Source organism: Carassius auratus, unplaced genomic scaffold (assembly GCF_003368295.1).
Source record: "Carassius auratus strain Wakin unplaced genomic scaffold, ASM336829v1 scaf_tig00216860, whole genome shotgun sequence".
Classification (NCBI taxonomy): Eukaryota; Metazoa; Chordata; class Actinopteri; order Cypriniformes; family Cyprinidae; genus Carassius; species Carassius auratus.
Window position 1 is genome coordinate 26,750 of NW_020528772.1, and position 144,179 is coordinate 170,928.

Below are 144,179 nucleotides of genomic sequence, written 5' to 3' on the forward strand. Positions count from 1 at the left end.
TAAAGTTTATGTTTATCTGCTTACCCCCAGGGCATCTGAGATGTAGGTGACTTTGTTCTTCAGTAGAACACAAACTGAGACTTTTAACTCAAACCGTTGCAGTTTGTCAGTCTTATAATGTAAGTGGATGGCTAAAAATGACAATAAAAACAACGACAAAAAACATACTCAAACAAAACCAAATCACATAACTCTCAAGTAGATCATTGACACTCCTAATTGAGTTGTAGATAGTGTCAACTGTCCACTTGAGGGATAGGTGTCGGTAATGCACTTATAAGTCTGCGATCCACCATAAAGCAAGAAGAAGAAGAAGACGCCTCACTCGCCTGCTGCTAAGAATGCGCACAGGATAGATCTAACAGTTCAGACATTGAGGTGAAAAACTATATAAATACTGTTCAGTTTCTTGCACAGACTGATTTGTTTCTTTAAACATCAGTGTATAATCATGAGCTGCAGGGTTTAATCTGGATTTGTTTGTGTATATATATTTTATTTATTTGTATTTTTTTATTGTATGTTTTAGCCGTGATTCCCATTCACTTACATTATAAGACTGACAGACTGCATTGGTTTGACTTAAAAATCTCTGTTTGTTAAATGGAAAATTAACATTTGCATTTTTTTACATTGATGTTTTGAAGAATGTTCAGGGTTTCTTGTAACGTAATGGTAAAGTAAGCAAAACGTTCCCATAAAATATATTTTTGTTGGGTGTACTTTGCACTCCAGTGTTGCTGCCTCGTTCTAATGCCTTTTTTTGACGCTGTCAAAGATGAAATTGAGGTTGAAAAAGTGATTGTTGCGTTTACCTGGAATCAGCATTTACATTTCCATCTGTGGTGATTTAGTGATCCATTCTTAATACATCTGCGCTGGGATCTCCCACTGTCACGATTTGGCTGGAGTGATTTTATATCCTCGCACACTTTTCATCTCATATTTGCTGAGGTTTGACATGACACAGCGTCTCTTTCTCTCCCTGGGGAGCGAGAGCTCTTCAGTATTCAGTTGCGTGTGTGTGTTTGTAAGCTTGCCTTAGGCAGCGATCGGTGTTGTCCTTTTGAATTTGGGCCCGCTGACCTTCCCACAATCAGCACGTGACCTCCGACCTCGCTGAAAACAACTAGACAAGCCTGGCTGGATTCACAACCTTTTTCATTTGAGCATTTACTCGACTTGTATGTCTACTTTGCATTCATATGAAGAAATACTCTTAGCTAATTCTGTCTCTTTTGGACTTACATTACAAAAATATTAATTTTAAATAATTTCCAATAGGGCCCAAATTATGAAGTTCCATCACTATTTATTTAACCGATTTAAGAATCACAACCAAAACTGCTCTTAAAAATAAATAAATATATAAATAAATAATAATAAAAAACGTTATAAAAATAAACTTTAAACCACTTTTTGTTTTATATATATATATATATATATATATATATATATATATATATATATATATATATATATAAAACAGTAGCTTTGTGAACAGTGTGTATGTGATTTATTTTTTATGTTTTGATGATTCATTAGAAGTGGTAACTAAAAAAATTTTTTTTTGTACAAGTTTTTAATGTGCTTCACTAAAAAGAATCGGTTTAAATGACTCCTTTGTTGTGAATCGTACTACATGGATTGCAGTGTTTTTGTTTCACTTAAAAGAACCAGTTTAAATGACTAATTTTTCTTTGGTGAATCATAGTACTTTGATTGCTCTGTATGTTTTTCGTTTACTTCATTAAAAAGAACCACTTTAAATAACTCATATTTTTAGAAATCTCAGCACACTGTTTATGCTGTATATTTAGATTTTTATTTGTTCATCAGTCAGACTACAGAGGTTTAACAATGTTTTTGACTCTGGTAAAAAGAATCGGTTTAAACTACAAATTTTTGACACTGTACATTTGGATTCACTAAAAAGAACTGGTTTAAAAGATTCATTTGTTTGTGAATCAGACTATTGCGCATTATGTATTTAATTCGGAACTGGTTCAAATGACTCTGATTTTTTTTTTGTTAAAAAAATCAGACTGATTCACCAAATGAATCAATTTAGTTTTTTTTTTTTTTTTTGTGAATTACAGTGTATGTTTTTGATTCGCTATAAAGAACCCGTTTAAAAGAGTATGTATTCATGAAACAAAGAGACTTGCGTTGTTGCTGTTATTTTTCAATGCATTGTCTTTTTAATGAAAATATTTACTTTTAGATTCAGTGTTGCTCAATGTCTTTAACCCAGTTATGTAAAATAAGGTGTCAAGTTTTACTGTAGTTTTTACTTAACTAGTTAACTTTACTGTAAAGTAAAGTCTGTACTCCAAACATTTTTTCCGTCACGCTCACTTCCTGTCCTTACTGACACCAGGTGAATGTGTCCGTTTGCTGAGCTGTGTAATTGAGGCTGTCCTGTTAAGACCAGCACTGTCCAAACCGCTCACTCACTGCCATCTCTTCTGTCCATCACACGCTCATGCGGCTTAATAATTCATGCCTTGATTTGGGATGTGAATTAAAGACGTCAGGAGTGCTGACAGATCACTTCCTCTCGGTCTCCGCGGGTCAGGTCCAGGTTAACACCAACCCACTTAGACGTCCTTACAAACTATGGTGATATTGTAAGTCACAATACTCCATATGCAATATTTTTATTTAACATTTTATTTTTATTTATATATATATATATTTATTTTTATAAATAGTAATTTTTATTTATTTTATTATATTTTACAGTAAAATATTCAGTAGTTTTATGTTTTTATTTTTGAAAGTATACGACTCAATGACTTGCTCAGTTTGTTTTTTCTTCTGAGAAACTGATTTGCTGAAGAAGAGAAAAAAAAGATTCACTTACTTTTTATGAAGGCAGGCACTTCAACAAATCATTGCTTTCAAACAAATCAGTTGGAATGATTCACTGAATCTCTCATAAAGACTCCCTCGTTTCATTTCTGAACGAATCAGTTGACTGAATGAATCAGTGACTCTCTCATAAAGACTCCCTCGTTTCATTTCTGAACGAATCGGTTGACTGAGTGATTCAGTGACTCTCTCATAAAGACTCCCTCGTTTCATTCTGAATGAATCGGTTGACTGAATGAATCAGTGACTCTCTCATAAAGACTCCCTTGTTTCATTTCTGAATGAATCGGTTGACTGAATGATTCAGTGACTCTCTCATATAGACTCCCTCGTTTCATTCTGAATGAATCAGTTGACTGAATGAATCAGTGACTCTCTCATAAAGACTCCCTCGTTTCATTTCTGAATGAATCGGTTGACTGAATGAATCAGTGACTCTCTCATAAAGACTCCCATGTTCATTTCTGAATGAATCAGTTGGCTGAATGATTCAGTGACTCTCTCATAAAGACTCAGTTTAATTTTTAAACGAATCGGTTGACTGAATGATTCAGTGACTCTCTCATAAAAACTCCCTCGTTTCATTTTTAAACGAATCGGTTGACTGAATGATTCAGTGACTCTCTCATAAAGACTCCCTCGTTTCATTTTTAAATGAATGGATTGACTGAATGATTCAGTGACTCTCTCATAAAGACTCCCATGTTCATTTCTGAATGAATCGGTTGACTGAATGATTCAGTGACTCTCTCATAAAGACTCCCTCGTTTCATTTTTAAATGAATCGATTGACTGAATGATTCAGTGACTCTCTCATAAAGACTCCCATGTTCATTTCTGAATGAATCGGTTGACTGAATGATTCAGTGACTCTCTCATAAAGACTCAGTTTAATTTTTAAACGAATCGGTTGACTGAATGATTCAGTGACTCTCTCATAAAGACTCCCTCGTTTCATTTTTAAATGAATCGATTGACTGAATGATTCAGTGACTCTCTCATAAAGACTCCCATGTTCATTTCTGAATGAATCGGTTGACTGAATGATTCAGTGACTCTCTCATAAAGACTCCCTCGTTTAATTTATAAACGAATCGGTTGACTGAATGATTCAGAGACTCTCTCATAAAGACTCCCTCGTTTCGTTATTTAACATTTTATTGTAGATTTAGTTCTGTTTTATATGCATTTTTATTATTTAGCATTTTTATTTTACTTTTTTGTTATTATATATTTTATTCTGTTTTATATGCATTTTTACAATTTAGCATTTTTACTTTTACTTTATTTTATTATAGAATTTGTTTCATGTCCATTTTTCTTTATTATTTCTATTTTACTATTTTTTCACTTTATTATAGATTTTATGCTCCGTTTTAAATGCATTAAATATTTATCATTTTAATTTACTTTTATTATTATTTTTACTTTTTTACTTTTTAGATTTATATTCTGTTTAACATAAATTTTTTAATTTATTGTATTATTTGAAATAATAATAATTATTATTATTATTTTATTTGTACAGGTTTTTTCAACATTTAAAATTTCTCGTTGAATCGGAGATCCAAAGTCTCCAGTCAGAAATCTGAAATCTCAACCTGATCTCAAGTTTCTCATCGAATCCTCAGAGCTGCTGTCTGCATTCATTTTACATGCATACACTCATCTGTCAGCTATTGTGATTACTTGTGTTGTACTCTAGGAGAAATATCTTGATCTGAACGCTAGAGTTCTCCATCATCCAGGTGATGTTTTAGTTTTGTCCCGAGCTCAAGGTGACCGGGACGTTTCCCACAGACCTGCCGCCGGTGACAGTGATCTGTTATTGATGAATGAACACGGACGAACCCAAATATAAAGCGAAAAATCGAAGAGTGTCAGCAGTAACGGCTGTGATGGATGGCGTCATCTCTCGGCCGTTTCGAGACACTTTTCTGCCTCTTTCTTCCCAGAGCCGTTTTATCTTAATAAACACCCAGCTGGAGGGAGAATTGAACTGAATTCGCTCAGATAGCGTCCGCTTTAATGCTAACACCCTTCGTTTGTCATTTGATATTGGTCTCTAATTAGTTTTGGAGAGGGCTCTGCGACAAATAATGACAAATTTGGCCGTTTGGCTCGTCTGGTTTCCCGCGCCTCAGTGAATAATGAGATCTGCTTTAGTGGTTTTCCTCACGAACCGAGCCGGAGAACACCCCCCCCCCCCGAGGAGCTGCTTAATGAAATGCAGTTTGTTTGCTCTGACGGCGTGAATGAGCGTCGCAATCTATTGAGAATCATCATGAAAGAGACGAGGAGTGAACCAATGAACAGAGGAGGAGGAGCTGAGGAGAGGATCAGCACACACACACACACACACACCCACACGCACTCACACACACTCTCACTCAGACATGCACATACACACCAGTGGTGGACGAAGTACACAAATCAAGTACTTGAGTAAAAGTACAGATACGAATAATAAAATATTACTCCAGTAAAAGTAAAAGTACTCCTTTTTCAATTTTACTCAAGTGAAAGTACAAAAGTACTCAATTTAGTATGTACTTAAGTAAAAAAGTACTGAAAGATAGATGTTTGCAATTTTATATAGGCTAATTTAATTTTATATTAGCACTTTTTTTTTTTTATAATCCTACTGCTCAAAATACCTTTTTCCAAAATAACCACTATATGGAGTCAAGATATATTTTTGTTGTTGATATGGACTACGCTTACGAGAGTAATGTTCACTGTGAAGCTTACACTGTGATGTACCTGAGAGAAAACAGAGATGATAATCTGATCTTCACCAGTAAGAAAAAAGTATTTTAAAGTTTGTTGTTTTACAGAACACCACAGTTATATATGACATGAAAATAAGGCCTGAAGATAGGAAGAACATCTTAAGGAAAATATAATATAAATATAATTATATTCTGCGGTGTAAAAACACCCCTGGCCAAACGGGGTGCATCTCTTCCCCTCTTTGATAATTACTGTAGTTACCATGTTCTGAACATCACATCCTTTCTTTTCTCCCCAGATGTAATCTATATATCTATATATATATATCTAGCTATCTATCTATCTATCTATCTATCTATCTATATATATATATATATATATATATATATATATATATATATATATATATATATATATATAGGTGGTTGAATAAAAATATTTGGACATTATTTATAAAAATTACCTCAAGTTAGCACCAGCAAGCCTGCTAGACATTTAGCATCAGCTACAATATTTACTTTCAGTACCGTTCTGAATAAACATTCATGTCTGCCTAACGTTACTCGTCTAAAAAAAAAAGCCTCAAGTCCAAATATTCATTTATCACCAATTAACTGTTTGACAAACACTTCCTGCTTCGAGATCTGAATTTAAAAAAAAATATCAAACATGCTCCGAAGTCCCAATCTGAATCAACCGAGTCGCCAACAGGCTCCGAAGTGCCGATCTGAATCAACGGAGTCGCGAACAGGCTCCGAAGTGCCGATCTGAATCAACCGAGTCGCGAAAAGGCTCCGAAGTCCCGATCTGAATCAACCGAGTCGCGAACAGGCTCCGAAGTGCCGATCTGAATCAACCGAGTCGCGAACAGGCTCCGAAGTGCCGATCTGAATCAACCGAGTCGCGAACATGCTCCGAAGTGCCGATCTGAATCAACGGAGTCGCGAACAGGCTCCGAAGTGCCGATCTGAATCAACCGAGTCGCGAAAAGGCTCCGAAGTCCCGATCTGAATCAACCGAGTCGCGAACATGCTCCGAAGTGCCGATCTGAATCAACCGAGTCGCGAACAGGCTCCGAAGTGCCGATCTGAATCAACCGAGTCGCGAACATGCTCCGAAGTGCCGATCTGAATCAACCGAGCCGCGAACAGGCTCCGAAGTGCCGATCTGAATCAACCGAGTCACGAACATGCTCCGAAGTGCCGATCTGAATCAACGGAGTCGCGAACAGGCTCCGAATTGCCGATCTGAAAACTTCGACCAAAGAATGTAAAAAATAATTATATTTCTCTAATAACTCTAACTCTAAAACTCTATAAAAGACTCAGATCACGTATCTAAAAATAAATCGCTATAGTAAAAGAGAAATAATAAGAGGAGTGAAGTTTCCTACCGCTCTGCTGTGTTTGGTCCTCAAGCGCCTCTGACGCTCCATGGCGCGTCTCCGCCCCTCACACGTGCGTTTACAGCGCTAAATTAATCATCTTTGCTAATTATTATACATTTACTTCATTGTCAGCTTCAGGTACTTCATTTATTATTGTTCAATGAACTGTTTGAAACAAAAAAAGGTTGTATTTCAGTAATAATTCTAAATTATCAAAATAAAATATATAAAATAAATAATAAAAAATATGATTTTCAGTTACAATAGTTAATCCTAAATTCCGACATTAATAACTTACTTTTAGCAACATCAGACGCACGCGCTCACAAGATCTCACGGTTCTTACTTCTGTAGACTCACACTAAACGGTTCATTTGAATCAGTGAGTGGTCGACTCCAGAACAGCTGCAATCGGATCATTCTAATTCGTAAACGAATCGTTTGGTGCGATTCGCGATCCAATTTAAAGGTTTATTTTGAAAAGACTCACGTTCATGATGAATCAGACACCGCTTCTGCGTCTCGGAGCACGTGATATATTATAGGGAGTAACGATATGTTTTATGAAATGTAGTGAAGTTAAAAGTACGATCTTATGCTTTGGAATGTAGTGATATGTTAATGCATATTATAATTTATAACATATGTTTAATATTAATATACATGTATTAATTTAATAGTATTTATTATTATTATTATTATTATTATTGGGTATATTTATAAATAAAAACAAAAAATAATTGTATTTATTTTTAGTATTTTAGTATGATAATAATAAAATTGTGAATGTAGAAAAAATAACAAATTAATAATTATTAATATAATTTATAGTGTGCATGTGTATATATTTGTAATATTACCTTTTTTATTTATTATTATATTATGATGACATTGGTTATTATCACTATCATTAAATATATACTAAAATTGTGCTAATAATAACAATAAAATTATAGCATTCTTAATTAGTGGTAATTATTAATTATATAGTCTCTAATAGTAGTTTCTCTGTGATGTGGGCTCTTGTAAAGCGGCGTCTCAGGGAAGATTAAGTAATTAAGTGGTGTTGATGAAGGGACGCAGAGAGGAAGAGTGTGATAGTTTGTCAGCGTCTCCTGCGGTGCCTCACAGATCTCCACATCGTCCCGTCATCCATCATGATGCTCAGGCCCGTCCATTCAGCACCACTGATTTCTGCGCCTGTCATCCATCTCTCCCCTCGTCTCTGTCTGGTGCTTTAATCGCTGTTCACAAGTTTAAGATAATCGTCTGCTGACATTTAGCATCCTGTGATCCCAGACTAGTGACACTGGAGAGAATGAGACTCGTATTATGTGCTCTCCTCCAGCAGTCAGCTAATGATTCGTTAAAACGCCCCGCTGATGGATAAAGACAACATTTAAAACAGCTGCTATTGCTGGTTTGTAATCAGCTTCACCATTACAGTGAATGTCAGGGTAATTATGGCTTGGATTAGTCGAAACATTTATTTGATACATGATTTTATAAGGCCTCCACATCATTAAACATAATCAACATCTAATGATAAACCTGATGTATATGATCCATATTTCTTCTGCCCTCTGGTGGTTTGGTTTCTTCACGAAGAAGAAGGACCTTTTATTTCATGTTTTTTGTTAAATTTACATTTATATTGCTACATTTTAAATATATTTAACAATTGTTTTAGACTTATATTGACATTTAAAAAATGAATAATTACTGCAGTGTATGCTTTAATATTTTGTGATATTTAAAAAATATTTGTCTGAAAAATATTGAAAAAAGCAGGTTTATTTTTTATTTATTTAAAAGTATTTATTTCAGTCATTTAAATGCATTTCATGTATTACATTTTATGTATATATATATATATATATATATATATATATATATATATATATATATATATATATATATATATAAATACACACCTTATTATATAAATTATAAAATTAAATATAAATTAAAATTGTTTTATAAAATATAAAGTGTTTAATTATATGTGAAAAAGTGAAAAATGTTGTTTGATTTAATAGAACATTTTTGAAAATATTGAGAAAAGCGTGTGCGTTTTTTTCAAAGTACTTCTTTCAGCCATTATTGTAATGCATTTATTATTCTTATTCATTTAATAGACACATTTAGTTTTAGAATTTTCTTATTTATTTATTTTTAAATAGAAATGCTTAAAAGATTGTAAATACTATGAAAAATACATTAATACAAAATTATGTATACATATTACATATTTTGTGTTAACATTCAGTAGACAGTTCAATAAAGTAATCCATTTATGAAAATAATATGATATCTCTCTATTGTGAGGTTTTTAGGTAGGAACATTTAATGGTCATGACACTAAACTGACTAAATGCTGAATATGTGTATCTTGTGTGTTTACAGGGTGAAGTACATCGGACCAGAGGCCGAACACACTACAGTACAGTCTCTGTGACTCTGTGCTGTCCGCCTACATCTGATCCTGGCCCTGAAATCCACACTTTACCAGACATTAGCCCCTCTCGATCAATAGTACCAACCTTACAAGCAGTTCTGTGTGAGAAAACACAAGCACGTCATCCCTGACTCATCCACCTACTGGAGCCCACTAATCAAACTCTCTTGAGCTTTCTCGGCTTTCCCAGATTCGCATATTGATCTGATTAGATTAGCCGTCCAATCTTTGCTGTCTGACTTTTTCAGCATCAACCAGAAATGGGATACTTGCTGTGGGGCGATCCGTAAACTGGCATCCAACGTGGGGACAACACCTGCAAACCGTGTCCCATCTGGAGCCAATTAGCCTCATCCCTGGGGACAAAAGAAACAAGCGTGTGACTCGAGTCCTTGCTGTTTTTATCCGTTGTGGCAGCCCGCTGTGTCATGTCCCATCGGCTTGCACCGTGCCACTCGCGGGTCAGATCCGATTTGACAGGTCTGGAATAAAAAGGTCATCTTGACCCCGGATTGCTCCACTTGTGTCACTTTGCGTGTCCATCACGCAGTCAAAAGTGTTGACTTTGGCCTCGTTTGTCCACATCGAAGTCGCCACACCAATCTGGCCAATCTCTCCGTCCAATCCACCCTTACGACAGCTTGCAAGTTCTGTCGTGGCCCTCCCTGGAGGATGAGCGATGTGTCCACATTGGACTATGAGCTGCTCTCGCCGGGGCCGTCGTTCGCCGGGGTCCCCAGCAGCCCACCTCTTGGCGGGGACGCCGAGCAAAGGACGGCCTTCGTGTTCGTGGGTCTCCTGATGCTGTTTTTGATTTTTCTGTTGGTGCGTTGCTTCCGGATCTTGCTGGACCCCTACAGCCAAATGCCGGCTTCGGTGTGGACCGATCATAAGGACGGCTTCGAGCGGGGCCAGTTTGACTATGCCCTGGTGTAGTCACATGACTGAAAGACGCCAACTGCCTTAGCCCAGCCTGTGGCCCGACTCCAACCCTTTAGCTAATTTCGCTAACACTGTCATGGGTTCGATTCCCAGGGAACGCACCTGCCATGTATACCTTGAAATGTGCTTTGGGTGTAAACACAAAGAACACTTTTTTCCGTATTAACAGGGTCGTCCGATTCTTCTGCTGTAGCTACATCCTCAGGACGGTCTACAATGAATACACATTAATTGTAAAAGACATAATCAGAAATGAAAAGTTCATAATAAAACTTGACATTTAATTTAACGCAGCTGAAAATGAGGCTGTAATGGAATCGGTCACTGCTATAAATTGATGTTCAACTAATGAAATATTGGAAATATGGCTGTACGTAAACTTTGCAGTGGGCAAAAAAGAAAAATCGCTGAATGTGTTAATTTACGTTAACAAAACTAGACGATGACCTAGAACTTGAAACATATTGGACCTTAAATTTTTATGTAAATCATCAATTGGGTTTAACGAACAATTTACACTGTAAAAATCGATAAACTGGCACAAAATTTTCTGTTAATTGTTTTAACAATTTACACCATAAAAATCACTAAATTTTTACTTTATGTGCATTGTTGCATTGAATGCAACAAATGATCTAAACAAACATTTCATAGTTTTTTCTATACTTCTGCTAAACTGAAAAGCATGAAAGTTAATTGTTGCAATTAAAATCTTTTTTTTGTTGTTGTATTCAACAAACATTTTATGTCTTAAAAAAATAACAAAACTTTTGCTAAATTGTCGGTTTACTTTAATTGTTGCAAAGAATGCAACAGATGGTTTTAACGACATAAAATCCATTAAACTGTCGTTAAATTGTTGCTTTACATTAATTGTTGCATTGAATACAACAAATGGTTTTAACAATAAAAGTACACCATAAAAATCCCGTAGCTGTCCCTAAATTATCGATTAATGCTAACTGTTGCACCTTTATGCGACAAATGGTTTTCACAAAAAATTTACACCATAAAAATAACTAAAATGTTGCTAAATTTTCGCTTTCCGTTAATTGATGCATTGAATGTAACAATTGGTTTTAACTAAATTTACACCATAAAAATCACCAAAAAAAAAACTTTAATAATAATAATTCCTTACATTTTATATAGCACTTTTCTGGGCACTCAAAGTGCTTTACATAGAAGAGGGTAATCTCCTCAACCTTTAAATTGTTGCTATGTTAATTGTTCTGTTGAATTCAAACAAATGGTTTAAAGTTTACACGTTAAAAAGCACTAAACTGTTGCTAAATTATCACTTGATTGTTGCATTGAATGCAACAAATAGTTTTAACAAATTATTTACACATTAAAAATCACAAACTGATGCTAAATTGTCATTTTGTTAATTGTTGCGTTGAATTCAATAAATGGTTTTACGAACAGTTGACACCATAAAAATCACTTGACTGTCCCTAAATTGTCACTTTGTTTGTTGCACTGAATGCAGTAAATGTTTTTCACAAAATGTGCACTCTAAAAATGACTGAACTGTCGTTAAAATTGTTGCTTTACGTTAACTGTTCAAATGCATTGAATTAGACAAATTACATAAGAAAATGTACACCTTGTTCTGTTTAGTAATTAATGCTCTTGCAGCCTTGTTTTCATTTGCGTAAAATTAAATAAGCTGCCTACCCTGATTATGGCTTATTCATCATGATTTTTGTCTATAAAGCATGGTAATTTTCATCAAAATACATCTTCAGCATACACACTTCAGCATTGTTGGAAAGTCCTAGGATGTCTGACATACCTGCTGCCTTTGACAGACCTATTCTAAACTCTGTGCTTTATATATTTCTGACGATATTCTGGATTTGGAGCAAACATCCCTTTAAGACTTCAGAACTGAGTGTCAGTCGTTGTATTATTGCTGTTTGACTCTTTCCTGTCCTTTGACTATGTGTGTGTGTATAAGCCATATGTTTTCATATCTCAAAAGTGTTCATGTCATTGGTTGTCTGTTTGCTAATCTGCTGAGCTCTCTGAAACTGTTGTGATCTAAGAGAGGTTTAGAAACAACTGAAAGCTTTATTTTTATATCCCGACTCCGATTTGGAGTTCCCTTTTTGCTAATGTGTCATCTTAAATTTGTAGCTCTCATTTGGACCCATGTGTAAAATGTGTTGATGTGCCAAGAAACAGAGGAGCTTGCATTGCTTTGTGAGTTTTGTAAGTAGATTGGATATTTTCCTAATTCCCTTTTGTTTGAAATAAAACTGGGCTTATTCACTTAAAGCTTCCAATATCTTCAGGACGAAGTCTACTGAAGTGGCCACCCTTTTGAGATCAATAAGCCATTTCCACTTGGATACGCTCGCTAAATCTCTTTAACGTGGCTAAAAATGGCCTTCGCACACCGAGTACAGAAAAACAAAGGTTTAAAAATATAACCAATGTTGTTTTATTGCCATTCGTTGTTTCATAGAGATGTTCACAAACATTGTGCGGATCACTTGGATCTGACAGATGGATTGAAAATGGTAAAAAAAAAATGCATTTGGTATTACTCATTAGTCATGTACTGGGTGCTCAGGTTTCTTCATCATGGATCTCTATGGCTCACAAAAATTCATACTTGCACCGTGATCAATGCCCCCCAAAGATTTAGGGGAATTGACATCATCCTGAGCAACCCGGTCCACTTTCTTTGGTCTGAAGATCGTAACTCAACAATAGCTTGATGACTATTTCAAGTTTGCTGTTGATTTTTGGACATACATTACAGTCACGCACATTCACACTTTTACATGTAGTGGCATCAACAAAAACAAGAGATATGAAAGTATACAAAGGTCCAATGTTAGACAAATGGTTATACATAAATATAGCTCAGGCTGTCGTACAGTGCAGTTACTGTGATGTTCAAGAAACGGTTTTGCCATTCTAGCACCAAAATTACTTTGTTTACAGCCTTTGAAAACAGTCCAATGTTGCTGGTCATGGCAAATAAACTACAGTATTATGATGATCAATGGACAAGCTCATGTAAACAGTGATGTCTGTCACATAGTGCTCCGTGACAGTAAATTAAGGATGCTGTGATCATTAATTGTCCATATTAAATGGAAAAACAAAGTCAACAGCCCTTAAAAGCTATTTATCAAATGTTTACAAGTAAATATTTGGTTTGGTAGTCTTGATGCTCCAGAATACAAAAGAAGTAATACAAACAAAATCTACATTTCACTTTAAAATATACAATTAAAATTTTCATCAAGATTTGATAGTATAGATTTTTCAGCATTGAGACAGTACAAAAGACAATCACACATAAAATCAAAATCAAAATAACTTTGAAAATGTTACGTTTGCGATCCAGAAATCAGTTTGTGGTACAGCGTAAGTTGGAAACTTAGCACCTTGTTTGCTCGAGATTACTGAGAAACTAAGAAACGATCGTTGGTTTGTCCCCACACTTGAAAGTTGAAAATGTGTGTTTGCATGTCCATATCTGGAGTGTTTTGGAGGATGGCTTGCCAAACAAACCTTATGTACCATTGAGACTGCACGTCTCCAGCTGCATCAAAAATGGCCTCTGGTTGATTTACCCAGCAGGCTTCCAGTTCTCCATTCATATGTGCTCTGTTTGCGAAGTACGTCTTTGTCAAATACACCGACAAGAGCACACAAGTATGGAGAAGAGAATGGTTCAAATGTGAATGCCAAGTTTGTGCAACATCACATGCATATTTGAAAACCCTTTGGACAGTTGCTGCCATTTTTGGAATGAAATTTCCCTGATTAAATACGCAGAGGAGGCCCAGTGCAAATTTTGAGTGTTTAGCACCACTCCTGTCTCAACTGCCACACAGATGTGTGTGTGTTCTTGTCTATGTGTGTAAAATGAGGTAACGCAATGTGGCAGCCCAAGCAAACACTCCAGGATATCCAAGAAATCTTATGTAAAAAGATGTGTTTCAGTCTCGAGAACCTTAAGCTGTTTTGAACCCTCGACTGTTAAAACTTGAACAATTATCAAGTAAAATACTTGACAAATGACTCTAAATACTGAATGGAATAAACGTTGACCCCAGTTTGCAGTGAGTTACCAAGGTGAGTGAACGGTCATTATATTTTTCATCTATAATGCATCGTTTTTATGTGCACTTAAGACTGAAATGTGATTTCATGATAATTTTGACAGTTTACAACTGTAAAAGCCATACTAAAATTAAATAGATTGTCTGATTGGGCGCTAATGCTAGTGCGAATGCATCCTGCTAATTTAAGATTGTATATGTACATATTCCACCCAACCTGGTGGAATCTGTGGGGGCTGACATGAAAACAAACCCAAAACATTGCAATAAATGGACACAGTCTTTCAGAGCCAATGCCCTGCAGTGAAGGGCACAGGGTCAAGGGTCAGTCTCAGTGCAGGTGGATGTGCAGCTTGATGCGCAGTGCATCGCCGATTTCACCTAGCAAATAGTCGCTGTCGTGCTGGTCCTCTATTTGCTGAAGTTTGTGAGGACCGAAAATACGCAAGCTAGCGATCTCCAGATGGTACAAACCTGGAGGGGGTGGCTTTCGGCCAAGCCGCAGAACACTCTTCCCATCGCGACGCTCCAGAATGCGGAAGTGTTCTCCTTGGTTTCCGTGCGTTATGACGTAGCGCACGTGGTGCTCAAGCGGCTCCAGGGCTGGAAGCAATTCAAGTAGGGGTTCCTTGTTTTGCAGTTGCGCCAGACTCAGGTTCATTGGGATTGAAGTCTGAACATCCAAGCTGGCCATACTCACCGTCTCCTAAGGTCAGGACAGAACAGTTGGAAACATAAGAAGAAGCTTCAGACAGATTTTGACCTAAGTCTTATATACTCTTTATAGAGTAAGGAATTGAGGTCAGGGCTAGCACTGTGACCATATTAAAAACATGATGGCTACAGAGAGAGGGACAGTACTCAAAATGTACCTTGAGATCATTATCGCCAGCATTACGCCTATGGCGACCTTTCTTCCCAAGGTCACCATTGATCTTGCATTCATAGCAGGCCTCCGGTGACAGTGACTCTTCGTCATCCACTCCCTCCGAGCCAAACTGACCCTGGAAGCCCACTCCTGTGATGCAGTGCCTAGAAACGAAAAGGTTGAAACATTATTTTTCTTTAACTTCTGTAATTATTCAGCTTAGGCCAGGAATGTCCAAATCCGAACCCTGAAGGGCCAACAACCTTTACTGCAAGGATCTCCAACCCTGCTCCTGGAGAGATACCATCATGCAGACTTCAAGTTCCAACCCTGCTCCTGGTCTGTAATTATCAAGGAACCATGAAGACCTTGATTAGCTGCTTCAGGTGTGGTTGATTAGGGATGTGGCTGAACTCTGCAGGATGGTTGCTCTCCAGGAGCAAGGTTGGAGACCCCTGCCCCTGCCCCTTCCTTGAAGTTTTTGTTATCCTGAATACCTTTATAACCTTGGTTCACAATACTTGGGGTTGGACATAAACTCTGAAGGACAGTGGCCCTTGAGGTCCATGGAGTCCACAAGACTGTAGTATATCCCATGTTAGGATTCAGAAGGGTTCTTGTACCATTGTTAAGCCCATGATGGTGGGACTCCACGGTAGACTGCTTGACAATCTATATAAGAGTGTTTCACCAAAACGTGAACTCGAACGAGGGATATGAGTAGAATCTAGGACAGGGCCTTGAAGTTTCAGGCAAGTATATGCTTCTTCACTACATGGCAAAAGTATGAAGACATCCCTTTCCGATATCTAAGGAAATACCTGAACCCTTTTGAACACTTCAGAAAGTAAACTACAAGCCAATCCTCTCTGACTGGAAGTAAATCCCGTGGTTGTGCTTGCCAGTGACTTTGCTTAGCTTGGATGTACTTTGGCTTTATAGAAGGGATTGCCAACTTCATGCCACTGTCTGATAGAACCTAGCTCCAATCCAAATAAAAAAACCTGTAATTTATGTATTCCTAAAGACTTCGGTTAGATTGTTTTAGGTACATTTAATAAGGGATGGAGCTAAACTCTGCAGGTCAGTGGCTTTCCAAGATTAGGGTTGCCCTCCCTGCTATATACAGTATGTTCAAACTATTTGTGTGACCAATGCTTCTTAGACTTTAGCTCTTAAACTAGCTAGTGAAGAATACATCCAAGTGGGTACGTTGGAGAAAGCTGGAGCTGAACTTTTGAAGAAAGTGCTTAGTTTTTGCTTGAAGTTTATCGGGGTCTTAAATACTCACCCTTGTCCTGCTCGGTAGAAGCCTCCAGGACATCCGCACAAGTATCCACCATCAGTGTTGGAGCAGCCATAGCTGCAGGGGTTATTGTTCAAGCCACATTCATTAACATCCTGGCAACCACCAGCAGAGGGCTCAAAATCGAAACCTGACGGGCACACGCATTTATAGCTGCCCAGAGTATTATAGCAAGACGCAGATCCACAGGCTTGATTTCCGGAGCATTCGTTCTCGTCTAGGGGGAAGGAAGATGGAGAAATTAGAACGGCACAACAACAAACAAACAAAAAAAAATCACACTTTATCGTTGTAGAAATGCTTACCCACACACTGGTTCCACTGGTAGTGCTGAACGTAACCCTGCGGGCATCCACAGCGATATCCTCCCATCATGTTCTGGCAGCCGTGCTGGCACCGGTGGTTTCCACCACATTCATCAACGTCTGTAAGAAAGAAAGAAAGAAAACAAAACCAGGTTAGCATGTGTTTCTAATACATGGTGGCGTAGGGTGGCCGACCACCTTTTCAGCAATTTTGGATCCGGAAGTATTTTTTACATTCATTCTTCCAATTGGGATTTTGAAAAATGCTTCGTTAAAGTGTTATAAGCCATCAAACAAAACAAACAATTCCATGAAGCATAAAATAATAATTCGGCCAATAATTCGCGGACTTGTCCTTTGATACAATGCTCATCATTGGAAGGTGCAGCCCAATTTTTGTGTCCACACAAATAACAGAGCAAAGGAGGCACTGTGGTTGTCGAATATGCTTTAAAAGCTGTGCGCGAGACGGAGTGGAACACAGAAATAGTAGTAAAGTAAAGAAGAAAAAAGAAGAAGGGGAAAGTCTCTGGGGTATATTTGTAGCAATAGCTATTGTATGGGTCAAAATTATTTTTCTTTTATGCCAAAAATCATTAGGATATTAAGTAAAGATTTTGTTTCATGAGGATATTATGTTGATTTACTACCGTAAATATATCAAAACTAATTTTTGATTAGTAATATACATTACTAAGAACTTCATTTTGGACAACTTTAAAGGTGATTTTCGCAATATTTAGATTTTTTTGCACCCTCAGATTCCAGATTTCCAAATACCGTATTTTTCGGACTATAAGTTGCACCTAAGTATAAGTCGCATCAGTCCAAAAATACGTCATGATGAGGAAAAAAACATATATAAGTCGCACTGGACTATAAGTCGCATTTATTTAGAACCAAGAGAAAACATTACCGTCTACAGCCACGAGAGGGCGCTCTATGTTTTCAGTGTAGACTACAGGAGCACTGAGCAACATAGAGCGCCCTCTCGCGGCTGTAGACGGCAATGTTTTCTCTTGGTTCATTTCTCCTAGTTCATGTCAAATTAATTTTGATAAATAAGTCGCACCTGACTATAAGTCGCAGGACCAGCTAAACTATGAAAAAAAGTGCGACTTATAGTCCGGAAAATACGGTAGTCGTATCTCAACCAGATAACAAACCACACATCATGGATAGTAGTTTTCCCAACACGAATTGTGTTGTTAAACACAATTATAAACTAGTGTGAACTGATGGATTCAACAAAAGCATATACAAGCGATCAACAACCTTGGAGCTCACGATTTTGCTGTTTAATGCAAAATAATTTCACATGGGCCCAAAATGGGAAGCCTACCGTCGCAGTTGATTCCCGTGGTGTCCAGAGAGAAGCCCTTCTGACACTCGCAGTTGAAGCTGCCCGGGGTGTTGAGGCAGGAGGCGCGGGAGCCACAAACGTTTGGCTGATTGCTGCATTCATTGTTGTCTAAGAGATGAAGCATAAAGGCAGTTTTATCTCCAGAATGACCCGTTCCGTTATTTAGCAGGCTTGAGTTCATATCACTCACCTATGCATGCCGTCTGGTGCTGCATGAAGCCTGAGGGGCATTTACAGGTGAAGCCACCGATCGTGTTGACACATAGGAACTGACAGTTGTGTTGCTTGGTTGAGCACTCGTCCAAGTCTGGGATCAAAAAAGCATTTTTATTGGTTTTTAATTAGCAGACATTGGGTTGATCATTGGCACGGATTATGACTACAACCAGATTTATAAGCAGATCTTATCCCAACATGGAAAAAAGTAACCATTAATTGTGAACTAACCTTTGCAGGTCTTTCCATCTGGTTGTAGGATGTATCCTCTGGGACACGAGCACAGGTAACTGCCTTCGGTGTTTTTGCACAGGAAGTTACATGGTTTGGGCGACTGAGAGCACTCATCCATATCTAATTGAAAAGCATCAAGTATTGCATCAAACATAGTCTTTTAGAACAGTGTAGCACTTAAATACGGTGAGCGAGGAGAACGTACCAACACAGGAAGTGCCAGTGAAGTCATTGGTGTAACCCACGTTGCAATGGCAGCGGAAGGAGCCGACGCTGTTGATGCACTGGCCGTTCTTACACAGGTTAGGCATCACCTCACACTCATTAATGTCTGCAAAAATACAGTAGATATGGTATCCATATATGCTTTCCTAAATCTAAAAGAAATGCCTAAATTTCAGTACTTAACTAAACACCTGTAGCATTTTGTTTAAGAACAGTACTCATATTAATATTGTATTATTATTATTATTATTAATAATAAATTAATGTGTGTGTGTGTGTGTGTTTACAGTATATATATATTAGTACTGTATTAGTAAAATATGAACATTCATATTAAATATATTTCTAATATTTCTAATTTGTATAATTGGTCCAAGATGATTAATATTATGATAAAAAATTCTAAATAATATAAAAAAAATATATATTTTCTGTATTTATATAAAAGCATGAAATAATATTTAAATGCATAAATAAATACCCATAAATTAATTTGAAATATGAATAAAAACATGATTATAAATATATATTCCATATCTTTCGAAATATATTTGATACTTAATGTATAATTTGTCAAAAAATATATTATTATGATAAATTATTTACTATAATATATTTATTCAAAAATATTATTAATGCAATTATTTATAATTATAAACAAACATGGAAAGTAACACATTTGCTAAATAGATATTTAACAAATGCATTTATAAAAGTGTCAAATAAATAGTCCAAAGTAATTTTAAATCAATATTTAAATGTATGAGTTTCCACATCATTGCATTGGTCTAAAAGAAGCAGAGCAGTGATTTTCTTATAAAGACTGGTCATCTGTTTTTATTTTCCCAACTGTCGCTCAGTGAAATCTCTGTAAAGGCGTTCAGGAGTAACCTCGGCCGTCAGTGGTGTATCCGGGTCCGAGGGGACACATCTTCTTGTACTGGATGGTTCCAGGCAGAGGACAGAGTTCACACATTGAGCCCCAGCCGCGGGCACCGTTACAGCAGCACTCCGACTTGGTGACGGTGTTTCGGTTGGTGGACGACTGCTGGCACATCGTCTGCAGGACCTCCGTGAAACAGAAGCCCTTCCTGTTATCTGACAACCACAACAGGCCAGTTAGACAGAAAGAGCAATCTCAGTCTAATGCAGTTTAATGTGATTTGTACTCTTACCGATGCACTCGGTGCCCGTGGAGCTCGGCTCGAAGCCATCATTGCATTCGCAGCGGTAGCTTCCCACCGTGTTGATGCAGCGGCCGTTCTTGCAGATTCCCGGCTTGCTGCGGCACTCGTTCAGGTCTGCCAGAGTCACACACGAGACAGAGCACCATCAGCACACCAAGTCACTGTCAAATTTTTATTATATCCAGCATACATTACAGATAACGGTTTAGGTAAAATCTAACAAAAATGCATAATTGCATAATATTGGACACAATATTACTTATGCATTAAACATTATTAGTATTAATAATTTATTTATATTGCATACAATATATTATTACTATATACATATTATATGCAGTTATTATTTTGTTAATTTTGCATGTAATTTTAAAAGTTATTATTAATACTATTACTGTTATTTAAATGTTATTAAAATGCACGGTAAACAAATATATAAATGATACATAAATTACAAAAAAAAAGTATGGATATTACAAAAACTATTAAATAAAAACAAAAATAATTACAATAATGTTATAAAAATCCTATAAAAATTTACCCTATTAAACTGTTTGACAAAATACAATACTTCAGTCACCCAAGTTTATTTTAATATTGCATAGTAGTATTATTACTATATAAAAATTTATATTTCGTAATATATATTTAGTAACTATTGTTTTTTGTCTATTTACTAGGGTACATTTTTTACATGCATAATAGTTATATAATAATAATTTAATATTTCATTCAAAATTCATTTTAAATAATTTGACAAAATATTTATTTGTCAAAATGACAAAATAATTTATTTGTTAGAAAAATTACCCTACCAAATATACTTTGACAAAACACAATATTTACTACATTCAGTGTGACGCCAATAAAAACAAACCATATTCTTTGAAGAAAGTGTGCGATTCCTCATCTCCGCCTATATCATTATAATTATTTTTTTTTGTTCAGTCCAACAGTCCACACACACACACACACACACTTTCTCACCCATGCATCCATCTCCGTCGGGGCGGCGTGTCATGCCTGGAGGACAGATGCACATGAAGGTGCCGATCTGGTTTTTGCAGGCCATTCCTCTGGAGGCGCAGTCGTCCAGCCCTTCAGCGCACTCGTCCTGGTCTGCAGAGAGAGAGAGACTGAGCGATGATGGCCTGTGTGTGTGTGTGTGTGTGTGTGGTGAATCAGTCGCACTGACCTCGACACATCCGGTTGTCGTCTCGCAGCACGTATCCCGTCGGACACATGCACTCGTACGAGCCGAAGGTGTTGACGCAGCGGAAAGCGCAGAGCAGTGGGTTCACCGCACACTCATTGATGTCTGACACACGGAATAAAGAGAATGTAAGAGAAATGTGTCAACTATATAAAAAAAAATCACCTTAAAACAAAGATAATTTTCTTAAGAAGAATAAGAATTAAGTGTCATTTTATAGATAGAATGTTTTCAATTTACATTACATACATTATAGTTTTAAATTTTACATCATAATTTACTATATGATTTAATATATAAAAATATATTTATCATTTATGATAGACTTTCAAAATGTTGCATTTGAACTACTTTTTCCCCCCATAAAAACATGTATACATTCTTAGAGCAAAATTTATTAACTTAAGAAGCGTGATTGTGTAATATATCAATACTTTTATTAAAATGCATATTTAAAAATAAATGCACATAAAACCTTTAAATTATGTATAGCTTAAAAATTATGCTTCTTAGGTAAATTAATCTGGTATTATATATATAAATATTATTCTTATAAATATATTTCTTATAAAATTTTCCTCATAGAATGTATAAAACTTTGTATAAAATTATTTGGTATTATATTATATATTATATATATTAAATTGCTGGATTTTATTGTAAACTTGTGAACAATTATTAAATTAAACACATTTTATTAAATGATTAAAAAAATATATGTATGCCTGTAAAAATTATTTTTTTAATGATTGTGGAATACAGTGCAGCTTATATCCTAACCGTACCTTCACAGGTCATCATGGGTCCGGGTTCGAAGCCCTCCTGACAGGAACATTCAAAGCCACCAGGAACGTTTGAGCATGTACCGTTTCCACAGGGGTTTCCGATCGAGCACTCGTCCGTATCTGTCCAATTAACCATCACACCATTAATAACCCTCCTGCCAAACTCTTTTATTATCAGCTTAATAGTTTTAGTTTCTGAGGGATTTGATCCCACAAACTTCTGATCAAGTGTTCGTCTGTATCTGTCTAATCAACCACCAGATTGTTAATAACCCTCCTGTCAAACTTGTTTATCATTGGCTTAATACATTTAGTTTCTGAGGGATTTGAACCCACATCCTTCTGATCGAGCGCTTGTCCGTATCTCTCTAATCAACCACCAGACCGTTAATAACCCTCCTGTCAAACTTGTTTATCATTGGCTTAATACTTTTAGTTTCTGAGGGATTTGAACCCACAACATTCCGATTGGGCGCTCGTTTGTATCTGTCTAATCAACCACCAGACCGTTAATAACCCTCCTGTCAAACTTGTTTATCATTGGCTTAATACATTTAGTTTCTGAGGGATTTGAACCCACATCCTTCTGATCGAGCGCTTGTCCGTATCTCTCTTATCAACCACCAGACCGTTAATAACCCTCCTGTCAAACTTGTTTATCATTGGCTTAATACATTTAGTTTCTGAGGGATTTGAACCCACAACCTTCCGATCGAGCGCTCGTCCGTATCTGTCTAATCAACCACCAGATTGTTAATAACCTTCCTGTCAAACTTGTTTATCATTGGCTTAATACATTTAGTTTCTGAGGGATTTGAACCCACAACCTTCCGATCGAGCACTCGTCCGTATCTGTCTAATCAACCACCAGACTGTTAATAACCCTCCTGTCAAACTTGTTTATTATTGGCTTAATACTTTTAGTTTCTGAGGGATTTGAACCCACAACATTCCGATCGGGCGCTCGTTTGTATCGGTCTAATCAACCCCCAGACCGTTAATAACCCTCCTGCCAAACTTGTTTATCATTGGCTTAATACTTTTAGTTTCTGAGGGATTTGAACCCAAAACCTTCCGATTGAGCACTCGTCCATATCTGTCCAATCTACCATCAGACTGTTAATAACCCTCCTGCCAAACTCTTTTATTATCAGCTTAATACTTTTAGTTTCTGAGGGATTTGAACCCACAACTTTCCGATCGAGAGCTCGTCTGTATCTGTCTAATCAACCAGGGATTTGAACTCACAACCTTCCCGCAATCATCAAGAAGAGCCAAAATAAAGTGAACTGAGGTTAACTGGGAATTGAGAAATGGCTAGTGACTCTGATCTGGAATGAGTTTATTGTGAACTCACCCACGCATTTGACGCCGGTGAAGTCGAGGTTGTAACCGAAGGGACACTCGCAGCGGAACGAGCCATCCGTGTTGATGCACAGGCCATTGCTGCAGATGCCCGGGTTTTCCACACACTCGTTCATGTCTGTGGAGCCATACGAGACATTAGTACCGGAGATTGTGGGAAGGTGAAGTGCTTTAGTTGACAGAATTTAACAGGTTTTCTCACCTTCTCGTCCTTCTGGTCTCAGGATGGCCTCGTGACCGTAGGGACACAACGTGTGGAATGCAGCTGCGGGAGAAAAACACTCAAAAATGACTGGGAGACAAGAGTCTGATTTCTAAAAAATTATTAAAAAGTAAGTTTGACATCCTTAAATATTAATCTAAATTATATAAAACATTATTAAATGATTCAGTTTTTATTAGAATATATTATGAATAATAAAATAGAAATAATAAAAGATAGAAAGGATTTATTAATTAAATCAACTTTCTGCTAAATTCAATAATCAAAATTAATCCTACAAAATGTTGTTCTCACATCCTGAATGATTTAATAATTAAATATCTAAAAAATATATATATCATTTGAATTTAAATTAAATGGTTAAAATAACCAAATAACTATTTATGATTTATTTTATAAAAAAATGTAATTAACTTTTTTTTCTCCATGATACGATCAGCATTAAAATACTATTTATTTAATAAAAACTATAATAATCTAAATTATGTAAAACATTTTTATGAAATTATTATTTTTTATTAAAATATATTATGAAAAATAAATGTAATATTTAATTTAGTATTTAAACTAAATTAGAAATTATAATGACAACAAATCAAAATTCGAAAATGAGATTTATATATCATCCGAAAGCTGAATAAATAATATTTCCCTTGATATATGGTTTATTAGGATCAGACAATATTTGGCCGAGATACAACTATTTGAAAATCTGGAATCTGAGGGTGCAAAAAAAAAAATTAAGAAATTAACCTTTAAAGTTGTCCAAATGAAATCTTAGCAATGCATATTACAAAACAAAAATGAAGTTTTGATATATTTACGGTAGGAAATTTACTAAATATCCTCATGGAACATGATCTTTACTTAACATCCTAATGATTTTTGGCATAAAAGAAAAATCAATAATTTTGACCCATACAATTTTTTCTTTTTTTACTATTGCTACAAAAATACAATATAATAAAATATATATATATATATATATATATATATATATATATATATATATATATATATATATATATATATATATATATATATATAATTAAATCAACTAATTTGTTCTTACAACATTTATGTTTATCCATATATCTTTTAAATAAAATACATAATAAAAAAACAAATCTGAATACATCTTAGAAGTGGAAATATGTGTTCAGATCCTTCAATAGCATTAAATAATTAATTACAGACAGTTCATGTTTACTTTCTATAATACTAACTCATACGTTTATTCCCATTTAAATGTATCTAACGTTTCCTTCTAGAGAAACTGACTGTATTTGGCTGCTGTTGGACACAAGTGCTGATGTGTGGAGCTGTATATTGATGAGCGACTGACCCTCGGTCTCTCGTGGACACAGTTCGCAGGGGTCGCCCCATCCCTCGCCCGGCAGCAGACTGCAGCAGCACTTGGCTTTGGTGGTGTTCAGAGGTTTGGGGATGGAGCATTTACCCGCCTCGAAGCGTGTGAAGCAGAAGCTCTCGCGTGTGTCTGACCACAAAAACACGTGAGCAGAAAACACTCAGACACTGCACTTCACTGAACGCCCATGTGAGAAATCATGAAAGTTTATATTGCTTTTCTACCGCTTTACATACATAAAATATTAGTTATAAATTACAACACTGTAAAAAAGTATTTTATGTAACATAAATTCATGCTTAATACAACTAATGAAACACTGTATATAATCTAATGCAATTGCAAAATATCGGTATTTAGACTAATTTATATTTAAGAATTCATTTATACATTTGCACAAAACATTGACAACATGTTATATAAAATATATGAAAGATTATTACTCTATAAAAAATATGCATACATATACTTTTGTTTGACATACTAAAGATATTATATACTTAAGATATTCAAATCTTAATTGTATAAAACATTTCATTAAATAAAATGGTCAAAATTAAATTATTAAATGTTTATTAAATTCAGTGGTCAAAATTAAAATGACTAGTAACATGAAACACTTTTAAACGACAAATTGAACGATACATAAAAATTACTAGGTTTTTAAATAAAAATTGGAATGAGTTATTAATTGTATAAAACAATTTTTATTAAATAATTATATTTTTTTGTTTAATTAAACTATGTAAATTACAATGGCTAAATTGATATACAAATTAAAACAGTTTACTGTTAACTCCATTGTTATATAACATTATTTATTAATTAACTGATCAAAATTAAAACTAATAAATGTAATGTAAATTATTTATTCATGAAAAGTTTATTAAATGTATGAAACTGTAATCCTGTTTATAAATATTTAATCTTTTAATAAATTTAATTAAATTTAGTTTAATATAAAAACATGCTAAATATATAATAAAAAAAAACAATTATGTCTGATTCCATTAAAAATATAAATATAAAAATATAAATATAAATATTTAAACAAATGGATAATTATAAACATATTTTATTTATAAATGTAATACAACTAATTATACACGACTTTACTAACAAACAAAAGTTAGAAATGGCAAACATAAAAACAGAATTTAGAGCGATTTATTAATCACATGAAACAGATTTTATTTAATTATTAATTTGTTTGTTGAATTTAAATGAACAAAAATAAAATTACAAAATGTTTTCATAAAAGTTAGAATTTTTTATAAAATAAAAATATATCAATATTTAATAACAAATTAATATATATATATATATATATATATATATATATATATATATATATATATATATATATATATATATATATATATATATATATATATATAAATGCACAACAACATTACAATGATTCAATACACAGATTAATGCAGTAAAAATCTGCTGTTGCACACAGATCTACTTCATAAAGTGGTTCACCTAAAATAATAAATCAAATAAGATTAATATTCACCGAAGCAGCGGCGGCCGTTGTCTGAAAGCACGAAGCCAGGCGGACAGAGACACTGGAAGCTGCCCGGGGTGTTTTTACACAAGCCGAACTGACAGATGTTGGGCTCCACGCTGCACTCGTTGATATCTGTCAGGGTCACACAGGTCAGAGCGTGTGGAAGTACACAGGGATTCAAGTTTAACGGCGCTATGAAGGATTTCCATCAGTTTATAAAGACTTTTGTGAATTCTGCTGTTTGACGAATCAATTGAATGAATGATTCAGTGATAAAATAAGTGACTTGCCGCCATCTGCTGGTGGATTTAGTTAAATTATTAACACATTATTTCAGTCAGGAGTGCTTGTTCTGCTAACTTAAAAAGTCACTGATTTTATCTCTGAATCATTCATTCAATTGATTCATTCGAACGACTGAATCATTCAGGAATGAAGCATGTGACTCTCTTTATGAACTGACGGAAATCCTTCATAACGACTAAACATTTCTATCCCTGTGTTTGGGATCAGAACGATATTTTTTATAATTTTACAGGAGTTTCTTATGATAACCAAGGCTGCATTTATTCGATCAAGAATACATGAAAAAATATTGTGAAATATTATTATGATGTAAAATAAAAAGACTATCAACTTGCTTCATTCCTGAATTATTCATTCAATTGATTCATTTGAATTGTTGAATCAATTCGGAATCATTTGTTCAAACGAATCAATTGAATGAATGATTCAGTGATAAAATCAATGACTTGCTGCCACCTGCTGGTGGATTTAGTTTCATTTTTAGCACATAATTTCAGTCAGAAGCACTTGTTCTCCTAATTTAGAAATGTAGGCGCACTTTCTCATCTATAATAAAAAATTCTGTTAAAAAATGATCCTTCCTAATACGAGGTGACATTTGAGTCGTTAAAGTGACTTACAGGAGTGTTTATTTTTTACATTTATAATGGCATGTTAAATAAAAAAAATGCTTTTAAAAATAAGAAAAAACAACAATAAAACAACAATAAGAAGTAGAATAAGACAAAAAAGTTACCAGTTGAATTTAGTATTAATACATTTATTTATACTACAGAGGTGGCGCAGAAGAACATAAAAGTTGCGTCTAGGTGCATTTCCAGACGTTTAATGAGGCTCCGAGGTGGCAATTCATTAATTCTTGTGGAGATTAATGTTTTAAAAATAAAATTTTGAATACAGAAATATTAAATAACTGAAATGATGTGTTAAAAATTAAACTAAATCCACCAGCAGGTGGCGGCAAGTCACTGATTTTATCACTGAATCATTCATTCAATTGATTCATTCGAACGGCTGAATCATTCAGGAATGAAGCAAGTGACTTTTTATGAACTGATGGAAATCCTTCATCACGACAAAATGCTCAAACTTGCTCAAAAGTGTGCGATCAGAACGATTATTTCTTAATTTCTTATGCTAATCAAGGCTGCATTTATTCGATCAAAAATACGGGGAACAAATAATATTGTGAAATATTATGATGATATAAAATAACACTTTATTCTGTGACACAAAGCTTCATTTTATTTTTTTATTATTTGATAAATGTAATGTTTATAAAGCTATTTGTTATTATTATTATTATTATTCATCAAATGATTCTGAAAAAAGTATTGCGACATTGATAATTCTAAAGGGTCACATAACACTTTACACTGGAGAAATTCGGCATTGCATCACAGAAATAAATTAAGTTTTAAAGGATATTAAAATATAAACCAGTATTTTATATTGTAATAACATTTAGCAAGATTAATTTATTTTTACTGTATTTTTAATCAAATAAATGCACCCTTGATGAGCAGAAGAGACTTCTTTAATCTGCTGATGCCAGACTTGCACTGAACTCTTACCCACACACTTGTCGTTCTGCACCTCGTATCCGGGCGGACAGATGCAGCGGAACGAGCCGTCCAGGTTCTGACAGGTCCCCGGATGACAGGCTCCCGGCAGCGTCACACACTCGTTTATATCTGACACAACGACACACACCTCACATTATACTGTCTACACCACATCACACTGACACTGCAGCTGACACACTACATAGCACACTACACTACAGACAACACAGCAATCGGAAAAATGTTGTTTAACCTGTTAACTGACACTCACATTGATGTGATGCAATGTCTGAATTTTTGAGATTTTATGTTTTCAAGGCATATATAATTTCTGATGATTTCTAAAGGCAACAAAAGAAGACTTTTTTTTTGACAAAGGTCAGAACTCCTGTCGTTTTCCTACAGCATTTTTAACAAATAAGATTGGTACAATATCTATTTAGGAGTCTTAGACCTTTCCAATGATATATAGTTTGTCATGATTAGATTAGGATTTAATTGTAATATAGTAAACGTAGAGGGCCCACCGAGGGGCCAAGTGGCAGTTAACAGGTTAAATTATGAAAAACGGCAGCTTTTATAACAGGATATGTTTTTAAAAAAATCTAAGCAGTGTTTGGCACACAAATGTATCTAAAAAATAGTGTTTAACTTAATGTTTATCCATTATATAAAATAAATAATATGTATATATTATATAAAATATATAATAAAATATAATGGTTGAATTATATTTACACATTCTTTAAAATACATTAAAAACTATTAATATAAAATCTATTCTATGTAAAATATGTATACATTTCATTTGTAAAACATAAATTCATGCTAAATATGACTAATAAAACACCCTGCGATCTAATTCTGTTTGCAAAATATTGATACATTTAATCTTTATAAAGCTATTTTTAATTCATATTTTATATTTAATTAATATTTATACATACCTATTTTTTTTTGTATTATTTACACTAGATGCAAATAATAAAACGCCCTACATTATCCAATTATCACACACACACACACACACACACACACACACACACATATATATATATATATATATATATATATATATATACACAAATATATTTATACATTATCAATGTTTAAGCAAATTAATATGTTTTATTTAAAAATTTATACTAGGTATAAAATAGAATAATATTTATTAATGGCTATATAAGATATATTAAATATAATAAGATATATTAAAACTATTTGCAGTATTTATAAGTTAGCAATTACATTTGTACAATATTTTCTGCAAGTACAACTATAAAAACATGCTACAGGTATCAAATGTACATAATAAATATGTGTATTGCTAACAAACAAAAAAATCATGGGGACTGTTATTTTATGAGTGTGATTACTCTTATCTTTGCTATCGTATCGTATCGTATCGTATATTTGCTAATTCAGTGTCTGATGTGTTTCTGAACTAGTTCTGAGTTTTCTCTGGAGATCTGCACTCTCTGAATCAATCGTATGGATGTTGAGGTGTTTAATTATCTCTCTGGATGCACCGGAAAGCCATGTTGATCAATAGAGAGGTTTCAGGGATCTCCAGTGAGGATTGTAAAGGGTTAACACACTACAGGAGTGGACTGATGATCTATACAGAAACAGACAGCGGGTTGATGAGCCGGTTTACGATCAGCGAGTCTCACCAACACAGTTCTTGCCGTCCGGAGTCAGGTTATACCCGTCCAGACACAGACACCTGAAGGAGCCCATGCTGTTGATGCACTGGCCGTTCCTGCACACCTGACTGGCGTGAACGCTGCACTCGTCGATATCTGAACACGAACACATCACACTATTAACCCCAAACAACCATAAACCTCCTCTGCTTTCACTGTGACAACAAAAAGTCTGACATTCAACCTACAGAATCAGTAAGATTTTCAAAAAACATCCAAAATAATAAGCCAGGAGTATTAGCGTACATTTCATTTTCATTACTGCGTTATCTTTGCACGTACATTTTTGCTCTCATTTAGCATAACATTTCATTTCAAAAGATTAATACCCTACATTTTGCTGATGCAAAAACATTTACTTTGTAGCACTTTAAAGGACATTTTATATTAAAAAGGCAAAATGCATTTCTTTAATTAAATAACAAACTGTAAAACAGACTTTAATTATGAAATTGCATAAAATTAACACTTTGAAAACCACATTAAAACAAGAATATAAGCATCTTCTGTGGGATTTATATTATTGCTGACATGCAAATCTATTCATATATTCAAGATATTTGAATGTTAGATATTAAATAATGCATATTATCAGCAGTAAAGGCAAACATGTTTCCTTTTATTAAATCAGAATACAATTTTACAATTTTAATGTATTTTAAACTTTTTGTGTCCTGATTTTTAACTATTTAAACTCCTTTAAATGCATAATTAACTACTTTATATAATAAAAAATAGTTTATTATCATCAACGTTTCCTTTCATTTCTTTAGAACGAAACTTGATGCATTTAAAATTTTTCGTATTGTGACTTTAACCATTTAAACCTTTGAAATGTATAATTAACCATTTAATGGTGTAAATAAATTTGCATATGCTCAGCAATAAAGACTGAGATGTTGAATTGTCTGAAATTTAGAATGAAACTTTACCATTTAACTTGTATTTTAGGCTTTTTATATCGTGTTTAAAATAATAATTAACCATTTAAATTGTTAATTATGTATTTAAAGAGTTTACATAGTAAATGTCACTATTCAAAATAAATGTATTTTATGTGCATTTTAAAATGTAAAATGTCAGTATGCTTATTTACTAATAAATTAATATTAATACTAATATTAATATTAATTTGTTAGTTAAAATCTAAATGGTTAAAATCACAAAACAAAATGTAAAACAAATTCCCTTTCCTTTAATCTAATTGAAACTTTAAAATGCAAAGAAATTATTTAAAACTTTTTAATATGTGATTTTTAACCATTTCAACTCTTTAAATGCATAATTAACCATGTAATATTGTAAATAAATTTACATATTATCAGCATTAAAGATTAAAGTCTTTCCTTTCCTTTAATAAAAATCAAGCTTTACAATTTTACTATTTATTTGAAACCTTTTTGTTATGTGATTTTAACCATTTAAACTCATAAATTTATAGTTAATTTAATATCATAAAGAAATGTGTAATCACAAGGAAACTTTATAATTAGACAACTTATTTTAAACTATTTCAAACTCATACAACAATACGCAATTAATGCTGATAATAAACACATATTAAATGGTTAAATATTTATTTAAAGAGTTGAATGGTTAAAATCACATTAAAAAAAGTTTTAAATCAAATTTTAAAACTGTAAAGTTTCACCCTGATTAACTGAAAAGGGAATAATTTAACACATAATCAGATTTCTTTGCGATATTAAAGGGTTAATTATTTATTTAAAGGGATACATAGTTAAAAACCCTAGAAAAAGATTAAAATACATTTTAAAATGAATCTTTTATTCTGATTAAAGGAAAAAAAGGAATAATTTAACATGTAATCAGATTTTTCGCGATATTAAATGGTTAATTATGTATTTAAAGAGTAAAATGGTTAAAATCACACTAGAAAAAGTTTTATATCAATTTTATTATTAAAGTTTTATTCTGATTAAATTAAAAAAGAATAATTTAACACAATCAGATTTCTTTGCGATATTAAATGGTTAATTATTCATTTAAAGAGTTAAATGGTTAAAATCTCACTATAAAAGTTTTTAATCAATTTTAAAATTAATGTTTTATTCTGATTAAAGGAAAAAAGGAATAATATAACACGTAATCAGATTATGGAAACATATTATCTCTGTATAAATCCAACAGGCTCTTTTTTGTCAATCGATAATTTTTCCACGATATTAAATGGTTAATTATGTATTTAAAGAGTAAAATGCTTAAAATAATACTAGAAAAGTTTCAAATCAATTTTAAAATATTTATGTTTTATTCTGATTAAAGGAAAAATTAATAATTTAACATAATCAGATTTCTTTGTGATATTAAATGGTTAATTATTTATTTAAAAATTTAAATGGTTAAAATCACACTAGAAAAAGTTTTATATCAATTTTAAAACTGTAAAGTTTTATTATGATTAAAAGAAAAAGGAATAAATTAACACGTAATCAGATTATGGAAACATATTATCTCTGTATAAATCCAACAGGCTCTTTTTTGTCAATCTAAAAAGCGTCCAGAAGCTGTAGTAGTTGAACTGAATCTGTCTTACCCATGCAGTCGTTGTTGTGCGTCAGCTCGAAGCCGGGGAAGCACAGGCAGTTGTAGGAGCCCACAGTGTTTTTACAGGTACCATTTCCACACGGCTGTCTGTCGCACTCGTCGATATCTGCCAGACACAACGAGAGACAGCCGATCACACGCCAGACTCGCCTCAGAGCGTCTGACACCACAGAAACCACACAGACACTCACCCATGCACATGGTCAGGTCCGGCGTGGTCTTGAAGCCGTTGTGGCACAGACAGCGGAAACTGCCCTGAGTGTCGATGCACTCGCCGTGACTGCAGACGTTCGGGATCTCCTGACACTCGTTACGGTCTGACACAACACCAGAACAACGACAAGATCCCATCAAACTCACAGCTCTTTAATGGAGAACAGTCTGTGCTTCGTAACAAATCTGATGAAGATGTGGATAAACATCTCTGACAGCAAGAAGTTAGGACAGTTTTGCAGAAACGAATGCACAAAAAAAGTGTGTTCTTTGGAAGCATATGGGTAGCAATATTCAATTTGGGATGTAATATGCAAAATGGCAATGCATTTCTGTATTCACATTTACATTTTCCAATACATTTGTGCAACGTTTGGTGCAAAATGAAAATGAAATTACATAATTTTTATTTGCCATTTCATACACTAGTTTTAATATGTCAAATTAATACTAATTTTAATGCTTTATAAGTTGCAAAATTAAAATTAAAATGTATTACAGAAATGATTAGATATGTCTAACATGTTCAAGCAAAAACTGTGGCAAAATTATCATTTAAATGCTATTTTTCTTAATTGCATGAACCCTCAATCACTGCGTGAACAAGGCGGGGCTTGCAGAAGGTCAGAGTACCGTATAAAAAGTACCGTATAAAAAGTACCGTATTTTCCGGACTGTAAGTCGCACTTTTTTCATAGTTTGGCTGGTCCTACGACTTATAGTCAGGTGCGACTTATTTATCAAAATTAATTTGACATGAACCGAGAGAAATTAACCAATATAAAACATTACCGTCTACAGCCGCTAGAGGGCGCTCTATGCCTCTCTATGCTGCTCTGTGCTACTGTAGTTTACACTGAAGACATAGAGCGCTCTCTCGTGGCTGTAGACGGTAATGTTTTCTCTTGGTTCTTGGTTCTAAATAAATGCGACTTATAGTCCAGTGTGACTTATTTTTTTATTTAGTTTTTTTCTTCGTCATGACATATTTTTGGACTGATGCGACTTATACTCAGGTGCAACTTATAGTCCGAAAAATACGGTAAGTGTGTTTGCATTGAAAATATTGACAGTTGCATTATTTGTTTCGCTTTCAAAACCAATAACTTCATACCAGCACATTCTGCGCCTGCTGAAGTTGCGGAAGTGGTTTTGAGCAGAAAATTGCGCTAATTTTGTGTGCAATTAATTGTATTTTATTTAATGCATTTAATGCAAATGCAGTTTGAGTTTGAATGCCACAACTTCAAAAACTCAAAAACACATCTTTTCTCATTGGTGGACTCACCGAGGCAGGCTCCGCTGGGCGACAGCTTGAAGCCGGCCGAACACTCGCATCGGTAGCTGCCGGGGATGTTGATGCAGTTTGCGTTGCGCTGGCACAGGTTGTCGCCGCTGTTGCACTCGTCGATATCTGTGGCGAACAGACGGCGTTAAGTCAAGAAACACGACTGCGGTCTCCAGTGTGGAGGCAGCAGAGTGCCGTACCTTCACAGATGAGCAGGATGTTGTTGTAGCTGAAGCCCATTGGACACTCGCAGCGGAAACTGCCGATCTGGTTGATGCAGACGCCATTCGTGCAGATTCCTGAGATCTCGCGACACTCGTCGATATCTGAGGAGAGCAAACACAACGCTCCTATGAAAGCGATCATGCAAAGCTTTGTGCTGATGAAGTGAGATGCTCAAGGCGACTCACCGATGGGTTTTCCCGTGTGAATGTCGATGATGAAACCAGGAGACAGGTTTCCACACAACAGCTGGTACTCGGCTGCAGGAGACACAGAGAAACACCAGTCTTAGAAACAAGACCCAAATAAAGACCGCCTAAAATAGTTAGAATTATATATGTATTTTTTTGATAGAGAGAGTTTTTTATGTGATGCAATGCATTTTACATTTTTATGTAACATTTTCATTTTATTTTATTTCATTTTATCAAAAGCTAAGATCCAAATTATTTATTTATTCACACACACACATATATATATATATATATATATATATATATATATATATATATATATATATATATATATATATATATATATATATATATATAACTTTAATACATTAAATATAGTTAATTTAATTACTTTTATTTATTTATTTCTATTTATATGCATTTTTCTTTTATTCAATGCAAATGGAGATAGAATTTTAATTCCCAACCTTCAGAAAACAAGTCTAATGACAGTTTTTTTTTTTTATCTGATTTGCACACCCATTAGAAATCAACATTTAAGTAATGACTGCAAAAATTAAAATAAAAAATTTAAAAGATAATGAATATATATCTTCATTATATATATATATATATATATATATATATATATATTTATATATATATATATATATATTTATATATATATATATATATATATATATATGTATATATATATATATATATATATATATGTGTGTGTATTGCAACTTGTTTTATACTATTTAATTGTATATTATGCAAGACTAAGCAATGCAAAAGTAGGCTGAAACTGAATGCCACACAAACACAGAAAACAATGACTGCTTAAAATAATTATATGTATACATTAGCTTAATTTATTTTTTATGCACTGCAATTTACTTTATACTATTTTATTTAACTGTAAGCAAAAGTAGCCAAAATTTGAATGCCACACCCTCAGAAAGCGTCAGATATATTTATTTATATAGTTGTAATTGTATGCACTGCATTGTATTTATTCAAAGCTCTTTGCTCTTGGCATCAGATGTAAACTAAAGAAGGCTGTTATTCTCCTGCACTACATGACTAGCGCGGCGCTAGAGACACTCACACGTGGCCGGCGTGGGACAGGCCTCGCAGGGTCTGTTCCAGGCTTTGCCCACGTTATAGGAGCAGCAGCACATCTTCTTGGTCATGTTGAAGGACAGCTCGTTCTCGCAGGTGTCGTTGAAGTTGCGATAGCACACGCTCTTTCTCATATCTGTCAAACCAAAGCAGAAAACACCCCGCTGAGCTGCAGAGGCTGTGATTGAGTGGTGACGAACTCGACGAGCGGCTCTTACCCATGCAGTTGTTTCCTCCATTGACCTGCATGTATTCGGGCGGACAGACGCAGGTGTAGTTCCCCAGTGTGTTGTAGCAGGTTCCTGGACCACAGATGCCAATGTGTGCCGTGCATTCATCAATATCTGAGAGAATCCAGCAAAAACATCAGCATTCAGACACTCAGAAACTCTTTCGGACACGCTGAAGTTAACATTTATGCAAGTCTTTATCACAATAATTAAAATGAAATCATGCAAAATAATAAAACAAAAATAGTAAAAAAAAAAAAAAAAAAAAAAAAAAAAAGAATATATATATATATATATATATATATATATATATATATATATATACAAAATTCATAAAATTACACATCATAAACATTCAAATAAAAGTTACAAAAAATTTAAATATTCTAAATATATTAAAATAATATACATTAAAAAAACGAATTACTTAAAATACATAAAAAATAAAGATATTATTTAAAAAGTAATAAAAAATACATTCATAAAATAAATCAAAGTTAATAAACTATCATAAAATATAAACAATCATAAAAATGCATTCATAAAATCAACTAAGGTTACTAAATAATGAAATTAAGTAAATGTAAAATGTATTTAAAAGTAAGTTTTTAATCCTAAAAAGAACATTTAATTCTTAAAATATTTATAGAAATGAAAATATAAATACTACTGTAATATAAATAAATATATATACACACACATGTATATCAAAACATATATTTTTAGTTAAGTGATACGCATTGCTAAGAACTTAATTTGGACAACTTTACAGATGATTTTCTCAATGTTTAGATTTGGGTTTTTTTAAACCCTAAGATTCCAGATTTTCAAATAGTTGTGTCTTGGCCAAATATTGTGCGATTCCAATAAACCATACATCAATGGAAAGCTTATTTATTTAGATTGCAGATGCTGTAACACTTAAAGCTGGTTTTGTGGTTCATGGTCACACATCTAATTAATGGTTACTAAATAATAAAAATGAACCGATCATAAGGTGAACTCAGATGACCTTCGCAGATGCGCGTCTCCTGGCTGAGGTAGTATCCGGCGGGACACTCGCACTGGAAGCTGCCGAAGGTGTTGACGCAGTTTCCCCCCTGACACAGACCGGGCAGCTCCTGGCACTCGTCGATGTCTACGAGCAGGACAGAGAGACAGAGATGCGGGCGTCATTACACACACAGAACACAGGCGCTGTCCAGCATCACGGTATACGCTCTTACCCTCCAGGATGACGGTGATGGGATTGGGCCGGAAGCCCTCTCCGCCGGGACACAGGGTTTTGTACTCGGCTGTGAGGAGACACACAGTTTATCATGAATACAAGCAGTCTGTGTTTATATACAGTATATATATGTGTTTGTGTGTGTGTGTGCACTTGAACCGATATCAGAGTGACCAACTGTCATTATAACCATGAGATATTTGCACAAATCATTACTTAATCACAGTAAATGAGACAAAAAATTTTTTTATGTGGTTTTAGTGTAGGTATTGGCCATTGTTAAATAGCTATTTACCGATATATCTGTATGTTTTTGTTACACTCCACAAGAAACAAAAGTAATTGGGAATAAAAAATTAATCATTATCCAATCTTAATAAGTTATTATATATATATATATATATATATATATATATATATATATATATATATATATATATATATATATATATATTATAATATTATAATATTTATAAAATGTATTTATCACTGTACTGATATTAGAGTGAACGACTGCCATTATAATGAGATATATGTACAAATCATTATTTAATGACAGTAAAGAAGACAAAAAATAGCTGGAATTCAAGTTTTATGTGGTTTTAGTGTAGGTATCAGCTAATGTTAAATAACTATTTACCGATATATCGGTATATTTTTGTTACACTCCACAAGAAATGAAAGTAATTGGGAATAAAAAATGAATCATAATTTTATGCAATCTTAAGAATTTAATTTTGTATATATTATAATATTTATAAAATGTATTTATCACTGTACCGATATTAGAGTGAACGACTGCCGTTATAATGAGATATATGTACAAATCATTATTTAATGACAGTAAATAAGACAAAAAATTGCTGGAATTCAAGTTTTATGTGGTTTTAGTATAGGTATAAGCTAATGTTAAATAACTATTTACTTTATGTAATTCATACATTTTATTTATACATAAAATAACATTAATTTGTATAATTATATATATATATATATATATATATATATATATATATATATATATATATATATATATATATTTATATTATCAGTGGCCCTTTTGTAAATGCTTGCTGAAATCAATGCCTTTTAATAGACTTGATTTACATTATGAACTTATTTTTCCCAAATTAATTATTTTATGTCATTTAACTGTAACAGAAAATCATTAAAATTTGCAATTTGCTTTTAAATAATTGTACATTATTAGTAAATTAACTAATAAATTAATTGTAATATATTTCACAAATTCAAAATTTTGGATCATTGTAACAGAAAATAATTGAAAATTAGCAATTTGCTTTTGAATAATTTTACATTATTTGATTTTAATGTTTATTAACATTGTTTCATTCTATCAATTAATGTTCATAAGCTGTTTTAATGCGTAAAGCTCACTAGAAATAGACACATTAAACATGCTATTAATATTTCACAAATGATCCGAATCAGCTGCTGCTTATTTTAAAATATCTTTAAGTGAAATTGAAGCTAATATCGCATAAATATATTTCAGCAACTGAATAAAATTGTACATACATGTCTATATATAATCATTATATTTGCCACCCTGCTTGACGTCTACTGCGAATGAACGTGTCACTGTGTGAGTGGTGTGTGGTGCTCTGGTGTGTCTGTACTGGAGTTGATGGGCGGGCAGAGTTCGCAGGGGTTCCCCCAGGCTCCGCCCAGCGAGCAGCAGCAGGACGCTCGGGTCACGCCCACCCCGATCTCAGCGCTGCAGGAGATGCCTCCATCACCGCGGTCCAGTGTGTCCAGGAAACAGTTCCCCACACGAGTGTCTGCCAGAGAACAGAGGAGACGTTAGATTCAGTGCCGTCGTGATTCGAGCGAGGTCCTGAGACGGGACGGTTTCAGTACCCACGCAGCCCACGCCCGACGGGTTCAGCTCGAAGTCCGGAGGGCAGTTGCACAGGTAGCTTCCGGGCAGATTCACACACACGCCGTTGATGCAGTTCACAGGGTCGAAACACTCGTTTATATCTGAGACACACAGAGACAAACGGAGAAACCACACGCTCCAAATTAAGACTCAATGGCTCTTTCGTAAGACGCTTGTATATCAAAACGATTCAATTATTTAAGAATAATTAAGTAATTATAGCATTTATTTTATTTATTTAATAAAAAAATACATTCATATAATTAATAAGGGTTACTAAATATTAAATTAAAAGAAGACAAAATATTTGAAATTGTTCAAATGACAAAATAATTCAGTTAAAATAAATTCATGAATCGAGACTTAGCTTAAAACAACTATAAAATAAATAAATTAAAATTAGATTACAAATATATATATATATATATATATATATATATATATATATATATATATATATATATATATATATATATATATATATATATAAATGTTTAATTAACAATAAATATCAAATTATTTGATTAGAAGTTACTCATAAATTACACAAAATAATTAAAATACCATAAATGTCCAATTAATTTAATCATTTAATTTAATTACACAAAATTATCTTAAAATACATTAAATAAAAAATGTATTAAGGAAAGTAACTACATGTAACGATTTAAATATTAACATTAATGTAATAAAAATGTTATTTAAAATAACAATTAAAAGTTAATATATATATTAATATATGTTAGGTTAATATATATAACTTAATTACACACAAAAGTAAAATAAAACAAAAATCACAAAAAATCTGAAACATAAACATTTGTGACTACGCTCACATTTAGTCTGTTTTATGTTGTTTTTCTTTATAAAAATGTATTATTATTATTTTTAAACACACATTATTAAAATAAAATAAATTTCTTATAAATATTTCATTGACATATTAATATCAAATTTTTTTGTGTATATTGCACAAACAGAAAAAAATTCACAATCAAATACTATCTTGTAAAATCTTTCATGATTTGTGAACATGGCTGTGTAGGTTTGTGTGTGTGTGAGTGTGTGTGTATGTATGTGTCACCTGTGCAGGGTGTGTGTGAGTGTGTGTGTGTGTGTGTGTCACCTGTGCAGTTTCCTCCGCTGCGGTCGAGCTCGTATCCGTAGTCACACACACAGCGAAACATTCCCGGCAGGTTCTGACACGATCCGAACACACAGATGTTCTGGAAGTTACACTCGTCGATGTCTGACGGACGACACAGAGCGGACAGAGTGAGTGTGTGTGTGTGTGTTACTGTACCTCTCTGTGTGTGTGTGTGTGTGTGTGTGTGTGTGTGTGTGTGTGTTTACCCTGGCAGGCCTTGCTGTCTTCAGTCGGGGTGAAGCCCATCTCACACTCGCAGCGATATCCTCCCGGCGCGTTCAGACACTGACCGTTCTCACACAGATTCACGTTATCTGCGCACTCGTCCGTGTCTGGACAAACAACAAGCCTCAGTTACCTTCAGTGCTCTAGCAGAAAACATGCTGCATCAACAGACGCAAGACCAGACATCAGAGCAAAGAAGATATTAATATAAACCAGAAGATAAAATAGGAAAAATACTAACATACAGATATAACATAAACATTACAATATCATTACTAAACACGTACACATATACAAAGAAAATATAAAATAAACATGAATTAAATTTATACATAAAGTTGTATATAAATAAATAAATAAATAAAATAAATCCAGGTTACTAAACAATAAAATTATGTATTATCTTTTAAAACTGTTTATGTATTAACAATGTAGTTATAAATTATTATGAACAAAATTATAAATAAAATTCATGTATAAGTTATAAAGTTGATAAATATTAATATTAATAAAAAATGAAACTAAATACATCATACAAAAATATTAATGGATAAGTAAATACATCAGTTAATTCAATTAAAATTATGTAAAATTATATAAATGTTATATATATATATATATATATATATATATATATATATATATATATATATATATATATATATATATATTGACCTATAAATGTGTTCAAATTTGTATATTTAGCAAATAATTAGTCAATTATTTAATAATTTATATTATTAGAAGAAATCATAAAACTAAGCATAATTTATTATTATATTGTAATTTATTTGTTTATTAAATATTAACACATTAATTAATAACGAGTTCTATAAATAATTATTTTGTAATTTAAAGTAAATCACAAAAAAATTAAAAAGGTTCATAAACATTACAATTATGTTTAATTAAATGGAAATTATTTATTTAATTTTTAATTAAATGGAAATTACACACATAAGACAAAGAAATACATAACAAATCAAGATTTCCAAACAATAAAATGAATGCATTAATCACTTAATTAAAATTAAAAGATTACTTATTAGGTTAAGATAACTTTATCTTTTATTATTTAATTTTAAGTTTAAACTAAAAGTCAATTGCACAAATATATTATTGTAATAAAAAATAATTATTAAATAATTTAACATAAATCACACAAAACAAATAAAGGTTAATAAACATTACAATTATGTTTAATTAAATATAAATTATTTATTTAATTTGTAATTAATCGTAAATTACACACGTAAATTACAACATGAATCAAGATTTCCAAACAATTAAATAAATGCATTCATTAATTAATTAAAATTTAAAGATTACTCATAGGTAAAGATAACTTTATTTTTTCGTTATTTAATTTTAAGTTTAAATTAAATGTAAATTACACAAATGTTTATCACAAATCGATTAAAGTAAATATATTAATGCAATAAATAATTAATTATTTGATAGTTTAACGTAAATCACACAAACACACAAAATAAAGGTTCCTAAACATTACAATTATGTTTAATTAAATATAAATTATTTATTTAATTTGTAATTAACCGTAAATTACACACGTAAATTACAACATGAATCAAGATTTCCAAACAATTAAATAAATGCATTCATTACTTAATTAAAATTAAAAGAATAGGTAAAGATAACATGTAAAAGTAAACACACAAGCAACAAATAAAATAACTTAATTAAATTAAAAAGCAAGGAAAAACTCAAAAACGGCGTTGTTTATTACCGGAGCAGGTGAATCCGTCCCCGTTGAATCCCTCTTTGCAGGAGCAGCGGTACGATCCCGGCGTGTTCATGCACTCAGCGTTCGGGTTACAGTTGTGTTCTTCGGTCACACACTCGTCCACATCTGCAGCATCACAAAAACAACCTCAAACCACAGCCAGACTTTACCACTCCGCTGGCGATCCGCGGCTCTCGTCACTCACCTGTGCAGTCGATCCCGTCGCCCTCCCAGCCGTCACGACAGCGGCACTTAAAGCTCCCCGGGACGTTGACGCAGGCGGCGTGCATGTCACAGTTATGAGCCCCGATCTCACACTCATCCACGTCTGCCAACAAACAAACACTTTACACCAGCTAGCATGATCCCGAAGCGGCCTGAAGTCCTCAGGTGTGACTCTGTGGTACCTGTGCATCCCGTGGAGCCCTTCTTGACGAAGTATCCCAGCTGACAGTGACAGATGAAGGAGCCTTTCGTGTTTTCACAGTCGCCGTGAAGGCAGATATTAGGATTCAGATCACATTCGTTGACATCTGGATGAATACATGACAGGAAAGATTACATTAGAATGGAATACAGACGTACTAATAAATTAAACACTACAATATCACAACTAAATATCAGAATGAAATTATACAAAGAAAGAATGCAACTAAATAGATTATTTAAATTTCAAGAAAGATAAAAAGTAAATAATATCAACATATAAAATAAATGAAATGATAACCAACCTGAATTAATAATTTGTATTAAAAAAAATATACAATAAATTAGGGTTACTAAGCATTAAATTGATTTAATTATTTAATTAAAAGTTAATTGTTATTATTTTGTATTTATTTTGATTATTTAAAAATAAATCAAATAAATCAAGATTACTTCACGTTCACATTACATTATATCAAATTAAGTAAAAATTTCTTAATAAATCTGAAAAAAATATTTAAAAATGAAATAATACAAACAATTTTTAGTTTTTATAATATGAAAAACTAATTTTATATTTCATTAAAAATATAGAAAATAAAACAGGGTAAGTAAACATTTAAATTACTTAGAAATAAATAATTGTAAAATAATTTTAAAGTAAAATAATAATAATAATAATAATAATAATAATAATAAAACAAATCACAGTTACCATAAAAGTAGTATAACTTTTATAATGTAAACTTTAATTCAAAGTAAAGCATAACTATTTTTATTATTAAAATAAAAATAAACTAAATGTAAATTAAAATGTTTAATAATTAAGGCCATACAAAAAATGTTTAATAATTAATTAAGGTCATACAATTAAAAACATAATTGTATAAATCAAGGTTACTGTGAATTAATTAAAAATAATGTTAAATAATTTTGTTACAGTATTTTCCGGACTATAACTCGATCTTCTTTTCATAGTTTGGCTGGTCCTGCGACTTATAGGTGCAACTTATTTCTAAAAATGTATTTGAAATGAACCAAGAGAAAACATTACCGTCTACAGCCGCGAGAGGGCGCTGCCTACCCCTAAAAACAGAGAGCGCCCTCTCGCGGCTGTAGACGGTAATGTTTTCTCTTGGTTCTAATTAAATGCCACTTATAGTCCAGTGCGACTTATATAGGTTTTTTCCCTCATCATGACGTATTTTTGGACTGATGCGACTTATACTCAGGTGCGTCTTATAGTCTGAAAAATACGGTAAACTATTTTACTATTTATTTTCATTACTTAAATTAAAATAATTTTTTTATAAATTCATGAAATAAATCAAGGTTACTAACCATTAAATGAAACATAAAATTATTTAAAAGTGAATAATTCAATTATTATTATAATTTTTTTTAAAGGTAATAGAAACCCCAAATTAAGGTTGGTTGAGTTTCTGATGCTCACACACGTATAAACTCACCGATGCAGGTGCGCATGTCCACGGAGGCCATGAAGCCGTCATAGCAGAGGCAGCGATATTCTCCGGGGATGTTCGTACACTGACCGCCGTCACAGATGTCTGGCGTGTCTTCACACTCGTCGATGTCTACGGGAAGAGACGAGGGTCAGTCTGTGTGTGTGTGTGTGTGTTTATAAAAGTGTGTGTTTGTGTGTGTTACCGGCGCAGGTCCTGAGGTCAGGCATGAGTGCATAACCTTCACTGCAGCTGCATTCGTAACTGCCCTCAGAGTTCGTACAGTGAGTATCGCAGCCGCCGTTCATGATGGTGCACTCGTCGATATCTGAAGGAGATGAGAACATGCACATTTACCTTTATGTTGAGTTTTGGATGGAGTGTTTTTCTGAGAGTGAATTGCTTCGTGAATGTTGATGTTGCTGGAGGTTTGCTCACCCACACAGCCCTGTCTGTCGGGTGTCACCTGGTATCCCATGTCGCAGGAGCACTGATAGGTGCCCACCATGTTCACACACTGACCGTTCCTGCACAGGTTATCACTGAGCTGACACTCGTTCACATCTGGGGGGAACAAACAAGCAAACAAACAAACAGAAATCAATTGAAATGTGTGTATTTGTAAAATATAGAAACTTTTATTATATTCAAATCATTCTAATAATAATGATTCAGTAATACTGTTAATGTATTCTCAAATATTATTTTTGTAATAAGATTATAAATAAAATGAATTAATTATTTAAATAAATATTAAATTATATAAATAAGAAAATTATTGCTAAAATGTAAAGTTTAGAATTATTTACATTTTCATTTAAATATTATGTAACTGTAACTGTATATTTATAACTGTATATAACTGTAGAACTAAAGTAAATACTTCTATTTATTATGTATGATATTTATGTATATATTTATTCATGTGTCAGTAATAACCATAACATTTTAAAGCATTGAAAATAAAATAAAATACTAAATAACACTTTAATGAACAAGGCGACTTTAAACGAACAAAAAAAAACAAGTTTGGATCCCACATTAATGGCTAACTTTCAACCTATTTCAAATTTTAAATCAACTTCAGTTATATTTGACTATAAATTCAATCTCTGAAAATGTTTTATTTAGTTTTAAATCCTGTCACAATCCTGTACTAAGTGAGTTCTTTAAAGTATTATACCATGCAAATTACTGGTCAGTCTATGGCTTTGGTTCAGTTAGACCTCAGTTCTGCCTTTGATTTAGTTGATCATAATACACTTAGATCACGTCTTGTAACATGTGTTAGCCTTCGGGGCTTTGTGTTGCAGTGGTTTCGTTCATATCTCACCAATAGGAGGTATGTTGTTAGTATTGGAAACCAATCTTCATCTGAAATATATTTAAAGTCTGGTGTCCCTCAGGGCTCGGTTCTTGGTCCGGTTCTGTTTTCTCTTTATATTCTTCCTCTATGATCTATTTTTAAAAAGAACGGGGTATGCCGTACGCCGATGTCTCACAAATCTATATATCTTTCATCCATGATAACAAACAGACTTTAAAGACTATTTGGATTTGAACTAAAACTTTGGCTTACAAGTAATTTCCTAAGCGTCAATGAAAGCAAAACTGAATTTATTTTGTTTGGCTCAGATGACCACTGTGTACATGATTTTGAATCTGAACTTCTTATTCCATATAGAACTACATGTGCAAGACACTTTGGTTTGATAATAATCTTAAATTTGGTAAACAGATAAGTGCGGTGGTCAAGTCCTGTTTTTATCATCTTCGTCCTCTGACGATATATATATCTATATATATATATATACTAAAGTGATAAAATACTAACTGGTTAAGTTGATAAAATAATATATAAATTAAAATAATTATATAAATAAGTGTTTTATATGATAAACTGAATGTATACACATTTCAGTATAGGTTTGGAGTGTGGCTCTCCTGTACCTTCACAGGCAGAAGCTTCTGGATTCAACTGGTGTCCCGGAGGACAGTCGCACTCATAACTGCCCTCTGTGTTCAGACACGTGCCGCCGCGGCACAGCAGGTGGTCACGCTCGCATTCGTCGATGTCTGCGGGACAGAGATGGAGACACTGTGACACATGCAGGCTTTCAGAATCTGCAGAAAACAGCCAGGGTTCGAGCCTCACCCATGCAGTTCTTCATCATCATGAAGCCGCTCTCATAGCCTTCGAAACACTCGCACTCGAAGCTGCCGGGCGTGTTGACGCAGACACCTTGTCCGCACAGGTCCGGAGAGATGGTGCACTCATCGATATCTGTGGGAACGACGGGAACAGCATGAGTGTTGCGTTCAAACGTGTGTTGTGTTTGATTTAGATGTGGTGACGGGTGAGATGTTGACCTGTGCAGTTCCTCTCTTCCATGGTTAGGGCGAAACCGCTGTCACAGCGGCATCTGAAGCTGCCGATGGTGTTTCGGCACGTCCCGTGAGTGCACAGGCCTTTGAAGACCTTACATTCGTTCACATCTACAGAGAAAAACAGGCTCATAACTTCATTATTCAACACAGAGAAAAAAACCCTGAAGGAAATACCAATAATCTTAATTTCTGTGTATTTGAGAGTTTTTGTAACCTAGTGATACCCTGGAGAGAAAACTGCAGAAACATGTATGGAAAAAACAAACAACAAACAAATTTTAATTAATAAAAATGAACAACAAAGTCTATTTGTATATGAATTCATTAATATTACTTAAATTCACAAAAAAAAAAAAATCTCAAAATTTCAGGTAATAAATAATTAGATTCATAGTTATTAAAAAAAAATATTATAATTTTTGATGTATTTTAAATACATTTTGTCAATTTGTACATTTCAAATAAATTTTTATTTAATTTATTAAAAAGATTACAGTGAAAGTTTTATGTAATAAATAGTTACATTTATAATCATTTTATTTATTTTTAAATAATAACTATAATATATATATATATATATATGTATATATATATATATATATATATATATATATATATATATATATATATATATATATATATATATATATATATATAGAGTCAATTTGTATATAATTTATAATAATTAAATTTATTTGTAATTGATTTAATAAAAACAATAATGTAAAAATTTGTTGATAACAAAATATGTATTTATTTTATTAATAATAATAATAATAATATTTTTTTTTTAAATATATTTTGTCAGTTTGTACAGTTTATCATTTATATTAATAAAAAAAATTGTTACATAAATTGTCAATGTTTTATTTAACAAATACTTATATTTACTTTTACATCATTATAATTATTTGAATTATAACATAATTACAATTTTATATAATATAACATTACTATTAAATATTATACATTCATCAGGTTTTTGTGTGAATTATTCTTGTCAGCCAATATCGGTATCAGATATTAGTCTTTTCTAGTGTTATTGGTTTGATTAAGCTGATGTTGGAAGCCGATTATATCAGCAAAACTTCTGTTTCTAATAATGTTTTCAATTGCTGTAAACACTATGGATGTATAATATCTGTCAATATCGGTTATCTGCCAAAACAACATCATTATCGGTATCATATCGGTCACAATTTTCTATATCCGCTCATCCCTATGAATAAATGACAAACAGCTCGGCTCTCCACCTTTGTAGAAGGGTCGTCCTGTCAGGATGTCTCCTCGGTTGGCAATTCCAGGTCCCCGCGGGCAGATAGTTTTGAATTCGGGCGTGTTTGGTTTGGGACAGGCCTCACAGTCCACACCCCATGCAGCTCCCACAGTACAGCAGCACATATCCACACGATACCGGCCCGGTAATGGCTCCACACACTCATCCTCGTCCCATTTCATATAACACTGCTCACTTCGGATATCTACAGGACACACAAACCACTTTAATTTACCACTGTTTGGTTCGCATGTATTGTTAGTTGCAAAAAACAGGTTTGTTTTAGGTCAGTTGTACATTTTAAGTCATAAATCAAGTTGACAGTTTCTGTTTTTGGTTTAAAAATAGTGATAGTGAGTGATAGTGAAGTGACATTCAGCCAAGTATGGTGACCCATACTCAGAATTTGTGCTCTGCATTTAACCCATCCGAAGTGCACACACACAGAGCAGTGAATACACACACACTCACTGTGAACACACACCCGGAGCAGTGGGCAGCCATTTATGCTGCGGCGCCTGGGGAGCAGTTGTGGGTTCAGTACCTTGCTCAAGGGCACCTAAGTCGTGGTATTGAAGGTGGAGAGAGAACTGTACATGCACTCCCCCCACCTACAATTCCTGCCGGCCTGGGACTCGAACTCACAACCTTTCGATTGGGAGTCCGACTCTCTAACCATTAGGCCACGACTTCCCCTGATATGATATAAAAACATATTCATATTGATGTATTATGCAGTCTGCAACCAATAAATCAGTTAATGAATATTTTTTCATACCAACACATGTTCGTCCGGCTCCATCCAGCGTAAGTCCCTCTTGACACTCGCATTCGAATGAGCCTTGCGTGTTCAAACAGCGTCCGTTTGTGCACACGCCGGGAAACACCTCACACTCGTTAATATCTAAAGACGGAGCAGAAACGTAATGCATCATCATGAAATGCACTAAATAATATGGAAAGTAAATCCAACAAAGAATTGTGGGTAGCACGTACCTTCACACACAAGTCCCTTCATGCGCGCAAAACCTTTTGAACAGGCTGTATCTGTAGAAAATATAGGTTGAAAACTTGTGAGATACTGTTTACTTTATGTTTCTATGATTGCGTCTTTAAAGCAAATATTGGTTCAATGGTTAATTTAGCTAGAAAAAAAAACTATTAATTAATAAATTCAATTTTGGCTGAATTTTCAAATGTATTATTTCAAATAAATTATATATATACAATATTTATTTATTTTAAATTTGTATTTAATCAAATTATCAATGTAAATGTTTTATGTAACCAATCATTTAGCTATATATATATATATATATATATATATATATATATATATATATATATATATATATATATAAATTAGCTTTTTGTATATAAAACTAACCAATTTCGCAACGTTCACATGGGCTACCCCAGGCCGCCCCCAGCGTAGAGCAGCATTCGGATTTCAGTGTGGCCCCATTTATATTCACCTCACATCGGCCATCCTGGATGTTTAGCCAGCAGGTTCCTTTCATGCTGTCTGCATGGAGCAAATACATTAAAGAGAACCAAAAATTTGTGACAATGACAAATGGACATTGTGACATTTGAAGTGGCTCCCCTGTGGAGAGTCATTGCATTTCAGCAGATAAAAACCAACTCAGATATCTAGCGCGATAGAATCGCAGTGGTCTTTCATGCTAAAAGCACAAACGCGTGACCTATTGCCTTCATATTCCATTAATTTCAATCAAACAACATTCAGTTTCAGACAAAGAATGAAAACCGTCTGGCTAGAAATAAATAAAAGTAGCATAATGCCGTCCAGTTACCTCTAAAAACATTATAAACCTTGATATGCACACCACTATGCTGATGTTGCATAATAAAGTCCCTGAAGCAGTATTTCGCTGTGTATTTTGCAAACATTTCAAAACAATTTACATTTTTTTAAACATTTAATAGCAACAACCAATCAGAGAACTTGCTGTTGGAAACACTTTTTTAGCTTAAAACTACTTTTCAGACTTACCTACGCAGATGGTGTTGGTGGAGTCCAGTTTGCTGCCGTGGGAACATTCACAGTTGAAAGAACCGGCTATGTTTCGGCACACGCCGTTGATACAAGGGTTGGAGTCGCATTCGTTAATGTCTGAAAAAGAGGAGGACAGGTTAGAATGAAAGATTCAAAATACACAGTTCTATGTGAAATTTATGAAAAATAATCATAAGGAAACCTTCGCAAGTCTCAGAGTCAGGTTTAAAAGAGAATCCTTTGGGGCAAGAGCAAGTATAACTTCCGGGTGTGTTTCTACACATGCCATTGTCGCACAACAACCGATTCACCAAACATTCGTTGATGTCTGAAAGATATGCAAAAAATTTACAAAATTAATCAATTGTAACTACTACTCATACGTTTCAGAGCAAGTAATCTTTTTTATATAAAACAAAGTAAGATACGTTTTTCTACATAATAAAAAAGTTAGGTAATACAAATTTTAACGCAACTTACCCACGCAATTCTTGCCGCTAGTGTCGGACTCATAGCCGATGTTACAGATGCAACGGTAACTCCCGCGCAAGTTCTCGCAGATCCCATTTTGACAGATGTCTGGATCCAAAGCACATTCGTTGATGTCTACAAAGAAACCGAAAACAGTCTGTTAGCATTTAGCATTCACAAACGCAATTAGCGCATTTCTGAAAATAGATTTACCTCGTCCGTCTGCAGTGATTCCAGGTCCACTGCTGCACACCGCCTGAAACTCAGCTGGAAACAGGCAAACAACTTTAGCCACTAGCTGTCATTCAAATCAAAGATAATATACGTTGTGTTGATATTAAAGTATTGTTCGCGACTGGAAGGTGTATCGTTATAGTTTACCGGAGTTGAATGCAGGGCAGGGTTGGCAGGGTTCTCCGAAGCCGTGTTCTGGATTGGCGCAGCAGCATTCCGACTTGGTCACCGCCCCGGGGAATGGACGCGAACATGTGCCCATCTTTATTGCGCCATAGCAGGTGGTGCGCATGTGGGTGTCCACACAAACGCGGCCATCCACGTCGATGGCCAGTCCTGGCGGGCACTTGCACCGGAATGATCCTTCTGTGTTCACGCAGCGACCGTTCATACAGATGCCCGAGGTCTGGCATTCGTCAATGTCTGTCAGAACAAAATGAAGGCAGAAGCCATTATTAAAACGTTTTAATAAATTTATGCATTTAGCAGATGCTTTTATCCAAAGCGACTTATATTGTATTCAGGCTAAGAATTACTCCTAACATGAGTTCCCTGGGAATCGAACCCCCAACCTTGCATTGCTGACGCAATGCTCTACCACTTGAGCTACAGGAACGCAATAAATGTGTTAATTGTTATGGAACAACAAGTCAATAATGACCAATGACGGCAATGATGGTCAAAAGAGACGACAACTTTTGACATGATGTCATTGACATGAAAGATTTACGTCAAAAGTGAACCAGTGCAATGAGGGAATAATTTTCTGAGAATAACAACTTGAATTTTGGTCATTAAAATCACTGAAGACATCAAATGTGAGAACCAAAGAAATCTCAAGATGTATAGTGCCAGATTTGATGTCAAACTTGAAAAAATTGACAAAAGACTTGGAACATAGTGTATACACTCGTAAAATGTCACAGGTCTGTACGGAAAATAGACGGTCACAAGTTGCGACAACCAAAGACATTGTTACTGTCATGAAAACTACTATAATGTTTTGAGGCAGCAGGATTGAGATCAATGATGTCAAATGTCATTGGTTTTGCTTCCTGCAACTTTAGCCACTGACATCAAAAATAAAATAAAAAACTATTAAAAGATGCAACAACCAAAGACGTTTCTCCTCACTGATATGAAAACTAGCTTGATCTTCCTTGTCAATGGCATCAAATGTCATTGTTTTTTTGTGTATTGTGACATCGAACATGCAGCAATGACAAAATACGCAAATACAAAGGAGTTTGAAGAGTTTTCCGAGAATATCGGCTTAAATTTTTGACATTTTTGATTTGGACAGAATCCATTGACTTGAATGGTCACCAATCCAAGAAAGATATCTCAAGACGTGTTGAACTTGGAAAAATGTGCAAATGGAAATGAGATTTTAGCAATTAAGTGCATAAAACTATTGTATGACTTCTGAAGACTTGGAATATATCGTATTGACTGGAAGTTACTAACTTTTTGTGGTGCTTTCACTCTGTTGGATTTTTTGTCATTAACCAGACAAGAGGATGAGTATACTGTTTTTTGAGTTTAATAATCTTTGAAAGGGAATCCCAGACATGCTCACCAGTGCAGTAGCGTCCACTGGGCGCCAAAGCAAATCCAGGTTTGCAGATACACTTGAAGCTGCCATCTTCGTTTATGCACATGCCATTGAGGCACATGTTGGTGGTGGCACATTCATCATGGTCTACAAGACAAGAAAACACTCTCAATGTTTCTGAAAATACACTAAAAAATATAGTGGATATTCAGTTGTATTCAACAAAATGATTAATTAAAAATGTTTATGTTGTCCTTCTGACACAATCCACCCACCCCAAACTCCTAGAAGAGATTTATTAAGCATTTAAAACAATTGTTTAATATTTTAATGCATGTTTTATAGTGTACAACCAAATAATAAGCAATCAAACTGGTGAAGCATCACATTTTTAGTGAAAGCGTAAAAACTTGAAAAAATACATATAATATGCAGTTCAGAGTTTGCAATCGCAGTTTAAGCGCTTACCAACACAGTTCTTCCCATCAGGACTGATTTCAAAGCCAGCATTACAGATGCACTGGAAACTTCCATCTGTGTTCACACAGCGTCCGTTACGGCACATAACGCCGTTCACGATACACTCGTCAATGTCTGAAGCAACGGGAACAGATTAGTTACAGGTGTCCACCAGAGGGTTTGACTGAGGGCTGACTTTTACAATGGCATTCATTGTAAATGGATTATTAACAATGAATTGTGCCATTTGAATTCTGTGTGTGCAGGATGCTGAGCACAGTCACATTATTTGGAAGTTTTGCTTCTTTTAAGTGTGTCATGCAAAATAAGCTGAAATTACCTTAAATTAGAAATGTTGACTTGGAAAAAAATATATAAATAAATAAATAAATATATATATATATATGTACATGTTGACTTGGACACTTAATAAATTTAGTTGAAGTTAAGGTTGAAGTATAGATTGAATAAGTTCAAACTGAAGTATTAAAATAACTAAAATTACTAAAATAAAAATGAATTAAAAGTTATATATAAATACTTTAAAAATATATAAATAATATATATAAAAATATATAAGTCGCTGGGGTATATTTTTAGCACTAGCCAAAAAACATTGTATGGGTCAAAATTATCGATTTTTCTTGTATGCCAAAAATCATTTGAATATTAAGTAAAGATCATGTTCCATGAAGATATTTTTTTAAATTTATAAATATATCAAAACTTAATTTTGGATTAGTAATATGCATTGCTAAGAACTTAATTTGGACAACTTTAAAGATGATTTTCTCAGTATTTCGATTTTTTTGCTCCAAATGGAAAAATGATTTTTTTCAGCTTTCAGATGATGTATAAACCCCAACTTCGAAAAATTTACACTTAAGGAAATGGTTTTGTGCTCCAGGATCACATATATATTGTTTTGTGTGTGTGTGTGTGTGTGCGTGTGTATATATATATATATATATACAGTGTTGTGGGTAACGCGTTACAAAGTAACGCGTTAGAGTACTCTAATTACTTTTTTCCTAAAATTTGTAACTTAACGCGTTAGTTTCGTGCGTAAGTAATCAGTAACTTCGTTATTTTTTTAAAAAAAGTAATCCGTTATTTTAAGGAAAGGAAAATCCCGACTGCAGCCTGCTTTTTGTCAGACAGTAGTCCTAGGTCTACTGTGCCACCTGCGGACGTACAGTATCAGCGGAGCCGAAGCTCCGCTGTGTGTGTGGGTTTTTTTTTTTTTTTTTTTTTCGAACTCCCGGCAAGATAGCAGAGAGGACAGCGTTTATGGAAGTACGCACATTATTTTCAATTTGTCAACGAAAAAGAAAAGAACATAACGGTAAAATGCACACTCTGCTTTGGTGAAAAGCTTCTGTCGACCGCCAAAAATTGTACCTCAAATTTAACGCTACGTTTTAATCACTACTTTGAAGAGTAAATGTAAGAGGACTGTGTTAAAGTGAATTTAGGCTTGTGACTGTGAGTGACACTTTAATAATAATTAGTTCGGCTATTAAGCGATTTGTCATTTGCCTGTGTGGCAGTGAAGGATTTAATTCGGTTTGTTATCATTTTTGTTTGACAGGCAGCTGTTAATTTCTGTTAGATCATTGGCTGGCTGGTTGTTCATCATTTCTAAATGGATTTAAATCTGCAAGCCTGTTTAAGGTTGTGTTTACAAGTAAGCATACTTGTACTTTGATAACTGCATTATTTAAAGTTAAAGAAAAATCAGGAGTTATCTTGTGGTGCTCATAATATACAGTAGCCTAGGCTACCCGGGCTGGGTAACGTTAGGTGCGAATTTTGATTAATAATATGTTCTGTGATAATAAATAAATAAAGCGCAATGTGGAATAGCCGATTGCTGACTGTCTTTCCTGTTATTGTTATCCTGCAGTGTTAATTTAGTCGGATGACTGACGTTATTCATTGTCGGGAGTCACGACTTCTAGGTGCATTTAAAGGGGCTGGGGGCTATGTCTGTCGTGTGTGAGCCGCTGCAAACGGCTTTTAATTTTTGGTAACGCATGAGTACTCTAACGCGTTACTTTTATGAATAGGTAACGCTGTATCATAACTGATTACTTTTAATTGATGGTAACGTTGTAACCTAACTAACTACTTTCCAAAGTAACTATACCCAACACTGTATATATATATATATATATATATATATAATGTATATTTAATGTAATTTAATAATCTTGCTTCAATTAAAATGTTACAAATGTAGTTATAATTTAAATATTATCCATTTACTGTCCATTTTCTAAATTGTTTAAAAATATGACAAATTAAGTAATGATAATAAAAATACAAATATTCTGGATATAAGGAGTAAATGATAAATGATGATATTTCCTACTTTAAAGCAGTTTTTTGTAAAAATGTTAGCATTAAACACCCTACAATTAGAAATTAAAGAAATGCTCTTGGCATAAAATATAATAAATCATGCCACACACCAATGCAAGCCTGTTTGGTGGGAGTTCCCTGGTATCCGTCGTGACATTTACAGTGATACGATCCTTGTGTGTTGACACAGTCTCCATTCACACACGGGTTACTGATGCACTCGTCCACATCTGAGGGTAGAAAGCAGGCGTATGAGAGCCCATTAACACAATTAATCAATAATATAATATATTTATAACCCTGAGGCATGTGGAAGTCAAGCAAACGGCCTACAGGTGGCAGCATTTCAGACCATGTCAACATTATGCACAGGTTTACCGATACACTCCCCGCGCACGTCCTGCCTGTATCCCATGTTGCATTCGCAGCGGTAGCTGGTCGGCGTAGGAATACAGCGGCCATTCAGGCACAGGTTGGTGAAATGCTTGCACACGTCGATTGTCGTCTCGTTCAGCTGGCCTGAGCACAAACAATAAAACACCATTGATTTCTTAGCTCCGGATTGTTAGTTGAAGGTAAAAACTGGCAACTTCCACTCACTGATCTGAATCTTCTGGCCGCCGTTGCCACCATTGCCATTTCCGAAGGTGTGCTCGCTGCCATAAATGTAGCCACCGCCGTTTCCGTTCTGCGAGGGACCTTTGCCGTAGCCGCCGATGTTCAGACCGCCATTGCCGTCATGGATGATGCCGCCGTTACCGGTGGTAAACGGAAGCCTCTGGATGCACAGTCGCCTGTATTCATCTACGATTACACAATTGATGCAATATATATATATAATATAATTTTTATTAAATATAGTGCTGTCAAACAATTAATCCAAAATTAAACGTTTTTGTTTACATAATAATTTGTATGTGTACTCTGTATATTTATTATGTATTTATATAAACACACACACATGCATGCTTACATTTCCGAAAAATGTTATGTTTATATATTACAAATATTTGTTTATAATATAAATTATATGAATATAAATATATACATGCAGATACACGTAAATATTTTCAAGGCTGAGGATTTGGCAGCTGCTTCGCTCATGCATTCTTGCTGAAGACACACAATGGTGACAAAGAGGATGGGAGAGCTTAAAACACGCAGGTGTGAAGACGTAGGAATGAGAGAGAGTATTTATTTATCCCGAGGAACGGTTGCTCTGCTGACCTGACATATGTGTAGCGTGATTTTGCAGAGAGGTACAGCACGCCTGGAGTGTCTCTTCAAAGAACACTACATAAAGGTCACCGCTCGACATCTAAAGAAATTCCTCCTTAGGAATTATGTTTTTATTGTAATACAGTATGAAAAGAGTAAACACTCTTTTAAGTGTATCATGACAGGATCATAATGTACTTTAAAGTCAGTTCAGTATTATATTATAACACCACAAAAGACGGCATGAAATTCAGTTTTCTTTCTGTGTTAAAAAATTCCCTGTTGAAAAGGACATTTGGGGATTTTTTGAAGGAGCCAACCATTTTTAGCTTGTATTACAGCCGTGAACTATGCTACTTGCTATTGATAGGCAGAATCAAAAGCTTCAAAAACGTTCTAAAAAGCCATCTTTAAGGAGTATGCTAGCATACTGATGTTAGCATCAATGGTAACAAACATGGACTAAGAACTACAAAAAGTTGAAAAACGTTCTAAAAAGCTAATTTTAAAAGTTTTTATATGTTAATATATTTTAAAGGTATGCTAGCATACTGATGTTAGCCTCAAAGCTAACAGGTGTCGACAAAAAACTTCTAAAAAGTTTTAAAAAGCATATTTAAAATGTGTATTTATGCTAATTCTCCTGTAGGTGTATGCTAGCATACAAACGTTAGCCGCAAAGCTAACATTCATGGATTAAACACTTCTAAAAATTGTAAAACATTAAAAAAAAACTCATTTTGAAAGTGTCTACATGTTAAATATCTTTTAAAGGTATGCTAGCATACAAATGTTAGCCTCAAAGCTAACAGACGTGAACTAAAAACTTTTTTTTTTTAAAGTTGTAAAACGTTCTAAAAAGCAAATATTAAATGTGTCCATATGCTAAATATATTTTAAAGTATGTTAGCATATAGACATTAGTCTCAAAACTGACAGACATGGACTAAAACATTCTTAAAAGTTAAAAGATGCTCATTTTAAATGTTGTAAAGTTGTAAAACATTCTAAAAAGCAAAAATTAAATGTGTCCATATGCTAAGTATCTTTTAAAATATGTTAGCATATAGATGTTAGCCTCAAAGCTTATAGACATGATTTAAAAACTCTAATAAACGTTGACAAAGTTCAAATTTCCAGCATTAGCGATAGTAACAGTGATGCTTGACCTAAAAAAAATGCTAATGATTATCTATAGCCCACTCACCAGAACCTCTGACGGGGCACATCTCTGGGATGTGTCCGAGGGCCCAGCAACGGCCCGTGTCACAGCAGCACTGAATCTTGGTGTACTGACCAGACAGTTCGCTCGCACAGCGGCCATTCGCTAAAGATGCGAAACACGCACCGACCCGATGATCTGTGAGGCAGAAAAAGAGAGATATCAGAAATGCTTGCTACTGTTTTTGCGTAGTTTGCATACTGTAAACAATGTGAATTTCGTAAAAAATTAAGCACTCTAATTGTCAAAAGTGCTGATATTTACACAAATTTTTAACTCTAAACACCACAAATGCTTTTCTCGCAAGTGCAGTCGCACCTCGCAGGAAGTCAAGTCTACGTGTGCCTTGAACACGATCCCCTAACAGGAAGTTGGTTTATGAGGTGAGAAGGTAATGACCAAAAGCATGCGGGGTTAAGACGATACGTTTCGCAAGTCAAGGTCAAATGGGGGGCTGGTTGTGATAGGTTGCGTACACATTAGCATGTGTGAATCATGCGAAAGGAGGGTGAGAGTTGATTAACTCCGCTAATGAACCAGCACTTTGCATTACATCAGGTCCATTTGGAGTAATTTCAGCCATTTATGTCGGATATAAGACATAACCCTTCGTCTGGAGGCTCACACTCCAGAACTGCATTCTCCAAGGATCGACCTGGCCTGAGGGGCGCAGGGTGGATTTCGCAAGCTTGGTGACGGGAACACTGGCTTTAATTGGAAACAGACCTTCTCGATCCTCAAAGTGAGAATTTTTTATGTGTTTTTATGGCTAAATGACTCCCAGTGGCCTGGTTCTGTGAGAAGCATAGTACCAGCCGGGGGAAATGCAAAGATACCACAAAACTTTTTTGCCTTTTTTGGTTTCTGGCCTAAAACAATGTCTGAATAGCTTGTTGTTGGTTACTAATAGCATGCTTGGCCTTTGGAATAACACGCACTGATGAGCTGCGCACAATAATGAAAGTAATAGCAACAGTCAGTTTTGATTTTACATCAACTTTCAAACATTCTCCCATGACGTTGTGCTCCAAAAACCATTTTGGCTTCCTAGAGTCTTTGTTTTGTATGTCAACATGTAGAAAAACCCACAGACTACCCGCATTTTCCACCATGACAGGATCCATATGTAAAGTAAACGTTTGCCATAAATCCACACTGGTTTCTGGGAACAAATGAAGGCCACATCAACGCGTCATCCAGGGACGATATCTCATGGTTCTTTATTCGCATCCGGGGACCCGATGGATCAGGGGGTTACGAGAGACTTACAGGGTGGAGGGAGTGAGAAACTCAAAATGGCATGTATAAAAAAAGACATAGAGAGAGAAGGGAGTGTGAGAGAGATGGACAGTCAAGAGAAAAGACAGAGGCGATGCCAGAGTCAACTGTGCCTCTACATCACTGCACTGGAATGTTAGCAGGAGGAAATAGAATCCACGTGACTCTGTTTTCACCGTTGTCCTCTAGCAAGTGATCCCCCTGAGACCGGATAAGACCATGCGAGACCTGTTCGCCAAAAGAAACCAACAAACTCTCCACATAACCAAAGTCTCAAACTAAAGAAAGACTAGTCTGTCTGGATTGTGAAGGAACGGTTTCCTTTGTTAGTATTTTTAAAGGCAACATGCAACAGTCTGTATTGTATAAAGCACTATTTAAATAAAGGTGGCTTGACATACAGAAATTACACATTTGACCTAACACTTTTGCGAACTCATCTAGGTTTATTTACAACTTTAAAACAACGGTTCTGTCCTGTTTGCAGTGAAAGATACAGGCCTATACACACAAGCCCAGGCTTGAATGCACGCAAGTTCATCCCATGAGTCATTCAAGCACAATGATGCAGCCCAGGATTGCAAGGACACGGGAACACATGTGTTTTTGTGGATGAAAGAGTCTCACCGACACATCTGGAGCCGTCTGTGCTGGTGACGTATCCCCGCGGACAGGTGCACACGTAGCTCCCGGCGGTGTTCGTACATTCCCCACCGTCGCACACTCCAGATATAGTTGTGCATTCATCGATATCTAGAAATTCAACACAATGATGCATATCCTGCATTCGTTAAAAGTCCAAGACCAAGTCTTAACCAGACAGAAACCATGCAGTATTAACCAAATTAGAGAAGACACATTGTTTAGGAGAAACATCTAAGCAGCAACTCTCATTGGATTCTACATTGGGAGCAACAGTTGAGAAAACCAAGAGATCTCATTGGTGGTTTGTGCTTTTAAACTGGCATCGTCCATTTCCTCATGGTAACGTAACGCGACTACGGGCGCGAACTCAAAGTGAAACTCGACAGATGGTAAAGAGTTTTCTTGGTTTTTACTGCGTGCCGTTCTTGTATTTATACACACGTGCAATTAAATTTATTTAGCTGAATTATATGTGGACGTTGTGTGCTGGATTTGTCACATGAGATTGAGGCGGGATGTGGGAAGATCATGAGCGAGTATGTGTTTGATGTGTGCGTGGAAACCGGGACTCACGGTGTGCCACAGCAGCTGAAAACAGCATTACTGAAGTCATAAAAACCTCGTCAAAACTAACCCGCTCGTCAGCGGAGCTCCAAAACTGGACTTGACTTTAGTCAGGGTGGATGTGAAGCTGTATTGAAAGGAACCAAATGCTATCATGACAGATGACTGCTGGAGTGTGTGTTCACATTCTCATATGCTAGGAGAACACTAATTTGGGGGTTTTACATTTCAGATGCTTTTGTTTCTCTGATCAAATGGTTTTGTTTAGTTACACATAAAAAAAGCATTAAAAATGTAATTTTAATGACACTGTACCCCATTATTTGGGTTTAAAAGTGGTTTACAAATGAATGGTTCTAAATAATGGCAACATTCCAGGTTCTTTTATTACGATATAACAACTTTTTTCAACTGTGATTCAACGTTATTCTGTGACAGAATGAAGAATTTTAAAATGTTCTTACAAGTAGAAAGTTTTAAAGTAAGTTCTTAAAATGTAAGAGAAGACACATTAGGTTATAATATAGCCATCAAAAATTCATTTTTTTAATGAAATCACACAAAGGTTTTTTGTATGACAAAAGAACTTAAAACTTAAAAGTTCTTACAATATCATAGATGAAACACTTAAAGTTTATTTATACAGTATATGTCAAATACTCCCATTATAATGCAATTACAGAACTTCTTATGATTTCATTATGTCATTTAAGAACTTTAATAATGAAATTATAAAAAGTTTCTTAGAACTTAATAACTTGAAAAGGTTCTTCTAAGTTCTAACTTCACGGAAAACCCTTTTTTAAGTTCTTTTAACACCATTAAATAACTTTATATTTATACGTTTCATGTTTTAATGATCAAGTTTTAATTGTGTCCTTGAAGAACCTTTTAACATTTTTCTAATTCCATTAAAATGTTAAAGTTCTAATATGATAAAAAGATTCTTTGGTTCTTACAATGACACTAAATTTTTTTAAGTTATTTTAATGCAATTAAACTAAGTTTTATTATATTCTAAAAAAAATGTATGACTTAAGAAGTTTTTGCCGTGTCACAGAAAAACCTTTCTTATGATATCATAAAATGGTTCTTTTATGACTTAAATATAAAAAGGCTTATGTTTTTTATGATGTCAATAAATAACCTTTTTAAGTGCTTATAACTGGCATTAAACATTCAAGTTCTCCTATGAATTAAGAACTTATAAAGGTTCTTCTAAGTTGCTGTGATGTCATAGAAAAGCCTTTTTAAGTTCTTATGATGTCATTAAAAGATTCTTCTATGACTTAAGATCCTAAAAAGATACATCTACTTTCTGTGACATCATATTACCCTAAAAAGCATCTTCTATGATCTAAGGACTCGAACGGTTCTTCTACAGCAACATAAGAACTTAGAAAAGCTTTTCTATGGTATCATAAGAAAGGTTCTTCTGCAATAAGTTCTTATAATGGAACAGATGATGAACTAAAACTATCCTGAGGTGAAGGCCTTTAATGTAACATTAAAAATCTAATCTCAAGAGCTCATTACAAATCACAATATATAACAAGATCTGCTAAAGCTAAAGTATTTATTACTATAAACTTACATTTATAGCTTTCTAGAGCTACTTCCTCTTAAATTAGCTCCTGGCCTCTGCAAGTCTCCTCAGCACGTTTTTAGAGTCAGAAAGTGCCTCCGAGGTGAACCTCATGCCTTAAATCCTGGCCCAGGGCAAGACTTTTTCCACCACACCATTGTCTTTTAATTAAGCGCTCCCCCTCGCCCCACAGAACTACCACCTGGGGTTTTTCTACCCTCCACGTGGCTTAAAAGAAAACAGAGCAGCACTTTTCCAGGCAACTTTAGCCGTTCAGACTCAAAGTTCAGGGTGTTTCAGTTATCACTCGAGTCTCTAATTTCTCTCTGGTTTGCTTGAGAAAAAGTCTGCTTGGGTGAAGCCTGCAGGCAGAGGTCTGCTTCTTCTCCAAACCTTCATTTTATTCACAGCTTTGTCCTTCAGGGTCAAAATGTCATTCAGATATAAACTAATAATCAGTGAGATTAAACTGGTATTAAATGGACACTTCTACTTAAGTTTCCAGTATCTAAGAATATAAATGTGTCTCTCAATTTTGCTAGCACTGTATTATTCCTGTATGTCAACAACAGTGCATTTGTGCCTAATAATATTCCTACTCAGGAATTTCATGACAAACTTCTGAGACAAAGTAGATACTTGAATGAGACATAAATCAAGTCTCCATTAATTTCGCTTAAATTAAATTATAAATATTAGAAAAGACTTAAATAAGAAACGTTGCCTTGTTCTTTAACTGAAATAAAATTATTTAAGGTGCTAATTGAGAAAACTAGTAAATATAATTCAAGTAATATTTAAAATATATAGACTTATAAAGTAAAATATATAGAATAAATATAGAACTAAAGCTAAATAGAAGTAAAAAAGACAAGCACGAAATATTTATAAAAACTTAAATTAAACAGAATATATATATATATATGTAACGATTCAAACTTCCTATACATCGGGAAGAAGGAGGCGGGAACCAGCGCACAATCAAAAACATTTGAATAATTCAAAAATAAACAAAACAGCGCGTCAGCCCCTCACGGCGACTGGACGCGCACAAATAAAAAGCAAAACATAAAATAATGTCCCAGGCCTGGTCCTCTCTCGTCCTTCACGGTCGTCACTCCAGTTTTATATCCTTCCATCTCCTACGTGGGACTCGATACTGGCGGTGGGGCGCAGGTGTAGCTCATCTCCAATCACTACACCTGGCCTCACTCCTCGTTCCCACGCCTCTCGGCCCCGCCCCACTCGCCACAATATATATATATATATATATATATATATATATATATATATATATATATATATATATATATATATATAAGACTGCTTTCAATTCATTATTCGATTCATTTCAATACAATAAAATGTAATACTTTTACTTTTATATAAATAAATACTTTAAAATACTATGTATTTTATTTTCTGTTCAGTTATATTTTCAAGAATATATTTATTCAAAATTCCTATTTTATTTTACACCTATTGTTTTCATTTATTTGTTAATACTGACCCTTTTCTAAATTTGTACCATTTTGCCATTGCCATTTTGGCAATACATTTACATTACATTTACATTTATGCATTTAGAAGACACTTTTATCCAAATCTTCAGGCTATATATTTTATTTAAATTTTTTACCTGGGAATTTTCTTTTCTCTGGGAATCGAGCCCACAACCTTTTGCGCTGCTAACGCAACAACGTATTGTAATGCCAAAACAACACACTAAGTAGAAATAAAATACTGTGGTAGATAAGAAATAACCTCACCCATCTGGTATATAATAGCTGTGATCCACTATCTCTCTTTCTTTGTCTCTCTATTTAGGTTTTATCTTAATAGTCCTAGAGGGCAGGCTTGGATCCAAGAACCGCAGACCCCCCACTTTACAACACGCCTGTTTGTTTTCACTTGGCATTGTTAAAATTCCACCCAAGCACCACTAATGTTAAAGATGGACCCCAAGAGGAAAACTGTCAACCAGCTAAATCAGGAATGTGAACAGCAATATTCCAGGCAATATTCGCTGGATCCTCAGATCTGACGTCAACATTTCATGCGTATCAACAACTTGGAAACCTTGCATACGCCTAGTGTGTGACTCAACTTTTTTCCAATTACGAGTTATGAACTGGACTGAGATCATCATCTTACTGTTCTCTGACAGCTTGCGCGGTTTGGATTTCGTGCAGTAATGACGTACCTTCGCACTTCTGGTTGGTCTCACTTTGCCGGTGACCCGCGGGACATTTACACTCATAGGAGCCCACGGTGTTAATGCAGTTTCCTCCAGCGCATAGTCCCGGGACAGCCTGACACTCGTCCACATCTAACAAAAAGAGAAACAGAGCATAAGAAAACACATTCAGGGCCGTACATGTAGTGTTTGAACACAACTTGACCAGACACAATATCCCAATATAATGCAATGCACTCGACTTGCAACACATACATAAAATAAATACAATTTACAAATAACCCGGAACCGGAAGCATAATAAACCATGTTTTGAGCTTCATAATTTATTATTATCTGCAAAAAAATGCACACAAAAGTAAATGAAAAATTTTAAATAATGGTATTTTTCTTGGCAATAATTGTTGTTTTTAAAATAGCATATCTTTTTGTGTAAATTGTTCATGTACAACCAATTAAATCATTGGTCTTTATTTTAAAAATCACAGATTTTTTTTTTTTCAAGGGCCCATGTAAATCCTGGCACAACCTGAGCTGCCGGCTTTGTTCGAAATGCAGACAGTAATTTTTTACTACAACAGCAGCATCTAAAGCGCTTAAAGTGAGATCCATTATGGGTTTTGGTCACTTTAAGAATCTCTCCTAGGTCACTTTATATCTTTGAGAGGGTAAAACACATGTAACATCTATGTTAGCTCACAGTCTGGACATTTTCTTATGGTCTGAACTCAGACTTCAGACTGAACACAACTACAGATCTTTGGTATTGTCTGGGTTGGATGACGCTTACATATCTGGCTAACATCTGTCTCTTTTTCGATGATACACACATTCACTGCCAAAATGCAGTCTGCAGGCTTTCAACCTGTATCCAATAAGCACCAAATCATTGGTTCTGTCTACTAACGTAGACCTAACATAAGTTCTGCCATTAAATGCCATCAAACACAAACAAACTATGGAAAGCTCACTGTGAGATACGCAAATCCTCCCACCCAATTGTGCACATGTGTGTGCTTTGTGCTTCATCCAGAAAGACTTTTGCAAAAGCACTCCATCTTTGGGCAAATCCAGGCCAGACTTGGAGCTGACTCTTATGTTGTACATTGAGGGGAGGAAAAGAATATCTCAAGTTAAATAGAGATGCTTCTAATCATTGAGAGGGGTTGTTTTTGAGTTTATGTGTGAAATCAGGGTGGCATTTAGCATTTTGTCTCCCAAAATATTTCTGAATATTTATATAAAACACTGTGCAGAATCTACAGCATTGATGAAAAAGAAAGTAGTGTATGGACTGAATCGAATGAATATTCATGACCTAAGCGACTAAGGTTTATAATGTGTAACAGGCCTTGAGAACAGAATTAAATTATGTCCAACTATGTCCCTGAAAATCAAACAAGCAGTCCAAACAATATGGCCCTAATTATAAACAAATGTGACATGCCATTATGTAATCCCATTTAAAACACTCCCGATGGAAGTCATCTAAATATTTGACTCTAATAAGAAACACAGTGGTGAAGTGTCCTCTTGGACACGGACTGGAGTAGTATGGTTTACCCTAAACAGGCCATGACCTCTTTTAATGTCATCTGCCACGTCAGGCTAGTCATTAGCGTAAGAATTCACCAAACATGTGAGCCAGACACTGAGATGGAAAGAACATTTTGTTTATATGCTAGCAGGAATGTTGATGCTCATTCTTACCTTGACAAGCACCAGTGCGGATGTTGGGTATGAAACCTCTTCGGCAAGGCTGGGGTTGTGCAGGGCACATCTCACATGGGTGACCCCATGCTCGCCCGATGGTTGCACAACACAACGTCTTGGTGCACACAATGCCACTCAGCTGACCTTGGCACATTTGGTTGTTGACTTGTGTGAAGCATGGCCCAGTCCGGTAGTCTGATTTTGAGAGGGAAGAAGAGCGTTAGAGAGTTCAATAAGTACATGAAAACAATGTGGGTTTTTATACAGTTTTAAATAAAGTAAAAAAAAAAAACTTTCACAGGCCAATCTCAAAACCATAAAAACTTCTAAAACTGGCCTAGAGTGGTGTACTGGTCTAAGCTGACCTGGTCTGGTTTTGTGGCACTTATCTGACTAGCTGGCCAATTGCTTGACTAGAATAAACCTGCCAAGACCAGCAAGCCATCATAGGCTGACAAAACCTTTCAATAATATGATAAGACAAGTGCTAACAAACATTATGACATGCAACCAAGAAATGAACCCCACCAGAAATCACATTTGTGGATAAAGAAAACAGAAGATTCATATTCTCCATCACGCAGCTGTTTCCCAATCATTGGAGGTCGATCAGGGAATGCCCTGACATGGATTCTCTTTCACGGTCTTATAATAGGATAACCAGATTATAGCTAAGAAAATGCTGGGTTGCATCAATAATGGCAATTTCCATGATAAACCATCTTGTTTTTGGCTGAGGTCAAAATGTGGGATAGTGGGACATTTGGAGATTTGGCCATGAGCTTTGACTTCCTTTGTGCCAGTTGCCAATTGAGTTGACTTAATCACATTAATGATGGTTTGAGCATAAAACAAACCAATTCGACACTGACATAAACTGAGCATTTCAGGATGCAGCCATTTCTGTTCAATAAAACTTAACAAATGCCCTGCTGTACAGTATTGCATCCTCCGAGTCTTTGCTAGTGATGTTTTGAAAATATTATTAAACGAGATCCTGCATTTGTTTGGGGTACAGTGTGAGAGTCAGTTTACTCTAGCGGGATATGAATGACTTTTTGACCATAGTCGTTCCTCAAAGAATTTAACAAATCTTTCCATATCATAATATTTCATGCAAAACAAAAGATCATATATCCATACCCAAGAGGGAGGGAAATGGCACTAAGAAAGTAGGTCATGAGGATAAGACAAAAAAGGAAGAAAGGCCTATGAAGATTTCCCCCTCATGTGTCTTCAAATCCCTTTGCTGTCCCTTTCCCTCGTCCCTCCTGCACTCCCCTGATCTGACCGTTCTTCCTGGACGATTTAGGGCTAGGAATGCAGGTCCTCTCCAAGTTGAGGCAACCCACTGCGATCATCCTATGCACATCTGGGATTGATTAATTATGCCTGGTCAGGACTAGGGTGGGACAACCTAAGGCCTATATGTGTCCATGCGTATCCAATTCTCCAATTCATCAGCCTCTCTATATTGCTTCTTTGACTCTTGCTGCGAGTGATGATATTCATATGGATAAAGCCTTCTGGGGCGTATCTATGAAGTCAGAATTTCTTGATGTACTAATTCCCCATGTTAGGAGCAAACAAATGCAGTGCTTTAAAAATAGCGTCTATAAGCAGAAACAACCTTGGGACTTCTACTCTGAGGTAACTTGCACAACTGATTACTGCCACCATTTTGTCTATTTTGACTCGACTTATGTCTGCCATAAGAACATCCTTAAAGCTGTCCAGGTCTATCTAACAACCCTTTGATCTGCAATGAAACTGGAGCCTGGGAGTCTGAAGACTCTGGCCCACATCATTCGAAATCTGTCTCATTTTTTGAACCAGCCAATTTCATGGCCAGAAGAATCAATTCAGTGAAACTTGGTAGGTCCACGCTGAAGACTGGACTCCTTTGAGCACTTTAATACACAAGATCGCAATCTCGCAACAGATCTGCAAGGCAAAAGGGAAAGCGGTTAACCTCAATGTCATGTTGGCAAACTGGGCAGCAATGCACAGACCTTGGTTCCCAGAAGCAAGCAGACTCATATTCTGGAGAAGGGGGGATGTGTCTGTGATGCAGACAACATTCGGAAGTAATTTCGCCTTGATTACAGTTCGAGTGGCTTGTCAGATCAAAACCATTCACCTACACCCTATCCTGCCAAACGCTCACTCACCTCTACTTTCCGTTTAGTCACCACAGTGTTTCCCTGCCAGCGACTTCTGCCAACTATTCAGCAGCGTATATTATCATGAATCATGGGGCAAGTTGGAGAAAAACAGTGCCTCAGAAGGTGACTGATGTGTGGCATTCACACTTATCCAAAGATTGAGCCGGCAGAATAATTTGGCAGGAGGAATTCCAGCTTTCTTCACACTCCAATGACTTGGCCTGTTTTTAATCATCCTCTGTGCTAATGGAACAAAAGGAAGTAAACTGCCATGAAAGACCTTCTAAAAAATAAAAAAATCAGCCAAAGATAAGAAAATCTAGTCTGGAACATTAAGCCATAGGGACCAACTGCATTTGGAAACTCCAAGCACAGCCAAAAACGTGCTCAAGACTCAATGACTGGGAATAGTTGCTCGCTTTGTTGTCACCTATTTCAGTTTTATCAGAGTACACTCCCAAATAAGAAATGTGTTTTCACTTGGGGAGAAGCAGAAGTTCATTCACATAGGTTTGAAGAAAAAGAGGGGGTAGAAAGGAAACATTAGACGCTCAAGCATTCCTGTGAAAGGCTTTGAAGAATTTCAGACAGATCAACAAACTCTTTTACTGCTCAGTGATTTAGAGTATGGCTAAATAAGACCGGCAATCTCTTCACATCTTATCTCTGTCATACACATCCAGCAAGCCAAGGTTTCAACACTTTAATGACTCCCAAATGAGCCAGTCCACAATGAGTCCAGTGAGCCTCAGTCCTTTCATTCATTCATTCTCTTGTGGTTACAGGAGGATTAGTCACATTTCATTGCTCGGAAAACCCTTTTCTCTAGAATCCATTGCACCACACAAAAAAGCAATGCCATCTGTGCTAAAACCGTGGTAATTGATGCTATTGAACTCAAATTTAATAGTGACCCAAGACCTTGAGGAAAGTCAACCCTCAACTGTGAATGAGTATTACACGTACCTTTTATGGTGTGGGCCATGGTAAAGCGATAACACAGAGTACACGTGGCTAACGGAAAACTAATTAGATTGGGCTAACACCATTCTTACCGTTAACGCACTTAACTCCCCCTATAAACCGTGCCCAACTCTTCTGCAGACAACTATTGCCAACTAGCCAACTATTGTACTTCAGTCTTTTCAGGATCCAATTTCTTTGTTACTACCTCTTTCTTGGAAGACGGTTCTGGCTTTTTTTTGAAGAGGAAGAAGAAGAAGAAGAAGAAGAACCAAATAGAGAGACTGACATCTGCAAAACTGGATCATCTTTTGGAAATTCATCAACTGTGTGAAATCCAGGCACTTGATGATAAACAGGCATGCCTGAGACAGGCTAAATAAAGAGTCTATCTCTACTCTTTAAGTGTGAAATGACTAAATGCTTAGTGTGACATTTTAACAATCTACAAGCAAGGACCTTGAGGGTAAGTCTGGGGAGTTTCGGAGACGAGAGTCTGGACTGAATGGCTCTGGTCGGGTGGCCCAGAATGGAGATACCGGGGGGGGCAGCTGGTGTCCTTTGGATGGTGCTCTCCATGTAAAGAGATTGTTTGTCCTAGTTCAGGCCTGGCTCTGTATACACAGCTGGGGTCTCCATTTCTTGGAGAACACCCTCTATCACCCACCACCACCACCCTTTCCTGTCAGAAAAGTGTACGGCTCCACACAGAATTGTTCTCTTGTCATTTCCACCCTATTTTATCTACTGCCAGATGTCTCCCAAACTTTTACACCTCCCTGCGTTGGGTTTTCAAAGGGAACCGGTCAACGATTGCACAAGGGGGCTTCTTGAAGGGGTGGGGTCACACAGAGAACCAGACGCAGGAGGGTGGGGCACTGAAAAAAGTGTGCTTGGGGCGCTTCTATCTCACAATTCACACGGCCTGATGGGAGATGCCTTTACGGTCCTTTCAGTCTGTCATTTTCTCATAACTCCAGCCAAGTATTTCACCTGTGACAGAACGTCTCGTGCACCCGTGAGGGAGGCTTTCGTCTTTTTTTTTCACCCCAGATAACCTCATTGTTCCTGCTCTGAGAGACGTGGCCACAATGTAAACTGTAGCATTAATTTCACACCAGCTACAGCGAAGGGGGAAGCACACTGCCTCAAATCTAAAGTATGTACATTTCTCTTTGGAGCATTTCTGGGTCACATTGACACAGTGTTACCACATTCTTGAAGCAGGCCTGAGACGGTAAACAAACCGCACATCCTCACAGACGTCAACACAATTAAGACTGGAGGAAATATGAATTTTGGAAGCGTAGCAGTGGCTTACCTCTTTCACACTGCGGTCCAGTAAAACCGTAGACACAGGCACATCTGTTGGGTCCAATACAACGACCACCATTTTGACATCCACTCTCACACACGGCTACAGAAAGATGAGAGTCAATTTCAATGAGAGAATTATTATGTTTTATCCTAGATAATTAAAAAAAAAACATGCAAATAGGGTTTTTGAGTTGCTATATGGTTCTTTGGGATGTTTAGAAAGTTCTCTGTGCTTCATTAAAAGATCAGTGAATTAAAAAAATATGTATATACAAATAAAACTTTAAATATTTAGAGAGATATATAGTTGGATTTAAACACATTCTAAGATCTTTTGTGTCTGTAAGCCAAACTCTTGTAAAATCATCTATTGTTGTGTGTGTCTGGGCAGCTATGTGGAGATGTCTGGACGTTCTGAAAAGAAAAATTCACTTACGCTGTCCACAGTGAGTTCCTGTGTAGCCGTTCTGACAAGAGCAGGCATCTTCATTACAGACCCCTCCATTCATGCATCTGACGCTACAGGACTGGACTGTACAGAGACAAGAGAGGTGATTATAATTCGTCTAGAGCGCTCAATTGTACTCAGTCTAACAATGAACCATGCATGCAGCGAAAAGTAACTCTATTATCTGGGAATAACACTATAAAATTCAGTCAGAAACATTCTTTTATTACAAAAATTAATTGATTAATTTCAAGGAAATAGTTCAAAATGTTTTCTAATAAACTTGGCATTGTACACTATGAATATTGTTGCCTCTGTGATGAATTGCACCAAGAGTGCGGTGGAATTTCCTTTTAAACACTCAGAAATTGCTTAAATAAATATCTAAAAAATAATTACAGAGAAACAGCAAGTAACACACTAATTTAAACGTGAAAATTTAAAGTAGAAAGACTGAAATAGGATCCAATAATCTTCATTTACAACTTTGAAAAATCAAGTAAAAGCAAGTAAAAGTTCCCATGTGGCATTTTTCATGTATTAACATAAGAAATGCAGAAATAATGAAAATTATAATATATATATATAATTTTTTTTTTTTTGCTGTATTACACAGCCTTACATTTTTTATATTGCTATATTATTCATCTTTGCATAGGTAACTGTATGAATGCCTTAACATGGGTATACATTTAAGTTTACTGTATCTCCCTCTCACTATTTATTTTATTTATTCATACTAACAGTATGCATTTGAGAAAGACCTTTAATTTTTATACTTTTTGTGTTTCCAATATAACCAATTGCCAATTCACAATTGTGGTAAGAGCAATTCTACCAGACATTTTTTTTGGACAAGTAGATTAACTTTCCACCAATTTTCACGAAATAGGAATTCTCTTGGCACAGACAAAGTCACTTAGAGAAGAATTTTCAGGAGAGTTTGTATATGAAAACATTGTGATTTAAAATTGCATTTAGCTGACATAAGCACAATGAATCATTTCAGATGGGAGTTTTTCAAAAGATTCATGTTCCCAATCGGTTGCATCAAAACGTTGCTCTCGCCAAACTCTTTGGTACTGTCTAAACAAAGGCATCGTGCCATTACGCTTCAGCCCTAATATAATTCAAGCTACTACTTATCCCAGACAAAAAAAATATGTAACAGTTATTAGTTTATTCCTTTCATCTCTGCCTGCCATAATCTAATCCTTTAAAACAAAACTTTTAAAAGACTAAACTAAACTAAACCTCTTTTTTTGTAAAAAATAAAATAAAATTCAGATTTCTGTCTGATTTCACATGAAAAAGGCTGCTGGATCGAGATCAAACATGAGTGCTTTTTGTTTTTTCACTGATGGCATGCTTTCAACAGCAAGGCCTGTAAATGTTTGAGCATGGGCCGTGTTTTCCTAAAGCACAGGAAATGACTTCATTTCATTGGCTAGACCTGCTGACGGCCCCCTACAGGTGGTTCATTCGCTGATCCATGCTAAGTGAGCTGCACGTGCTGAGACACACGCCAACACACACATGCAAAAGGGGCTCCCCGAGGTCCACCACCCCACAATGCACCTCTGTCTGCAGCAGTCACATCTGTCCGTTTTTTACAAGCTACGTTGACGGCAAGAAACATGAACGAGGCCGAGAAACAGAGGTCCTTTATGGCCGTTTCTTTCTCACGGCTTAGTGTGGATTGGAGATCCGTGGCCTGTCGACGTCAGGTTCACCAACGAGACATGATGGGGTTTAAGATGAAAACGAATCATTTCTTAAATTGTAGCAGGGAGCGCTAGTTCTTGTTCTGCGCTCTATTACAAATCCAGAAATTCCTCTTAAGAACTACTGACCAGGATTATTATGTAACACTAAAATGATTAATAATATTTAATATTTGCAATACAATAAACTAACTGGTTCACATCAGCTCAGTTCCATTAAGTTTTAATTTTGTTATTGTTAGTTCTCGTTGACTAATGTAGTTAACTAGTGTTAACAAGTGTAATGTGTTAGAAAAACCAATAAAAATGATTAAAACACAACAAAATTACTAAAAGTTAAACTAAATTGGATAAGATACAAAAATTTACAAATACTTTAATAGTACATTAATGATTCTAAAATAACACTGCTGATGGCCTAACATAATAAATTTAGGGGCATGGTAATCATACATTAATGATGAAGAAAAGAGGTTAGCGTTACAGTATCTTGAGCACAGCTGCAATGTTTTGGAAGCTAATGGCTATGGCTAGCATCCGTGTTGCGTCTTGTTATTTATGGAGTAATTGCAGATTCATAGCTGACTCATAAATGTGGCCACTCCCAACCACTGTAGACGGTATGCGGTCTGGTAGGCGTAATGACAGCATTACCAATCTCACAAATCTCATTAGGCTGCCAAAACAGAGTACAAGCATATGTTTAGCATTTGTTTTCAAACAGTCAGAGGATTGGCAGCCAAACTAGATGGTCAATTTCTCATTGCCGAATAAATTGACTCTGTTTTTACAGCTTACGAGATCGAACCCTATGGTTTGGTGCATTTGGGTTTATTTGTCTATGACCGCATATTCCGGGCATTTGCTGAATAAAGGCTGGACTATACTGGCAGAGAGCAAGTGCAGTAAGAGAAACCTGTGCTAATGCTAAACACCTCATCCAGGAGTCACCAACATGCAGTCATTAATATTCCCAGCACCATCTAAACTAAATAAATCATGTTTGTCAATTAGTAAAAAAAATAAATAAATGCCCGGTGCAAGGTTTCACCAATGGATGTGCGGTCCCAAATTTAACATATCTCAACAACAACAAAAAAACACTCCTGGCTTCACATTAGCTAATGATTCAATGGATGAAACACTATACATTGTCAGAGCAATTTCACAGTATTTCCAGCTGGGCGTATCTCTGCTCAATTTCAACTCTCAACCAAATAAATCACTGGAAATGTCAAGGAAAAGTTCAAAATGATGACAAGCCCTTCAACCACAAAGCAAGAATGGTAGAGAGAATTATTATGAAAACACACCTACAGTCAAAGCTGTGCCCTAGCGGTTAGCGCACATGCTCCAAACATTGCTAGGAGTCATTTCTTATCCAGTTCCTCCTTTTCTAAACTATGCCTTTGAATGAAAGCACCAAAAAGAAAAAAGAAACTATGAACTAGTCATAATGTGTTTTTCATACAGCCCAGGGAGTTTGCTATTAATATGGGTGACAACTTAATATCGTGATGACTGAACTCACCTGCAGCCGCACCGCAGCTAGGGGCAAGATGACCACTGGAGCAGGTACACATATTAGGCCTCGAGCAAAAGCCATCCCCACACGTGTTCCTACAGATCGCTGGAGAGACGAAATATTCATGAGAAGACATTTTGATCTTTTAGCATATGGACAAGTGGATAGTACTCAAGAATAAATAACTGTATGCAGTTTAGGACCCAATGAAAATCCATGCAATGTAGTGACATCATGTGACAACAGTAGCCTATTTGATTTTGAAAAGTTAGTTGTTGCACACTGCTGTTTGGCATGTGCGTTATTACCCGGTTCTGGGAATTAAGGCCCCGTTTACACTAGTGTGTTTTCGTTTTAAAACACGTAACTTTTGCAGCATTTTCCACATTCAAAAACTTTTGAAAACGCTGCTGTTCCCATTTTAGTTTGAAAACTCTGGGGCTGCATTTAAGTGTAAACAGACCAAAAGTGAGACATTCGCAAACTATGGCATGGCCCATGTAATCTTTGCATATCCTTGATGTGTAACCGTATCAAGTCTCTGTCGAGAATGTCACTGTTTTAGTTTTGGCATGACTCCAATCAACATTTTCGACCACTATGGCCACCTTGTAATAATTAGTTATTTTGAGTAACAATTTCACCTTAACATCTGTCTACACAAAGACGTCTTTGCTTTTCCTTGCCATCATGCTCATTGTTGAACCTGCCAGTAACTAGCAACTGACTTCATCTTTTACACTTTTACATGCATGCCCAGTGTGCATGAATGGTCACGTGACATGCATTTTCGGTTATGTAGTGTAGATGAAGAAAATGTGTTTCTGAAAAACGTAGCTGAAACACCAGTGTAAACGCAGATCGGTTTAATTCTAAAACACCATTTTAAAATGAAAACGCACTAGTGTAAGCGGGGCCTACATTAAGTCTAAAGCCCCTTACACACTGCACGTCGGACCCGGCGTATTGCCGGAACATTGCCGGGTCACCTTCTGTGTGAAAGCAACCACGTCCCGGGATTGATTCCGGCATTGAACCCGGGTCGGGGACGTAGTAACATTGCCGGGTTCAACCCGGGATGATCGCTGTGTGAACAAAAGCCAGATATAATGCCGTGTCGAAGTGATGACGCGCGTTATCGCCCGACTCTTTTTCCGGCTGTTTTGAAGGAAGATCAACGTTTGCGACAAAAAAAATATGTGCAAACTGTAATGATGCAGAGATCAGTTAGTTCCTCCCTTTCCACGCTGATGCTGAGATCGTTCGCTTGCTTCAGTGAAAGTATAAAATGCCTAACGTTTTCGACTCGTACATTACACGTCACGCCCTGGTGTTACGTGTCGTTACGGGATCTTTACGGGTTGTGTATGAAAGCACGCACATATCCCGGGTAATCACTGGCAGTGTGAAAGTGCAAAATCTTGCGACCCGGGAACAATTGCCGGAACACTTTACGCGTGTATTTGCCTGAATGGAAGTGTGAAAGGGGCTTAAGTCTTTGTCTCTTGGGGGTTGTGTTGTGGTTAAAGGTTTCGGGGTCAAACCCCAGAAAGAGCGATTAATGGACTGAGGAGTTGCTGATTTCCCCCGACGTACCCTCGAGTTAGCCTAAGGCTAAATGGTTAACACTTAAGTTTAGGAACCAATTCTCTCTATTAATTAGTTCATTAGCATGCTTATTTTTTACATATTGGCTGTTTATAGTACTTATAAGGCACATATTCTACATGACCATATTCTACATCCGTAATCCTACCCAAAACCAAAAAATAACCTAAATATTAATAAGCAGCAAATTAGGAGTTTATTGAGTGGGTAAGTGGCAACTTCAGCATCCAATTTTAAAAACAAATATTGCAGATACTTACGAACTATACACTGGTTTCCTCCAGGAAGCGTTTTCCATCCTGGACAACAATAGGAGTGGAAGCGGGAACCACATACGTTGGGCCTGAAACAATGGAAACAAGTCCATTAAATTACAGAAACCAAATATTATTCATGAACGTTTCTCAGAAACACACACCGGAATGAAAAATCTAGTCTCAAAGACCTTCTGACTCTTTGTAATAAATATGGCTTAGTGCATACAATCGCCCCAAAGGACTTTCCAGGGAAACAACATGATAAGAGTTTGTTTTGAGTAGGACCATAACTAAACTTCCTGGGACAGAAATATTTACTAAAGCTACTCTTACTTTCCCAAATGCAGTCATACATGAGCTGTTTTTGCCATATTTTTCATTAAGAGTTATTTCCAAAGAAAGGTGTCTGTGTAGTCATGACATATGTGATTAATGACTAGAACAAGCCCAAAGTTCAGTATTTCTCTGCTTAAATGTGAACAAACCCAGCAACATGTTTTGGGACTCTGTGTTGTGTATTTGACTTTATCCAAGAAAACCAACTGTTAACTGACAGCCTGGAGGCGAATCGCCTTAGAACATGTCATTTTGCCAGTTTATTTCCAACAAGCCCTTAGGATCTCCATCAAACCTGGACCCTCACTGCGAAAACGGTTTTATTTCTATCAGCACCAAGTTAAGCCTGTCGTAAATGGACCTTTAAAACATAAGGTACATCTGTCTTTCTATGCACAAACACATACATTCCTTTCCTCTACAAGTCAAGATGTTTACAAATGTCAGTCACCTGGGAACGACCAGCTGTAGTTTGAATCTTTTGATGGATTTTGTGCTGCATTGCCAGATGACACAACTGCTAACAGCTAAAATCAAAAGAGATGTGGAGGACCAGAAAGAGTAGAGGCTAATGGAAGGCTAGATGTTGGAACACGAAAACGGAAAAAGCTGGGGAAAGGGCAAGAATCAGTGGGAGGTAAAGAAAACAAGTGGAAGTGAAAAGTTTGGGGAGTTGAGAGGTGGGCTGCTGAAAACAAAAGCAGCAGCGGAAATTAGGCCAGAAGATGATGAATTATCAGCAGAGTGGGACCAAAGAGTCTTATTTATCAAAAATTAAGTCTGAAACTCGTGCAGATTAATGCCAAGAAGGTTATCCCTAAATGTAAACCAATCTCTTCTTTCTTAAATACTACGCTTTTCAGTGTGTTCACGCTTCTTTAAGCTGGAATACTGCTTTGGGTGGTCATGAAGTATCTTTGGAGAAAGTAGTATTTCAAACACACAATCCATTTGCAGATTAGTAAATGTATTAGTTGCAGTACGGTGTGTTCACCATTACTAAATGAAGAACATTAGCAAAACCCAACATCTCAAATATGAACCCGCACCTCAAAGGAGATATAAATTGGTAACGGGTTATTTGCTACAAGGCAAATACCTGGAACGATCATGTGACTCCTTCAGCTGGATGGACCGATCCATTTCACTTCTCCAGGTCAAATTCTTTTTCATTTACAGGGTCTAGCAGCCCTTGGGTCAGAGATTTGCAAGCAATGCTTTGCCAGAGATCTCCAGATAAAATGGGTCCACTTTACTTATGATGTTTGAGCCCTGAAAACCCATCGCATACTGAATTCCAGTAAAAGGTCAGGACAAGACTGTGATAGGGATGCCTCAGGCCAGTTCTCCGTGAGGTCATAAAAACCTAACAAGAGCTCTCACGAAGGATAGAGGGAGTAGACAAAGATAGCACAACCACTCCTAAAGAGGTTAAAGGTCAATTTAGAGGCATCTGCTCCCACCCCCCAGATTGCTGCTAACTCCAATCCAGAGCCAATGAGCTAATGGCACAGTTGTTTTAACATTAAAAAGATCCCATGTGTAAAGCCTCTGGATCACTCTGGCCTTTTCCTTGTCCAACTGGGCCCGTTTCAAGCCCTTGACCCTAATGAATTCAAATCACGCTGCCGTCTAGACTATACACATACACACTTTTGATGCAACAAAAGAGGTAGGGTACAGTAACTCCAATTATTTCATGCATTTGCACAAGTCCCATGTGTGGATGTTGTCACTTTCTTGTACTAGCTGCTCCACAAGACCCTTCAGAGTTCTGGAGTGATGGATGATATTGGGAATAAACAACAGAAAGCAGTTAATTATGTTTTTTTCTTTTTTTGGCACAATGCAATGAGTGCATTTGATAAGATGATAAGAATTTCTGGGCATGCTATTATGCACACATAAGGACACACTTATCAGATATTTGTCTTCCTTTCCACTGGTTAGATGACAAACCCAAAAGAAATGACAATAAACATACTCCTTTTCTTGGGGTTTTGCTGTTGTTGTTTTTTTTTGTGGAGTCCCTTAAAACTAAGTTGGCCTAGAGGTAAATTTTCTGTTCTTAAACTTAAAAATATATATCCACAAAGAATATTTCCAAAACAAAATGTAATGTAGCAAGCTCTTTAGGGTCCAAGAAGGATTGTTTCCCTTTTGACTGGCATGTACTTTTAGCTGTTAAAAGTCTATAAATCCAAAACTAAGAAATCAGTCTCTCTGGGGATACAAACATCAAGCGTTATGGGAGAACTGGAGCCCATCTTTGGAGTCTTGTTGGGCTGACATTGCCTCTGAGACATGTAAAGCAAATGAAGGAAAACCCTTGCCAAGCTAGTCTACCCCATATTACTGGCTTTGTACTGAGTGAAACTCATCAGGGTTGGCATAGATAACCACATAATCATATTCTCACCCCAAGACCATTGCTTTTACAGCAGTCTCCCAGACTTTACCTTCATTTAAGGGGCCCCCAAATGCAATGTGATCAGACTCCTCCAATCTGACGGCCAAATTATGCTTAGCAAGGAGAGCCAGTCAGCTCCAAATCCTAATGCAGCTCTCTTAAACCATCTGAGCCAGGATAACTTGGCTTGATTGGTCCACAGCAGATCAAATGTGCTTTTTTAAAGGCTGTTCTTACACTGTTTTTGTATGTTAAATATGATTACAAATGGTGCTTGGTGGTGATAAGACCTTTCTTTAAGACTACAACATTTGTGAGAAGGGTCTTTACGTTTACTTCGCCTTTACAAAGGGAACTGTTGGACGGGAAACAATCTGGAAACCGTGCCAGTCCCTACATCCCTTTGGGCTAGTTTGTGTTTAGCATGGGCTCTCAAAAGGGTACTGTGGCACATTTTTCGGTTGACTCGGTGCCACATGGTTCTGCTCCACTGACCGGATCAGGCACTCCCTATTAGTTTACCTGGAAAATTGGCCAAAGTGTTCCGTTAACTAATTTTTGAGGACAGTACAGGTCAACTACTATTGGTCCCACTTCTGGAAATGGGGTACACATACAGAATTGTGCTTTTGTTTCTGAATTTCAAGTTTCAACTGGGCCACATTCCTAATCTAATGGACTCAAAGTGTCTGTTTGACATTGCTAGATTTGTTTCAGACCTTAGCTGAGAAGACCCTTTCCTGATTAAATAAGGATCCAAGAATTACAGGAATTATAAGCAAGTACAGATGAGAGGATACTTGGAATAACTTTTTTGAACATATGAGGACCGCACAACACAAAACAACCATTGTTTTCCCAAATATTTGAAAAATACACAGCTTTGGCTTTGTGGAGAAGAATGCAGATGCTGAGGCACTGGAAGGCTTGGAAAAATATCTATCATGTCATATAATATCAATAACTCCTCTCATTTAAGTGTGTTTACCTCAGTTTCCAACTAGAAACCTAAAACACCATGCATTCGTCTAGAAGATATATAGAATTTATGATAACCAAACAATGATATCTGTCAACGACTTAAATTATCAGCAGGAAATGACATTCCTGTTGTCATGACCAACATACTGAGGCATCTCAGTACTTAAAATTCCTTCACAGTAGATTCACAACACTTCTGCAGCTGGCTCTATCACAAACGGGACCAATAGTGCTTTCAACCCAGTTTGGCTGTAACCCAAACAGGTTGCAACATAAATAATCTACTGCATTTAAAAAAGATGACGCTAGCTTTGAATTCAAGTTTAAAAAAATGAGATATACCAACCCCCAAATGAATATACTGTACTTTGGGTAATAAAAGTTGAGTTAAACCCTCGGCCTCATATGGTTAAATCATTAGAATGTCCACTTCAAGAATGAAACTGACAGAGAACAGGAGCAGGACGTGACTAAAAAAAAAAGTCTTACCCCCTGAGGGACTCCTGGCCTCTCCGACGGACCCTCAGTTGCGCCTCCCCCTCAGGTTTTCCATTGAAACGACTGGCCTGGATGTCTCCGTCTCCTTGCGCCTGCGCCGAATGGACCGTGGCCCACCAAATCGCAGTCCATCCGAGCACCACCTTGGCCAGCTTCCACACTCCCATTGGCCCCTGCTGTGCGACTCCTTAAACGTGCCTCACCCACAATAAAACTCTTCCTTTCCAATGAGCTCTTCAGACGCAAAACTTCAAGCTTGTGATCCAAGAGCACTTCAGGGCTGAAGGCTAAAAAAGAGAAGACGAATGAATACCATTACTTTCATTTACTGCTTAGCCTATTTGGCTTATACAGTGAACATATGAACAAATGTGCCCCCTCATAAATGTAGCCATTAAATCCCCCACGGTCGATGATGGAGTTTTTTTATCAAATATCTTAGTGTGCATTCCCTGTAGAAATAACCAACTCTTGGCCAAGACTGGTCTCCTGGTTTTGTCCTCAACTGGCTCATTAAAAATAAGTTTTTAGGGTAAATAATGGGCCTCAGAAGACTTAAAACCATGGAAGGAATTGGTTTCAACTTCAGGGGGGTGGCAAAACAACAGTTTTCTTTTCAGCATTATATATTTGTGTCAAACCTCTGCAAAGTGGGTATACTGCTTAATAAATACATTCTTTAACAAACATAAACTGGATATGCCTCCACAGACTTTTATTATGCTGATTATAATATATAACTTTATTTTACTGTGAGCTGCTTTTTGATAAAAAACACAAAATGTAATTTCCCAAAATTAACACTGTTAGCTAACATGAAAGGCTTAGTTGGCTTAATGAGAAGACTGTGATAATAAATTACAGTACACCATCTAAGATGACAGGTCTAGTAGGTCTGAGAAGGAAAGTTTGAGGAGTTTTCAAGTGGGCGTGTCTAATTGCGATGAGAACGAAAAAAAAAACATCAATGAGGAACAGCAGTCTAGATACATAGATACATTTATAGAGTTCTATTACACTGCTCATGCATTTTAAGTAGCTTTGAAAAAGGCATTTGCTAATTAAAATGTTATTTAACATCAGAACGGCGTCTGCTTGTCTTCAGTTTAATAAAATGATGATTATGATAATAGATTAATTCATTTAATTCACAGTTCATCTGATTTTAATAGGTCTGGCAAATCAAAGAGGAAAAGTTAGAGGAGTTTTTATGTGGGCGGCGCTAAACGCGGCGCGAACAAAGAAAAAAAGACAACAGTCATCTTTATTATTATTATTATTATTATTATTATTATTAATTACATCGCCCGCTTGACGTCAGACACAGGGACACCGTTTAATATTTTTTATTTATTTTAATTATGACGTTTAAAATTGCAGCATCACGTGAGCGCATCCTTTGTGAAGAAAAGAAAAGAAGAAAACAGTAGGTAGAAAAAAAAAGTAAGCGTTTGTAGCCTACTTTACGAGAGATTTCGCGATTACATTGACTGGCGTCCAATATTCCGCTGATAATCAGTGTATTTGTTGCGTTTAGTCTATTTTAAGGAATACCAAATTGATATTTAAAGAAGTGACACGTAAAGTGTTTTTAACCAACTGTTTAAAGTTACTTTTTCATGTTTCTAAACTTTACAGCGTTTCTCATCTTTAAAATGTATTTCTATGCAGTCATGTACCAGGATAATAGTTTTATTTACGTTTTAAATGAGAGAGCCGGTAAGCAAACTGTAAGGAGAGAAACGCCGGGTTACGTCACGAAGGAATGTTTCCTTCAAATTAAAACTTGCAAAGTAGCCAACTTCAAAATCGCCCTTAAATTCTTTGCTTCCTACATGTAATATTTAAATCGCGTTGCATATTAAATTCGCATCGTTGAAACTGATGCCTATAAACCATGCGTGAATAATAAGGATATAGAAGCAGAAATACCTCAGATGTCTTGGAGTGCCTGGAGGAGTCCGTTATTGTCACGGGATATGTTCCCCTGAATGGAAAACTGCACTGTAGCCCTTGTGAGAAAGAGAAACGTGAGTGAATAACCCAGATAGGTCGAGGGGAGGTGCTTTGGATGGAGAACCATAGAGGAGGGGGTTTTGAACCCACTGACTGTCCCCCTGCAATGCAACCAACTATTATTTCCATAAATTTCCCCACCAGTAGAAACAGTTATTCTTTGTAATCACTGATTGATGATGTTTATGTTCGAAAAGACAAGTAGACCTTCACATGATAGCAATCATAAGGAAAGATTTTACAAACAATAGTATTTGAAAAAGCTATCTGTAGTCAGCATTTACTGAGACTCAACGATTAACTCAAATTGTTGCCAATTATTCTGTTATGTAGCCATTTTTATGAAGAAAATACATTTTCTCACTATATGTTTATGTAATTTTGCATGTTTTTGTGCACAAAAAATTCTCATTGACCATTTGTCAGCCTATTTGAGAGAAACGTTGAACCAAACATTTCAAATTGTCTTGGTGTGATTTATCTTGATCTGTATGATTTATACAGACTTTATATCCATTGCACACGCGAATAATAATAATAATGATAATAAAATATGACTTGCAAGAAGAGTAAATGTACTACAGAAGTCAAAATAAAGCCAATGGAAGGTCAGGCTCAGCACGATGTCATCATACTGAAAGGGTGAATAATCCAGTGTTGGCCAAACAAGATAAAATGGTTTGTTTGTTTGTTTTCTATGAAGCTACCTAGCTTGCCTGATTTTAATTGGCTGTTAGGGACGACGCGCCACTTGGGTGGTCAAACAGCTGAGCGCAACCCAAATGCGAGCAACAACATTGTTGAGTCAGCAGGTTTAAAAACCATAGATGCCTTTGTTGCCTGAACAATTTCAACAATGGCCTCCATCACCCTCGCATTTAATGTGTTCGTTTTATCCCTCAGTAAGTCAAAAGACATGGGAGATTTGGTTCAAATTTGTTCCCAATGTCATAAAAAATTAATTGAAGAAATCTGCATGCAACCGTTTGAGTGTGCAACTATGTTTGAGCAACATCTCAGTGTTAGAAGTTATTTGTGGCGTGTTTTCCGATCCCCCTCGTCCTTGGAGCGAACGCAGTGGAATGAGATAGGACCAATGTTCTTGGCAAAGCCGTCTTTCTCCGAGACCCACGCGGCTCACTCTTAAACAAAACCACATTGTGCTTCGGGTCCCCTTTCCCTTTCCTTTTGAGTCTCCCTCAACATCTGACAGGTTGTGTTCGACAGAATGCTTACAGTGCGACATCCAGAGACTTTCCCGGAAGATGATGAAGACGGTTTTCTGACTAATCTCGTGACTCTCTTGGATTGCTCTGGGGATTATACATTTACCAAAATTGTAAACACTCTCTGCTTTCGATTAATGTAATACTTTCCCTATTTGCGGCATTTGCTTAGCAAGCAACACTATTACTTTTTACTCATAGTGTTTGAAGAAGAACATGTTGTGCTCTAGACATTAAGGGAATGGTTAATTTACTGCAAGTTTCCTAAGCCACAGGCCACATCTGAGTTTGTTTCTTCATCAGACTTGGGGAAATGGAGCATTGCATTACTTGCTTACCAATGGATGTGAATGGGTGCCGTCAGAATGAGAGTCCAACCAGCTGATAAAAACATCACAGTAATCCACACCACTCCAGTCCATCAGTTAACATCTGGAGAAAACAATATCTGCATGTTTGTAAGAAACAAATGCATCATTAAGAAACTAACTGAAAACCGTCGTTTCTGGTGAAAAAGTCCATGTCCTGTTTTCCTCTCACATCAAAATCCACCCACATATTAGTTTAGAACTGTTTTTGCTTGTAAACAGTGTTTGATCTGAGCAGATTCAGACCAGACAACATTTTTCACTGCTGGAGGAAGTGTTATTATGGATTATGGAAACATATTTCAGCTGGAAGCAACGTTTTGAAGTTAAAAATGTCATAATGATGGATTTGTTTCTTACAAACACACAGCTTTTGTCTTCTCAAGACATTAACTGATGGACTGGAGCGCTGTGGATTATTGTGATGTTTTTATCAGCTGTTTAGACTCTCATTCTGACGGCACCCATTCACTGTAGAGCATCCATTGCTGAGCAAGTGATGCAATGCTACATTTCTCCAAATCTGATGAAGAAACAAACCCATCGTATTCTTGGATTTCATTTTTGGTGATCTGTTCCTTTAATGACTCAGAAATTACGTGCCTTGTTGCTTTTCTCAGTAATCAAACTTCTTGTGTTTTTTTTTTTTTTTGCTTGACAGAGACAATCAAAATTTAGAAGCCAGAATATCTGAAAACATACAAAATATCTGTCAGTACATGTTCTCAATATACTATAAAGTACACTTAGCATGTTTTGCCGGCTTGTTTGTTAGAAAGGCAATTGCTATTTGCTGAATAAGATATTTTGTTGTTGATTTCAATGAGACTTTTTCCATGTAGTTTTACCAATAGTTGACTTTTTTACAGTTAACATGAATAAATCATAAATGAGAAACTAGAAATCTTGTAAAGCTCACATATCAGAAGTTCCCCCGTGCTTTAGGAAACTAGATATTTCTATATGTCTATAGATAAAACTCTTATCGGTGCATCTCAGAGGATGCCGTATGAGACACCCCTGTCATTTATTTTGGAAAGACGTTTGATTCAAGCCACATGAGGAGCATTGTGCACATTAGTTCTGTGCAAACTAAAAGCATGCACATACATTCAGGTTTCTGAGATTTTCTTCTTTGTTGGACATATATAGCGAGGTCAAGAAAATGCGAACGCTCCTTACAGTATGTGTGCAATTTGACATTGTAGCCTTGACGCAAGGAACGGAGGTATAAAATGCCTTACAGTATGTTGTAAAGTATTGAGTCACTCAATGAGGTTTGGACGGGGTTCAGATCTGGGTTTGTGGTGGTGACCCACATGGGTCAGGGAGGAGTGTGATAGTTTTGAGATGCTCCCTGTTTGCACTCCTGTGGTCTGGCGTGAAAATGATTGTGAAAGCATTGGCTTGACAGTAGAAATTAATGCATCTTTAAGTATACGTTTTACTTGTATATAAAAGACCAACGCATACGGGTTTGGAGCGACACAAGAGCGAATAAATGAAGAACTGAGGAAATCTGTGGCCATCGGTTGAAGACTCCACCATTAAATCTCCCATAAAGTCCTTCAGTTTTAATCTCTTCATTTCCCTAAACATCAGAGGAGTGCTAAACTATTTTGGGAAGCGGATCTTAGGTCACTCTAATTTCTGGTGCTTTTACACCTCGAGAGCTCTTTGTTCTCTCAAACACTTTGTTCTTTTTTTATATATATATATATATATATATATATATATATATATATATATATATATATATATATATAAATATATTCAGTAACGCTAACCTCACCTTCCTCCGAGGCAGCTGTAGGCCTCCAGTGATGTAGTGAGGTAAGAATGCACTTCAAAGGAGGATAAAAGGACAAATGTAAGCTGTTTTTGAACCTGCGTCATCCTGTAAAATGGGAAATAAAAATGTGCACCAATGACAAACACCATCATTAAAGTGGGAACTGCACACGTGAGAATGGCTCCTGCATTGATAGCACATCAAATGTAATGTTTATTCATTGGCTCCTTAAAACACCAAGAGAAGGTGAGTAAGCGAGAGAAAAGAGTGAGTTTCAGAATCACTGGGACATGTAGAAAGTTCCCAGAAAGCAACTCCTCAAAGCTAGAAATGACGAGTAAAGGAAGAGAAGGGAACTGGCAATGAGAAGGAATTCCAATAGAGCTGCATGGAGCGTCTCCTTATGAACTGCATCCCGTGCTAATGGATTTCAGATGTACCGTGTCAAGAGCGCATAAAACATTCTGTCGTATGGGAATCTAAGAAACGACAGGAATTTACTGCACACGAAACTTAAAGATGTGAACGTTCTGACACTTATCCTAAATGGTGCTCTCTTTTCCGTTGTGTATTTTGCACGTTGAAAGAGAAACAGTGTTGAAATCACGCAGTACTGGAGAGTAGAAAGGAATCCTGGCAACACTATAATAAACGTTTGGACAACTTTTCTAATAAGACGCCTCAAGATGATGAGGTTTTTCTAAAATGATACTTTGGTACCGCACAAGTGGATTCAAAAATGACTTGCCAAGATTAGCTACATTAGGTTATGAATCTCAAAAATAAGACATCATTAGTTGTTGATGACAAACTTGATGCATTAGGTCTTTTGCCACAATTGAATGCACACAAATGAGAAATCTAACGTCAGAGGGGAATATTTTCATTGAGACTTAAAATGACTTAAATGACATTAAGGTTATAAAGGTTTCTCCTTTGGGATTTCTCAAACAAAGCTACGTCTATATGGTTCCAGAATACAGCATTCAAGTCTTGTAGAATATATATATATATATATATATATATATATATATATATATATATATATATATATATGAATCATTTCGCTACTTTTATTGTGTTTTTTGTCCTTTGGAAAATTGACAGCTTTTTTTGCCTTTCATTGTGTGCAAAAGAGCAAATTGGACATCAAAATACATACATACATACATATACATATATATATATTACATGCTGGTGAGTATATGATGTTTTTGCAAATTTTTGGTTGGCATTTAAACATGCACTATCACTCATTTGAATTTGTTGTGGATCATCAGATGTGATGTAATGACGTCTTGGAAGACAGTCTGAGCCAGTTTTCTTAAGACGCACCTTTCTTAACCATCGAAAGCTTCCCTCTGTGTTTTTTCGGAAACATCGGTGGAGGGTAATGATGAGGTTACTAAATATCCGGTCCTGATTAGAAATACAGCGGTTTTTCACCGTCCATCCCATATCTAAACAGATCTCCACCCCAGAGCAAACGCATCAATTTGGCTTTTGGACATGAGTCTGGCAAATCAACTGAATTGAATTCTCACCCCACACCCTTGGAAAAAACGGCAGACTCATTCAGATAAACGTCATTCATGCAGAGAATGAAAAACATCTTTGACTCCTTACTTAAATTGGTCATTAATCTTTTACAGATCTGACGTGCACTTCCAGGTTCGGATGAAACTTTCGCATCTGCGGTTAATTACGAAGAGCGGGGAACGCCGATCTCTGTGGCTTCGTCTTGATAACGCAAATCCATGCCCTAACGCAAGTGAACAGGGGGGCTTGTTAAAACAATGATTTGTGCTACTGGGAACCAACTTGTCTTCGTTTTTGGTTTAACCTGACTGTAAAGTTGTCATGTAAGTTTGTTCCAGTGATCATTTAGCAATGTCTGCAATGTTTTTGCAACGTTTTGGCCCTAAAACACCTGGTTCCATTTGTGAAACAGTTTTGTCAGCATGTGTCCCGCTGTGGTAAGAAGTACCCTCAGTGTGCAGTCCCTAAACTTGGGCGAACTTGTGTGTTAAAGTGGATATCAGGTTTCAGGTAAGGTTTTGGAAGGCCATTTTTGGTTTTCAGTCGTGTAACAGAAGAACCCTGATATATTTTGACTATGGTTTACCGCAGACGGTGACTCTTTCCATGCAAAGCGTCCTGCTGAGGATCTAATCCTGACTCATTCCCTTTCTGAAGTCCTGTGTGATTGTGTGTAAGTGTCCTGTACGTCCATTACGCAAATGTTAACTAATGCATTTGTCAAAGGCTTCAGCATTTGGGAGCACAATTATGTGTTCTCTCCTTGTATTTAATGATATTAGTGGCCCATCAACTATGTCTACCTTGCTTTTGCCTGCGATACATCTCATTCTTGCTTATTAGGGTGGTGTTGAAACTTTGAGAAAGACAGAGCCATGGAGTCCTTCGTCTCAGCAATAATAAACCTGGATGTGCTCCAGATCTCAGATTATTTGCACAGCAGTTCCCCATCTCAGTCACTCCAGCGCTGGTTTACATGGAAAATGACCCATAAAATATGGCCAAGCCAGTGGAACCCTTATGGCTGAGGTGAAAATAGCATCACTATTCATGCAAAGAGACGTTATAAGTAAACATGGAGACATTTCTTTTCCAATGTATGAGGCTAAAGCTGTGAGATATTGCAAACTAAGTGGGTTATATAATGCCACTGGAGGAATGTCCTTAATGGGAGTTGTGTTGTTGGGCTCTGAAAGAATGAACCTATAGGAAAGAGTATGTTTTGCCTAGATTGTACTGAGATAAAATGGAGATATTCTCCAGCTCCTACTGAGAAGAAAATACCCTACTAATCTAGTGACGTACCGCTAGAGTTTCAGAAGAGATCTTAACAATGTCTCAAACTGTGTTTAGATATCTAAGATACCAAAGTTTGCAATGAAAAGTATTCAATTTCATACATTTCTCATCATAAATATGCACTATTGAACTTTGGCCTGTTTATTGCCATCTGTGGTTGAGTCAGTTGTGACTCACTGTCACAGTTTTCTTCATGTATGTACATTAAATTTAACAAAACCTCAAGGATGAATGGTGTAAACCTGAAACTTCCAGCCAAATCCGACCCCAAAATGTTTAAAACATATACCATTATTATACACTCTTGAGGTAAGACAAGAACACAGTTTTTAATGCTATTTTTAAAAATGTATAACTTTTTGTGGAGTAGAAATCAACAAACTTTTAATCTTCTTTTTTTAATCTTTAAAGATCAAATTATCTGATATCTTTATTCTTTCTTACCATATGTCAGCAACTCTCTCATTTGAATCTTTTCATATAGGACTTTTAGGGGAAATACTGTCTCTTGGTTTGGTTTGCTTGGTTTAACTACTGCATCCCAGTACCTTAAGTAAGTAACAATAGCATGAACCTTAAACTCAACAGTTTGTAAGCACCCTTGATAGATAATGGTTAATGGTTAATGGTCCTAAATAACTATTTCCAGCACAAGCCAACAAACCACTGTGGAAACAGCTCCAAACAGCCTCTTTTATGGGTCTGAAAATCAAGTAAAGCAGGTGTACCCTGGACAAATGGATGGAAAGCCTGGAATATCATCACGGATGGGAAGAACAGATGTGTGATGGCTCGGTAACTAACCAGAATATCCTACTGTACCTGTACCCACAGTCTACGGGCATTTCCTGCAGCTGTTTTTAACTCAACATGCCTCACAGCACAGGAATGAAAGGTCCGCACTCATTGTGGATCCACGATTTAAGTACTTTATTGAGGGATACTGTACTTTTTCACTTGGGTGTGCTTGATAGAATTATCTCGGGAGATACAAATTGCCCAGAGCTTGGCATGTAAGAACAACATTAATATCCTCAAGACATCAAAATGTGTCCAAAACCCATTCCCCCGTCCTCCCCAAGATTTGTGCTTGGGTGGTAACGTTTGGCACCATTTTGTAGAGGGTCAGTTTTGTTGAGAGTCAGTCAGGTGGCCAGCTGTGTTTTCCCGCGTACTGACGACTATGCGTGTAACCTTGTGCAAACACATGTAGTACGCCAAACACAAGCATGGTCGCAGCAAAATAAAGTGTGCAAATAAACTGACAAATACAACTAATTCTACATAGTTCACATGCAGTACATAGTTCTTTGTTTGGAAAGAATCACTGGCTCCTATAAGAAAGGTTTGTCACTCGGAAGACTTAATGAATATCAGTTTGGTGACAAAAATGAGTCAAAACTTGCCAGAGTAGTTGGGGGAATGTTTTGTGCTCATCATATTGAATGCAGCTTAATACATAATCTTACGAAATGCTGAAGAAGAAGTGTGAGATTACTGGGAGTCTTTACGAGGAACATCTGAGAAGTGAGCTCTCCAGTCTTTTGCGACGCAGCTCAAAGACAAAGTCAAATGTCTGTTTGCTTAGCATTAGCAAGTGTGATCCTGCCAGGCAGGACCATGGAGGAACGGCACCTCTGTTGGACTCCCAGACGGCTGCTTTGAAGTCAACGTTTGGGAGTTTGCAGATGGGGGTGGATCCGTTCCTCTACTGACGGGTAAAGCCAACCAGCTGTTCGGTGCTTCACGCTGGGATCATTTTGAAGTTCATCACCTTCCATTGTATGCTAGGCCATTGTTATAGCATCATATATTCACATTGACAGGTCATTTGTATTGTTTTGGGGGATATTATGTTTATGTTTATATATTAAGTAATTCTGATGGCAGTGAGATGCCCCAAATGCATCTTGTCTAGAGATTCAGATAAGATTTTAACAAATTCTCAAAATATTGTAATTTCCAAAAATTAAGTCAATGCAGTCAATCGTCATAAAATCTCAATAGGAACAATATGAATTTCTCATAAAATCTCCTGAGCAACTTTTAAATAGTGGCATGTTCTTCTGGGAGATCTTTCGTCATGTTCCCGACATTAATATTAGCAGCATTAAGAAAACAACCATTGTTTTAGAAGGTGTGTGGTCTCTCGGCCATCTGGTAGTTGTTGAAGTTTGGCTTTTGATTGCACTCTGCTAGCTCTGGAAGCCACAGCAGACCCAGTGCAATACAGTGGGATACATTTAGCAGGGCATGGCTACTTAAGATGGGAGTGGAATGCACTCTTCTTCAGTGAAATTCACTCTTAAGTGCACAGAGAGGCGATTTTTCAAACAGACGCCTAAACAGACTTCTCGCTCTGTTAAGTTTGGCTTGCGTTCAAATGACCGAATTCCAAAGCAAGATGTACTTTTGAATGAGTTTGGAAATTCGGATGAGTTTGGGTGGCTGACGTGAAAAACTGTATAGTGGTGCCACCATGTTGGTAGCAAAATACGTTGTTAAACTTTACTGTTTGTCACTAAGATAAATAAATGAGGTTGATTCTAGATGCTTTTTATGTAAAATTCTTGTAATTGTACTAACTGTGTATTTCCATAGTTGCAACTTTTCTATCTTTCACAATTGTGACTTATATATTTCTCTTTATTGCTAATTGCAAGTTTTTCATCTCACAATGTGACTATTTCTTATAATCGTGGTTTTATTTTTATCAATTGCAACTTTTATTTCTTGTAAGTCTTAGATTTTTTTGAACTACAATTGTGATGTAATATTTTTAAAAAAGCACAACTTTTATCTCACCATTGTTATTATTTCTCATAATTGCAACTTTATTTCTATCTAATACGAAGCCCATGTATAACCTTCAGGTACATCATAATCCTTTGAAACTCGTTTGCTATATTTCTGAATGCTTGAGACTTTAAAATCAATCAGACAATTGTATCAGACAACATGGCCATAAATATAGATAGATATATAGATAGATAGATAGATAGATAGATAGATAGATAGATAGATAGATAGATAGATAGATAGATAGATAGACAGACAGACAGACAGATAGATAATGGGAAAATGAATTTTAATGTCTGATAATTATATACAAAATCTGAAACTTACATCAGTTGGTTAGTTTTATGCCGGTCTCTTGGTTTCAGTTTTGGTCCTCCTGAAGTGAAGTGAGGTGAATTCCTGACTGTGAACCAGGCACGTTCTGGAAACTACCGGAAACCCTAACAACCTGCCAAAAAACAGGATCTAGATGCTGCATCACACTGATATGTCGTTAATTTGGGCTTTGCCTGTTAGCTAGCGAGTTGACAACTGGACCTTTTGTTGCAGAGCAGCATCTTAATGTCTTGTGTGGCTGCTAATGAGGAACTAATCAGCACCTTCAATAACAGCTGAGGTAATCCAGCCCCCGAGGAAAGCCAAGGACAGCAAAACAAACTTAGCGCAATAAACTAACAAATACGATTTCTTAATATTGAGTCACTTTACCCACATCCCACCCCATACAGAAGGGATTTCCCAACTATAGCGCAGCTGTTCATAAAACAAACTGTAAAACATGATTACATCATTATTTTCAATTATTTGCAGATCATTTAAAGATTTAGTGATGTGAAATATATTTAAGATTTAAATTCGAAACCCCTGCTAAATTGTTCATGTTAGGTAAAAACTGTTAGCCTGAATGCACTGTAAGTCGCTTTGGATAAAAGTGTCTGCTAAATGCATTTAATTTTATCATTCAATATATTAATTAAAAATACATTGAATATTGACCAAAAAACGCAGTGGCAGAAAGCCACTGCATGATTGCAATCATTCTTCTCCGTATCATCATCATCACAACCCGAATGTGTTTCCACACATGGTGGCTATTATCCTCAGACTCGTGTGTCCTTGTATGATGCAGTTGGAACAGAATTACCGCCCTTTGATAATGATAATTATTCATGAAATGACAACTAGAAATGATCTCACGCAGAGAAGACCTGAGATCATCTGAGGACGATGAGAGACTTGGGAAACCGCATGGTGTTACGTCTCTCTGTTCTGTTTGATGGTTAAATGCTAAGGGCAAAACCTGATGTTTCTGGTTCTGACTGGGTGTTTCTGAGTCACTATGTGGGGTCGACTAGCAGTGATGCTTACAAAAAGAATACATTTTCAATTTATTACCAATTATTTATTTATTATTATTATTTTTAAATAAGTAGATCTCTGTTGTCTGTAAAAACTTTCAGAGTGAGCTAATAACAATCTATTTGTTATTTGGTCTATATAATTGTAACGATAGTTGTGAGAATGTTTCCTGTTAGCTAGCTAAGCATTTGCTAGTGCTTGGATGGCTACTTGGCAGTTGCTCTAATGTTTTGCCCGGTTGCTAGGTTGTTCTGGCTGGTTGTTAGGCAGAACTTGGGACATGAACTTCACCTCCATGTCCCTGTTTCCTTCAACACCTCCACAAGACATTTGGTGCCTCCGTAGAGAGGATAACACATGGAAATATTTGCTCTAAAATCCTGGAAACCTGAGAGGGTGGACCAGTCTGAAAGACCTTTTATTCAAGAGGGACTGGGTCATATCAATTTAGATTGTATCCAAATGAATTCCTTGGTGAATAAAAGTAAAAAAATATGAAATTGATTTCTTATCTTTGGTCTCTTTGTTTGTTTTATACAAACCAAAACTAAGTCTTACAATCAAAGACTTCGCTTTGGCATGACATGACAAATACTCGCCGCCATAAGATTGTTTGTATTTGCACTATACACCAACATCACAAATACATTTTCAAACCCTTTATGCCATGATTGCAACAGCCAACAAATAAACATGACTTAACAAGTGTGACATTGCACCATCTGCTGACACTAAAGCAGACCTACACTCCTTAAAAATTAACCTCTGGCTTTGTTCAAAAAAGCATGCTACTATACTGGTCGCCGTGATTTAAGACATGATCCTGGATCGACATTATTGTCCAAAAATATAGCCTTAACCCAATCCCTACCTCTAAACCTAACCCTACCCATATTTTTATTCCTAAAATCAATGGGAAACGATACAAGATTGACAAGGGTGTAGACAGGGGCGGATCTAGAAAAATATTGATGGGGGCAGGAATTTTTGAGGGGTGGCAGCATATTGCATTTATACTGAATTTAGTCAAAGTTATCACAGTTTGATGATAAATAGTTTGTGTGCACACTACAATAGGGCACAGACTATCATTTAGAAACTTAATCTCATGCAATCTTTCTACCGTTTAGTGTTGATCACCATCTAACTCAACCCGTCAAGAGCTGCATTTAGCCTTAGATGTTATATTATGAATATGGTCTCTGAATCATAGGTTTTATTAGCTGACAATAATATAAATAAATAAACATTATAGGCCCAAATACAAATGTACTTTTAGAAATAGTTTTTAAAAATATGGTGTTATTGTATTGACAAGTTTAAATTAAAACTTCTATGAAAACTTGTGTGATATTCCTTTAAAATAATGTTTTAGTATATTTTTTTAAGTATATTTTACTAAGCAATGTCTTACATAATTTCTTTGAGTTAGACCAAACTTTTATTTTGGTGGGTTGTAACCAGAGTTTCTGTGTTTTTTAATTAACTATTATTATTAGCTATTAAGCCTACTTGAAGTATAGCATACACGGCTGCTTCGCGTTTTCTATGTTTTTATACAGTCTATGGTCTTTACACACCAGAATCGTGCCTGACACGCGCTGGCGCGCTGCTGCTACTGTAGGTGACATAGAGGGAGGCCACCGACAGACCAGGATCTAGTCTTCACGATGACAATATCTATACTTCATGTTGAGCATAAATATAAAGCCTACTGATAAAGGACACCGTCAACAGTATTGACAGCAAAATAGACTATGTTTGACAGGTGCAATGTTTGAAAATTAAATTACATTTATATCTGAATATATGCCAGAGTTCGGATCGGGTTCGCAAATCATTTGAGTCAGTTCAGGAGTTCGGAGTGGGATCGCGAATCAATTGAGTCAGTTTGAGGATCGCGAATCATTTGAATCAGTTCGGGAGTTCGTAGCGGGATCGCGAATCATTTGAATCAGTTCGGGAGTTCGTAGCGGGATCGCGAATCATTTGAGTCAGTTTGGGAGTTCGGAGCGGGATCGCGAATCATTTGAGTCAGTTATGGGAATCACGAATCATTTGAATCAGTTCGGGAGTTCGTAGCGGGATCGCGAATCATTTGAGTCAGTTATGGGAATCGCGAATCATTTGAATCAGTTCGGGAGTTCGTAGCGGGATCGCGAATCATTTGAGTCAGTTATGGGGATCGCGAATCATTTGAGTCAGTTTGGGAGTTCGGAGCGGGATAGCGAATCATTTGAGTCAGATCGGGAGTTCGGAGCGGGTTCGCGAATTTTTTGAGTCAGTTTGGGGATCGCAAAATCATTTGAATCAGTTCGGGAGTTCGGAGCGGATTCGGGGATCATTTGAATCAATTCGAGAGTTCGTAGTGGGTTCGCGAATCATTTGAGTCAGTTCGGGAGTTCAAAGCGGTTTCGCGAATCATTTGAGTCAGTTCGGCAGTTCGGAGTGGGATCACGAATCACGAAAGATTCGCGCTCGTAAATTTTCAAATTGGCCATAACCTTTAATTCGTTGCTGCCAACTGGGGTGGCAGCAGGGGTGGCAAGGCTTTCTTTTAGGGTGGCATTTGCCACCCTATGCCACCCCGGTAGATGTGCCCCTGGGTGTAGAAGCACATAACCCTGATTGTATCCTAAAACAGATATTTCCTGAAGTTATCTCTTAATTCTGATTGGTTGATTGGAATATTGTTCCAGGAACATGATTCATTTACTGTGCAAAGTAAGCAAATTTATTTATGAAACCGATAAAGCACAGCATACTGAAATAATAAAATGTCCAATGATGAAGTGAGATATAAACAGCTAAAAAAATTATAAAGCTACAACAATCTAGCAATACCCTAACAACCACCCAGGACAACCTAGCAACCAGCCAGGACACCCCACGTTTAGAACTGCAGAGATGGTGAAAAACAATCAATAAACATAAGGTTTGTTTTCTTCCATTTAATATCCCCGTTGATTGAATAACAAACAGTAGATGCGTTGTTAAGGAGCCAGAAAGACAGGACTGACGACGACGAGCAACCTTCTCCTTGGCAGAACTTCTAAACACCTGTCAGGCATTTTACTTGGCAAAAACATACAACAGGAAAAGGGGAAAGTAATATGTGCACTGAGACTTTTGATTTCAAAGTAATGAATGCATAATCCCGGTTGTGTTTTTCAAACGCATAAATCGAATTCTTAATGTTTAATACACATAGATAGATAGATAGATAGATAGATAGATAGATAGATAGATAGATAGATAGATAGAGTTGTATGTTCATGGTCAATAGGGGGCGTCTATAGAGGTTTGTGGAGAAGCACCTTACAACATGTTTCCTGATGGAGAGAAAACGTAGATGCTGCTGCTGAAGTCCTCCGTTTTTCTGGGATAGTTTCATGAAAGCAGCACATGAAAGACTCGCAACCTGAGGCTGATGTGGTGGATGTGATCCAGCTGATGTCGTCATCGCATTCCTTCGAACATTCGCGTTTGTTTTCATTCTGATTTCGAGCGTTCGTGAGGCTGGATGCTGTTAATAGCGAAGAACGGGACTAGAACACGGAAAGACGGGAAGAAGAGGCCCTGTGTCCTGCTTTAAACGATATCCACCACCGCTTCTCCATCACTGAAGCATGGACAGGTACATTATAAAAAAACAATCGTGTATGTACATATTACTGTACAGTCATTAATCGCTGACATAATTTGGTAATTACTCAATAATTTTGAGGTGGATGGTGTTTTTTCGTATTTTTTCCCCTTATAACGTAATGTATTGAACGTTATTATTAAATCACGGTAATGAATTTGTCTATTTCTGACTTCATCGAGCTGGGTTTGCTATACGGCATCTATTCATAATTTTTTTGCGATTTAGTCAGGTTTGTTGTATTCTGCCTGAAAACAATCGACGTCAGGCCTGTTAACCCTTTCTAACTGGCCTAAATGTATTTTTTATTTTATTTATTTATTTAAAAACACATTTAGGACAATATCGGTTTAGTTTAGTTTATTTAAGCTCACCTGAGCTTAAATGCATATATATATATATATATATATATATATATATATATATATATATATATATATATATATATATATATTAAATTTTTTTTTTCTAGATTAATGATGGAATTTGTTTGTTTACATTTTTTACGACTAATATGTGGCGTCTATGCATAGTTTTATTGCCAGCTCGTTAGATACTCATTCTGAAAACACACATAGCTAATCTTGAGGAGTCATGACGTCACGACGGCCGTTTAACCCTGTAAGAAAACACGTTCCTGATAATATTGTCTATTTTATGTTCTAAATAAAATCCCCTGTCAGAGTGCTGTATTTCTAACGTAAGAAGTACTCAAATTTACAATACTTTTAGTCAGATTTTAGTTGGATTTATCTGATTTGTTGTAAACATCAGCTTGAAAACGGCGATCGCTAATCGCTGCGGAGTCAAAACGTTGTAGGCTTTTAACCCCTTCGCTGCCTTAGCCACTCATTAGAAGACACATTTCTATAAATATTTGTTCTTTTTATTTTATTTGAACTCACCTTTCAGTGCATTGTGTTATTTTAAAGCAGTAGTTCAGCCAAAATGGAAAATTCTGGAATATGTTATTATTATGAGAGTTTGTTGTTCCATCTACTGCGGACCGAATTGTATCTTTAGATGGTTTGTATGCTGTAATAACCTAGTATAGCCTTCTCTAACTCTCTCTTTTGGTGTCTAGATTAGAGGAACTTGTGAACCAGTGGATTTGGCGGCAGGATTTCTGGCTTCCTCCTGGCGTTACATGGAAAGACATCGCTGAAGGAACGGCGGATGGAAGTCGTTTTCCCGTACCCCGCGACCTGCTCATCTCTCTGCCCTTGGCCCTGAGTTTCATCGCACTGCGGTTTGTTTTTGAAAGGTACATATCAATACTACATCTATATTCATATTGTAAGTGAATTTTAAAACAAACAGGTGCAAACTCTGATCAGTAGTGTATCATTACTGTAAACACTAGCGGATTGGGTAGCTATTTGGTTTTCTCTCTAGTGCACTTAGAATGCTTTCTAACATTAACTACAATGTATTATTCAACAGTTAATCTTTGAATGATTGAAATGAGGACATCAGGCCGAAGTTTAGTGTGTCAGTTCGGACCGAATTAAAGTGGAGTATTGTTTTCTCATGGTTTCGTTGTCAATATTTCCATGTAACCAAAACCACAGGTGCATGCTGCTATTTTTACACCGTCGCCATTATCTTTTCGCAGCGACTGGATCCTCATTGGACTTGTTTATTTTTTCTACTAAAGAACTGTTTGTTTTTTTGTGTTTATTTTTCATGTGCAAATACCACTAAGAAGTATTTGTTTCAAATCAAAATCGTTCATTTAATTTATATTTTCTCAAAATAACCCAAGTTCTTTCTAAAAAAGAAACAAAATAAATGCAATTTAGAACATTATTATATTATATTATATTATATTGTGTGTTTGTGTTTGTGTGTGTATGTATATATATATATATATATATTCATACAAATATATATGTATTTTTTATAAGATGATCATACATTAATATACTAATAATATAAAATAGCTTAATAGTATATAGTAGTAAAAATGGTATATTAAACGTTATATTTAAATATATTAAATAATCAAATAACTTTTTATAAATGTTATTAACTTTAAACCTAAATAGCTAATTATGATTTTTTTTTTTATAATCATTAATTTACCAAACAAATGAATACGTTTAAATTCAGCATTTTTGTTTGAATTGTTTTTTTTATTTATTTATTGTTTTTTTTTTGTTTTTTGTTCAGTGCTCTGTTTATTATATTATATTACAGTATATTACAATATAAAAATATAATCTTAACAGATATTATAATATTATTAATATTTTAAAAAGTATTTTTATTATTCTTATTATTAAGACAATAAATAAAATAATTATTAAAAAAACTTTTTTTGCATTAAAGTAATGAGAATTATTTTTTTAAGCAGGTGCAGTGTGATGCAATAGACTGGAAACGTCTGTGTAAACATTACACAAAGACATAAAGATGATTATTATTTAATGCACAGTTATGACAAGCACTATTTTGGGCCAATGAGATTGACTGTGGGCGGAGCTCTTCAGCATTATGTGTATCAACACACCTCTCGTCACGTATCATATCGATTCCTTCCTTACTTCTGTTGATTATGTGATCTTGACAGACCATTCACATTTCTATCTCAGAGTTGTGAGGTTGTTTTGCCGGTCCGGACGAGCGAGTCAAGTGCAGACCTGCTGTATATACAGTATAAGACAGAAAGGGTGCGACTCACGACGCCAGCTGTTTGTCCCGTCGCTCCTGAGGCGAGATCCCGCTCTTTCTTGATGTTTACTCATCAGATGCCGCCCACATCTCGCTCTACAGCATGCCATGCTTGATTAAAGATCTTGTGTTACAGACGGCATCGGGTTTCGGTCAGATGCTTGTGTGTCACGCCCTGGAGTGTGTGTGTGTGTGTGTGTGTGTGTGTGTGTGTGTGTGGCAGGGTTGTGGCGCTGCCGCTCAGCCGGTGTCTGGGCGTCCGGGACAGGGTTCGTCTGCGGGTCACACCCGTCCCGAAGCTGGAGGTGTTTTACCTGCAGAAGAAGCAGCAGCCGTCTCAGGTGAGAGACACAACATCATCACGTACAGCTGCTGAGCACAAATACTGGAGACAGAGGCACATCTAGAAGGAAACGGGACTGTTTTTATCTGCTCTTTTCAGTATTAAACAAAATATCATCTTTAGGCATTTTAGTTTTATTATTATTCATTGCAATGAATTCTGGGATTGTGTTTTCTCTGAATTATACATGCAATGCTGATTTACATTTTGTCTAAAATTAGGTATCTTAGAAGGCATCATGGCACATTATTATAAAATAATAATAATCATTTATTATAGTTTTAAAGTATTTTTTTTTATTATAAATTGTATTATTGGTTTATTTTATTATACTTTTTAAAATGTATTTTAATATTGTCTAAATATTTAATATTAATATTATCTAATATATTTAATACACAAAAATTTGTGTTTTTATTAACAATAATTGGTACTTGTTATTTAAATAATAATAATAATTTGGTAATATTACATAATAATAACAATAATAATAATAATAATAATAATTAGTGATCCTATAATGAAAAAAAAAACAGACATCATCATTAGTATCATTAATATATTCAACATTTATGAAATAATAATAATCATTTATTATAGTTTTAAAATAATTGTTAATAAATGTTATTTGTTTATAAATATTATTAATATGTATCATTTAATAACTAACATAATATTAATATTATATAATTATTATATTTTATTATATCTAACACTACCAATGCGTATTAATATTATGTTATAGGTTTTTTTTATAATTTATATTTACATTATTTTAATATATTTTATATACATGCATATAATGTTTTGATGTTTTGAAATCATAGAACATAATATATTTTATGTGTGTGTTCAGAACGATCTGCTGGTTCTGGAGAAGCTCTGTGGACTCTCTCAGCATCAGATCCAGAGCTGGCTGCGTCACCGTCGAAACCAGGACCGTCCCAGCAGCACCAGGAAGTTCTGTGAGGCCTCGTAAGCTGACACGTCTTCTGCTTCTGAAGTCTGCTCGAAATAAACCGTCTGTGTGTGTTTAACACGGCTCCTCTGTGTGGCTCCTCAGGTGGAGGTTTGTGTTTTATCTGGTGGCCTTCTCAGCTGCTCTCGTCTCACTCGTTCAGGTGAATCTCTCCAGACCCAGTGTAAATGTCATCACAGACTGAGATGCTCTCAGAAAAATAGTCCTATTTGTGCCTGATGATTTCAGAAAATGGTTTTAGAATTTAATTTAATATTATTTTTCATAATAATAATAATAATAATAATATTTGTTTGATATCATTTTTGGCTTAAATATTTATTTTATATAAAACATTTAAAACATAATAAAACATAAAAAAATGAAATTATAATTAAAATATTTTTATACATTTTAAAATATATTTTAATATTTAATATTAATATATATTATATTATCTAATATATTTAATACACACAAAAATGTTGTCTTTTAATGATGTTTTAATGATTTTTACTTAAACAAATATATATATATATATATATATATATATATATATATATATATATATATATATATATATATATATATATATATATATATTTGGTAATAATAGATAATAATAAAATGTATAATAATAATAATATATATATATTCTGTTTTTTATATACTCAATTATTTATAGAGATAAAATATTTGTTTATATTCTCAATTATTTATAGAGATAAAATAATTCAATAAAAGTAGATTTGATTTAATTCTTAAAATCTAATACATTTAATAACTATAGATTTGCAGTCCTATATTTATACTTTGCCTGTTACTCCAAAGTAAAATATATATATATATATATATATAATATATTATTTTTTGTATTATTATATATATATATATATATATATATATATATATAATATATATATATATATATATATATATATATATATATATATATTTATTTATTTTTGCTTAAATGTTTATTTTATTTTAGGTAAAACATTTAGATATATATTAAAATTAATACAAAAATTATAAAAATAGATTTTCTGCATGCACCAAAATAAGGATCCCTGTATTTTAAAAAAATGGTGCATGTTACTCCAAAATAAAAACGAAGTATTTGATAATATTTTTGTTTTATTAAATATCTTATACACTGAATACATACAAATTTATAATCATATAATGCAAAAATAAATTGGTGCAAGTTACCCCAAGTAAAAAAAAATCATCATAACTTGTACATTAAAAGACATACCTGTAATAAATTATTATTATTATTTTTTTTCACGTCATTTTTGTTTTTCAGACTCCGTGGTTTTGGGATCATCGGGAATGCTGGCGTGGATACCCAAGACAGGTCCGTAACAAACGGCTCTCCACACACTGACTTCCTGCTGAACAATCCCAGGAACTTGAGATTAGGCAGAAATCAGAGGAACTAGTGAGCGCTGCACCCCACGATCGGATCAAAACAGCCCAGACTATCTCACAAGAGCCAGAAACATACTACACACTTAAACCTTTTAACCTTTCACTTGTTTGAATATGAAAAAGAGACACAAAATGTGCTCTTGTAGATCTCGTTATGTGTGATTTCATCTGCAGGCCGTAACAGAAGCTCAGTTCTGGTATTACATCGTGGAGTTAGCCTTCTATCTCTCGCTTCTGCTCTGCGTATCAGTGGACATAAAGCGCAAAGTAAGTGTCCTTCAACATTATATTTCTTTTGAAAGGTCTTTTCATTCATAAACTGCGCTTGTGTGTTTGTTTCGGTTGTGTAGGACTTCAAAGAGCAAATCATTCACCACATCGCCACCATTTTCCTCATTGCTTTCTCGTACTGTGCGAACTATGTGCGCGTGGGAACCCTGGTGATGCTCGTCCACGACTCTGCTGACTTCCTGTTGGAGGTAAATCTCAGAATCTGATTGGCCAGTCGGTGAGCTTCTGTTATGACATCATGACCTCTGGATTCATACTGATGTAGGGCCTTATGACTTAAAATTCTGATTTATTTTTCCTTTTTTTTCCTTAAAAATCTTTCTTTTTATTGAATTATAAATTATAATAAAAAAATGTAATACAAAATGTTGTCTTTCTCTTTATTTATTCCTTCTCTTTCTACCTTGTACTTATTAAAACAATACCTAGAACTTGGTGTTACGAGCACTTCCTGTGTCTGTTTGGCTCTTTAATAAGAAGTATTTCCCAATTGTAAGTTGCTTTGGATAAAAGCATAGACAAAATTACTAAATTTAAATGTTTTATTTTAATATTTTTAGACTATGTTTTAATGGTTAAATAAAATTTTTGTAATGAATAAAACTATACATAATTTAATAACAATTTAACTAAATGTAAATTTTTAGGGCCCAATTAAATACATAATTTTTTTTTCTCAAATACTGTTTATTTTTTTAACATTGTTTATTAAGTTTTTACAATAAAATATACAGAATTTTTTCAAATTTTGTTTTCCATTTTCCATTTTTTCTGGTGAATGATGGCATAAAATATTAATTAAATGTATCCTTTGATAAAATTTAATTTAAACTTTTTTTGGCAAACAAAGTGCTGCACAGTAGAGTATTATTGTTAAAATTAAAACATGGAAGAAAAATGGCGATGATTCCTTCAATAAATAGTTTTAATACTAATAAAACAATTTAATGGTTTGCTATCTTTGTTCATTCGCAAAGTCCACGCAAAGATAAACAGTCTTCATTGCAGAAGTTTTTAACATAAATGCTGAAAAACGTGATTCTGACAGTTTCTTGTGGAATTTATTTTGGAAGTTGTTTAATGTTCTTTGCCATATACACGTCAATATATAAAGAATGACTGATGTTTTGTTTTTGCTTGATTTGCAGTCTGCCAAGATGTTCAATTATGCTGGATGGAGAAAGACCTGCGATGCCTTGTTTGTCGTTTTCGCCGCTGTATTCCTGGTAACTCGCCTCGTGGTTTTTCCATACAGGTAATAACTTAATTTAATGCCGATTTCAAATGATTTATGAATGTTCTTTTCAAATCTAAGACATTCAGGTGAAGATTTACGAACTGTATTTTGGTTCATTTCCAGAATCGTCTACACAGCGGTGGTGGATTCGTTGGACGTCTTTCCTCCGTACCCTGGTTATTATTTCTTAAATGGCCTGTTGCTGGTTTTGCAAGCTCTGCACGTCTTCTGGGCTTGGTTGATTCTTCGAATGGTCCACAAATTTATCTTTTTAGGCAAAGTGAGTATCTTACGTTATTTATGAGGTTATCCCCTATTTATATATAAGTAAAAAAAAAACAACTAAAACGTGTTTTTAAGGTGGAACGCGATGAACGGAGCGATGAAGAGAGTGAAGCTGATGAAGAAGAAGAAGAAGAAGGTGGAGAAGAAGAACACACCTGGGAGCAAAAAAAGGGTGCTTTTAACACAAAATTGGCATCGTTAGCCAATAACTGTGTTCTGAACAATTTAACAAATCAGAGGCGAAAAATGAATAGTAAAACTCCGAAAGCCAGATAAACGTGTTAAATCATCTTCAACTTTCTTGGCTTACCTTGTTTGTCAAGGTCCTACTGTAATTTCAGACCGCTGGTGTTTTGGTTGCGTGAAAACATAACGCGTAGTCAGTATATTGCGTAAAACAAAAAATACTACTTGTTTGCATTATTACATTACCATTGGAGTATCTTAAATAGGTTAAACTTTAATTTGTTTAAAGTTAGTCTAATTAATTATAGTGCATTGGTTGAGTAGTAGCACTATAACTTAATTTCTTTTTTAACGTAAGTACAAACCTGTTTTTTTTTTTTATAAACAGACATTTTAAGTATTAATTGTTGAAGTGTTGTTAAAGTTAATTTACTAATTTGCTGCAACATTTAGATGTAATTTTACTATTTGTATCAAAATGGGCAATGGTTGACCTTTAGGAGAAACTTACTGCGCCATCAGGTCCACTTGTTTTTGTGATTCTACTAATGTAAGATTTTGTTGCAAGGAGCTTTTGGAGCTTGTTGTGTTTTATAAGATGGCGCATTGAAATCATTCAGATGATTTCTCACCGGAGCATGTGCCTCGAAATCTTTAAAGTCAAAGGGGGTAGTTAAATTTGAGGGCAACTATGTAAGCCCCTTGATTTCTTGAATACTGACTCTGCTCCAAGGGCTAAAGGCAAAGTTTTTTTCGTTGTTCTAGATGAAGCTGGAAAGTTTATTTGCACAGTAGCCATAACTGATCTTTCATTCAAAAGCTGTGCGTCTGTCTTACACTGTTTAACATATAAAAGACCTGTGATTGTTTTTGTATGAATTTCCCTCTTTTTATTGGGATTTACCATGTTCTGAGTTTGTTAATGCAACATTTTGTAGTTGTTATATATCTTGTAACAATGACAGAAGAGGAATATATTCTTGTAATCTTCAGTACTGGTAATGTTGCATACATGCTTCTCGTCCGCTATTTTTTTTCGGTGACCTTTTGAATAACAATAAAAGTGTTTTAGAATATGATTATACTCAACTTTACTCAACAAAATGTTTTTGCATTGGTTTACTACTTTGAAAGAATAGTTTTGGCATTATGGCTTTAAAAAAGACTGACATGCATTGTGACACAACCTCTTATGGGGACAGGACAGGGTATTTTATCATTAATTTCCAAGCAAGTGTCAGTGTAAGGGTCTAGTAAAATCATGTTTGGGTATGTTTTGTTTATCTTCCTCTCACTCAGTATGTAAATCTGCCCGTTCACAGTGGCACAGCCTGTGAAGAATTTGTTGTCCAGACAGTCCTCGTGAAGAACGGTCCACTCGTCTGTGTCGATGTCTAAACGTAGAGCCTGTCCTCCCAGCAGATAGAGGGCACCATTGAGCTCAGTTGCAAGAAGGTCATAACTGTAAAAGAAGTACACGTGTATCCGACAAGATCTTACTTGGGTTTCCCAAAGTGTGCAAAAAAAAAAGACTATTTGTGGTGGCATCTGTGGAGAGAATTGCCTTGTAAAGATGGGCAACTCTAATTAGGGTTGGAGCTAAACTCAAGAGCCAATCACACCTGTCTACAATCTTTGCTTAGACTTTATGTATTTGATTGAGGTGGGAGCTAAAATCTGCAGGGCAGTGAACCTTGAGGGCCAGAGTTGATCAAGCCTGGCTCATTACAAGTCAGTATCCCCTCAATGCAGAACACTAGATTTAGGGGGCGTGGTTGGATCCGAATCTAGGGGGTGGAGATTTGTAGGTTTAGGAGAGGAGATGGGTGGGTTTAGGGATCAGAAGGTGGAGGCAGGTAGGTTTAGGTATACATAAGGTGGGAGGAGTTGGATTTGGATCCAACCATGCCCCCAGGATCTTGTGTTCTCCCATGAGGACCATTTCTAACAAGTTGGACACAACTGAGTTTACTCACCGTGGAAACGGAGAATAGGATACCACGTCCCATTGATCAACCTCTGGCTTGTACCTCTGAATCCCACTGTAAACATCACCATTCTCATCTAGACCACAGGCCACATAAATACTAGTCCCCAAAGTGACAGTGGCCGCCCTTTCCACAGCCCGCACCATGGGGCTTACGGTGTCCCATTCCTTGGCTCCCAAAACCAGCCTTTCTACGTCGGCCACAGGTCCCTCATCCATACTACCGCCAAACACAAACACCTGGAACTCCAGAGATGCTGAGCAGTGGCTGTGCCTGGACTTCTTCATCGCCGGGCCGTCCACCCATCGCTTATCGCCATGCTCATAAATGCTCACCCAGTCCACACTATACCATAACACGTCCCGGAAGTAGCCTCCAGTCACTACTATGTTTTCCCCTTAGAGCAAGAAATAATGTTTTAGATGGTGTGGACAATAAGACAATGAAAGCAAAATGCCCCAATTCTGATTCTTGAGATCTATGTTCATGCAAGGTTCAGCTCCAATCCTTATCAAACACACCTGAACTAGCTCATTAAGATTTCCAGAAAATTTGATATATTGGAGAACTGAAGGTAGATCTCCAGAAACAGGATTCAGCACTCCTCTGACTTAAAAGTTTAATTTTGGAAAGGGCATGCAACACCTGATCCAGCATGATCCAGGTAGGTTATTATGCTAACAACTTGTGGTTGGGTTAAAATATTTAGGATCAGCTGAGGTCGTTACCTAGTGCAGCCACAGAGTACTGTGTGAGACACTTCTTTTGTAACGAAGGATGGGATTGCCATCTTCCACTGTAGGGGTGAAACTGATACAGCAACTGTGTTTCTTGCTCATGCGGTCCCCCAAGAACAAACAGAGTTTCTCTTGAGCGGGCTCTAGGCATGGACCTGCCCATAGTCCAACTGCTGGGCAAGTTATCGTTCAGTCTACAAATGAGCTTGGCACGTGGGTCTGAACTGTTTATCTTGGACAGAAGATCAGTAATGTAGGGAAGACTTAAGCACTCTGGTCTGACCAGACCCACCAGTTCCATGAAGTCCTCTTCCCGACTTGGGTCAAATGTTGCCCAGCGAAGGGCCACATCAAGAGCTAGGTCTTCTTTGGGAATGCTTAAGTTGTCACTAGCAAGGAGGTCAGCAATGCTTTCCTTCGGAAGGAACATAAAGTCTTGCTCGGAGGCTAAGGCAGGTAGGTGGGTCAAGACGACATCCCTTGCTGCCGCGTAGAGGTCCAGACAGCCAAGCTGCCAAGCATAGGCCATCATTCCCAAGCAGTTACTAAGATGCAATTGCCTTTCCAAGAACTTGCAGCAGAGTAACCGAGCCCTGTCCAACTGGAGGAAGTCAGCAGCCTCCAGAATTTCCAGGACATTCTTGCAGTCTAATTTCAGCTTCAAGTTCTTTGTGAACTCCATTAGAGCCTGAAACTGCCGCAGTCCAACTCCTTTAATCTCAATGTGCTTCTTAGTGCTCTCACGACCACCGCCAAAAAACAAGGCTCGGAAGTAGGGACTCAGCTGGGCCAAATACTCGCGGTTCACAAAGAACATCTCCCCCTCCACCTGGAGTACTGTGTCAGGAGCGACATTGATAGTATCCTGATCCTCCTCAGCTACGTTTTTCTCAGCTCCTGAGCTCTGGTCATAGGTAACTATGTCTTGCTTTGCACAAGCCATGATTGTGCACTCCCCCTCCCAACACTCACTTCTCTGCTGAAGCGTGTCATGTGACAATTATATCCTTGCTCTAGCCTGTCACTCACTCTCCATGGGAATGGGGTCGGTGAGCAAATAGCTAAAAATATCCCAGTTAAAGTTCTAGAGAGACCCAATTTCAAAAAGCACACAAAAGGGTTTGGTAAATATTTCTACCCAGGATAGTTGAGTTATATACTTAAATGCTTGCATCTATCGAAACATCAAGGCTTGTAATGTGTATATACCTAAGATATAACAAGTCAATACCACAAGTTGGACAGCTGAACATCTTCACCCATGTAAAGAGTATATTATTTTTAGAAATGCTAATGAGCTTTTTTGTGGCATATATCTATATAGCTTAAGATATACAATACTTAATAATAACAATAATCCACTGTGTATTTCAGTGTTTTTATTTTATTTTATTAACTTGCATTGTTATTTGATCTTGCTCAGATTTGCAAACACTATATGTAAATAATGGTTACTATTAAATTCTGTATATAATAATTTCTTTTAACCACAACTCCACATCTTTAGATTGAATCAGTTGTTATTATTGTTGTTGAATCTACAAATGTAAATATTTCCATTCACTTCCATTTGTTCATTAAAATACCAGAAGTATTGGTCTTGTTTATATTTTAGGAATGAGCAGAAGATGTGAACTTACACTTACTTACTACACAACATTTTTTAAATTGGGTTATCATGGTTTTTGTGGTAATCACAATTCAAGAACAATGTAAATACTGTGAAAAATATATAGGAATCTCTTAATTTTGGGTTGTAGAAGCATATGGGCTGTCTGATTATGGAGTGAGTACTACTAATGAATGAAACCAGATCCATTATTGAAGATTTCAATTAAGCTTTTTAAAAGCAATTTATTTCACACACCACTGAAACAATACATTCATAAACCACTCGGCAAACACTTTTGTGCTGATGCATTTAAGACCAAACTCCTCCATGTTTACTTTCTCCACACATCAAATCCCCCAAGACGATAGAAACAATATAAAATGCTGAAATGAAAATCCAAAACTGCATCAACTAGTGTAAACAGGGCGCTTAGTTTTGCCTGTACCTGTCAGAACCCCTATAGATTTTTCAATGTCCTCGATAAAAGCATTTTAACTCAAAACTATAGGAGCAGGACACATCACCTATATAAAAATATATGCATTCTGCATCCACTTTAAGCATTGCAGCCCACTCATCTATTTCCAGTTTCTAATTATGTTTGGCACTGTCTTAAGTGTGCAACAGAGACCAAGACAACACGGTTTTCTCCTTCACTAGAATATGTACAAATATTCAAATTACAATGCATATTTTAATGATGTTTTCAATTCCCGAAGAGACACTCAAATGCATTCAGTTGCTTCACCACATTAAATACCTACGATTGTTGCAGCATTTCGGGCTCCATTCAAAACCAATGCTCATTCGGCTTCTACTGCATACTGAAATGGTTCTAGTGGGAACTTTAAAGTTAAAAGTGATAATTCATCAAAAAACGAAAATTAAGAAAGCTGATATCCAAACAGTTGAGGTTAAAGCCATTGACTTTAATAGTATCCCCCCCCCCATACTATGAAAGTTACTTGCTACCATTAACTGTTTGGTTACTAACATTTTTCAAAATTTCTCCTTTTGTGTTGAACAGAAGAAAGACATGGAGGGTGAGTAAATGATGACAGAATTTAAATCTTGGGTTGAAATTACCGTATTTCATAACAGAAATAAACTTGGAAATAAATTCTAGTTAGGCAGCTAACTGTCAATGCTGTTTTGTACCAATAACTCATAATTGTAGACTTTATTGACAGTTCTTATTTTAAAAATAGGTTTAAAGATACCAACATACCCAACATTTGGTTTATTTATAATATTAATGGTTTAGCTTAAGGGAATAGATGAGTTATAAAGTAGTAGTTTGGTGAAGTCCACTGCATAAACGTTGTATTTTACACAGTAGAGGCTTGCATGGAAAGTAAAGTAAACACTAAAAATTATGTAACATGGTATAAGTAGATGCCATATTTAATTTGATGCAACTGTGTCTCCCAAAATCTTTTCAGCAACAAAAATGGTACGACGTATTCAAAATACATACGTCAATCCATCAAAGGCTTGTTTTCAGTGGCGACAAATTAAATTTGGCATCCATCTTGACGTCTCATTATTAATACTGATAAACAATGGCGAGAAATGAATGATGACCTTGAGAGTTTTTTGGCAGGTTTTTAACTGTGATAAAACTTCACTCGACGCACACAGCAGAGATAGCAGCAGAAACCAGACAGAAACCTCGTCGAGGAGGATCGGCCATTTATATGTATTTATATATATTGAAAAAAAAAAAAAATCACATCATGGCTTCAGTTTAAACTCCATGAAAATCATCATGGAAGACCAGTCGACGTCCTATTCGCTGTAATACACATTCACACACACATGCGCAACATGTGGCCTAGCACTTGCATTCTCTCTGTCGCCGTCCTTCGAGTGTCGTCGCGTCTAAACGGTTAACGTTCACTCATCATCAAAGTTCTGCTGGAGCAGGAAGTTCGCGGCGAGGTTCTCGTTTTTCTCGCAGGCGAAGTAGGCTTGGATGACGAGTCCCTCTGGAAAACCCAGAGCTTTTAACTAGAAGACAAAACACAATTTTATAAAATGTTAAAACACTTTGTGTGGAATGACTGTTTAATTATCGTAAATCAATTAAGCTAGTGTTGTCACGGTACCAAAATTTCAGTATGCGGTAACGATACCAGAGAAAATCCATGGTTCTCGGTACCAATTTCGGTACCAAAGCAAAACACAAAAATATGCTAATTAAAAAGAAAAAAACACTTTTTAGCACTAAAAATAAAATCAATGTCATTCTTTATACTTATAGAAAAACGTTAAACACAATTGTAAATAAGAAATATATTTATGAAAAACATTAAACAAGTTTCACCCAAATTTAATTTGTCTTTTAATTAATGAAATTTAAACACATTTTATATTTTGGTAAATAAAGGGGATTTGCTATTAAAATTAAAACATGGAAGAAATATTGTATCATTTATTTCTTTAAATAAATGCTGCAAGAGATGCGCAAAAAATGCAGGATTCATATTTCAACAAACCTTTGCAGTTTAACATTTACAGATACTGGTCCATATGGAGATTTGATTAATTTATGCTAACTTTGCATAAATTACAAAACCATTACAATGCAACAAAAAATAACTTAATTATACATATTTTAGTTTAGAAACTAATAATATAATAATATTTATTTAAATATTTTTCTCAATAATCTTAATGTTTTTGTTAAAAATGTTTGTATTAACAACTGAATAAGTATATATATATATATATATATACAATTTGACATAATTCAAAGTAACAGTGTATATATATATTATATATATTATACTGTTTACTTTGAATTATGTCAAATTGTAAAATAAAATTGATTGTAAATGTCATTTCATGCTAACTAAATAAAAGTAGATAAGTTTATTAGTATTTTATTTTACTTTAACACATTTGGAGCTTTAAAAATTTGGTTAACATTAACTGAAAAAAAAATTATTCAATATTTTTTTTTGTAATTTCTGTGACTCTAGCCTGACCAAACTAGTACAACTAAATTTTACATTAGAAACAGCATTACTAGCGTACCCTCTCGATGGCCTCCTTCTCCTGCGGCGTGACCTGGATGTAGTTGGTCTGTGGTGCGCTGGGAGCTTCAGCAGCTCCGGCCTCGCCTGCTTGTGGCTCGTTCAACATCTGCACGAACCGCTCCTGATGCTGCGTGATTTGCTGCACAGAATAATAAAGGCACGTTCAGCGCCGCACGTCCGACCGAAGCGGCCCACTGCTGGGCTCCACCCACCTGCAGGAGCTGAGGGTTGTCCCGTCCCAGCTGCTGCAGGAGTGCCGGCAGGAGCGCAGGGTTCTGCTGGATGATCTGACGCATCTGCTGGAACTGAGGCTGGGTCCTGAGGAACTCCAGAGGGTTTGCCGAGGTCTGTGGTGCTCCCGACTCCACACCTGTACACAGAACAGAAAGAGCTGTAGAGGAGTCTGGCCCGGGACAGTGCTACACCGACATCGTGGGAGAGAGAAAAGAAAACCATTTTCTGTGCCTCCAAATGAGAAAGTCAAAATAATGCCAACGTTTTCGAAGTGTTGACTTTTTGTTTATGCTGTTGATGTTGATCCTCACGAAATTTTGCCAAATATCAACATAATAATTATATTAATTATGCATATAGTATTAATGATAACACTTTAATATTTGTTAAAATATTAATTTAAATAGTCCTAATTAATATATATTTTTAAACAATTCGAATACCAGTTAATTTTTTTTATATATTAATAATAACTTTGGCAGTGTTATTTTAACATCATTGATAAACTACCGTCTGTATATATATATATATATATATATATATATATATATATATACATATATATATATATATATATTTAGATTTTAGTTTTATATTGTCCATTTTTACTTTAGGTCACAGTTTTAGTAATTTAATGTTGTTGTTTTTTTATTATTATTATTATTATTATTAGTCTGTTTATGCTGTCTATGGTTTCCAGGAAATTCGTCAAAACTCAACACTTGAAAAAAAAAAAACACAAAAAGTAATAATAAATTACTTTTAATAATAAGTACATTACATTTTTGTTTTAATAATTTTGTTGTGTTTTGTCATTTTTCTTCTGTTTTTTTTTTCCCATGTTTTTTTCAGTCTGTTTCTCAAACCTTCTGAGGGTAAAATGGGTTTCTCACACTTCCTTTTTGTTTTAGCCACCAATTAATAAATCTAAAAAGTTTACATGTATCTTATATTTTAGTCTTTGACAAGCTACAATAAAAGGTTTTCTGTTTTTCACCCAACTCTGCTGTTTTTTTATTTTTGGTGAATTGCACGGAAACCAATGAGGGTCAATTGGACCCCAACACAACCAAAATGTGTACAGCCTTTCCAAAACACATCTATGTGTTGATACTTTGCACGCACATTCATAACACAAGATGAGAAAACCCCACCAAATTTCAAGAAGTAATAAACAGTTTAACCAGTGTTTCGAACCATTTAAAAATCAAACACAATATGAAAGTTAAGTTCCAAAAACGTTAATAAATTTACATGCATCACCTTTAAGTCCAACGTTCAAATTCACTCATTAATGCTAATTTGGGGGCATTCTTAATAGAGATATTGCTTTCTCACTGGCCTAATGTACAGAATGACAATGGCACCCCTTAGCTTAAATATTCAAGACTCCTCCATCAGCTGTGCTGCCGAAATAATGTTTCAACGAATTAGCAAGAATGTGGCAGCTGCAGGGCAAATGGGCGTCTATTTCCACACGTCGTGGACACATGGTCACTCACCGGTGGTGGCGGGTGGTGGCTGAGGTCGCTGTGGTGCTGGAGGGGTGGGGTTCGACACTGGGGGGGGTTGCACTACTTCCTGTGGAGGCTGCTCGGATTCTGTGGGAATACCCTGAGCATCGGACATTAACAATTGTGACTGATCAATTGTGTGGTTTAAACCAGGCACTATTCCAGGTCCTTTCTTCTTTATTAATACACATTAATTAGGAAAGCAATTAATTGGTGCAATATATTTTATTAAAAAAAAAAAAGTTATACATTTCTGTTAATTAAAATTGTAATTACAATCAATTAAGATTTAATTAATAATTATAAATAAACAATTTTATTTCTGCTTATATATATATATATATATATATATATATATATATATATATATATATATATATATATATATAAATTTTAGTATTAGTATAAATATATATCATTATAATAACTATTGTTGTCATTTATACCATTAGAGAAAAATATGCAAACACACACACACACATTAGCTTTTTGCATATGTTTTGCATATTGTTTGGTTATTTAAATGGATGCAATCATAATAAGCTATTTTACCAAACAAAACATTAAACATTAAAGAGTTGCAATGTGCAAATATCAATAAAAGTCCCTGATCCTGTATAACTCAGAAATATGCGTCACATTAACGAAGCAAAATGGGTTGCCAATGTCACTTCATGCTGACTTCGAGCAAGACCAGTTATATTAGTTCTCCCAGTATTTTCTGGGAATAAAACATCTGCAGCTTTACTATAGTAACTACATTACTAACTCTCACCATAAGCAGGTACTCCACGGCTCTGTCCGGATTGTTGAAACTGGCTCGCAAGGCGGCGATCACCTGTTCTCTCTCATAACCCATCGACATGATTTCCGTCACCAAATTCTCATACGCTTGACCTGTAACTAAAGAAACGCAAAACGACAGATGATAACATCAAGTTCTTCTCTCCTTTACCTGGTTTACAACAAAACTGTAAACCAAATGTACCTAATATGGACGCAGCTGCTTCCAAAAGACCCAACTCATCTGTAACACTGAACAAAGTACACAACAAATTGAGTGTTTTTCTATTGGTTAAGCAATTTTGTTTTTTGGGCGCGGTTTTGTTTGTGCGCGTGGCCATACCTAGCCTCTGATTGGGCAACGGCCTGCTCTTCTTGCGCTGCCTGGTTCTCTTCTTCTGAAATCGGAGTGGGAGTGGTGCTAACAGGCTCAGGCTTTTCTGCAGCATCCTCCGAAGCAGCAGGGGGCGCTGTGACGGGTGTCACTGGTGGATCCGCTGACGCTGCTGATTCTACAGGAGCGGGAGGAGGGGTCGATACAGGCACTGCGGAGGGAGCAGGAGTTGAGGGTGGATGTGCAGGGGTTTCGGCGATGGTTGCACTAACTGTAGCGGCGGCTGCTGGTGCGGGAGCAGGAGCTTGTGGCGGTGCTGCAGATTTTGGCTGTAGAAAGAGAAACACAACTGCACAGAGAAGTATAGAAACCTTCCAAAGAACTTTAAATCTGTTTTCGATCCAAAGCTGCAAATAAAACTATTTGAAATATTGAAATTTTGCACACACACAAACAATTTTTAGGATTGCGACAATGAATCGATGCATCGCGAACAGAGAAATAATTCTGGATCGATTCCGAGATTATCGGAAATAAGCTGGTTCTGAGCTTAGTTTTTAACAGCTTCCTGCATGCTTTAGATTAACATTAATTTACATGAATCTTGCATCATTTAGCCGAAGTGTAAGTACATTTAACCACATACATTGCTCAATCAAATGCACAAGCGCTCTTCTTCATGAGCATTTTTGAGTGTGTGGTTAATAACTAGTAACATCTGCTGTTAAAAACTAACCTCAGAAACGATTCGAGAGAGAATCACGAAGCAGATTCTGAGTATTTATCTCAGAATCGATCCACGAAACATGATGCATGGATTTACTTTCCCAGCCCTAACATATGTGAATAAAAGAAATGTGTTTGAGAGAACAAAAACGTCACTTCCTGGGAAACTGGCGTGAAGTATAATTAAAAATGGAAGTTGCCAAGGCTGACGACAGTACTTTGGGTATTTTTCCTACAAAATAAACTTGTGTGCCGATGGAACGCAATTACAATCGCAGTCATGTTCTCTTGCATGTCTGATGTTTGTGAACGCAATCTTGTAGTACTGTTCTTGGAAGTAATTATACCAAATCAGTTTTTTGTTGCATATTGTGGAATTTATTAATTAAGGTTATGTTTACACAACAACGATTGTACAAAAAACTGAAAAGTTTTTCCCTTTGTGATTTTGACAATTTTGTGCACAGATGACAACATTGTCAAAACGATCCTCGTTTACATACGTAGATCCTCTAAAATGAAATAACCCCAAGAAGTCGTGGTTTACAGTGAATCTATAACAGCTAAGGGCCGTTGTTAGGCACGAAGTGAAGCTTAGTTAGTGGTTATAAATTCATTGTAAACCACAGCTTCATGGGGCTTATTGCTTTTATAAAAAGGTTATTCCATATACATAATAAGGTTTACAGAATAAAATGGAGCAAATAAAGTGTAATAAAATGTAAATATAAGTATTCTAAACAGTATTCTTCCACCAAACAATGTAGTTCCTCAGCAACAGTTGTGGTTCCAACAAAGTGGTTGCCGAGCAACACATAGAAGTAAACAAAGGTGTATACTTGTAGTGTAGCTTTGAACGTGGCTCAACCAATCAGAATCAAGGACTGGAACTATTCGTTTTATAATACACAGTAATATGCATACCATGCCAATAGTTGGCAGTGTCACTTAGTAAAAAAACACTACACACCTGCACACATATGCATGCCTATAAATACATTGAACATGTAATTCAAATGCAAGTCACCATTTTCATAAATTATCATTTTCGGAATTTACACAGAGATGATTCTGTGAATTTGCATATTCAGGCCCCCAAATGAATGTCCAAAACCATTAAAAAGTTTTAAGTTTTAAGTGTATACACCCCTTAAATCAGATTCCAAAGAAGTTTATGCAAACATTTTCTTATCAGATAAAAAAAATTATCCACCTAAAAAAAAAAAAAAAAAAAATAATGTTATTGTTTTATGTGCATTTTAAGATTTTATGCACATATTGGCATTCCCATCCCGTGTTTTTAATGTGACATCCCAAAATTTGAAAGAAAATTTATGGAAGGACAATATTTTTTAAGGCCATTAGTGGGACTGAAACTTGCATAAATCATCTTCTGAAGAAGGCAATGAGAGAAACGTGTGGAAAAGGAAACAGCCTTACCTTTGTAACCATCACCACAACAAAGTTCTTCTCATCTATCTTGTATTCTTTTAGAGGTATATCGTCATTCAAAATTTTGCCTGTGTTTTACAGAGAAAAACGAACTTTTATAAATCAAAAAGCATCTTTTTAAAACCAAAGAAGGATATGGTGCATGCAAAAAGTTTAATTTGACAGTAATTATATAGGTAAACGTATCTATTAAGTTCACTACCATTTGGACCTCAGATTATTAATTAATATTTAAAGACTTCATATGATTGGTGCACTACTATGAAAATCACACAGCTTCAGTGTGGCATCAATAAGAAAAAGTATAATTTCATAGATAATATCAATGTGATTTTTGTGATTTTTTTTGTGACATTATATAACTATTCTTTAAAACGGTTGTTTAAAATAAACAAGAATGTTTTAATAAAATAGTGGGAGCTTAGTGGGAACAGGAGTAAGCTTAAAGATAACAAAAATGTAATATAATCGTGTGAGAGATAATTATTTTGTTATTTTAATATAACTTGTACTGAAACCGGTATCTTGTGCACTAAAAATGTCTCAATGTAGATTTTGGTGAGCTTAATAGGTATGTTTACACCTAAGCTTTGCAATGACAGAAATAAATAAAAATGTCAGAAGAAACAGACCTGAATAGATTAGTTTTTGACCGACAGCTGGAAAAGCATCTTGCCCCTTTTCTTCCTCTATCTTCTCTTTAAGAGCTTTTACCTGAATTTAGAAGGACAGAATTTAATCAGAAGCATCTCAAGGTTTTCACTTTTTCAAGGACAAAATAAAACGCATGAACTGTATGATTATGAAAGCAGGCAACTAATGGTCATGTGCTTCCCAAACTATCTTCAAGAGAAATAGATTCATATGGATTCATATGGGCACATGTTGAATTATGAAGTTATTTCATCTTATTGCTTTGCAGAAACACAGTCAGAATGATATTGCATTATCTGAACAAAACTTCTTTTAACAAATCCTAAATGAATTAAAATACTCATTCCAAATTAACACATTTATAGACACTATCCATTTAAATAACCAAGACACATGAATCTGACTAAAAAGTTTTAAATAATAATAGTTCCTAACATAAATACAATCTATATCTGTAATGATTTGTCATTCTAGGAAAATAAGAAACATGGCAAGCTGTTTTAATATTCATTCATAGAAAAAATAATAATAATAACTAGCAAATACACTGTGTATTCCAATTGTCAGTAGCATTTTTAATTAGTAAGATTAACTGAAACACCGAAGTGCCCATTCTTACTTTTCATTATTTAAAAAAAAGAGCAGAAAAAGCCCTCTGAGGAAATAAATTCTACTAGTCACAGTTGGCATACACACCAATGTTTCATTTATAAATACTAGTATTTATTGATTATAAATTAGTAAAGCTGGGATAGACACTAGTAACTACTGGTATAACATACATATTTGGTTTGAATAAATAGTAAAACTAGAAAAGGTACATGCAATAACTTGGTATAGGTTATAGTTAACAAAGCCCCATAATTTAGTGGCAAAAAAATAGCAATTTTTAACCAGTAACAACAACGCAATACAAGTCAATAGTGGAATAGTGACAAGTAATGAATAAGCCTTAGTGACTAACTATAGCCTTCTATATACTTAATAGTCAATATCAGTGAAATAGACAGCACGTACTAATCACTATTAATGTAATTAATAAAAGTAAGTAACACTAATTAGTTTAAACGAACATGTTAAAACGGCTTGCCACAAGACCAGAATGTAAACAGACCGTTAAAGTGAATCACACGACCGTTATTTTCAAATCAACAACTGTTGGAATGTGCGGCTCTGTGACGTCACCTGTTATAATGCAATATTATACAATGACAGCGACTGTCCGCTCGCGCGTTCCACAAGCAGCGGCCGCTGGAGGCCGCGGCGTTTCCCAGCGCGTTGTGCCCGCGCCCTGCCATGTTTACACGGGCACAGACACGCACACTCACCGTCAGCTCCTCGTCTATCTCCACTTTGAAAGTCTGCTGCTGGAGGGTCTTCAAAGTGATCGTCAGCATTGTGTTTGAGCGCGAAAAACAGCCTCGCAAGTGTCCTCGGTGAGCGCGCGTGGAGATGTGACTCAGCTATCTTCTGGACGGATGAGGCGCCTGTGGTAAGGGAAGACGCCATCTACTTGCTGAATTGGACAAGACACATGGACACATGGACGTACAGTGACCCCTGTGAGTCTTATGAATGTCTGACTGGCATTATATGAGGTAAAATACCAAAGCAACAAAAGTTTCTCGAGCTTTCCTCAGAACTAGCTTCACTGTCAGTGACAAACTGTTGGAGACCACGAAAAAGGCAAGTCTATGTTTCCATAGAAATATCATTTTTATATACATTTAGATATACTTTTTGAATTTTTTTTTACACCATTTTCAACAAAAGTCTTAATTTAATTGACTCAAGTAGTGAGGACAATTCATTGATTATCGTAAATCAGAAGAATGAGTTTTGTGTGCGTGTGTTTGAACAAATAGGGCTGGGAGTCTATTCCAAAAGTGAATCGACTCCTCATTCAGAGCCTTTTTTCAGTTCAACATATAGAGCTTATCAGTCGAAATACGGCATTAAGGTTGGAAACATTTAAATTCACGAAAATAAACGGAAAGAAAACGAGTCGGCACTGAGATCTTCTTAATTTTAGGATGCCACCTTCCGTTTGAGAAGCACCATTCACCTCCCTTATGATCGCTGAAAGCCACAATAACAAAAAGATAAAATATTATTTTTATTTTTAACAATTCGCCTCCCCCAATGCTGCTTAAAGTGAAGTCCAATTAGTTTTAATATATTATTTCCATCTAAGAAGACTTTTTTTTTTTCAAACATTCAGACAATGGTAATGGGTATAGACAAATAGATCTGTGGCCGAGAGCGCATCTGATTGACAGATAAACCACGTGCTCTATCAGTTATTGATAATTTCTGTTTATTTTGTTTCAGTGAACAGTTTGTTAATTTTGTGCAAAGCATATATAATCAAAGTAAACTTCATTATTCAGCTGAACGGTCCACATTTATTTTGGACATTTCATGTATTGTTCAATTCATGCTATAAACTCATGTCCCTGCTAATTTCAGGTGCAAAGCAAACAGAATAACGATGTATTGTAATTTTCTAAAAATAAAGTCTCATATTATGAGAATTACACGGTTTACGACATATATCCTGCTGTCATGGTGAGATAAGGTTCCTTCAATCTAAAAAAAAAAAAAAAAAAAAAAATTAGAAAACAACAGTGAGGAATCGATCCGTGGATTCGATTCCACAACCGGGAATCAGAATCGTACTCGATTCCAAAAAATCCGGATTCGAACAGCCCTAATGACGTGTGGTCTCCTCCTCTAGGTTTTTTTTTTTTTTTTTTGGTCATTTAACAACAAATGGCTCCTAAAAATAAATAAATGTTCCTTATGACTCATATTATTGTATTTATTTTTTTAAATTATGTTGTGCATTTTAATTTTGTTATAATATTTTAACTTTATTTTAGAGCATTTTTATTTTTTTAATGGGGACTTTTTTGTCATTGTTCTCAAATAAATTAAATTCACATATATGTATATATTGTTTTATGGTGCTAAATTTCCTACACATTCTACCTTATTATTTATTATCAGGTTAAGTACAGCAATTCAAATCTGTCCTAGTACAAAAGCATTTGAATTTTCATACTTACAAAATAGATCAAAGAAGACTCAGTGGTCGGTTCTGCTCAAATCTAGAATCAGTTTTCTGGCAGGCGAGCTTCTTAGTTATATATATATATATTTTTTTTTTTTGATGTTATATAGGCTAGATACATTACAAACAAAACACTTATATAAAAACAAAAGCATTTAATTTGCAAGCAAAGTTGTTTAGAGGCATCAATGACAAGGCCGCCGGCTCCAGATAAGCTGTTCCACAGAATCAGCATCTGCTTTCCTCATTGCACTTCAGTCCCTGATAGACAGCAGGTGGATTCCAATGTCTTGTGATGTCATGAGGTCTGGAAATTCCCTAAGAAGCTCTTCTATTTTCGGATATTTCTCCTCCGGGATTTTCTTCTTTGAGTTCTCCTTCACACAGCATTCTATGGTAATGTCCTTCTTTCTTTAAAGCTTTACTAATACAGGTTTCATTATGTCCAAGCTCTTATTAATATTCCATAAATATTTTCTTAATAAATGCTTAAAACAATGACCTGTGTGGTGTCTTTCTTAATAAATCAAATACAATATTGTGTGTGGTGTCTTTCTTAAATCAAATACAATATTATGTGTGTTTACAATACAAAAGGTATTACAGATAAAGAAAAGTTAAACTCGCAGTAGGACAATTGCATATTTATATAAAACGGTTATTATAGTTAAGAAAAGTTAAAATAAAAATATAATCTAATTAAAAAAAAAAAAAAAAAAAAAAAAGTAAACATTTACTTTGAACCAAAAATTAGGACAATTTAACATCGATGAAAAACGAGACGGACGAGCATTTAAAAATAAATCATTTATTTTAAAAAAGTGCAAATCCAACAAATGATGCATTCGAATTTTTCCCTTGCGCGACTCCACACAGAACAAAAAACCCAAACATTAATTAATCTATAGTTTATCGGGCCGTACTATGAATATTTTGGGGGGCATCTAGCAGCAAAAATGAAAGAAATCAGAGTTTAGGGATGCAACATGTGACTAGAAAGGGGCGGGGCCAAAAATTCACACCACAAAGAAAAAGACTTCAGAAATCCAGCAGATCTGCTCATTCAGAAAGGGAACTCCTCTTCACAACTCATCTTTAGGGATCTTATCATCCTCACCCTCCTCTTCCTCCTCCTCCTCAGAAGGTTCTTCTGTGTGCTCTTCCTCCTCTGGCTCATTATCATCATCTTCCTCCTCTTCATCTTCCTCATTATCATCATCCTTCTTGCTCTTTTCCTCCTCTTCACGCTTTTTCCTTTCTTCCTCTTCCTGCTGGTCCTTCATTTTCTTTTCTGGTTCCTGATACATAACATCGTGGCATCAGCATTTATTATTTAATAATAATGTTGTGGAAACAAATGGAAGAACTGATCACAGATATCTAATAAATGCAATTTATTAATACTAATATGTTGTCAGTTGTGACACTCCAGACATTTTTACCTTTGTTGCGCCCCACGTTTCTGTACCAAATTTTTCGGCCTCTTCAACATCATCAGTGATCAGGAAGTTATCAAAGATCGTTCCAGATTTCACCTGTAAGAAAAAGTCAACAGATCGCTAAACACAACGTAATAAAAAAAAAAAAAAAAAAAAACCCTGGTTCAAAATCTGACAACTCAAATTGTATCGCGATTCAATTAGGGGTAGGATTTTATATGAATGTTCGTCTGAAGGGAATTTATTGTCCATAGAAAAGTTTAAATGGTATTTTTTTCTTTTAAACTTGCCTCTGTATAATATATATTAAAGTTTATAACTGAAGCGCTGCTTTGTTTACAGCGGTAACCAAGGAAATGCTTTAAGCGCCACCTGAAGGCAGGGAGTAAATCTGCATCTCCTGTAGATTTTTTTTTTATGTATAGTTTTACAAAACTTAAGTCAAACCATTCTGTTTTTGCATCAAATTTCTAAAGATTTCCAAAGATAGATTAGATTAAAAACTGCTCAAATTGCATGCATGCAGCATCTTTATTTGAATCATGATTAAAATGGAGTGGTTGCCTCTAACATTAAATGCGAAGAGCACACAAAGTCTTAATTTTGTTTATATGAAGAGATTTATTTTATATGTATTTGATTTGTGTCTTGTTTTAACATTTCAAGTTAGTTTTGTTATTTACATTATATTTAAATTTGGTTATTTAGGAGATGCTTTTATCCAAAGCGACTTAAAGTGATCAGAACCAACAAAAGAGCAATGATATGCAAGTGCTATATTATTATAGTGTTATTTCATTTACACAAAGAAATGTGCAGCATTTTGTCCAAGCAATAAAAAATTAAAAATACGTGAATCGTGAGTTGAGTGAATTGTTACATCCCTACCACAAAAAGAAGAAAATTATTATCTTATATGTAAGAATTTGGTAAAACAAAAGTTAGCAGGCTTTCTGCATTGTACGAATATTGTACAATTAACATCATACCCTAATATGGCAAATGTTCCACAAAGTTCTGGAAATTTCCACCACAAAAATCTAAAGTCATTATGACTGCAAAGATTACACACAAAAAACACAAAATCACAAAAAATAATCATGTAATCCTGGTGGACTGGTTAATGTCACCAGATATAACCTAACCAAATAGTTTTTAAAACCTACGAATTACATTTAATTACAATGTTGATTTAACGGTACGCCAATCTAAGCCATACCTGCCAAAGATCCAGTCCCAGAATGCCAATGTTGTCAAATTTGTAAATGGTGTCATCTGGGGTGTATTCAGGGTTGTCGATTTCAGGGTGAATCCAGGTGCCTTTGTAGTTGGGGTTGTCAATCTGTTTTGGTTTCCACTCACCCTACATAAACAGAACTTTGTTAGTTGGTTGATGAAGCTGGTTCCTGCATAATGAACAATCACTCTGATTGAAAATCAGTTGGTTTTGAAAACGCAGAAGAAATGGCCCATGTGAAACAACCTTGAGTATTAATCTCTCTCAATAACTCCTAAAAGGCTCAAACCTAATTGTGAATGAAACCAGTCTGAAGTGGTTTTAGCTAGTCTCCCAAGAACCAAAACTACACCAATCGGACCAGTTTGAAGAACTTTATGGCTTAATGTTTGGTAGATCTTAATGCATTTGGATTGTCTACATGAGAACATCTTTGATAATGAGATAACATTACTCGCTTTCAAAAACACTTGGAAAGTCCAAACCTACTTGGTATTGAACCCTAAACCGTCTTCTGGCAGCCTATCCTGCAGAAAATACCACTCTAAAATGTTCTTAAGTCTAAAACCATCAAACTAGACCACTAAAACAATCCAACCATTTTGAACCACTTTAAAATATTAGAATCTTCTACGTGAGGACTGATATTTTGTACCTTGTACTCAGGGTTCGGGATCATGGCAGGTTCCCATTCTCCGTCCATGTCTTCATCCCAATCGTCTGGTTTCTTGGCATCAGGGTCGGGAATGTTCTCAGGTTTGTCCCAATCCTAAACATAAAAGCACCATTGGATTCATGTTGATGAACAACTTTTTTAAATATCAAAGATTTCTACACACTACAGCTTTGATGATTGAAAATATACCTCAGGTTTCGTGTCATCAGGATCGTCGATTTTCGCCCGGTCATCCCAATCCTCTGGCTTCTTGGCCTCTGGATCCTTGATCTTTTTTGGAGGAAGGAAATCCCAATCTTCCTCCAGAGAACCTGACTCCACTTTTTCGTTGTCAATTTTCACTTCATACGTCTGGTCTGGCCGCAGGATTAGCGTATACACATGCGTGAGTTCATCGTCCTGATGAGGACAAGCGGAAGAACTGAATTGCAAAGGCTGCAATTGAATCTCAAGATATTTTAAATTTAATAAAAAAAATGTTAAAAAACATACTTTGCATTTGATGTCCTTCTTGATTAGGTGGTTCTGGCCTTTGTAGTTGAAAATGACGTGAACTTTCTTGGTACTGTAGCCACAAATGTCGGGTCCTACAAGGAAGTTCACAATGAAAGTGACACAAAGATAGTGAATTTCACGTTGCACTGTGTCAATGCGGTTGATGTTTTACTGTCTTTCTTGGTTGAAGAAAGTGACTTTGTGCACATTTTAAAGCCACCAACTGTAACTTACCAAACATGATGTAGTACTGTGAATCGCCGTGCATTTCGGTCTGGTCCAAGTCAGCGGGAAATATTTTCACATACCCACCGCCACAGTCAATCTTCTGCTCATGTTTCACAGTGAACTGGACGACAAGTGTTTTACCCTCATTACTAAACGAGTCAAAGCGACTGGATAGAGCATAAAACCGGGCATCTTGACTTGTCTGCAAACCTTGAAGGGGAAAACAAACATTGCATTTTCTTTTAAAAGTCATCTCGCATCGACTTGTACTTATTTGCTTTTCAGATGTAGACATTTGCATAAGCAATCAAGTGCTGGTGAAAGAAGCAGTGATCTCTGACCTTTATCAAGCTCGGCATCACCATAGAACTTCCCTGAGGTCAGTTTCCACTGGCCGTAGTCGGATTTGTGCTTGGATTCGACCCATCGGCTTTTCCAACCATCTGGAAAGACGAAGTTTAGCTGTTAAAAACTATCATATCAGTTTTGGATGTTGGAATATTCAATTTTGGGTGCTTTTTCCTTCTTATTTTTAAATGACGTTTTGCAGTCATCTAGCAATAATTTCCTATTACAGTAAATAGAGAACTATATTTAAATAACCTCTATTTTTATTAGAAATTCTTTTCGTTTCGTTTCAATTTGCATAATCTTTTGCCATATTTCCAAGTAAATATTTACATTTATATGTATATACAAGACAAAAACTGTTTAGTAGTATAAAAAAAAAGTGAACTGAAACCAAAACCCAACACATTTTGAATTCATCAATATTTCCCGTTTGCCATACTCACGCATTAAGTAAATACGCATTTAGAAAATAAATGTTTGAATCTTTCACAAATCGTATATTCTTAGCATAACTTGTAAATCTTATAACACAGTTTAGTATGCAAATACAGTAAATGAAAGTGACATACAACAAGCTCTGATCACAGAAATGCATGAAAGTAAACTTGCTCAATACACGTTTAAAAGATATTAAAGACATTATTTTGTCATTTTCAAGAAACACTTTCATCTCAGTATAACAGTGACAATGTAGACTATTTGATGTCATTATCGACCGAAGAAGTGCTATTTACCTCCGTCCAGAAATTGTTCTTTAAAATACACATCTGCATGTGCAATGAAAGTCAGTGCAGATATGAAACACACTACCGCAGCGATCCGCATCTCTGCACTGTTAAAGGACCTTTAATAGATGAAGATCCCGATATATAATGATTTGCGCTCGAGGTGAAGGGTCCGTGAAATATGGCTCGGTTGTGTTCCTGCACAGATGGCTGAGAACCATTGGCTGAACGCGCAGCCAATCAGAGGAGACCACGAGTGAGGAGTCAGCGCCGTGGGCGGAGCTTCTGCGAAGTACGTGACGTGACCGCGAAGGAAGTGTGTGATTCTTGTTGAGACAGTAAACAAGAAAAACTGACATTAAATGTATTCATGCGACGAACAACCGTATAAGTCCAAAAAAACAAAAATTGAGATAACCATGTGACTTCAATGTATGTGTGCCACTTTGTATACAGAATCACTTTGGGGGGTGTTCGCGCGACCAAAACTCTGAATTTAAAATTTTAAAATAGTCTCACGCGGAAAAACCGTTTATGTCCAGTAACGAAAAATGGAGACGCCGGTTGCTTTCATGTCCGCTGCGGACATTAATAGACAAAACGTCGGCAAAAAAAGGAGAGCGAACATGAATGAATGGAAGGACAGGGCAAGGAAGTCTCTGAGGGATGCTGGGAAACCATATGTGAACCGGAGAGGAGAGCAAAAACGAGGAAAAAGTCCACCAAAAGAGGTGAGTGAAAAACCGTATACAAAGTATCTACATAAAGTTAGCGGTTACAGACAGAGGGTCATCGTCTACTACAGTTCATTCATATAGTGGTGGGCAGAGCGAGGCTTCATGAAACACTGAAACAGTTGAAGCAAAGTGCCGTATTTGTTTCGAGGCTTCGAAACTTTACCGACACCCGTCTCCACGGTGACACCTAGTGGCCAATTGCCCATGTTATCTGAAACAACTTTGACAACAAGCCATTTAAAAATAAATAAAAATATTTTGTTTTCGTTAATGTGGTGATATTTTAAAATCCTATAATAATATCCTATATAATACTATATCATAATAATAACTAGGTTATTTTGGTCATGAAAAATGAATAAAACAAATAAATCCACAATGGTCTAATTTTTTTTTTTTTTTTTAAAGATTTTTATTCAAAAATATTAATTGCTCTGCTGTGGAAGGGCTTAGCCTACTTCTTTTTTTACTGATAATTTCTCCAGCCTTAGAAAAAATCCTCTCACAAGGGACACTTGTTGCTGGCATGCATAGATATTTTTTAGCAAGGACATACAAATGAGGAAAAATCACAGCTCTCTCTTTCCAGTAACTTAGTGGATCATGGGTTCTTGGCAAAAATGCATCTTTTAGGTACTTTTTAACTTCTACTGTGGCATCTGCTGTGGCACTGTGTATCGCCTGGGTTTCATGGATACGACTATCAAAAAGTTCCCATAAACTGTCCTGGGTTTCTGTTGTTGATGTTGTTGTTGATGATGATGATGATGGGCCTGATGTTGACTGTGGCTCTGAATGAAAGTAAAAACAACAATTAGTTACTAAGTCTAAACTGACGGCATATATGAAGTATAAGTCACATAATTATTCAGATGACATAACTCCATAATGTCAGATGAAGAGTGAAACTGCTTACCAGGAGTTGCTGTGTTTGAACGCATCAGCGAAGCACACTCCAGTGTGATCTGCTTTTCAGCCTCCTGGGCTTTGGCAGGATTTCCAAAACCCACATTTTTGAACCTTGGGTCCAGCAGTGTAGCCAGAGCCAAGGCTCTGAATGACTCGTACCCACCACATCTTGAGTGCAGACCTTCTTGCAGGTGTGTGCCTGTTCAAAACACAAGCAAACCATATTGGTTATATTGATAAAAAATAATATGACAGTTGTGGCCAATACATTACATACAGTATGGTCATTGTGGCCTACCTAATTGTGCAGTTGATTCCTGTGCTGATTGGCCTTTTTTCTGCGATAGCTTGTGCTGCAACATCCTGTAAAGTGGTATGCAAGCGCTGCAACATGTCGTAAGTGCTGTTCCATCTTGTGTCCACCTCCTGCATCAGTTTCAGAGCTGGTCTGCCCATCAAGCCCTGCATCTCCACAAGCTTGTCCTTTGCTTTGCAGCTGGATCTAAATAACCCCACTATCTTTCTGGCTTTCTGTCGTATTTCATTGATGAGTGGGGTTTGATCTAGGGCCTTTTTTACAATTAAATTTAAATTGTGGGCAAAACATGGGACATGCCGAAGGTTCAGTAGCTGGGCACTTAAGATCATGTTGGATGCATTATCAGTCACCATACACTGAACTTTGGTGGTTATTCCCCACTCGGCCATTAGCAAAGCTTTAGCCTCCATGAGATGCTGGGCTGTGTGTGTTTGGTAAAACCTCCTTACACCCAGTACAACAGTTGCCAGCTTTGCCTCTGGTGTTATGTAGTGGCAAGTAACACCAAGGTATCCGTCCATATTAATGGAGGACCACATGTCAGCTGTAAGGCTAACAAAATCTGCCTTTTTTAGGTCCTCCATTGTCTTCTCCTTAGAAATGTTGTACCTTTCGGTTACCATCGTTTTAAGTGCCTTCCGGGATGGGAGGACATAGCTTGGATCAAGTTTGTTCACAAAAGCCATGAAACCCTCATCCTCCACGATAGTGAAGGGCTGCAAATCCTTTACCACCATGTCTACAAGAGCCTCATCCAATTCCCTCTGTCTGCCTTTTAAAAGAAAATAAAGATAAAAGATTAAAAGTACTTTCACAAAACTAAATTTCAAAAACAATAAAAGCTTTTTCAAGTTTGGAAAAGTTTATGCTCAGTGTGCAAAGACAGATCAAATACAATATAAAATTACAACAATTAGGAAAACCAAAATGTTGTCTTCAAGCCTATAAAAATATCTATGTAATACAGTGACTAAGTTTGTGAGATGTTACATTTACATATTCAGAGTGAAGCTGTTTTCAACATGATTGGGAGTTTTGGAAAAGATTGACGTTACGTTGTAAGGCTGGTGGACACAAGCCTAAGTCTATTTAAAACTATGGACTTTCTAAACAGTGTCACATGAAGTACATATTATATCAAACAATGTATACCTTGTTTAGATGGCCCAGCAGTGTCAGTAGCAGGCCTAGGTACAGGGGGAATGTTACCATCCTCTGCACACTGCAAAATGGCAGGATGAGTGCTCCTCAAATGGCGCATCATGGATGATGTATTGTTGAAGTAGGCTAGCTGCCTATCACAATACATACATCTCACTTTATTTGGGGTTTCCAAATGGAAATGCTCCCACACCACAGATTTACGGCATCTCTTCTGTGGAGCCTCCATTTCTCTCTATTCTATTAATGTCTATATATATCTATCTATCTATGAATCTATATATTTATGAAAGTATATATATATATATGAATCTCTCTCTCTCTCTCTCTCTCTCTCTCTATATATATATTAATATATGAATCTATATATAAATTTATATATCTATGAATCTATCTATCTATATATATATATATATATGAATCTATCTAAATTCTATATCTCTAACTACTGTGCTATCTGTCAATATCTAACTTAGCCTATATAAATGTGTCACTATATCTATCCTAACTATCTGTCACTGTCTTTAGTTTATCAGTAAATATATTTAACTTAAATGTAACCTAAATATAACTAACTAAATCGCACTATAAATGTCAATAAATCGTAAACGCTATCTCAAAATCTTTCTCCTCTCACAAAAACCCATGAGGTGAAGGTGCATTAACTCCTCTTTTAAACTTTGTGGCAGTTGAGACAGATGTGCGATTGTGTGGTTTGTTCCCGCCCCTGTCAATCAAACGCAGACTCGGCAAGCGTGCCACCTGTCGGTCGAGACACTTATGAAACGCGCAGAAGCTTCGTTTAGCCATAGTCACGTGACATGGGTGTTTTGAATCACGGTTCGGAGCAGTGTTTCGAAACATCTACGCTTCGGGATCTCGACACTGTGTCGAAACGTTAGTTTCGCGTCAGCCATCCCTACATTCATATAGCTCACTCTTTTTAAAGGTTCAAGTCATGTCGTATGAAAGCTGAGAAAATTAGGATTCAGGGGACGTTTTAAACATGTCTCTCTACTCCTCATAATCACGGAGAAATGAATCGAAACGCTTTAGGTGCGTCTGTAACACCAGCCCAGCTGCGTCTACAGTAATGTTAGCCTTTTTTTTTTTTTTTTTTACCATTCATTGATTTTGTTATAAGCACTGCTGGCAGAATTTTATATACATAAACAAACATATGTAAATTCATCCCCAATCTTTAAGATGTTTAGAGTAGAATTTGACTGCTTTATGTCTTCACTGAAATTGGTTAAAAAAAAAAAAAGATAGAAAAAAAAGTCATTAACGTGTTTAAAATATTTTGATATAATTTTTGGATCCCTGTTACCATTTAATGTAACACTTTGTTTTTGTAATATTGTATGCTATGCTATGTTTGTTACTTGTTATTTAATAAATAATAAAAATAAATGAAAAAAAAAGGTAATAATAAAAAAAAATGCATTGATTGTGTAAGCTGTTATACATTCTAGCTAGTAACCTTAATAGCTGCTAATAGCTCTAGTGTTTTATAGCTCAAAAAAACAAAAACGCTAATGTGACTGTTTCTGTTAAGGGAAAGGCGTGCAAGGAGACATGTCCCAGGCAGTGTTCAAGCCTAACAGACCAAAGAAAACTCCAGCTCTTCACAGAGTTTTATGCTGTCTCTTATGAGAGGCAGCAGGCTATCATTCTCTCTGGTTTGGAGCAGGTATGCTAACTTAAGCAATTCATGACCATATCATGTCAACAGTATGCAATGCATTACAATGTAGGCCCATAAAATAACCAGTGAATTGAATACTACTGTATGCCTTTAATTCACTAAGACTGCACATGTGCCTGATCACTGATCATCCCAATATGTCTTTTTACTTCTAGCACAAGGTGAGTCGCAGACGACCACGTGGGCCCAACACTGAGAATACTAAGAGGAAGTACACCTTCAAGTACCATGTGCAACAAGGAGGTCAAAGACTTGCTGTTTGTAAGCTCACATTTATGTCAGTCTTTCAACTGACCAACAGTCGCCTACAGGCAAGTTTTAAACAGCCTAGCTTTTTCCGTTTGTTAACTTTTTATTACATGCATGATTTTAATTAGATACATTGTCCATAACATATTTATTTAAAGTTACTTATCTTTGAAAAGGTTATTCAAGAAAAGTTAGGCAGTCAGTCTGAGGGAACAGAGCAGGTAGTCAGGTCTCCATTAGAGGACTTCAGAGGAAAACATAAGAACAGGTAAAAAAAAAAAAAAAAAAAAATCCTGGAAGGACCTCATGCTCTCGTCCTATTAGTTTTTAAAGCTGCACCAATGTCAGCATCAGTTGCCCTACAACATTCCCTGATCTAATGGTGCACTTGACGCTGGCATTATAGGGCGTCGGGTGCCTTGCCACCCTATAACGCCAGCATGCACAAACTGTAATGGTTAGGATTCAGCTCACTGTTGTTGCCCAGTCAGGAAACATATTTTTGCACTTTGAGATCGATATCAGAGGTAAAGTGCTATGCAAATGTAATGTATGATCCCGGGATTTCGAGATCGGCCAAAATGTCCGGGATTAGGCTTTTGCATTCTACAGTTGCCATTCATTGTGTTTACTGTGGCAAGCAGGACGAGGAGAACGGCGCAAGGCCGGTGGCGTGATTACTGATGAGCGACACCTGTGAGACGCACCGGTCTCGTATCTCTCACGGAGGAGCAGGAATTTTCTTAGCAATGCTAAAACGCACACATCAATCGATCACATGTTTAGCGTTCATGTAAACACTACATTCAGATTCACCAATCAGAATGAATTCAGTTAGATTGAAACAAAATGTGTGCATGTAAGCAATGACAATTTTTGCGTCATATGAGGATTTTTTCCAGACAAAAAATACATAAATCTCTCATCTCAGGGGGATATGAGGGAGGAAAGCATGGTAATTCGAAAATACTACTGGTTTTCTACTAATACAAAGCTTAATGCTAAATCCTGAGAATCCCATTAATGATTGTTTGTGAAAAACAAAATCCTATAGTTTAGAGAAAAGTTTACAATTATATTAAATTTTATTGTCACAGAAACAATGCAATTGTGCAAAACAGACCAGCATAGTTTATTATATTTCCCTTGTTCATGAGTTGTGTTGTTTATTTTTTAGGACTCATAGCATTCATCCTGCAGTGAGAGAGGGGATAAGAGAGCACATCCTGAGCTTCCCACGCCAACCGAACCACTACTCACAGATGAAGGGAGATGTGGAGAGGGAGTACCTGAGCCCTGATTTAAACCTGCTCCGCATGTTCCGCCTGTACAAGGAAAACAATCCAGCATCCACTGCAAAGTTCTGGCTCTATAGGGACATCTTCAAGCAGCAAAACCTCAGTTTTGGGCAGCCAAGAAGTGATACTTGTGCAAAATGTGACGCCCTGTTCTCAAAATTAGTAGCTACTACAACAGATGGAGAAAGGTTGAAGATCACAGCCAAGAGTGAGCTTCACCACCGGAAAGCCGAAAAAGCATACACCCAGTTGCAGGCTGAAACAGAGTGGGCCAAAGCCAATGATGACTGCCATGTCATTTGTATCGACATGCAGGGGGTAGTGTACACGCCAAACCTGGCACACTCCAACGTGTACTATCAACGGCAGCTGGCCAACTACAACCTCTGTATCCAGGAGATGGGCACTGACAAACCTCCTACAATGTGCCTCTGGCATGAGGGCATCGCTCACAGAGGTTCCATCGAGGTGGCAAGCTGTCTTTTGAAGTGGGCAGAAACATCTTTCGCTCCCCTAGTCCAGGCAAAGGAACGGAAGCTCATCATCTATAGTGACCGATGCTGTGGGCAGAACAACAACTGGCGAGTCCTAAACCTCATGGCCCTACTCGTATCTAGAGGGTACTTCAGTCAGATAGAGCAGAAGTTCATGGTGTCTGGTCACTCCTTCCTTCCCTGTGACCGTTCATTTGCCACGCTGGACAAGAGGCGTAAGGTGTCCACACTCCACACCCCAGCGATGTCGCCGAGATGATCCGTGGAGCCAGGCAGCTGCATCCATTTAAAGTAATTGAGATGAAATGTGCGGACTTCAGGCAGCTCCCTGATGCAACATTAAAGCATCCACCTGGCTTCCTAATCACATCCATGATGTGGTTGAAAGTGACAGGTAAAGAACTAAAGAACTAGACTAAAACTAAACTGGTTTTCTGAGATTAACAGTGTTGGGGATATGTGTTTGAAGGAAGAATCATTATTGAATTTCTTGTTGAATCATGATTTCAGCTACTGATCCATGGTGTGTCCACACAAAAGGGAGCCACAGCCTCTACGAGGGATGGAAGCATTGGCTGATCACCAAACAGAGGAAGAATCAACCACCTCCAGCTCCCTTGTTCTCCACCACGTATGCTCGTGCTTACGAGGACCCTTTGCCCATCAAGAAGGAGAAGCACCGTGACCTTATGAAAATGCTAGCCTACATGCCAGCGGAGGCCCAAGCATTTTATGGGACATTAGAATGTGAAGAGTAGCCTGGTATGTGTAGGTCATGTGCAGGGAAAGGTGGGATATATTGTGTATGTTGTGTGAAATTAATCATAAAAGTAGTTGTAGCTTATCTTGTATGCCTTATCTTATGTTGTATAATAGGAATATATAGGTATTTATTTTATTTTATTTAGAACCAAAAAAAGGAAGACGTATATTGTAAACTAGCATATAGAACCAGCATGGAATGAAGATGATGTATGTCTCTATTGTAAATATGTATTGTTTACCATTATTACTGTTTATTGTTTGTATTTATTGTTTATTGTATGTACTGACGTTTATTTTCTGTACTATAAGTAGGCCTATGTATTGTTCATTGTTCGTACCGTATTGTCCGCGTTTTTGTTCTGTGATTTACGTTGGCAAAAAATAAAAAAAATTGAAAGAAAGAAATGCTTAATATTTTCTTTAAGGTTCTGTTACTGTATTAAAACTAAGATAAAGGAATCAAATCTCCAGTGGTTTAAATTGATATGATTAATTGGACTTATACTGTTATTCCACATTAACTGGACATATACTGTTCTTCCACATTCCAGAAATGTAAATTACTCTAACTTTTTATTTTTAAGATTGATACTAAAAAATCCAGTCTCATTAGAATTGGGAAGCTTTTGTTGTCTATCTTCAAGTAAAAAAAAAGAAAAAGTAATATAATATTCAGTCCAAATTAAAAAAAAATGTATTATTCAAAAATTGAAAATATGGACTTATATGGTTTTCGTCTCAAGCCCTCAAATGTTTAATGACGTTAACACGTGTTTTTAGCTAACATATATTTTATGTTGCTTACTACCACTCATATAATTTAATAATTAAGTAATTGTTCAAATAGTAGGCTAGTAAAGATGTAAATATGGTTTCTTACAAAAAAAAAAAAAAAGTGCGGAATAAAAACAAAACCAATGTTTTATCAGAATAAATATAAATATGATGGTATTAAATGTTCATTTACAATTATGTTTCAATATCGTAAAACTATTGTGCATTGCTGAGTCAAATTTGAATAACATAAAAAAAAGAATAATGATAGGAAAAATCATTGTCATACTAAATCTAATGCGAGGAAAGTGATTTTTATTTGCATTGATGCAGCAGATTGTTATATAAAGCCATTTAAAATAAAGTAAGATGAATAAATGAATTACACAGCATTGTAGTTTACAGCAATATGCTGTAGTATTAGGAAAACATCCAGCTACTGTAAAATATTGCTGTAACTTTTACAGGAGTTTGTTACAGTGAATGTAATAAAATATGGAGAGACTCTTGAACCTCAGAGAAAGAAAACTTTATTATTAATAAAGACAAGCAAATACAGATGCCATATTGACAGCAACAGTAAAGTATGAACATATAAAGGCATGAATTTATTAATCTCACACATATTTATACTGTATATGGTGAGAAATTTCTTCATTAATCATGCACCTGATGTTTGAATCTGTGTATTGTCTCATTCAGTTTTTATGGATCTGATGTCATAAACCAGAAGAATGACAGTAGCCACGCCCACCAGAGCAGAGAGGACCAATCGGATCACAGCTTCAGTAGAACCACAGCAGTGGACAGAGTCTGAGGAATAAAAACACCAAACTGAGATCAGATCAGTCAGTAAACGTTAATATCAGCACCAACATCAACTAATATCAGCTCTGCTGTACCTGAACATGTGTGACAGAGCTGAGTGATGTCCAGATGTTGAGTCTGGTTGCTGATGGGATTGTTGAGCACACAGCTGTAGCTGTTTTTATCCTGATATTCCACCTCCAGAGGTAGAGAGAGACTGATGCTGAGATCAGACACACTGATGCTGGACAATAAACTGTTTCCTTTGTACCAGGAGAGAGTCACATGACCCACATTCACCACTGAACACACCAATGAACAATTCTGCTCTGAGGATGAGGAGGATGATGAAGAACAGTTTCTGCTGATGACAGGAACAGGCAGACGAGCTGAAAACATGAGAGAAAAAAGAAAATTGAGGGTGAATGAAGGTATCTCCATTGCTTTCACTCCCCATTTTCGGCATGGAGACACAAATGACATAACCCAAATAAAAAGATTGCTGCTCATGAGTCTTTCTGACTAGATACATGATCAACAGCGTCTGAACCGAACTGATTCCTTTCTTGATTGATTCTGAACTGATTCTGTGCTAATGTTATGAGCGCGGGTAAACCGAAGGCTTGAATCAAGGACAAGTATCACCAATGACGTAATTACGTAGAGCGCAAAAGAACCGGTGAACCGTTTTCTTCAAACAGTTTATTGAATCGAACTGTCTGAAAGAACCGAACTTCCCATCACAACTGGTGATCCGAAAACCGATGCAACTGGTTCTTGACTCGAGAACGAGTCAATCTTTTGTTAGTTATCTGGCTACTGATAGCACGTGAAGGCAGCACATCGAGACAGCCCATGGCAATTTTCATCAGATTGTGTAAATCAGTAGAAAATGAATAGAAATTATGATTCTGTCTGAAGAAATGTGAAGTAAACATGTGTAAATATATCTAGATAGAATTTCTATACCAAATATGACACATGAGGATTTATTATTTTGTGCAACATAAATGACTAAACTACTGTCACTGCAACAATATGTTTTTTCCAAAACAGTGGTCAAATATCGAAGCTAGAGTCTTTAATCTTTTTTACTGATGCACAGTTTGTCAAGAGTGTGATATTTTAACATGCTGTGAAAATGAAAGAAACGTCGAAAAGAACCATATGATCAAAGGTATTCAAAAACAAGAGCATTTAAAAACAATCTGATATAGAAGATAAAATACAAACCTGTAAATGTAAAAAAAAATTATAATAATTTCAATTTTGTCATAAATAAACTTTTTTTTTTAACTCACCATAGACAGTGAGAAAGAAAGAAATTCTATTAGATTTGGTCACTAGTTGATAACGTCCAGCATGTTCAGTTGTGATGTCTGTGATGGTCAGAGATCCAGTTTTTCTGTCCAGCTTCAGTCTGCCTCTGAATCTCCCGTCGAGAGCATCATCAAATACAGTGAATCTGTTGTTCGGCTTATAGATTCCAGCTATTAAAGTGTTTACAGGTCCATAATCCCACTGAACCAGATCATCATCCATTATTTCAGTAAGAGCAGAGTTGAGAGTGACTGAATCTCCCTCGTTCACTGGCTTCTTTTTAAAACCAAACACACCTGAAGAACAGAGTTTTTCCACAGATCAAAGTTTAAGTCATGTGATGTTGGTTTAATGAGGTTTCACAAGCATTTATTTATTTTAATGTGAAGTGAAAAATATTCAGCAAAGAAACATATCTGGAATGAATGGAAAAGTAGTTCAAACATTTCATATAGATCAATAACTAAATAAAAAAGAAAAACTTGAGAGCAATGGCACACTGAAAATAATTCTGTTGAGTATCAGTTCAGATCTGAGTTCAATCTTGATATCACAGTTAAATCACTCTTTAATTATTTCTGTATGAGAATATCAGTAGATGTTTATCCTCTTTGACTAATTTAACTAGTATTTTGTTACATGCTACTAGAACAGAAGCAACTGAAATCATATAAACACATTTCAAACTCACCGTCCAGACGCCAGAAACACAAACAGAACCAAACTAATTTCAGAGACATCTTCTCAAATAAAAACTAATGACAGCAACACTTAAAATATCTGAAAACACTCATGATTGATCTGAAACGACTGAACTGTGAAACTTATCTGGTTGAATCCTCCCCAAACGTCAGATAGTTTCCGCTCACGCGTCCGTCTCCTTTATCATCACGAAAATCAACAAGCTTCTGCTGATCTTACATTTTCAAATTAATTCTGTTCCTGTGTGAAAACCAATAAAAAGTGTGAAATATTGTATTATATATCTGTATTGTGTTATTAAGCATTGCAAGCTCAGACTCGTAATTGACTGCTGATGAATTCACTTCATTGCATCGTAAAGATGTTTTGTGTCGAGAAGAAGATTATGAGGTTCATATTTTCAGGAGAGAAAATTAAGAAATGCTTCACATAAAAACTACACACACACAGAAGCCACAAACATCCAGCAGAAGCTGTTTATCCACTGACAGATTAAACCAGACACAACAGCCTCCTCCTGTCATTCAAGTATACTAGACAGGCGATGAGCAGATTCGAACAGACTGTGTGCAGGTGTTTTTTTCATGCAAATTATGTTAAGGATGACGCAAAGATTCGTTCTGTGCTGCTTAGTGTGTGTGGTGCAAAATTCCATGCGCAGCCCTATGCTGTGACTCATGCAAACACAAAGTTGCAGCTACAAGTGAATATAACTTGATTTGAAACAAGCGTATCTGCAGCTTCCTTTGGATAACAAACCAGCTGACTTACTGACTATTAACTCTCACCACAGATTGCAGTTTGGAGTGTCAACAACCGTTTTAAACCATTTTTCAAAAAGGCCCTACCTCCATGGAACAAGACAAAGCTCCAGCCACTCTTGAGGCTTCTTAACTTTTACGATCACTTTCTTCCTAACAAGACCTTTGTCCTGGAGCCCCTGCATCACCTCCTTGACCAGTACGCTACTTGACAGTGGGGAGCAAATTATGAGATGGCATACATTCAGGCGAAACATTTGCTGTAAACGGGTTACGTGCTGATGCATAACGATGAAAGGAAACCCCTGGCAGTGGTTTGCGATGCCTTGTCCTATGTGTTTGGGGCTCCATTGTTTCACTTGGAGCGTGATGGCCAGAAAAAGCCTATTTGCTTTGCCTCGAGAATAATGAGCGATTATGCCCAGATTGATAAGGAAGCATTTGCAGTTGTTTGCTGCTTGATGCGTTTCCGTGATTACGCACAATTTTTTTTTATCGGATAGTCGTTTTGTCCACACGGATTCTGTGTTTTCGGAAGGTGAAACCACTATTTTTTTAAACCGGGTCCCAGAGTGGAAAAATCAGAAAACGCAGTCTTTGCATTTTTATGTGGACGCGGCCATCCGTATATTTTCTAAAATGATGATGTCATCACCCAACGTGTCACTGGTTTCACTGGTTTTGTGTGGAGGCAGATATTTCTTGATACGATGCCATGTTGACGGGATTTTTTTTTTAGAACAAGGGAAAAAAAAACATCTGTGAAATAATCATGCAGCATCTTGATATGCCACACCTGTGAGGTGTATGGATTGTCTCGGCAAAGGAGAAGTGCTCACTAACACAGATTTAGACAGATTTGTGAACAATATTTGAGAGTAATAGACCTTTTATGCATGTAGAAAAAGTCTCAGGTCTTTGAGTTCCGCTCATGAAGAATGGGGGCAAAAACAGAAGTGTTGCTTTTATAACTTTGTTCAGTGTATATTCAGTACTTTAATAAACATTTTTTTTAGATGTACATGTGGTTTTCTCTTGACGATTTATAGTATTTATAATAACAAAATCAAAACTTTTTATCAGTATAAAAAGAAGCTTAATTAAGTAAACATTTACAAATAATATTTAAAATAATTAGGGTTGGGCAAGTTAGCATTATTACTGCATTAACACATTAATTGATTAACACCGACAATAATTGTATTGTGCGTTAACACATTTTATTTTTTTATTATGATAGTATATGATTTTTTATTTATGATAGTACATGACGACAGCAGAGAAGCACTTGCTCAGCACAGTGGAGTGCATTGTTTTCTTTACTTTGTGGTTTATTATTTTGACTCATATGGGACACGTTAACACATGTCCCTCTCACAATATATTGCTTTATAGTTCTAACGCTTTAGCCACTCAGAAATATTCATGCAATCATGCAGCACGTATCTGGAGATCTGCACTCCAGCATAATACAAGCATAACTTGTTTTTCTATAGCAAACTATAAAATATTTTTTATAAAATTGTCAATGTCTTGGTGGTGACAAATAGCCTGATTTATATTTTATTTAATTACATTAATGTTATATGTTTATTTAGGCTACAATAAATATTTTAACTGCTACTATGTAACAGCACCTTATTTGTTTAAAGTGTTTGCAAACCAAATTTACACTTCTGTTCATATAGCATTAGGCTTACTTTTAAATGAAAAAAAAAAAAATATATATATATATATATATATATATACAATACAATACACTACTTTAAAATGCATTATTCGTTTTGTGCATAACCATGCGATTAATTGCAATTGATCACATACATTAATGCGATTTATCACATTTTTTTAAAAAATCGTTGCCCAGCACTAAAAATTATGTTTTGATAATGTAGGACTGTAGATGATGCTCTCTGAACTTCTGTATTCCTCCAGACGCTCGATATTATAAATGCTACAAAACATAAACAGACTCTTGAAGCTCAGAATGAGAAAACTTTATTGATAAAGACAAGCAAATACAGAAGACAAATGAATAGTACAGTGAGATCAGAGTCTTATCTGAGAGAAATATAATCAACAAGCTTTTAAACTGCATCTGTACAATAAAAACATTATTAGACAATTACATTTTAAAAGCCCTTAAACCCTGAATCAAATATGACGTTTATATAAAAAAATGAAAAAAAGAAAGCCTGATATAATGTATAATACAAAGCAAATTTATATATATTAATATAGAAACGACACAAAACACACTTGAAGACATTTTTAAAGTTCAGCATCTCCTTCAGATTTCAATACCTGAAAAAGATGAACATATATAGACACAAATATTCAGAATTGAATTTTTTTTTTCTTTTTTTTTTTGAGAAATGACATCATGAATCATGCACCTGATGTGCGAATCTGTGTATTGTCTCATTCAGTTTTTATGGATCTGATGTCATAAACCAGGAGAATGACAGTAGCCACGCCCACCAGAGCAGAGAGGACCAATCGGATCACAGCTTCAGTAGAACCACAGCAGTGGACAGAGTCTGAGGAATAAAAACACCAAACTGAGATCAGATCAGTCAATAAACATTAATATCAGCACCGAAATCAACTAATATCAGCTCTGCTGTACCTGAACATGTGTGACAGAGCTGAGTGAGTGCAGATGTTGAGTCTGGTTGCTGATGGGATTGTTGAGCACACAGCTGTAGCTGTTTTTATCCTGATATTCCACCTCCAGAGGTAGAGAGAGACTGATGCTGAGATCAGACACACTGATGCTGGACAATAAACTGTTTCCTTTGTACCAGGAGAGAGTCACATGACCCACATTCACCACTGAACACACCAATGAACAATTCTGCTCTGAGGATGAGGAGGATGAAGATGATGAAGAACATTGTGAAGAGTTACTGCTGATGACAGTAACAGCTAGACGAGCTGCAAACATGAGAGAAAAAAGATAAATAAGAACAAATCTAATCAACAATCTTATTTTCAGTTCAATCAGTGTGTTAAATTAGTGTTTATATGACGCATTTCACATGATAAAATAAAAACATTTGCAAACAGTTAAAAACAAGAATATTTGAAGGACAGAACAAATGATCTCTACTCACCATAGACAGAAACACGGAAAGCTTTTAATGACCGTTTTACTCCAATTATCACTAGTGCATAATCTCCAGCATGTTCAGTTGTGATGTTAGTGATGGTCAGAGATCCAGTTTGATCGTCCAGCTTCAGTCTGTCTCTGAATCTCCCGTCAAGAACATCATCATTTACAGTGCTGAATTTTTCCCCTACATCGATACGTGCAATTAAAGTGCTTTCATTGCCAAACCTCCACTGAATCTTTCATTATCCAAAATTTTAGTAAGATTAAAGTTTAGAGTCACAGAATCTCCCTCCTTCACTGATATTTCATCTGTAACACCAAACACACAGAAAACACATAGACACAGGTTTGTCACAGATTAGTGTTATTAAATAAGATTGTTTACAAAAGGAATGTTTGAAACTAAAATTTGAATTGAATAATTGAAAGATTAAAGCAAATGAATACAACAATTCTAACAAATATTTAACCCACCATAGACACCAAGAATGAAAGTTATATTCATATATTTGTTCTCTATTTTATAAAATCCAGTGTGTTCAGTTGTGATGTTTGTGATGGTCAGAGATCCAGTTTGATCGTCCAGCTTCAGTCTGTCTCTGAATTGCCCATCAAGAACATCATCAAATACAGTCATTCTGTCGGCCGTTACATTGATTTCAGCTATTAATGTTTTTTCAATCCAAAACTTCCATTGAATCACATCATCACCATTTATTTCAGAAAGACCAGAGTTTAGAGTGACTGAATCTCCCCCCATCACTATCACTGATTTCAGCCCTGTAGCTCCAAACACACCTGAGAACAGAGTTTTCGACAGAGTTGTTCACAGATTAACAATTAATTGATGTTGGTTTGATGAAGCTTCACTAAAATACTTCTAAATCATTTAAATTAACTAATAATAATAAATAATATTCTGCAGCAGTACAAAGAAAAAAAAAACTGATTCATATATGGAACAAAATCCCTTGAGTTTGTCAGCCCTGTATTCCTGTGTCTTGTTTTTGCTCGTCATGTGCTCCCCATTACTCAGTTTATCCCTTGTTGATTAGGTTCATTGATGTCAGGTGTTAATTGTTTAGTTCCTGGTATTTAAGCCCTGAGTTTTCCTGTATCCTGCATCCAGTGTTATATGTCAAACTTCTGTGCTACGCATGTGTTCCTGCTTGTTAGTCTTAATTTGGATGAATGAAGATGGTTCCTTGTGTTATTCTCTATCATCTCTGTGCTCCTCGTTCCACTGAACTTAACAGTAAGTGGTACCCCTTCTCCTAATTTTTGATTCCTTTTTAAAGTTTTGTTTTCCGTTTTCCCCCCACCATCATGGAAACTGCCGCAAGACAAGCTCACCAGCCGCTCAGGAGTCAAGTCCACTGGCCACTCAAAAGTCAAGCCCGCTGACCTCATTGTCAAGCCCACTGGTCCTTACATTGTTAAACCCACTGGCTCTTACACTTTCAAGTTGATTCACAATTTTCACAATTTCACAATTCACTCCCAAGCCCTCAGCTGACAACAGCCATCTCCCTCATCCCAACCTATATGAGGAATCTGAGGAGGAAAGACTTTTAGCTGAAGCCCATGAGTCCACTCTATTGTCGACTCCAGCCCGAGTCCACTCCAGTGTTGGCTTTAGCCCCTGTGTCTGCTCCATTGTTGACTCCAGCCCCATAGTCTGCTCCAGTGTCAGCTCCAGCCCCTTAGTCTGCTCCAGAAAGGGCTCCATTTCCTGCATCCAGCCCAAAGAGGGCTCCAGTCCCAAGTCCGCTCAGAATAAAGACTCTGTTCCCAAATTAAGCCCGAGAGAGCTCCTGCTACAAGACATAACCCAGAGAGAGCTCCTGTTCCCAAATTAAGCCCAGTGAGGCTCCTGTTCCCGTGTCCAGCCCAGAGAGGGCTCCTATTCCCAAATTAAGCCCAGAGAGGACTCCTGTTCCCTAGTTAAGCCCAGAAAGTGCTCTAGTCCCAACATCCAGCCCAGAGAAGGCCTCTGTTCCCACATCTGGCCATGTAACCTGAAATCTCCTATAAGGAACTATAGGACTAACTATAGGCTCTTTAGTTTGCCTGCTCTGCCATGGCCTCCTGAGTTCCCTGCTCCACCATGGCTCCCTGGACTGTCTGATCTCTCTGATCATTACACAGAGATGTATCTATGGATCTGTCTGTTCGAGTCTCAAATGATTCAAATCATCTATCTCCTTTCAAGTGGACATTTGTGGAGCATGGAGATTGCCCGCTGGAAGCTCACAATCTGGACTTAATTCAGCTTGAGTGCCTTAATAACTATGCAGACCACTCGCTCTGTGTTTTCCTATACACCAGCCTGAGCAAGCGGTCAAAGGCATGCATTCCAGTGGACAGTCCTAAAGAGGATTTTGCTGCCTTTGTAGAGTCAGTGCTGGTAGGAGATAAAGCAGCACTCAAAACAGCAACAACCAATCTGTCCTGTGGCATCAAAAATGCAAAATGGTCATATGCTCAAAAAATCAACAATCACTTCACAGACAGCAGAGACACACGGAGCTTGTGGCAAGACATTCAGACCGTCACTGACTACAAGCCCCCGCCATAGGCCTGTGATAATGAAACATCCCTCCCAGATGCACTCGGCCACTTTTATTCAAGGTATAAAATCAAGGAATACGCAGAATGGCACAGCTGCATAAAAACTGCCCATATCTCCCAATGACCAGGCATTCTGTCTGTCTCCAACCGATGTAAGGATGACATTAGCTTGGACTACTGTCCTATATCTGCAATCAAGATTAAGTGTTTTGAGAGGTTAGTCATGCACAACATCAAAACCAGCCTACAAAACACACTGGGTTAGGGTTAGAGTTACGGTCCTCCACCCTCGACCTTACCCACCTAGAAAATAAAGATGACTATGTTAGAATGATGTTCATCGACTTCAGCTCAGCATTCAACACAATAATCCCACAACAGCTCATTAATAAACTGAACCTGCTGGGTCTAAATACCTCTGTCTGTAATCTGATCTTTCTAACTGGAAGACCTCAGTCAGTCGGAGCACTTCCACACTGAGCACAGGTGCCCCACAAGGCTGTGTGCTCAGCCTGCTGCCCTTCACACTTGCTGACCCATGACTGCACTGCCAAGTTCAGGTCCAACCACATCATCAAGATTGCAGAAGACACAACTGTGGTAGGTCTGTTCAGTAACAGCGATGAAGCAGGCTACAGAGAGGAAGTTCAGCTTGCTCAATGATGTGGGACTAACAACGGACTTCGAGTGAAACTCCGTTGACAACCCCAAACTGACCATCGACAGCTCGACTTTGGAGAGAGTCAGCCGCACTAAATTCCTGGGGGTGCACATCACAGAGGATCTCACCTGGACCACCAACACCATGTCACTCTCCAAGAAGGCACAACATCACCAACACTTTCTCCACCAGCTGAAAAAAGCAAGTCTCCCCCCACCCATCCTCACCACTTTCTACAGGGGCAACATAGAGAGTGTGCTGACCAGCTGCATCACTGTCTGGTATGGGAACTGCAGTGCTGCTGACTGCAAGACCCTCCAGCGGACAGTGAACAGAGAAAGGCAAAGATCATCGGTGCCCCTCTGTCCTCCATCCTGGACATCTTCCTTACACATTGTTCCAGCAAAGCCAACAGTATCGTGAAGGACCCCACCTATCCCTCTCACAGTCTCTTCAAGGTCCTACAACCAGAAAGACGGTACCGGAGCATCATAGTCCACTACTCCAGACTGCTCTACAGCTTTTTCCCCCAGGCTGTGAAAGCCCTGAACTCAAATCACCCCGCCCTCCTCTGAAACCCTACACAAACCCCCTACCTCCTGAAACATGGACCATCTCACCTCCTCCACCCTCCAACCTTACCACATTACAAAAAAAAACTGTCTGAACCTATCTTTTTTTTTCTGTGCAATTCGAAGTGTGCTAAACACAGGTGCATGGGCATGTACAAACCACCTGTAGTAACACTCTCCTCTATGCACACTAGACACTTTTCACACACACTGCTGTGTGTACATAATCCCCAACAAAACACTCAGTAATATGTTTACATGTTCATGCACTTCAAATCATCTTGCACTGTTCCGCAGCCTTCTGCTTGACTTACAGTATGAGGTTTCTTTTTGCACATGTACAGTATTATGTGAAGCATTTGTATAGTTTTTTTTTTTTTTAGTTTATGTATAGGTAAACATTTATATATAGTATATCTATAGTCAAAATCTGTCCGTGTGTTAGTTGTGTATAGGTTTATACTGCTTTAAGTAATTGTTGTATGTCTGTATTTATATAGCACCATAGTCCTGTGAGGCACGACATTTCATTCCACTGTATGTCCACAAATGTAGAGGAATGACAATAAAGCTCAACTTGACTTGACTTGATACTCTGAGTTTACTGAAGAAAACCTGCTCCTGACCAGGTTAGGTTCACATAGTAAGGTTTGTTAATACTTTCTCGGTATTCACAAACCTCCCATTCTGAAACAGAAAACCCAGTTTTCCTCATTTCAGGGTTATCATACTCAGAGTTTTCACTTAATCTCCTTTTTTAAACGGGCCTCAGATGTAACTAATAATCTGATTGACGACTACAGAGTCAATATAATGCCGTATATATATACACACACACACACACAAAAAAAAATGTTTTGCAAAAGAAAATAAAGTTTTGCTTTATACCTATTT

General features: G+C 36.0%; 7 protein-coding genes across 10 annotated transcripts; 2 read left to right on the forward strand and 5 right to left on the reverse strand.

Moving 5' to 3' along the window:
• Positions 1 to 14,813: 14,813 nt before the first annotated feature.
• On the reverse strand, positions 14,814 to 81,681 carry LOC113099091 (fibrillin-2-like). Its single transcript, XM_026264168.1, has 65 exons — positions 81,545 to 81,681; positions 79,604 to 79,899; positions 75,391 to 75,473; positions 73,529 to 73,627; positions 70,262 to 70,357; positions 69,830 to 69,925; positions 65,378 to 65,575; positions 63,675 to 63,800; positions 59,305 to 59,430; positions 57,385 to 57,537; positions 55,560 to 55,763; positions 55,338 to 55,478; positions 55,070 to 55,189; positions 52,605 to 52,730; positions 52,161 to 52,283; positions 50,729 to 51,004; positions 50,561 to 50,614; positions 50,357 to 50,482; positions 50,079 to 50,204; positions 49,874 to 49,993; positions 49,244 to 49,381; positions 48,853 to 48,903; positions 48,635 to 48,760; positions 47,834 to 48,061; positions 46,563 to 46,688; positions 46,348 to 46,476; positions 46,143 to 46,268; positions 44,631 to 44,756; positions 44,398 to 44,520; positions 44,199 to 44,324; positions 42,711 to 42,836; positions 42,509 to 42,631; positions 42,307 to 42,429; positions 40,541 to 40,666; positions 40,314 to 40,436; positions 39,166 to 39,288; positions 38,925 to 39,086; positions 37,283 to 37,351; positions 37,069 to 37,194; positions 36,045 to 36,170; positions 35,813 to 35,962; positions 34,714 to 34,785; positions 34,504 to 34,629; positions 34,304 to 34,429; positions 32,994 to 33,119; positions 32,792 to 32,908; positions 30,202 to 30,330; positions 28,538 to 28,657; positions 26,664 to 26,789; positions 25,118 to 25,270; positions 23,752 to 23,814; positions 23,542 to 23,667; positions 22,185 to 22,304; positions 21,382 to 21,504; positions 21,174 to 21,305; positions 20,175 to 20,300; positions 19,891 to 20,097; positions 18,980 to 19,105; positions 18,772 to 18,894; positions 18,515 to 18,631; positions 18,304 to 18,432; positions 16,962 to 17,081; positions 16,642 to 16,873; positions 15,355 to 15,514; positions 14,814 to 15,188 (listed from the first exon to the last, which is right to left on the reverse strand). The coding sequence occupies exons 2-65, from the start codon at positions 79,777 to 79,779 to the stop codon at positions 14,814 to 14,816; spliced, it is 8,619 nt and encodes a 2,872-aa protein (XP_026119953.1). The 5' UTR covers positions 79,780 to 79,899; positions 81,545 to 81,681.
• Positions 81,682 to 95,282: 13,601 nt separating this feature from the next.
• On the forward strand, positions 95,283 to 104,142 carry LOC113099083 (ceramide synthase 2-like). Its single transcript, XM_026264160.1, has 11 exons — positions 95,283 to 95,647; positions 96,741 to 96,920; positions 98,553 to 98,670; positions 99,529 to 99,647; positions 99,736 to 99,793; positions 100,940 to 100,990; positions 101,239 to 101,331; positions 101,415 to 101,543; positions 102,504 to 102,610; positions 102,716 to 102,872; positions 102,953 to 104,142. Exons 1-11 carry the CDS (start codon positions 95,640 to 95,642, stop codon positions 103,151 to 103,153), a joined length of 1,221 nt encoding a protein of 406 aa, XP_026119945.1. The 5' UTR covers positions 95,283 to 95,639; the 3' UTR covers positions 103,154 to 104,142.
• Positions 104,143 to 104,194: 52 nt separating this feature from the next.
• LOC113099084 (kelch-like protein 23) lies at positions 104,195 to 107,343 on the reverse strand. Its single transcript, XM_026264161.1, has 3 exons — positions 105,780 to 107,343; positions 105,040 to 105,448; positions 104,195 to 104,525 (listed from the first exon to the last, which is right to left on the reverse strand). Exons 1-3 carry the CDS (start codon positions 106,729 to 106,731, stop codon positions 104,219 to 104,221), a joined length of 1,668 nt encoding a protein of 555 aa, XP_026119946.1. The 5' UTR covers positions 106,732 to 107,343; the 3' UTR covers positions 104,195 to 104,218.
• Positions 107,344 to 107,609: 266 nt separating this feature from the next.
• On the reverse strand, positions 107,610 to 117,813 carry LOC113099088 (UV excision repair protein RAD23 homolog B-like). Its single transcript, XM_026264164.1, has 10 exons — positions 117,467 to 117,813; positions 116,117 to 116,198; positions 115,473 to 115,552; positions 113,316 to 113,635; positions 113,178 to 113,224; positions 112,965 to 113,092; positions 112,178 to 112,289; positions 110,654 to 110,811; positions 110,440 to 110,580; positions 107,610 to 109,410 (listed from the first exon to the last, which is right to left on the reverse strand). The coding sequence occupies exons 1-10, from the start codon at positions 117,533 to 117,535 to the stop codon at positions 109,297 to 109,299; spliced, it is 1,251 nt and encodes a 416-aa protein (XP_026119949.1). The 5' UTR covers positions 117,536 to 117,813; the 3' UTR covers positions 107,610 to 109,296.
• A 2,190-nt stretch (positions 117,814 to 120,003) lies between these two features.
• On the reverse strand, positions 120,004 to 124,580 carry LOC113099087 (calreticulin-like). The gene is made up of 9 exons (XM_026264163.1): positions 124,372 to 124,580; positions 123,628 to 123,729; positions 123,293 to 123,496; positions 123,056 to 123,150; positions 122,753 to 122,962; positions 122,543 to 122,656; positions 121,870 to 122,013; positions 120,654 to 120,746; positions 120,004 to 120,509 (listed from the first exon to the last, which is right to left on the reverse strand). The coding sequence occupies exons 1-9, from the start codon at positions 124,460 to 124,462 to the stop codon at positions 120,294 to 120,296; spliced, it is 1,269 nt and encodes a 422-aa protein (XP_026119948.1). The 5' UTR covers positions 124,463 to 124,580; the 3' UTR covers positions 120,004 to 120,293.
• Positions 124,581 to 124,609: 29 nt separating this feature from the next.
• On the forward strand, positions 124,610 to 132,591 carry LOC113099090 (uncharacterized). Of its 4 annotated transcripts, none has more exons than XR_003289290.1 (4): positions 124,610 to 125,093; positions 129,047 to 129,181; positions 129,352 to 131,631; positions 131,748 to 132,591. XR_003289290.1 is itself a non-coding variant. In XM_026264167.1 (3 exons), the coding sequence occupies exon 3, from the start codon at positions 130,708 to 130,710 to the stop codon at positions 131,494 to 131,496; it is 789 nt and encodes a 262-aa protein (XP_026119952.1). In that variant the 5' UTR covers positions 124,691 to 125,093; positions 129,047 to 129,181; positions 129,352 to 130,707; the 3' UTR covers positions 131,497 to 131,693. The 4 variants fall into 4 exon arrangements, 1 of the variants encoding a protein (XP_026119952.1); XR_003289292.1 differs by lacking the exon at positions 124,610 to 125,093 and adding an exon at positions 127,910 to 128,544; XM_026264167.1 differs by lacking the exon at positions 131,748 to 132,591 and having other exon boundaries at positions 124,691 to 125,093; positions 129,352 to 131,693.
• Positions 125,825 to 127,737, reverse strand: LOC113099089 (zinc finger BED domain-containing protein 4-like). The gene is made up of 4 exons (XM_026264165.1): positions 127,480 to 127,737; positions 126,307 to 127,099; positions 126,016 to 126,207; positions 125,825 to 125,890 (listed from the first exon to the last, which is right to left on the reverse strand). The coding sequence occupies exons 1-3, from the start codon at positions 127,715 to 127,717 to the stop codon at positions 126,072 to 126,074; spliced, it is 1,167 nt and encodes a 388-aa protein (XP_026119950.1). The 5' UTR covers positions 127,718 to 127,737; the 3' UTR covers positions 125,825 to 125,890; positions 126,016 to 126,071.
• Positions 132,592 to 144,179: the final 11,588 nt, after the last annotated feature.

Coding starts and splice junctions, on each gene's coding strand:
- LOC113099091 (XM_026264168.1), bottom strand. CDS start 79,779: ATGGGAGTGTGGAAGCTGGCCAAGGTGGTGCTCGGATGGACTGCGATT. Junction 39,289..40,313: donor CAGCGGAGGAAACTGCACAG/GTGACACACACA, acceptor TGTGTGTCTCAG/ATATAAACGAGTGTTTCGAC. Junction 35,963..36,044: donor TGGAGGAAACAACTGCATGG/GTAAGAGCCGCT, acceptor TTGGTTTGACAG/ATATGAGAAAGAGCGTGTGC.
- LOC113099083 (XM_026264160.1), top strand. Junction 98,671..99,528: donor AGAAGCAGCAGCCGTCTCAG/GTGAGAGACACA, acceptor GTGTGTGTTCAG/AACGATCTGCTGGTTCTGGA. Junction 99,794..100,939: donor CTCTCGTCTCACTCGTTCAG/GTGAATCTCTCC, acceptor TTTGTTTTTCAG/ACTCCGTGGTTTTGGGATCA.
- LOC113099084 (XM_026264161.1), bottom strand. CDS start 106,731: ATGGCTTGTGCAAAGCAAGACATAGTTACCTATGACCAGAGCTCAGGA. Junction 105,449..105,779: donor GTACTCTGTGGCTGCACTAG/GTAACGACCTCA, acceptor TCTTGCTCTAAG/GGGAAAACATAGTAGTGACT. Junction 104,526..105,039: donor TCCTATTCTCCGTTTCCACG/GTGAGTAAACTC, acceptor CTTCTTTTACAG/TTATGACCTTCTTGCAACTG.
- LOC113099088 (XM_026264164.1), bottom strand. CDS start 117,535: ATGCTGACGATCACTTTGAAGACCCTCCAGCAGCAGACTTTCAAAGTG. Junction 113,636..115,472: donor TTGTGGTGATGGTTACAAAG/GTAAGGCTGTTT, acceptor CTCTTTCTACAG/CCAAAATCTGCAGCACCGCC. Junction 110,812..112,177: donor GCCACCACCCGCCACCACCG/GTGAGTGACCAT, acceptor TTCTGTGTACAG/GTGTGGAGTCGGGAGCACCA.
- LOC113099087 (XM_026264163.1), bottom strand. CDS start 124,462: ATGCGGATCGCTGCGGTAGTGTGTTTCATATCTGCACTGACTTTCATT. Junction 123,151..123,292: donor ACAGTACTACATCATGTTTG/GTAAGTTACAGT, acceptor ACTTCCTTGTAG/GACCCGACATTTGTGGCTAC. Junction 120,747..121,869: donor TGGGACTGGATCTTTGGCAG/GTATGGCTTAGA, acceptor TTTTTCTTACAG/GTGAAATCTGGAACGATCTT.
- LOC113099089 (XM_026264165.1), bottom strand. CDS start 127,717: ATGGAGGCTCCACAGAAGAGATGCCGTAAATCTGTGGTGTGGGAGCAT. Junction 127,100..127,479: donor TGCTGGGCCATCTAAACAAG/GTATACATTGTT, acceptor TTCTTTTAAAAG/GCAGACAGAGGGAATTGGAT. Junction 126,208..126,306: donor GGAATCAACTGCACAATTAG/GTAGGCCACAAT, acceptor TGTTTTGAACAG/GCACACACCTGCAAGAAGGT.
- LOC113099090 (XM_026264167.1), top strand. CDS start 130,708: ATGAAGGGAGATGTGGAGAGGGAGTACCTGAGCCCTGATTTAAACCTG.